At 45.5% G+C, this 140,811-nt stretch overlaps 1 long non-coding RNA gene and 1 pseudogene across 3 annotated transcripts; one reads left to right on the top strand and one right to left on the bottom strand.

Moving 5' to 3' along the window:
• Positions 1–39,293: 39,293 nt before the first annotated feature.
• Positions 39,294–131,194, top strand: LOC307189641. 2 transcript variants are annotated; one of them, XR_013829260.1, is made up of 5 exons: positions 39,294–39,718; positions 124,289–124,368; positions 124,958–125,126; positions 125,428–125,582; positions 130,525–131,194. It is a non-coding gene; the product is annotated as an uncharacterized lncRNA (long non-coding RNA). The 2 variants fall into 2 exon arrangements; XR_013829259.1 differs by lacking the exon at positions 124,958–125,126.
• LOC307189065 (bcl-2-like protein 13) lies at positions 120,107–122,439 on the bottom strand (annotated as a pseudogene). Its single transcript has 3 exons — positions 122,394–122,439; positions 122,037–122,179; positions 120,107–121,913 (listed from the first exon to the last, which is right to left on the bottom strand). The product of its transcript is annotated as a bcl-2-like protein 13 (transcript).
• Positions 131,195–140,811: the final 9,617 nt, after the last annotated feature.

Here is a 140,811-nt window from a genome sequence, read left to right as displayed (position 1 = left end):
TTGGTAGGTTTTAAGCGCTGAGTCAGAAATCTTAAAAGTGGTTCCACACTGGTCCTTGTTGAGCATCTGGAGCTGAAAGCGTGAGTTTGTCTTGCCACGATAAAATGTTCCTTTACTGTCAACCCGAGATGAAACTTATAAGTGTATTCACGTCAAAGAGACGATTACCAAAAAACGTGGGTGCTCCTGGCACCCACGACATGAATTACACGCCATGTGGCACAGACCCTTTTGAGTTGAAATGGTTTCTGCCAACGGTGTTGGAGGCAGAAGTAGGCAAATCAGGTGCTCCCCCAACCCCGGGGATGCCCTGATGCTACAGCTCATTAAGTAAAGGATGGTTCAACTGCCAGAAAAATGAAAGAACCAGGAAATTAAGTGCCTCAGTAGATTAGTATGTTTTGGAAGGACCATTAGACATGACACACTGAAAGAAGTGTATGTGTGTGTTAAGTGGCTTATTGAGGTATTTTTCAATAATAGGTGAATCAGAGCCAGCACCAATTGCATTTAACTGTTGGGTAAAATAAAGACGCCAAGAGTAAAATAAGAATTTTCCTAAGATATTAACTCATATTAAATAAACTAAAAACTACGAATGAAGATTGATGCATAGCAATGTGAATTTTTCAAGAAGCGAATTTCTCACTACCAATGGTGTAGGTTTTCTTATAACGGACTCATGTTTTAAAGCTTATTATGGAATGGGAATTCACATGAATCATGCAAAAAAAAATTACCTGGGCATAGAACTCTAGCCTGATTGAGGGTCTTTCTGTTGTTCAGTTTTCATGCTGTACAGCATCTGTTTCCTGAAAGTTTTCATGATTCGTAGGAAGCTCACATGCATTGGAGACCCTGACGGGATCGGCGTCTCTGATTTTTAGGTCTGACGGATTATTTCTTCTACTGTGGCATACTTCTTCCACCCAGCCGTTTGATGAGGTGAATAAAGTTGTCCCAAAGCTTTAAAAATATTCCTAGTTCTAAACCTCAAGGTTTTTACATGAAGTAGGAAAGAAAGGACAAGTCTGTCTGAAGAAAAGAGGTAAACTTCTTCCATACCAGCTGTGCAGATAGCCCTCACTGTCAGATGATGTCTCCTGTCTTTCCTGCTAGCATTACCTCACCTGTTGGGCCAGTGGACCAAGCTATTATGCATGAAGTAAGATGCTTGATTACAGTTAGAGACTGAGAAAACTCATCCACCAGGTAGCAGACACTTGAACAGACAAGAGGTACATTTTAATATTGGCTCCACTTGAGATGATTCTAAAGCTGAAACATTACAGAAATTAAGACCTGGCACCATATTTGCAGAAATGTCTTCCTCTCATGAAGAAGAAATTTTGAAAGTGTTAAGACCTCAGAAATTATAGAAAATTTAAATACATTTGTAGGAAAAAGAAAGATGACAGCTCATATGGGAAGTCTGGGATCCGTTTTTTTGTGTGTTCAGAATACAACTTCCTAACTTTTTGTCATTATAGTAGTTATTGAGATACATTAGTGATATTTCTGAAACCCTGCCAGATCCTGAAAAAAAAAAAAATTAACCCAAGTTTTTTTAAAAATATATGCATATAAATAGTTAGATATCATCTAACTATTTTATGTTACCTTCTCTCATCCCATAGTGGATTTGAGGTGACTGAGTTAAATATATTTTACTCTCTGTGCATCCTCTGACAATAGTAATTGCTGTGTTTCATACAAGTTCACTAACTCAATAACCAGACTACTTTATTAATCGGACATTTTATTCCCAATCATTTTGAACCCATGAGAGATTTTCAGTATGACTCTAAAAGCAGAACAGCTGGATGATCTAGAAATGCTTTTCTTTATCTGTAGCTAAAAATGGAAGGTTTTCTGCTGTGACACAAGAATAAGATGATTATGCCGTACTCACAAACAGACTGAATGTGTCCCCTCAAAAACCGTACATCGAAATCCTAAACCCCAATGTGATGGTATTGGGTGGTGGGGCCTCTGGAAGGTGATGGGGTCATGAGGGTGGAGCCCTTATGAATGGGGTTAGTGTCCTTATAAAAGAGGCCCAGAGCACTCCGAAGACACAGCGGGAAGATAGCCATCTCTGAACCAGGAAGCCGGCCTCACCAGGCCTTGAATCTTCCAGAGCCTTGGTTATGGACTTCCCAGCCTCCAGAACTGTGAGAAATGAATGCTTTTTTTAAGATGCCAGTCTATGGTAATTAGACCTTTCATTTTGAGAGTTCTAGATTCCCACGTGGTTGTAAGAAATACTACAGAGAGATCCCACGTACACTTAACCAGTTCCCCCGGTGGTCATCTCTCACAAAAGCGTTGCACACCATCGCAGCAGGGCATCAATACTGATAGAGTTCTCCAGTCTTAACCAGGTCACCCCAGTTTTCCACGCACTCATTTGTGTGTGAGCATTTAGTTCTGTGAAATGTTACCACACATGTAGGTCTGTGCATCCACCCCCACCAGCAAGGTGCAGAACATTCCATGAGTATAAAGACCCCTGAGTTGCCCTTTCACAAGCACACCTCCCTCCCTGCCACCCCAGAACATATATATATGTTTTTTTACATCGGTAAACTTAACTAGATAACGGAAGCTTCTCTGGAACCAACTGTAATAAGTATGTTTTACCAATAGAAATATATGGGAATTTGTCACTTTCTTGATGTCTGAATTCCTGTTGCTTTAAAAGGACTTGTACAATGAAGACAGACAGGTGTGGTTTCTGAAACACAAAGGGAAGACAGCCAGACGTTTGAAATCCTAGAAAACCCTTCAGAAGGAGGAACGTGAGGCAGGCGTCTTGGAGGAGGAACTCTGGGATGCCCAGTTCACGCCTTGCACTCTGGAGCAGCCGGAAGATGCAGAGCACGGAACAAGGGCGTGGTTGCTCCATGCCTTGAAAAGTCTCAAAGAGAAAGTACTCCCTCCCAAATGTACAACATCTAGGGACAGTCCAGAAGTTCCAAAACTAAGGCGCAGAGGGGTAAAGGCTCAGACAAGCTCTGTGAGGCTGGGGATCTCGATAGCCTTGTTTTCCGCTCCCTTGGGTAAGACGGGACGGGCAGGTTAGTGCCAGCCCCTAGGCCGCCATGAGGTACCTGTCACTTCTGACGTTATATTAAGAAAGCATCTCAAGTGTTGAACTTAAGACAGCTGGCCACAGTGGTGAGGAAAAGATCCTCTGCCCGACGCAGGAAGGCACAGGAGGCAGATTCCAGAACAGGGGCATCTGAGAAGTCTCGAAGAGTCCTCATTCGGAGCAGCTGGAAAGGCACCGTGAAAGAATCCTTCCAAGTAATATTGTTCTCTTACTGTGCAGATGCCCTGGACTCGTAATCACATTTGGCTTCCATCAGGCATTATGGGTACAGAGCGTGGGTTGGTTTGCTCCTGTGACTCTAACAACCAGCTGAAATCTGAGTGCCCAGGACCCAGGAGTATTGAGGAGGGTACGGGACTTCCAGGAGGCCAGCCCTGGCCGGAGGTCCTGAGCAGCCTGAAGCTGGACACTGACCTCTTGGAAGCAGGAGAAAACTGAAAAACAACTCTCCTTCATGCTGTTAGCCAGGGGCAGCTGTGCCCAGATAAAAGTGAATTTTTAAAATATGGAAAATGGTAAATGCATTAGCTTGTGTGAATCAGTCATAAAAATTACAGAAAATTGGGCTTCCCTGGTGGCGCGGTGGTTGAGAGTCCGCCTGCCGATGCAGGGGACACGGGTTCGTGCCCCGGTCCGGGAGGATCCCACATGCCGCGGAGCGGCTGGGCCTGTGAGCCATGGCCGCTGAGCCTGCGCGTCCAGAGCCTGTGCTCCGCAACAGGAGAGGCCACCACAGTGAGAGGCCCGCGTACAGCAAAAAAAAAAAAAAAAAATTACAGAAAATTATACTCATTACCTAATGTCCAGCCAAGAAACCCCTCCAGTTTTGGTCCTGGTTGTCTCCTCAGTGACACGAACCTCAATGACTGAAGCATTTTGTGCTAAGCTAATCAGTAGGGTCCTGTTACAAAACTCAGGTTATTAAACCATTACTAAGAAATGATTCCCAGTGATAGTGGAGGGCAGACTTTCCGTTAAGCAGCAACATTGAAGCCTCTTTCAAATATTTATTTTGAGTGTGCTACATTAAGATACTTTGTCTCCATCAAGTTCAAAAATGTGTCTCCATCAAGTTCAAGAATGTTTTTGTCATAATTGCCACGTCAGTAAAGTTGCTGTTCTGCATTTCCCACTCGAAACTCAGGACTAAGCACGAGATGTGCACACCATGCTCTGACTATGAGGTTCAGGTTTATTCTGTACCACCTAAGTTTTGCTCTGTTTCCTCTGCATAGGCAGTATTTCACAGCCTTACAAAATTGTATGTGCTCATTCATCAGCAGTGGGATGTAACATTTCCTGTCATTTTTCATATCAAAGAGTATTTAGGTAAAGCTGGGTAAACCCTTAAGTCTTTTTGTCGTTGTTGTTGAATTATAATAGTTCTTTATTATATTCTAGATACAAGTCCCCTATCAGATATATGATTGCATAAACCCTTAAGTCTTTTCTTTGGTTTCCCCTTCATAACAAGACGTACCCTTCTTCTTCCTTGTCTTACCGGCAGGGTAACCTAACAGATGATCCCATGTTCTAAACAAAAAAGCCATTTTTCCAAGAGCATAAGAGAATCTACAGCTACCAGACCGTGAGCTCTGTGCAGACAGCAATCATGTCTGTATCCCCACAATGCTTCCTACAGAAGCGTAAAGATTACTAGCCTTTAGTAAACGTTAATTAAATGAAAACAAATCTGTCTTCTAGCTAATTAGGATTTATTGATATTGGATTAAATGTCTTCATTCATAGGGCCCAGTGAAGGGTAAAAAGTACACTTTGAAGAATCTCTTGGAACATAAAACCATACTTGAACAGACTCCCCCCGTCACAGGATGGGGTAGGTTTCTTTTTCAAGGAGTAGATTATAACTCTTCTCTTTTTGTTGAACTTTAACTTAATATATTTTTTTAAAGAGCCGTTTAAAAGTCTTCCGTCCACTCTGGTGGTGTCTTGGTGAGACAGCTTTCCACAATTAGAAACCTGCAGTGGATTCAACAGAAAGGAATAGTGACACTGGAATCACCTCTATGTCATTTCATGTCGTATTCTCTGAGGGCACTTTTCAGACCCTGGAGGGTCGAGCAGAATAAGAACCGCATCCTTTCTGCAGCTCAGATGCTGGTGAGGACGGTCCATGCATCCCAGGGACAGGTCGGTGCTTAACCACCCAGGCTGCCCTGGCCCCCTTCTAAGTTTCTTTTACCTCAAAAGAAACAACAAAGTTCTAGTGGAGAATCCCCTTCCTCGAGCCCAAGCTGCCCCTCTCCTTAAATCTTCACCAGGGCAGACCAGCCCCAGTGGAAAATGAACCCACACACAGCTGATGGGTTTAACTGTTCCTGAACAACCAGGGGTGTGTACCCCCCTGAATTGCTTTCAGGGCACAGCAGGGCAGCGCTGCCCACGGGCCTCATTGTAGGAGCGGGAAAACCGGGCTCGTTAAGTGAGGGAATTATTTCAGGATTGAGGAGAGACAGGATGTGACATCATAGGCATGTCACCCCGACTCACGCGTGTGCTGCCGCTGAGCTGCGTGCTGTGGCGTTGCCCACGAGGGCTTCTTGGTGCAGCCGGTGCCCGGGGTTTGTGAAGGGCCGCCGCTCACCACCCTCCTGGGGAGATGAAGGGCCTCTGCAGCTGCAGCCTCGTCTCAAGGGGTCACCATCATTTCCTCCCCAGCTTCCCCTCCATCTTGGTCTTGTCGTGGGGCCTCAGCCCCCGGCAGGCAGGGACCACCTGTGTTTTCCTCCCGTCTTGAAGTCAGGTGCTTCCTGGGGAGGGGCTGGGCTCAGGCTCCCACAGAAGGCCCCAGCATGCAGCCCAGGAGGTGGAGGCTTCCACCGGCGCTCGTGTTTCCATCTTGGGGACCTCTGGTCCCCTTCAGCCACTCTTGGTCACCATATGCCACTACTAAGGCACATAGACACGTCCAAACAGCGACTGCTTTCAGTGCTGTGAGTTACCTCCCCCCGCCCCGGTGCTCACCAGGCTCTTTGAAAGATCAGCCTGCCTACTTGCTCAATTCCACCTTTCCTTCCAAACGTCACAGGGGAGCAGGCCAAGCTGCCCTCCACTAGGGCTGATTCCTCCTTACGGTCCTAGGCCGGGCCACACAAACCCAGCCTCCCCTCTTCCCCAGCCTCCCTCCACTGACCAGCCCCAGCCCTGGCCCCGGCCCCGGCACCACCATCAGAGCATCATCGTCACTGTTCACCCTTGACCTCGGGAATTGTGCAGACCCTTCTGAGAGGCCTCGAGCTGTTGGGCCATGAACTGCTTCCCTGTATAACAAACTGCTGAGGTGCCATGAGCCCGACTTTCCCATCACGCCGCACACGTGCACACACACACACACACACACACACACACACGCGCGCGCGCGCGCGCGCCCCAGCACCCTCTGCAACCGGAGGCAGGCAAGGAGGAAGAAGAGCTTCTTCCAGGGCTGTGATCCCTCCTGGTCCCTCTCAGAAACAGTAACTATGGAAAATCAAGGGGATGCTCTTCCAATAGCAGAACACATCAACACGTGGTACACACGCGGTCTTGCCATGGGGCGACTGAGATCTGAGCTATAAGAACCCCTGTCACCCCCTCCATGGCATCCACCTGGACAGAAACGCACCTGCCACCAGGTCATCCAGGTCTCTGTCTTGGTCCTAACACCACCCTCCCATCCGAACGTTGAGTAACCATCCAGAGGCAGTAACAGGGGAACATTTCCACTGGGGTCCACGGCGGCCACTCTATCCCACCCCCCTGTGGAGCCTGGTTTCGTAATCGCTGCTGCCCAGACCAGAGAAGGGCCCAGACCCAGAGCTCCATCCACTGCCCCGGCATCCGGCAGGGTGACTGGGCGCCTACTTGCTTATGTAACATCAGCCGTGCCCAACCTCGCTGTAAATCCTCTTTCCTGGCATCTGCAGTCACAAGAGGCTAGACTCTAGGTATTAATTATAGGGTAGAAATCCTTCTGAACCCTTTGTGACTCACTTCTGTCTACTTTGCTTTGTGTCTCAGCTGCCCTTGATTTCTTTATCTCCACCCGATAAAGGACCTGTTCCATCCTGATATGGGTTAAAGGTGGGTCCAGTTGGTTTTTACTTTTGTACGAATATTGTGAAATAAAGTCTTAATTGCTCCTGTTAAATACGCGGGAATTCAGTTTTACCAGTGATCAAGTGTTTACTCCGTCACCTGTCCTTAAAGTGAGTCAGAACAAATCCTACTATGGTATCTAGTTACATCATCTTCTTACCCAACAAGCAGTAAGTTCACGGACATGAATAGGGTTTATTTACTCGACAGTTTTCCTGCTCTGATAACCTCTGGGTCTACTTCTGTTTTACACTGTGTATTAAATTTAATCTAAATAGTAGGGGAAAAAAATAAGCATAAGAAAACGTGGAGGGTAAGCCTAGATGTGTCTCAGAATTCCCCCAGCATGAGTCTGTGGTGCGTTTCTTTTCTGCAGATTAGCTGAGTACAGGTTCCTGGGGTCCAACAGGAAGTCCTGGTGTTAACTGCCCACTAGGTAACACGCACCTCGTCGTCTCGTGGTGCCTACACATGAACAGTAGGACATCGCCTTGATCAGTAGAGAAGTCTGCCCAGCGAAGACATAGGCATTGGCTTGTTGAAAAGCATCCTTCATATTGATATTGGTACACATAATCTTTTGACTCGTTGAAAAGTGGTGTTTTTCAGTAAAGCAAAACAGTCCTTTTTTGTAAAGTTCAAGTGATAATCTTCAGATGAAAGGCCAAAAAGTGCTTATAAATTTGGGGGAATAATCCTGAAGCATGTATGTTATTCAAACTCTTTCAGATTAATATGAATCTTTCTGAAATAGAAAACAAAGGTATCTATCCTGTTTTGCAGTTAATATGATTCTGCATTCATCAACCCTTAACGGATTCTCCCTCATACAGTCGATTAGTGACCAGCTGAACCAAATAATGTCCCTTTATTTTTTTTGCAAAATTTTATTTCATTTTAATTAATCAGATGATGATAAGGTTTGGACACACAAAACAGGATTCAACAGAAAGCCAGTCCCTCTTTAGTAATTCAACTTTCTTTTAGTTTACAGAGCACACTCTCAAGTCCTGCCCTGTGAGCAATTCCAAGGTCAAGCAGGCACTTCCTAACTGCAGAGGTACCGAGAGAAAGCAGTTCTGTCAAACTGTGTGTTTACAGACACGTATCTTTATTGGATGTTTGTAAGGGCCAAGGAAACACTAGACTCCAAGAGCATAAAAATGAACAAGACCTGGTTCCTGTCCTTAAAACTTTTTAGAAAGTACTTAAGGTATGTAGTAAATATCTACAGTAGATGATTTTTCCAAAAGTAATAAATGTTGGAGAAAAGGTGGCACACCCTCAGAGATTTTAGGGATTGAAAAGAGTAGCTCAAGATTAGATTGCAACATCATTGTGAAACACATGCCTCAGATGTTTGTCTTCTGCTACTGGTGATCATGGAGTGTGAAACTCCAGAGCAGCACGGATCTCATTACAAGAGGAAGAACTACCAACACCCCGTTCTTGGTAAAAACACTTACTTAATGTTAAAGAGAGGCCAGAATGAAGACAGGGTTTTTGCTCTGTGGATAAAACTGATTATGTACTGTGAAGCATAAATCCACTTAATCCAGCTCTCAAGAAATGCCTAGAACTGTGGTCAGGCATCTGAGATACCATTCCTTGTGCCTATAAGGACACACTACACCTGTGGGGAAGCAAGAATTTTATTATATTTTATTTGATCAGAATATTATAACTTGCAGAAAAAAAATCTAGTTGGTTCAGGTTTATGTTGTATTTTGAAAGTCTGTTCTTGTTCAAACAGACATAGCTCTATAGAAGCATCAGCTCTTGTATAAAATGCTCCAATTTGCACCTCTCTATCAAATCCATTAAAAGTGAATCTTGGGGCTTCCCTGGTGGCACAGTGGTTGTGAGTCCGCCTGCCGATGCAGGGGACACGGGTTCGTGCCCTGGTCTGGGAAGATCCCACATGCCGTGGAGTGGCTGGGCCCGTGAGCCATGACCGCTGAGCCTGTGCGTCCGGAGCCTGTGCTCCGCAACGGGAGAGGCCACAACAGTGAGAGTCCCACGTACCGCAAAAAAAAAAAAAGTAATAAATGCCCTCATGGATAGAGAACTGAAATCCTAGTAAAAGTCAAGGGAGGAATGCCATACTTTTGACTGGGAGAAATCAGGAGAACTCTGAATAAAAAAGTAATTTCAGGGGATCTCCCTGGTGGCGCAGTGGTTAAGAATCCACCTGCCAATGCAGGGGACACGGGTTCAAGCCCTAGTCGGGGAAGACCCCACACGCCGCGGAGCAACTAAGCCCGAGCTCCACAACTACTGAGCCTGCACTCTAGAGCCCATGAGCCACAACTACTGAGCCCACGTGCCGCAACTACTGAAGCCTGTGCGCCTAGAGCCCGTGCTCTGCAACAAGAGAAGCCACCGCAATGAGAAGCCCACGCACCACAACGAAGAGTAGCCCCCGCTTGCTGCAACTAGAGAAAAAGCCCGCACGCAGCAACAAAGGCCCAATGCAACCAAAACTAAATAAATAAAAATTAAATAGAAAAAAAATAGTAATTTCAGATCATCTGTGACGGGTAGTTGGGATTTCGGCAGATGGAGACGGACTGGATGTGAGGTGAAGGGTGACGGCAATAAAGGGCCCAGAGGGCCGTCTGTTGGGCTGGAGTGGGGAACGCGGGGTGCAGGGGAGAAGTGGGTTGAGGTCTCCTAAAGGCCAGTGTGCAGAGTGGACAGGACAGACCTCTGCTTTGGAAAGATGCTCGGGAGAGAGTGAAGCCCCTCGTGGGGGTTTCAGAGGCTCTTGATGAGGGTCTGAAACCGGTGAGTGGCAGGAACGGCAGGGTGATCTGCCTGGACCTGAGAGATGTTTCTGAGGGCCTCGTCGGGGGCTTGGGCCACAGTAGTTTCTGGAGTAAGAGGGTAGGAGAAGCAGAAATAAATTGGAGGTTTTAAGCCTGGATGGCTAAGAGAATCACATTGCCATCAGAGAAGCGGGGAGGAGAACGTAAGAAAAATCGAACACTTGGAACAGTTACACCCATTACTGCTGTGATGTTTGCAAGTCCTTTCCGGCTGCTTGAGATTGACAGATATGTGTCTATAAACACGTAGGTGGACCACTGCTTTCTCTCGGTACCTCTGCAGTTAGGAAGTGCCTGCTTGTTCTTGGACCTGCGTACAGGGCAGGACTTGAGAGTGTGCAATGGCGCTTTGTAAACTGAAAATACGAAACAAACAACACTGAACAATAGAATCAGTGATTTGTCTTCTGTTGGAGGTGGAGACTCATCTATTTGACATATTGACGTATTCGTTACTAGAAAATCCTACTGTTGTTCCAAAGTCCCCAAGCCAGGGGTTTATAAAGACATGTTGAGCAAACAGCAGAGTCACATGGCTTAGTTAGGGTGCCTTGGGCTGCCAGGAAGGTAGAAAACACAATTCAAAGTGACTGAAGCAACGTTAGGATTTTTTTTTTTTTTTTTGTACTCTCACATGATAAGAGCTCTGGCGGTGGAGGGTTTCTCAGGGTGATTAAATCATCAGCATAATTAAGTACTGAGGTTTTATCCAGCCTCCAACAGTTCCATTTCCCCTGGACCTTCACTGGCTTCCCTCATGGTCTCCAGGTGGAAAAGCAAGTACAGGCATCACCCTTCACACTCGGCATTCGGAAACAGAAAATACAAAAGGGCCATTTCTTCTTATTCTTGTTTGTTCGTTTTGTTTGTTTTAAGGAAGGGAAGTCTTTCTCAGAAGTACACCCAGCTGAGCTGGTCAGACATCTCTTTTTTTCCCTGGACTGAGTGAAATGCCTGTCCCTAAATCAGTCCCTGGCTTATATCAACCATGATGAACCCCCCGTGGACGGGGCCAGTCTCGCCTGAAATCTAACCACGTCAGCTATGAAGAGGGGTGAGGAGGCCTGAGCAAAACCAGGGTTATATTAGAAAGGAGGGCAGTAGAGGCAGATGGAGGCTGGGAGGCCTCAGTGGCATTCCCTGTAATGCCAGTGGTAGGAGGTGGAGAGGGAGAGGATGAACAGCTAGAGGGTGGATTTTCTTTTAGCATTTTACATCAATGTATTGAGAAATTGAGAGCAACCTGCCCTTATTTTCTGCCACTCAGGGAAGTCTCGTAGCCATAGAAACGAGGACCACTTGGAATCAAGTTCTCCAGCCACAGCCATGGTTTGTCAGGGAATTCTACACCCTCAGGGAGCTGGCGCTCTTCTTAGGAGGATGTGGGACTCGGGCTGCCAGGCTGGCTGGGACGGGCAGCTCTGCAACAAGCACAGTCACCCAGCGCAGGGAAAGGGCTTCAGGTTCTAAATGCTCTCTTGGGAGCGGAGAGAAGGCAGCCCGTGGGAACAGCGGACAGGCAGGCTTTGTCAGAAAAGTGGAGTCGTTGATTCTGTCACGAATGCCTAAATGGTCATTATGCTGTGGTTCAGAATAGAAGTGCCGCAGCCTCTGATGTTCCGTTTACACTCCCTTGATACAAGCATCGCGACACATCAGACTGTCTCGGGTTTGTTTAAACCCATCGTCCTCAAATTCATGAGAGTATTTGCACGTGAATCCAGCTTCCCTTTCTGTTTGTCGTGCCTCCGGGACTTTTCTTACCTGATGAGGGGGTGGCTGATACATGTGTGAGGTGTGGGTAGCATGAAGATTGCGTGCAGAACTGAACTCTTGGCGTCTTCATGTCAATCTGAAGATGTGTGTATTGGCCATCACCGGGCAGTATGAAAGCCTGAAAAATGCATGCCCAACTGTCCAAATCCAACTGCCTGGACACCTATTCTTAGGAGCAGGGTAATAGACCACCCTGTCTACACTCGCTGGGTCATAGAGAAACTACCACTACCAGGTTATCCAGGACACCCTGGCCCACTTGCTGGCTGGACTGTTCTCCATTCCTCTCTAGCCACGTTCTCATAAATCAACGTGAAGAATATATATCAATATACCGATATCAGAATACGATACTGCAGCACATAACAACGATGGTCATGATGACCACTGTTGTTCATTTAACAGATGTGGTTACTTGTCTACTCATATGTCTGCCATATTCTGGGTGTTGGAAACCAGCAGTGAACAGGCAGGGTCCCCACCCTTAGTTTTTTTTTTTTTTTCAGATATATACCGAGGAGTGGAATTGCTGGGTCATATGGTAGTTCTATTTTTAATATTTCGAGAAACCTCCATAGTGTTTTCCACAGTGGCTGCACCAATTTACATTCCCTCCAAGAGTGTAGGGGGGTTCCCTGTTCTCCACATCCTTAACAACATTTGTTTATTTGTGTTCCTTTTGTTGATGGCCATTCTGACAGGTATGTGATGATACCTTGATGTGCATTTCCCTCATGATTAGCGATGTTGAGCATCTTTTCAGGTGCCTGTTGGCCATCTGTATGTCTTCTTTGGAAAAATGTCTGTTCAGGTCTTCTGCCCATTTTTGGATTGGGTTTTTTTTTTTTTTTGATGTTGAGTTGTGTGAGCTGTTTATATATGTTGGATACTAACCCCTTATCAGTCATATCATTTGCAAATATTTTCTCCCACACGGTAGGTCTTTTCATTTTGTCGATAATTTCCTTTGCTGTGTAAAAGCTTTTAAGTTTCATGAGGTCCCCTTTGTTTTTTTTTTGCTTTTATTTCCTTTGCTTTAGGAGACAGATCCAAAAAAATATTGCTACGAGGTATGTCAAAGAGTTTTATGGTTTCCAGTCTTACGTTCAGGTCTAATTTTTTTAGTGTAGAGAGAGGGAATTTAATAAATAATGGCAGAGGGAGTATTTAGTAAGTGATGGTACCTTCCTTATACACTGACACTCTGCTGGAGTACATGGGGTGTTTATAACATTTCACTGACTTTCTACTGTACTTTATTTCCCCTTCAGTTTTATTGAGATATACTTGACATATAACAGTGTATTAGTTTAAGGTATGCAACATAATTATTTTGTGTATGTATACATTGCAAAATGACCACCGCAGTAAGTTAATATCCATCACCTCGCCTAGTTACAAAGTTTTTTTGAGCGTGTGAGGGAACTTTTAAGATTTGTTCTCCTAGCAACTTTCATGTGTGCAGTACAGTGTTGTTAACTATAGTCACTGTGCTGTGCGTGACATCCCCAGGACTTATTTATTTTACAACTGGGAGTTTGTACACTTTGACCCCCTTCACCCATTTCTCTCACCCTCCACCCCCGCCTCTGGCAACCACCAATCTGTTCTGTTTCCATGAGTTTGTTTGTTTTAGATTCCACATATAAATGAGATCATACCATGTTCGTCTTTCTCTGTCTGATTTACTTCATTTAGCATAATCCCCTCAAGTTCCATCCACATTGTCACAAATGGCAAGATTTCCATCTTTCTTACGGCTGAACAATATTCTATTACACATACACACATATATGTGTGTGTGTATATATGTATAGTGATATAGGTACAGTATGTATATATGTATTACATATATATTTGTAGATAGAGATGTATAGATTTCTTTATCCATTCGTCAGTGGACACTTAGGTTGTTTCTATGTCTTGGCTACTGTGAATACCGCTGCAGTGAGTATGAGGGTACAGATATTTCTTCATGATAGTGATTTCATTTCCTTTGAATAAATACCCAGAAGTAGGATTGCTGGATCCTATGGTAGTTTTATTTTAAAAGTTTTGAGGAACCTCCGTACCATTTTCCATCGTTGTTGCACCAATTTATGTTCCCACCAGCGATGCACAAGGGATCCCTTTTCTTCACATCCTCACCAGCACTTGTTATTTTTAGTCATTTTGATAATGGCCATTCTGACAGGTATGAAGCAATATCTCAGTGTGGTTTTGATTTGCATTTCCCTGTTGATTAGTAATGTGGAGCATCTTTTTATGTGCCTGTTGGCCATTTGTATGTCTTTTTTCGGAAGGATGTCTATTCAGGTCCTTTGCCTATTTTTAAGCCAGATTTTTTTTCTATTGAGTCTTATGAATTCTTAAAATATTTTTTGATATTAACCCCTTATCCGATATATGATTTGCATATATTTTCTCCCATTCCATAGTTGCCTTTTCATTTTGTTGATGGTTTTCTTTGCTGTGCAGAAGATTTTTAGTTTGAAACAGTTCCACTTGTTTATGTTTTCCTTTTGTTGTCTTTGCTTTTGGTGTCAGATTCAAAAAATCATTGCCAAGACCAGCGTCTAGGAGCTTACTGCCTGTGTTTTCTAGGAGTTTTATGGTTTCAGGTCTTACATTCAAGTGTTTGCTCCATTTTGAGTTGATTTTTGTGTGTGGCCTAAGACAGGGGTCCAGTTTCATTCTTTTGCATGTAGCTGTCCAGTTTTCCCACCGTTTTATATTCTTGGCTCTTTTGTTGTAAATTAATTGACCATATAGACATGGAAAAGACTTGAATTCTCTAAATCTAAAACTTTCCTGTAACTGTTGTCATCCCTAAAATCGGCTCATAGACTTTGTAAACATAGAAGCTTGGGTCTGTACAAATTATATTCTTTTTTTTTCTTTCCTCTGATCTGCCATCTTGCTGCTCAAGAGAAAAACATTCCCAGATGTCCCAGCCAGATTTGAAAGCTCCATCCATCTTCAGTGTGTCAGCACACTGAGTTGAGCAAGCCACCTCCCTAGAGCTGTCAACAGACAATTCTTTTTCAGACTGGTAGGTCTTAGGACACTGAAACTGGTCATCAGTTGAAACAACAGAAAAAAGGGGGGGGTGGGGAAAGGAAATTAAGAATACATACTGTAGAGTTCGACTATTCTTAAAATTTGAAAGTTGAAGTTATCATATACAAAGGGCAACATTTTGTAGGGAGGCTCTGGTTTTTGAATCCCATCTATCTATAGATGTATTATTTATGAATAGCTTTCCACTGAGATGGCCCAAGTTTTGTCTGGAAATAGCATCTTGCCATTACCTTGTACTTCTCAGCTGTCTTAAGGATCAGTGAGCAAATATAACTGTCAAACATACAAGCTCCCCAGAGTATTGAGGTACATAATATTATCAGCCATGATTTTGGCCATTAACATAAAATTCTGGGGAACATGCTTTTTTGTTTGTTTGTTTCTTTGTGTGTTTGTTTCCCAATGGCGTATAAAAATGAAATATCAGGGTAAAAATGTACTGATTCACCAGGTTGAAATCTCTCAGAAGATGAGACGTATTTCCAATGGTTTCCCACATAACTATTTTAGACCAAAATATTTCTCCAGATTGGACTTGTGCCTAATCATACAATCAGATTGCTTCAACCACCCAGATGCTTATGGGCAAAAAATAATAACTCCACATTAAGTTATTATTAGCTTCTTCTGTCTGAATCATGGCTAAGTTCTCTTTGTCTTCAGAAGTGATATTGGCATAATCAAATTACAATCCACTTGAATATTTTCTTCCCAGCTTGTGCCCCTCTTAGCAGCTCTCAGTTAGAAAGCCTCTCATAAATGAACGAAGCATCCTTTCGTAAGCTTAGTCGGTTCACCCATAAAACTTGAAACTTTCAGGAAGTCTGACCTACTGTATATGTTATGGTAACAAGCTTTTTACTTAAAAAACATTGGTATTGGATATAGCTACTATTATTTTAGGTCTAGGGTTGTAACACTGAAGCTAGTCACCCCGGAGGATGAGAGATTCTGAAACAGTGAGAATTACCTGTTACACAAGGTATCTCAGTCAGGATGGTCAAGTCATTTGTGTACGTTGGCAGTGCCCTTTATCTTTAGAGCATGACGTACAGGGACCACCGTATAAAGGTGGAGTGTGTGTGCATATTTAATTGGAGTGATCATTTGGGAAGTTTTCTTTCACTTGGTTTTAAATAAGCTTCCAGTCTTGAGGTAACAATTCTAAGCCACATAAAATCCTCTCTGTTAGTGGACAGAATACAGATACGTCAATCTGAAATATAGTTGTTTCATTAATCAGAAGGTATGAATCGGGTCTTACTTTTAAAGGCAGAATTTGTGTTTTTCCAGACTAGCAGTTCAGGTTTAACATGAGTTACTGGCCTAATTAACTCTTTTGTGAAGTAGCTCTTTGAGGAAATTGGGCCAAATTAAACCCAATTAAACTGGGATCTTTGTTTTGTCAGTTTCCCTTCTTCCCGGAGTCCCCCCTACCCACCCCCCTTCCTGATGCCCCTGCTTTCAAGAGTCCTGTCTCGGCCCACACTTCTTCCAGGCCTTATGTCCATCCAGCTATTCAGTGAATCTCCAAGTTGAAGTTTGAATCTGATAACTGTTTAAACAACATCAAAGAAATATCACCAGTGGTGGGATTTCAGGCAGATGATAGGCAGTTGGACCCAGGCGGTGTGCTGGGAAAGAATCTGAAATGAGGTTTATGAATCCACCTGCCACCTCTTAGGTTCTAAGTGTCAGAGATGAAGGATGTTGAGGACACCCCATCACTCCTTTGTCTGCCTGCCACAAACTTTTCCAGACCAACCCCCAACCAATGCCCTTAAAATAGAAAGGCCAGAACTATTGGCTCACTCTGACCTAGCATTCTTGTGTCAATAAAATATTAACAACTATAAATAACTTAAAAGGCTGTGACTGGGAAAAATGGCAGAGCACAAGTTCATTCTTCAGTGACAGAGAAGAGTAACATTTTAAATCAGATTGAAGCACTGACAGTATTTAATAAAATGTTTCTAAGCAACAAGGTAGAAGAATCAAAGAGCTTCAATAGACCTAACATTCATAGAATAAAAAGGAATCCAAAAATAGTCTCACTTTCTTGTAAGCAATTCAGTCTGGAAGGTAAAACAAACTCGTTCCCAAAACTCAGCCTATTGAATAATCTTCTCTTTCTAAACATCCCATGTATGGTTTCAGCATGGAATAACCATGTTAGTAGCCAAGTTTTAATATGCATGAAAACCTTGGAGAGTAAATACTGGGGAACAGCAATGATTTAAATGCCCTGGGCATGAGATACACCCTCTTCAACCCTTGTTATCAAGATAACTTACAAATAAAAAGGGACACTCAGTACTCTCTCTTATGTGGACTTTAGGCCCATCTAAGTGGAAGTTTTGATATTCTGTTGCTAATGACACCCTCGCTTTGTCAGCAAGAAAGACTTTCTAAAGAAAATTTTCAATGTCTATAATAGACCCAAATAAGTACTTAGTAGATTCAAGTCTAGAAGAGAATATGACATCTTTTCATGTCATCTTAATGCCACAAAAGCAAGAATGCTTTAATACTTGTAGAGCCATTTTCCCACAACTGTGTCTTTGAAATGACAGCTTAGAAATCCACGAATCTTCTCATAGCTTCCCCAAGAGACGGCTACAGTGTGTGTGAATGTCTAGTCTGTGCAGAAGGCTTGTGGCATACAAATGGGTATTCTTGGCTCACTTTTACTCTGCACCAGAAAACATGTATAATGGGCTCAAGAAAGAGAAAAAGGAGGCTGCTTTTCTGGCTGTTGGTCTGGTTGACAAACTAGTACTAGATGCTTTGATGTCTCTGTTTCTGCTGCCACTGGAGTTTGGTACAGGAAGTCAGGTAGGGGACCACGCAGGTCATTTCACTAGAGAGAAAGGCATTTAGTGAAATCCATCCATCCATCCTTCCATCCGTCCATCCCTCCATCCATGCAGGAAGCATAGTTTTTAGAGTCATTTATTTAATTAACCACTTTTTAGAAAACTCGCCAAAAATATGTGTTTGGGGTTTTTTTATTTTGTTTTGTTTTTTCCTTTTGTGATTGGTTTATTTCACTTAGCCTATGTCTTCAAGTTTCATCCATGTTGCAGCATGTATCAGAATTTTCTTCCTTTCTAAGGCTGAATAATTGTGTAGACTTTTTTTATTGAAGTATAATTGATTTACAATGTTTCAAATGTACAGCAAAGTGATTCAGTTATATATATTTATTCTTTTACAGATCCTTTTCCATTATAGGTTATTACGAGATATTGAACATAGTTCCTTGTGCTATGCAGTAGGTCCTTGTTGTTTATCTATTTTATATATAGTAGTGTGTATCTGTTAAACCCAAATTCCCAATTTATCCCCCCCTTCCCCTTTGGTAACCATAAGTTTGTTTTCCAAGTCTGTGAGTCTGTTTCTGTTTTATAAATAATTCATTCGTATTATTTTATAGATTCCACATGTAAGCAATACCATATATTTGTCTTTCTCTGTCTGACTTACTTCACTTAGTATGATAATCTCTAGGTTCATCCATGTTGCTGCAAATGGCATTATTTCATTCTTTTTTATGGCTGAGTAGTATTCCATTGTGTATGTATGTACCACATCTTCTTTATCCATTCATCTGTCAATGGACATTTAGGTTGTTTCCTTGTCTTGGCTATTGTAAATAGTGCTGCTGTGAACCTTGGGGTGCATGTGTCTTTTTGAATTAGGGTTTTCTCTGGATATATGTCCAGCAGTGGGATTCTTGGATCATATGGTAGCTCTATTTTTAGTTTTTTAAGGAACCTCCATACTGTTCTCCATAGTGGCTGCACCAATTTACATTCCCACCAGCAGTGCAAGAGGGTTCCCTTTTCTCCACACCCTCTCCAGCATTTATTGCTTGTAGACTTTTTGATGATGGCCATTCTGACCGGTGTGAGGTGATACCTCATTGTAGTTTTGATCTGCATTTCTCTAATGATGAGTGATGGGGAGCATCTTTTCATGTGCCTCTTGGCCATCTGTATGTCTTCTTTGGAGAAATGGCTATTTAGACCTTCTGACCATTTTCTGATTGTGTTGTTTGTTTGTTTGTTTTGATATTGAGGTGTATAAGCCATTTGTGTATTTTACAAATTAATCCCTTGTCGGTCTCATCATTTGCAAATATTTTCTCCCAGTGTATAGGTGTCTTTTCATTTTGTTTATGGTTTCCTTTGCTGTGCAGCAAAACTACATATGCTGTGTGTCCACTGAAGCTCACCAGAGGTGACTCATGAGACTGAGGGCACACAGCTCTGGTCCCAGCCTCGTGATCACACACCTCCTGTCAAAACAAGCCTGACTTCCCTCCCAGGTCATGCCTTTAGACTCTGTACACAAATTCTAGAACTGTTGATTTGATCCTTTAAACTACCTTCAATTTCAAAATGATCCACTTCACCTGCCCTGGTCTTTTTGCATGAGTCTGCTTGGAGGACGTTTTTGAGCCAAGGGCTTGATATTATGGTTTTTGTTGTTTTTATTATTCCTACCACTTCCTAATATATCTCAGTGAACGTGTAAAGTCATCACAAAGTAAACGGTCTAAATTTTTTATAGAAGATGATGAGATTAGCACAATGTCCATTTAAAAGCGCTTCCCCAGAACCCGGAATTGAGCTGCCAGCTGCTCCCACCGTTTTCCTGAGGTCACAGTGTACCTCCACCACTTTCTTAAGCATTGTGCATCTTAGGTTCTATACTAAGTACCTGAGGGATGATAACATCGTGGTGTTTTCATTCAGACCTTCTGCCCATGCGATGCTGTCTGTCCTGATGTCAGCATGTGCATCTAAATGGTACCACACGGCACAGCAAAGCATTAGGTCAGCCACAGCTCAGGGCGGTAAAAACAGTGCTGAGTTGATGGGGAAATTAAACTGCCGTAATATATGGCATTTTATCTTTGCGAGTCAAACCACAGAATATGCTTGGCCTTGTTCTAGATTAGCCTTAAAACATCCCAGGTAGGTTAGGACCTCGCCTGGAAGACCCTGCCCCTGACCCCATGGGGTAGCCCCATTGCTGGTTTCTTCCAGAGTCTAGACTCTTACATCGTCATTGGAGAGATCAGAAGAGTTGCTGGACCAGAAAGTACTCTCTTCGGGCACGCGAGAGGGAACAGGGAAGAACGTTGAATAGGGAAGCAAGAGACTTGTCTATCTGGACCAGCCCAGAACCAGCCGTGTGAGCTGTGTGCGCACAGTTTAGATCACATTCCTTGCCGTTTCAGGTGGCCCTAAAGGGCTTCTGGTCTCCACACAGATCAGTCTCCTGGGGTGGCCTTCAGTTTCAGCCTCTGTTCTGCCCCCGCTGTCTGAGGGGTGGCCCCGTGCAGGGGTCAGGTGTCCAGACTCTGTGGTCAGGCTACCTGCTTTGAATCCTAGGTGTGCCCCTGGCCAGCTGAGCAGGTAACCCCACCTCTCTGGACCTCAGCGTCCCCATCTGTCAGCGAGGTAGTAACAGGAGTCACCTTGTAGGGTGGTGGTTAGGATCGAGTGAGTGGAAACGGCCCTGTCCTTGGTGCCCACAGGGAGTACGTGCTAGGTGTTTGCTAAAGAACAGCTGTCCCTTCACTTTCAAGCCTGACTTTAAACCCACGTGCTCCACGGCACTTTCCCGAGGCGATGCACCTGGTTTAAGCATCAGTGAGCAATGGTTGAGTTGAGTTAGCAGTTCCGACGCTTGATGTATCCAGAGAATGGGAGAGCAGTGAGACTGATTTTCCTCTGATGCTTGATCTGTTTGTGGTCCCCCGCTTGGATTCCTCCTTCTCCTACCTCTGTGTCCCCATGGGTGTGTGAGCCTGGGATGCTGTTCTTGACACCCTCACCACTTCTCCTGGCAAACTTCCACTCCTCAGGATGCAGCCCAAACGTCACCTCTTCCATGAAGCCTTCCCTGACTCCCCAGCTAGGAAGGTGCTCTCTTCACAGCAGTTTTTTTTTGTTTGTTTTGTTTTTGCGGTACGCGGGCCTCTCACCGCCGCGGCCTCTCCCGTTGCGGGGCACAGGCTCCGGACGCGCAGGCTCAGCGGCCATGGCTCACGGGCCCAGCCGCTCCACGGCACGTGGGATCTTCCCGGACCGGGGCACGAACCCGTGTCCCCTGCATCGGCAGGCGGACTCTCAACCACTGCGCCACCAGGGAAGCCCCACAGCAGTTTTCATAAATGGCCACAGAATTCTTCGACATTCCCCGCACTGAGAGTGTGGGTCCACGTCCGTCCTCTTGCTTCTGGGCAGGCTTCATCCAACAGAGTCTGTGGCAGGAGAGACACTGGTGTCTTATGAGGCTGGGCCCTGAAAGACAATGTGGCTTCCACCCTGTTGGCTGGAACTCATCCCCTTGGAGCTGTGAAGAAGCCTAGCTCTTTGCAGAGGCCATGTGTACACACCCGGTGGGCAGACCTGGTCGTCCTGTTTCCAGGTGGGGCCCCTCCTCCATGCTCCGTGCCTCTCCAAATCCCTAACCCACCGAATCCGTGAGAATAATACGATGGTTGCCTTATGCCGCTAAGTCCTGGGCTAATTTATTATCATCCAGCAAAAGGGACTGGAGCAACTTTCTGTGAGTCCCAAAGGCTTTGTATATTCCAATGTTACAGCACTCAACAGCCCTGCAGAACCCTCGTCACTGGATTGCAGGCTCCCCAAAGACTGGAACCCTGCTTTACTCATCTTTCTGTTCCTGGCACCAAGCACGGTGCCTGGAACTTGGGAGATACTCAAGATGCATGTTGAATAAACTGTTCCTTAGAGGGTACAGACGTCAAAAAAAGTTACATTAATTTGTAATCAAATTATTATATATAACTTATATTTATAATCACCGGAAGGTTTTACCTAGTGCCTGAAACTCTGAGTTCTCAAAAGCACACGCACCGCATGCAGAGCTGTGTCTGCGCATCCGTGTGACACATGTGAACGTCACACACATCGTGAGTGTTGGTTCCCCTGGACTCCCCCCACCCCTGCCTTGCCAGCACCTGGGTATTTACTGGGCTTTTCTCTAACCTAGACCAGCTTAGAGAAACGCTTCCTCCTTCCTGCCTGAGCTCAAAGCCCTCCTTGAAGCCGTCACACTGAACTAGCCCAGAACACGGCCGAGAGCTGGCCGTGGCGTCTGACGTCACGTTCTCAGCAGACTCCTCCACGGTGGGCTGAGTACACACCCCTCCCGTAGCAGGGCTCACACAGCGTTCCGTCTTTCTGTGCAGTTTAGTAAGCCAAGAAAGTACAGAGCTTCTGTTGTCACTGCCACCTTCAGCTGACTATTTATAGACGCGTGTTCTGTGCTCTCATAGAAACGTAGCACATCCATGTATATTCACACCAAGTTTTTGTCGGGTTAGCAGCTGAGCTGGTTCGACTCTGCAGCTTAGAACTCCCGGTGCTGCGTCGGGAGCCGCTGTTCACTTGCTCCTCCGTGCTGTGCCCGGGAGGAATCCCTGCCAGCCCCGCTCAGTGCCAAGCAGGAGACTCGTGCCGGCTTCATTAATTTTGTTGGATTTGAGGTACATCTTTGATGCAGCATCTACTTGCAAACCAAGTTTGCCACTTCTCCAGTGTCTAATCCTGTGACTAGAATTGCAAGAAGCCAGGTGAGTCAACAAGCCTGTAAAGTGCTGAGATTAGACTGTGCGTGAAATTTACCCCAGACTGACAGCACTGACTCTGAGAAGGGGGCTGATGGGGGCAGGCCAGCCTGTGAGCCATGAAGAGTGCACGGTGGGGTTTTCTGGCGTGGGCGGCACCTGCGACAGCACAGATGGAAAGTGGTGGCCTCGGAGAGAGGACATAATGGCCTGTGGGCTCCGGCCTGAAAAGCGTCCGTATTCAAGGACCTGGTAAATTACATAAAGGAAAACCAAAGAGGGGTCAGGCATTTCCTGAGCACTGGTGAACTGTGTGCCAGGAAGATTTCCAGGTACTGTACTTGCTGGTCCATGTACTTTACACCATGCTGGTGACAAGTCACGTGATGCCTCTGAAGCTGATCCCTCCTCTGTGGCCATCCCGTCCCCTCCCCCCGCAAGGCTATTCCACCCACTCCCACCCCTCACTTTCCACAGTCTACCCCCTTCACTGGGATCAGGGCTGTCTGGTGTGAACTCACTCCGCCTCCAAAGTTCTCATTATCAGTTTGTTGTTTTTCTTTACTGATTTCAGAAAAACTTTCCAAGACTCCATCTTTGATCCCAATTTTCCTCTCTCATACCTTCCAGTATTACCTCTGATTTGGCCCATTTCCTTCAGCCCGTAAATGTTCCTAAATCTCGGGCTATCTCCTGACTGCTCCCTCCTCCAGTGGTGGCCTTCCCTGTCCACTTTGAGAAGTGTTGACCGCTGACCGTGATGTTCAAGTCCCTCATGACCACATTCAGGTCCCTTTCAATGTGGTTGAAAGGATCTTCCAATCCGCTCCATTCGCACCAGAGATTCTAGATCTATCCGGTTACTCATTGTTCTCCGCCCTCTTCCCCAATCCACCTGCATGTTCCCATATCTGTCTCTTTGGATATAAACATACACCCTGCCTGCTTCCTTCTCTGTCCCCTGAAATCCTACTTACACCTCCAAGGAAACCTGACATCGCACCCGCTCCGAGAATACTTACTCAATATCCGCCAGTAAAACGAAATTCTTCTCTTCCAGGGTATTAATCTCTTTCTGTGCGGTAGCAAACAACCCCCAAATCTCTGGCTTACAGTAAAGGCGTCTTACTCTTGTCACATTGCAGACTGTGCGTTCTCCCATTCTGGGACCTGGGCAGACTGGTGAAATCTCACAGTGACTCTGCACCTTCTGCTTGGAGGTGATACACAACTGGTTCTTGCACATGCCGTTGACCAAAGCACATTACGTGGCCAAGTCCAAAGTCTGCAGCGGTGGGGATATCTGGTCCTCTTCCAGGGACAGATGTAAGTAACTGCAGATGTTGTCTCTTGGTGCTGGGCTGGTACCTTTAAGATGACGTGAGGAGCCATATGCCTTGTATCCCTCTCACTTGGGGTAAGAACTAAGCTTTTTTCACATTTCTTATTTATTTTCTTTTAAACCAATTTTTTTTAAAACAGCTTTATTATTGAATAAGCTTTTTTTTTTCTTTCTTTCTTAGCCATGCAGCATGTGGGATCTTAGTTACCTGACCAGGGATCAAACCCATGCCCTCTGCACTGGCAGCTCAGGTTCTTAACCACTGGACCACCAGGGAAGTCCCCACATTTTTTAAAATTCAGTTATAATTGACAGGTAGAACATTCGGGTATAATTCAGGTAGAACATTGTGTTAGTTTCAGGTGTACAGCCTAATGATTCGCTATTCATATACAGCGTGAAATGGTGGCTGCAGTTAAGTGTAGCTAACATCCATCATCTCACAGTTACAGAATTTGTTTCTTGTGATGAGAACCTTTAAGGTGTACTCTCTCAGCAACTTTCAAATATGCAGCACAGTTTATTAACTGTAGACACCATGCTGTGTATTACATCCCAGGACTTAGTTACTTTATAACTGGAAGTTTGTACCTTTTGACCCCCTCCACCCATTTCACCTACCCCTGCCTCTGGAGACCACCAGTCTCATTAAGAACTAGGTTTTCGGGCTTCTCTGGTGGTGCAGTGGTTAAGAATCCACCTGCCAATGCAGGGGACATGGGTTCGATCCCTGGTCCGGGAAGATCCCACATACTGCAGAGTGACTAAGTCCATGTGCCACAACTACTGAGCCCACATGCCACAACTACTGAAGCCCACGCTCTTACAGCCCATGTTCCACAACAAGGGAAGCCACCACAGGTATGATGAACTGGGAGACTGGGATTGACAAATACAGACTAATATCTATAAAATGGATAACTAATCAGAACCTGCTGTATAAAAGATTAAAATTAAATTAAAAAAAAAGAGAAGCCACTGCAATGAGAAGCCTGTGCACCACGACGAAGTGTAGCCCCTGCTCACCGCAACTAAAGCCCACATGCAGCAACAAGGACCCAACACAGCCAAAAATAAAATTAAAATAAATAAAAAATAAATAAATTTATTTTTTAAAAAAGAAGTAGGTTTTCATCATCTGGTATCCTCCATGTGTGTCTTATATTTTGAGAAACTGGAGTATTTAGAGATTTTAAAATACTGTAAGTTGCTTAATGTAGGACATATTAGTTAATCTTTCAATGAAGCCCTTTCATGTTGGACAAGCAGTGCGTTTAATAAACGTTTATTATGTGTCAAGGAAAACCTCCTATTTCCCCAAGGAGAGCCCAAAGCAGCCACGTAGAGTCCAGCTCAGTAGCCTGACTGAGTCCTTAGTGAGGTTTTAACAGCCGCAGTCCAGGTTTTCAAGCAGAATGGGATTTCATACAGGATACTGGGCACCTCCAAAATCACAGCCGAGTGCAGGAGTAGCTGGAGAGCTGCTACCAGACTTACCTCCATAGGTGAGATTCAGAGACCAGAGGCTGATCCTGCTGTCACCTCCACTCCCAGCACAGACGCCTCCCATCCTCACTGGACTGAGGGCTACACACTGGGATGCTGAGTCCAGCCGTAAACCCCCGCGCCTCCCTGACCCAGCGCGGCAGCTGTCTCAGCAGCACAGAGAGGACCTCTGCTCCTCTTCACCTTCCACGATGGGTCTCACGCTGCAGTGTGTTCACATCCAGAACCCTAGCTGCAAGGGAGTCGGGAAAATTCTGGTTCTGGCTTTCCGGCTTTCTGGGGTTTAGAAAGGTGAACGCCAGGATGAGAGCACATGCTGAGGTCCTTCTACCAGGGGCAGCCCACTCACAAGGCTACCTGAGCCCTCTAGCCCAGCAGTTGTGGAACCTTCCATATGCCACCTGCACTCTACTATGGGGGATAGTGGCTCAAGATTTCATCATAGACATGGAGATGAACTCACAACATTGCTGTATGAAATCCATGGTTGTACTGAGACATAACATAGGTGGTAATCGATGTCGTTTATTAAATTGCAGTACTGCTAGGGCTGTGTAGGAACTCAGACTAATTTTTTTTTTTTTTTGCGGTACGTGGGCCTCTCATTGTTGTGGCCTCTCCCATTGCAGAGCACAGGCTCCGGACGCACAGGCTTAGCAGCCATGGCTCACGGGCCCAGCCGCTCTGCGGCATGTGGGATCTTCCCGGACCGGGGCACGAACCTGCGTCCCCTACATCGTCAGGTGGACTCTCAACCACTGCGCCACCAGGGAAGCCCTCGGACTAATTTTTTTTTTTTTAAGAAGATGTTGAGGGTAGGAGTTTATTAATTTTTTTTTTTTTTTTTTTTTTTTTTTTTTTTTGCTGTGTTGGGTCTTCATTTCTGTGCGAGGGCTTTCTCTAGTTGTGGCAAGTGGGGGCCACTCTTCATCGCGGTGCGCAGGCCTCTCACTGTTGTGGCCTCTCCCGTTGCAGAGCACAGGCTCCAGATGCGCAGGCTCAGTAGTTGTGGCTCACGGGCCTAGTTGCTCCGCAGCATGTGGGATCCTCCCAGACCAGGGCTCGAACCCGTGTCCCCTGCATTAGCAGGCAGATTCTCAACCACTGTGCCACCAGGGAAGCCCCCTCGGACTAATTTTTGAGGCTAAAATAGGACTCTGAAAATAGCCTTGCTTTACTGTCATGCATCAGGGCTGAAGTGATGGTGGCAGACAAGTAGGTAAAGGGGGGCAGGAAGGCGAGAGATTGGGCATCAACTGAGAAACATGAGAAGCTCCATCTGCTCCCAGAAGGGGTGAGGCTGAGTCTCGTTCGGCTGTGAGGGCACAGAATTCTATGCGGGAAGGTACTGGATTTCTCACACTTCTCTGAGGGATGCTACCCGGGTGAGAACTGGAGTTTGCAAGCTGACCAACGTCAGCAGGAAGCAGAATGGCAGGCCTTTCCTTTGGAACGTGCGTCCATAATTGCAGTTCACTTTAAAGATATTTTCATGCTGAAATACTAAGCCAATGTTGAAGGAACTTCTGCATCTCAAACGACTCATCCTGAGCACACAACCACCTTCACTGTTTCGTGTTCTCCTTGGGTCTTCAGTCCTGGGCTTCTGCCATGATCAGGCATGGTGCAGGGTTCTAGGACATAGGGGTGAGTGGGAAAGACACAGAACTTAGAACAGATTCTAGTGGCAGAGTGAGACCGTGAACAAGCAGTGAACAAATAAGAATCGGTGTGTCCAGGTGCTCTCAAGAAACAAAAGGGGGCAGAGGACCCCTTTATACTGGAAGGACTGGGATGGCCTCTCTGAGGGCGATTACAGCCCCAAGGTATATATATGATTAACTATTGGGAATCCAAGTTTTCCACATTGAATTAGAAAATGCTCTGCATATTGCTTAGATTTATTTTTTTCCTTAAAATAGTATTAATAAAATATCCTCATTGCTTATGACTTTGGGCCTAAATCCAATTTCAGGTAACAGGCCAGGAACGATATCAATATATTTATACAATACTCTATTACAATTTGTCATACATTGAATTAACTCTTATTTTTATCTACTTAAAATAGGCATAGCTCAATGTAGGATTCATGTTATAAAAATAAAAACGTATGCAAAATAAGGTAACACTGTATACCACAAGACTTTCCTGGAAGGACATGATAGCTTTAGTGCAAAACCCCATGCCTGTCAGACCATGATAAAATACACTGTGCACTACAGTTCAACCATTAGAACATAGCAATTAGCACTCTTACTTTCCCCCATCTTTGACCCCTGTTGTGCTCCAGGTTTCTGTGGCTGCATGCCAACATGTACTGTCTTAATGGATAAACAAAATGTGGTATATCCATTCAAGGGCATACGCTTGCTGGGTTTCCTCCCTTCCTAGGGTTTAGCAGGGTTGGGTCTGCAGGAAGGCACTCAAGGTCACCACCCACCCCAGTGTGAGTGTACCCAAGGGTAACACTCCTGACAGCTCCCAATGTTTGGAATTGTCTTAACTCCAAGAGCCATTCATTGGTTCAACAAATATTTATTGAGAAATGACTGTGAACCAGGCCCCCTGAAAGATATTGCAGGTAGGATAACTAATAAGACAGAGGAGTGGTGGACACGAACGAGAAGGTTAATCCTATAGAAGGTGGTGCTGGGTTCATGTCCCATAACAGAGATTGAAGCCAGGATGAAGGAGGCTTCCTAGAGGTGCTATCAGCCTGTGAACTGATTCCTAAAGGGTGAGTTGGGATGAGCCAGGTGGAGAGGGAGGTGTAGACAAGGAGGCTGGAGGGTTACCCTGGGACCCGATAATGAAGGTGCTGAATTATCCTGCTAAGGGATTTGTTCTGTAACACACGTAATGTGAATCCCTGTGCCCAGCACAAATAATAAGTTCCTGGTAAATCTTATCCTTTATTGTTTATTCTATGGGCCATAGGAAGTCAGTGAAGGATTTTAAACGGTGTGTGTATGTCCGGGTAGGGGCTATTGACATAATGAGATTTGCATTTTGCAAGGTCCCTTTGGCTACAAGGAAGAAAACAGATTGTAGAGGATCGATACTAGAAGTAGTGAGGCAGTGCAGGAGCCTGAGGGGGTGAACTGACCAAATGTGTTGGTAGCTGGGGTGGGAGAGTGGCCATAGTGAAGGGAGAAAAGTGGTCCAGTGTTACAGATGGGATGGGATGGGGTGAAGAAAAGGACATGTCAGGGATGACACTGGGTTTCCTAGTTGAGCAAAGCGTCTGTGTGGGTGCCCTTCCCCAACATAGGAAACATCGGGGAAGGGGAGGGAGAGAAAGGATGCTTTCCGTGTGTGAAATGTCCAGCTTTAGTGCCTGTGGGACGTGTGGGCTCCTGGGCTGAAACTAATGAGAAAATCTGTGCTGGAAATACACCTTTGGGAAGTCGGCAGCCTTTCGAGAGTAATTAAATCCACAGGAGGCGATGCAATGGCCCTGAGAGGAGGGAAGAGGGGCAGGCCTAAGGAGGAACCCTGAGGAGGAAGAGATCAGGGCTTCAGGGAAGCAGGAGAGGGTGTCTTACAGGAGCCAAGGGAGGGGGTATTTCATGGAGAGGGAACTTCACGTTTCGCTGGAAATTCAAATGAGATTAAGAATTAAGAATCAAAATTCTCTTTACATCATTCCCCTAGTCATTGAGCCTACTACTTGCCTTCCTGGGAATCTCTTGCCCTTTCTACTCTCTGTTCTTACCATTTTCTACTTGCTCTTGACCTCATTTGCCTCCTGAGGTGGCTTAAATCCCATAACCAGCCGTTTTAATAATGGCCCAACCACTGTTGGCCGACAGTTCTAAATCAGTGCGTGTTCACCTACACTGACCCTGTGTGCTGATCAAGATCCTTTGCTCTCCTTTTTCTCACTTCTGATCAACCTTGATGACATTCAGCACAGCACCTGTTTCAGATACTTTCTCCTTTCCTCAAAACATGAATCCCCACTCAACTCTCAGACCCAGTAAATAGCCTCACCTCCTGTCGACCAGGAAGATGGAGGCCCACCACATGAGCTTTCTTGGAAACATCCCCCTTTACACTTCAAAACTTCTTTTATCTTCTCCAATTCCTTCCCTCTTCCTATAGATTCAAAAGAAAAGAAGTCCTCCTCTCCAAATCTAACTTACGTGGACCTTGGCCCCTGTCCACCAGTCACCCCTGGCCTGTCTCTAAAGATGGATTTTCGCTCTACACTGGCCACTGCCTTCCAGCCTAGAAGCAAATGCAAGTCTTTTGTGGCAGGGACAGTCCCTGGAATCCCCACCTCCTGGTGTTCAGGACCTTGTGTGCAGGTGTGACCTGTGACTTGCTTTGTAACAACTAGAATGCGGCAAAGGCGACAGGATGTACGTGACTGTGTGGCTGTGATTAAGGGACATTGTGCCTGTCTTGGGAGCACTCTCTCTCTTTCGGGCCTTGAGCCGCCACATTGGGAAGTCTGGGGTCGCAAGGAGCTCACAGTGGCCTCCAGCCAGTGGCCTTCAAAACTGTGCTCCTGGGGCTTCCCTGGTGGCGCTGTGGTTGAGAGTCCGCCTGCCGATGCAGGGGACACGGGTTCGTGCCCCGGTCCGGGAAGATCCCACATGCCGCGGAGCGGCTGGGCCCGTGAGCCATGGCCGCTGAGCCTGCGCGTCCGGAGCCTGTGCTCTGCAATGGGAGAGGCCACGGCAGTGAGAGGCCCGCGTACCCCCCAAAAAAACAAAACAAAAAAAACCTGTGCTCCTTGGTCCAACAGTCCACAAGGAATCAAAAGCTGCTCAAAGCCACAAAATCCTGGAAATAGATCCTCTCCCCCGCCCCGCCCCTCTGGAGCATCAGATGAGACCGCAGCCCCAACTGATACTTTGACCACAGCTCTGTGAGGCCGTGACGCAGAGCACCCAGCTCGGCCGAGCCTGGACTCTCGATCCGCAGAAACTGTGAGGTAACAAATGTCACTGTTGGAAGCTGTACATATGTGGTAATGCTGGTGACCAGCACTCCATGAGATGAGTAACCTGTACCCTACAAAGGCCCTTCCCTAAAACCTCTGGGCTCTGAAACAACCGCCCTTCATTGCAATAGCTCTTGAAAGGTAAGTAACCCACATTCCCAGCACCCACCCTCTGGGTGGTTTAAAACGGCCTCAAATCTTGGTCGTTCCTCCCCAGGGGAGGTGGAGTGTGTTTCCCCACCCCCTTGAATCTGGGTCTGACGTGTGTCTTGCTTTTACTAACACAATATTGTTGAAATGATGTGTAACTTCAGAGATTTAAGAGATGTACAGCTTTGACTTTATGTACTTGGGACCCATCTTCCCGGAATCCTGCTGCCCCATGAGAAGCCCAGGTCTTGTGGAGAAACTACCTATGGGGAGGAAAACCAGGGTCCTGGGTCACCAGCCCCAGCTGAGCGCCCGCCAGCAGCCAGCACTCAGTGCCAGGGTGAGAGGGGCCATGTGGGAAAGTTCCTGCCCCATCGAGCCTCTCAGGGCCCCAGCCGACACACGCATGCAGCTGGAGCACCACCAGCGAGCGGGGCCTCATCAACCTACAGAAACGCAACGATGATGCTAATCTTTAAAACGCTGTAAGGTTGTTTGTTAATTAGCAGCAGATAACTGAAACACTCCCAATGCTAATCTTCACTCCTCTGGTGAAGCAGTTCCTTTAAGGATCAGCAGTGACCTCAGCTGAAAATTCGGGGGCCTCCTCTTCGTCTTTTTCTTTCTGGACGGCTCCAAGGCATGTGGCGCTCCTGAAACTCCTGCTCTTGGTGCTTCCGTCTCCTTTCATTTCCATGGCCTCCCCTAGGGCTCAGCCTCTTCCCCTCATCCCCTGAATGTGGAGGTTCCCAAGGTGATGTGCTTGGACATTCTCTATAAACTCTCTTCTCAGTGGTTTCCTCCAATCTCATTGCTTTAAATGTCACCTGTGGGGCTTCCCTGGTGGCACAGTGGTTAAGAGTCCGCCTGCCAATGCAGGGGACACAGGTTCGAGCCCTGGTCCGGGAAGATCCCACATGCCACGGAGCAACTAAGCCCATGTGCCCCAACTACTGAACCTGCGCTCTAGGGCCCACGTGCCACAACTACTGAAGCCCGCGCACCTAGAGCCTGTGCTCTGGAACAAGAGAAGCCACCGCAATGAGAAGCCTGCGCACCACAACGAAGAGTAGCCCCCGCTCGCCGCAACTAGAGAAAGCCGGTGCGCAGCAACGAAGACCCAACGCAGCCAAAAATAAATAAAAATAAATTTAAAAAATAAAAATAAACGTCACCTCCATACAGATAATGTCCAAATCCTGGGAGAGGTATAATGATTAGAGTCTCCAAGTCTGGAAATGGGCCAGACAGGCCTTTAATCCTGCATCTGCCGGCGACATTGACGCCAACCATGAAAGTGGTTTAACCCCTCTAAACCTCCATTTTCTCCTGTCTTCAATCTGGATAATAATAGCATCTTGCTCATGGGGACATCACTCTAGCCTGCCCCAGCATGAGTACTCGGTAAAGCAGAGCTTTCCCATGCTTTACAGCTTTTCATTCCACTGCTTACGTAAGAAAAAATATTTGTACGCAAGCCAGGGTAAGTGGAGGTGACTGAGGTCAGAAAGAATTGGCCGCAGGGCTCTGGCCTCTCCAGCCCCTGCCCAGCCCCACCCTAGGGGCTGACGACTCTTCAGGCCCTCACCCCACTGCTGGCAAGCCAGTGGGAAGCGGGGCAGTAAATGGTAACAGTTTTTCATCCTCATCTCTGGTCCTGACCTCTCTCCAGGGCTCCAGCGCCACCGTCACAATGCTGCCGGGTTCCACCCACGTCCTCTACCCCAAAGACCAGAGGGTGATTCTCAAAGCGAGGTCCCTGGTCAGCAGCCTCAGCCTTACTGGAGAACCTGTTAGACCTGCAAATTCTCAAGCCCCGGCTCAAACCTACCGAATCAGCACCTCTGGGGATGGGCCAGCGCTCGATCGGTATGTTAATGACCCCCCACCAGGTGATTCTGAGAACCAGCGACCAGTAGTGATTTTAGCTGAGTAGCTCTGCCTGCTCCGCCACCCCGCCCCTAGGTGTGTTCATTAGTCCCACTACCTCCCGGCTACCTGGGCTCAAAACCTCAGATCCATCCTTGATGCCTGCACCTACCAGCCGGCCCTGTCTAACCAGTCATCAGCCCGGACTTGCCCTCGTCACTCAAATCCTTCTCCTCTCTGTCCCCACCGCCATGCCGCCCGAGGAGGAGCTGGCCAGCCTCTGCCAAACCGAGTCACTCGAAATCCAATTTGACTGCAACCAATTTCACCAACAGCCAGTTAGGTTAAAGCAAGTTTAATTTAAAAATTAAATTAATTAAAATTGGATTCACATTTAAACAAATATTAATTAAACTGTAACTAAAATTTAATTCTGTAATTAAAGTGAATTTAAATTTATAATTTTAAAATATTAATGAAATAGAAATTTAATTTCATTTAAAAATTAATTTCATAGTCAAATCTGCCCATTATTTTCCTTGTGACCTGTACCACTTCTAAATTCACTCTGTCCTTACTCCCCCAGATGGTTGATAAATATCTAATTGTATTCTTCTAGTTGCTCTACCCTTTAATTTTCTTACATTCAACTTCCTAATTGTCTGGAGTTTGCTGTGATTCTTGGTGTAAAGTGAAGTTCACATCACCTGCGGGAGGGAAAAGGACTCCTCATTACGATGCTAAGTTCTGGGTCTCGTTCCCCCACAGGCCTCGCGTAAAGATCGAAGGCGATAACCAGGCATCTGGGTGGTTGTCCCACTTTCTACGTGGGATGGACTTTCTCTAGAGCTTCTCAGTAGTAGCTTGAAATGGGCTTATTTGCTAGAAACTGAGGCATACATGTTCTTGGACAGGTTCCCCTGGAAATCCTTAAACGCTCAAGACTGCGTGCTGGGAAATACACCTTCTGGGTCCTTCCAGGGAGGGAGGAGATGGACAAATGTCACTCTAGACCGGAGATGGTAGGCCCGCCCTCTGCCTGGACAGATGCCTGGGGAGCAGGGGCTGGGGAGACACACGAGGGTCGGAAATCAGGGGCTGCCCCTCCCACTGCTGGTCCTGAGGGGAAGCATCACAGAGACAAGGAAGCCGGAGCCAGGAGGGACGTACGGGGCGGGTCCAGAACACACGGGCTGCGGCAGCCGCGGCAGGAGGCAGGGCCACCTACTGAGAGCTCCGCTCCTGTGCAAGGAGGTAGGGTGCCCTCGTGCACCGGGAGAGCAAGGGCACCGAGGACAGAGCACTGGGCTGAGCCGGGGGCTGCCGTGGTGCCGGCGAAGAGGACCTGCTGAAGGGGCTTCTCAGGCTTGATGGAGTTGCAGCTAAGACCCAGAGCCGCCTCCGCTGTGCTCCAGGACCCTGGGGGCCGGGTCGGCAGGGGTACCCCCAGCAGCTGATGCACCAAGAGGAACCGGAAGTCCTCCCACTCCCAGCTTCATGGCAGCCGGCGGCCCTGGGGCCGGGCAAGACCAGAGGGCTAAGGAGGACAGCAAGAGGGGCCGGACTAGACACGCCTCCCTCTGTGGACCCACGCCACACCCCAGATGCCACGCCCGGAGGACTAGGGGCAGGAGGGGGCAGCTGAGAGACTGACACTTCCCAAAGAGAAGGAGTCGCCTGGAAAAGACCCCTGAAATCTGTAGACACAGAGGACCCCCGACCGCCCAGCAGCACCCAGAGGGTCTGGGTGGACGAGGGGCAGGAAAAGAACTGCACATCTGAGCAGTGGACGCGTGTAAATCAGCAGCCCCGCTACCTGATCAAAGTAGAAGAGACATCTAGAAGCTTGTAGAAATGCAGAAAGGTCTGGAAATCTCCTACCATAAATGAACTGTTCGTTTTCCCCCATAAAATAGTGCCAACTGGCCTAAATTAATTTTCAACTTATTAAATAATGAATAAATAAAAATGCAAAGTATGACTAATGTATGAAAAATACTGGTTCAACAAAACCCATCTGTCCATAGGCCCATTTATAATAAAGGACACACCCTCGCCCTGCTGGCCCTCCCACCACCACCCCCAGCCCCGCCCACTTGATCCCCCCAGAGGGACCACTCTCCTGGGTTCTGCCCCATCATTCCCTCGTTTTTCTTAACAGTTTTACCACGTGTTTGTTTCTCTAAACAATATACATAGTTCAGCTTTGTAGGGCTTTCTTTTTTGTTTGTTTGTTTGTTTTTTTGCTGTACGCGGACCTCTCACTGCTGTGGCCTCTCCCGTTGTGGAGCACAGGCTCCGGATGTGCAGGCTCAGCGGCCATGGCTCACGGGCCCAGCCGCTCCGCGGCATGTAGGGATCTTCCCGGACCGGGGCACGAACCCGTGTCTCCTGCATCAGCAGGCGGACCCTCAACCACTACGCCACCAGGGAAGCCCTGTAGGGCTTTCTTAACTTGCTATAGGTAGCCTTTGCTGTATGTATTCTTTGGGGACATTTTTTTAATTGAAGTATAGCTGATTTACAATGTTGTGTTAGTTTCTGGTGTACAACAAAGTGATTCAGTTATACATACATAACATATATATATATATATATATATAACATATATATATTCTTTTTCAGATTCTTTTCCATTATAGGTTGATATTGAATATAGTTCCATATGCTATACAGTAGGTCCTTGTTTATCTGTTTTATATAGAGTAATGTGTATATGTTAATCCCAAACTCCTAGTTTATTCCCCCCCGCACCCCGCTATCCCCTTTGGTAACCATAAGTTTGTTTTCTGAGTCTGTTTCTCTTTTGTAAATAAGTTCATTTGTATCCTTGTTTTAGATTCCGCCTATAAGTGATATCATATGATCTATTTGTCTTTCTGAGTGAAGTTTGAGTCACTTTACTCAGTATGACAGTCTCTAGGTCCATCCACCTCATTACAAATAACTCAATTTCATTTCTTATTATGGCTGAGTAATATTCCATTGTATATAGGTACCACATCTTCTTTATCCATTCATCTGTTGATGGACACTTAGGTTGCTTCCATGTCCTGGCTATTGTAAATAGAGGTGCAATGAACATTGTGGTACATGACTCTTTCTGAATTATGGTTTTCTCAGGGTATATGCCCAGGCGTGGGATTGCTGGGTTGTATGGTAGTTCTATTTTTAGTTTTTTAAGGAACCTACATACTGTTCTCCATAGTGGCTGTATCAATTTACATTCCCACCAACAGTGTAGTTCCTTTAGGGACTTTTTTTCAGTAAGTATTTTGTTTCTCAGGTGCTTCAATGTGGTTATAAGTGTAGAGGAGAAAAGAGTTTTCCTCCACTGTCTCAGGGCCCCTGTCTGGGTCTGAAAATTACACCAACAAAGAGAGATTAGTAGGAGAAAAGCATGCAGATTTATTTAATATAAGTTTCACATGGGACTTCCATGGTGGTGCAGTGGTAAAGAATCCACCTGCCAATGCAGGGGACACGGGTTCGAGCCCTGGTCTGGGAAGATCCCACATGCCACACAGCAACTAAGCCCAAACGCCACAACTACTGAACCTGTGCTCTAGAGCCCGCAAGCCACACTACTGAGCCCACGAGCCACAACTACTGAGCCCATGAACCATAACTACTGAGCCCATGTGCCACAACTACTGAGCCCACGAACCACAACTACTGTGCCCATGAACCACAACTGCTGAGCCTGCATGCCACACCTACTGAGCCCACAAGCCAAGACTACTGAGCCCGTGAGGCACAACTACTGAGCCCATGAGCCACAACTATGGAGCCCACAAGCCACAACTACTGAGCCCACGAGCCACAACTACTGAGCCCACGAACCACAACTACTGAGCCCATGCACCACGACTACTGAGCCCATGTGCCATGACTACTGAAGCTCGCGTGCCTAGAGCCTGTGCTCCGCAACAAGAGAAGCCACCACAGTGAGAAGCCTGCACACCGCAACAAAGACCCAACACAGCCAAAAATAAATAAATAAACAAAAAAATTTCACGTGACATGGGCACCTCCATAAGGACACGAGAACCCAAAGAAACAGAGCTGAGCACGTGATGCTGGGTGTGGTGCAGAGCGGGCAGTCGTGGAGGACGGCGGGGCTCGGGGAGGATGAGTGATGCAGTAACTGGGGGGGTCAGCAAGGCCTGCTTGTCGGGACTCTTCTTGGTTCCCTCCGTGTGTGGAGATGCAGACATTCTTTTCCTCTGGGTGTGCAGAGGGCACCTCTCACCTGAGGGCTTTGTGACCCGCTTCAGGGGAGAGAGGTGGGGGAAGCTCAGAGGGACCTTCATGCTTCTGCCATTTTCTCAAACTCTAGTAGCTTAAAATATTCAATAGGCCGAGACACCGTGTTTGTGGTATCATGTCCCGAACCCCATCCCAGGTAACCGATTCATCCCTTGGCCTTTCAGGGCATGTCTGTGCCCCCAACTCACCCGCCTACATCTGAGCTGTTGCCACCCATGCTCCCCCGAGCATCCCTGTGTGGATCCCGGGGCCCACATCCCGGGGCTCCTCTAAGGTGTGCGCCTGGGAATGGGCATGGAAACTGGGTGGTCACACAGGGGCCCATTGCCTACGAGGACCTGCACTGCCTCAAAGCTCTGCTGTCTCCATCTGGCATTCTTCGTTTCTGCGAAGGGGCTCTGCATTTTCTTTTGCACCGGCTCCACTAAAATAGAGCTGGTCCTAGAGCTTGAGTGGGCGCTCTGGTCCCAGCATAAGCTTCCATGGACTGTCGTGCTCTTGCCAGGAGGACAGCGAGAGGGTCCAGACACATCGATGTCCAGACCCACCCGAGGGTGAAAGTTCACGCTGCTCCACAGCCCTGCCCACACTTTTTGTCCAGCTGCTTACATTTTGTCACTCTGGTAGGTATGAAATGCCGTCCATGCATTATTTTTTAATTACCCTTTTTATTTTGTGATCATTGTAGATTCACGTGCAGCTGCTAGAAACAACACGGAGAGACACCCTAAGCCCACCACCCAGTCCCCCCAATGGCAGTACCTGCAAAACGTCAGTGCAGTGTCACAGCCTGGACACGGGCACAGACACACCCACTGACGCCGCTGAGGTCACCTGTTCTCGGCTGTATGTATGTGCACTTCGTTCTGTGCGGTTGTATCACGCGTTGCTTTGTGTATCCACCACCACAGAAAGGATCCAGAACACTCCCCCACCATCACAGGGATCCCCTGTGTTGCCGAAAACAACCACACCCACCGATCTCCCACCGCATCCCTCACTCCTGACAGCCGAGCATCTAGTATCCATTTCTACAATTCGTCTCATTTCACGAAGGCTGTAGATGGAATCAACCAATGTGCAACCCTTTGGGATTTCCTTTTTTCATTCAGCACAACACCCCTGAGATCCACCCTGGTTCTCTCATGGGTCACAGGTCATCCGCTTTATGGCTAAAAGAAGCAGTTCAAGGTCTGGATGGACCCGTTTCTTGGACCATTCACCAGTTTTAGGAGAATCTGGGTTGTGTCCAGTTTGGGGCTATTACAAATTCGGTTGCTATTGTATTGAGGTACAAACTTTTGTGTTAACTCTCATTGTACTTTTAAGATTAATTTCCCTGAAAACTCAAGTTAAACATTCTTCTCGTTTGTTTACAGGCAACTTAGGTTTTCTCTTCTCCGAAATGTCTTTCGACCATGGCTCTTTCTAGTTATTTATCTTTCTCATTTTGACTCGTGGGAATTCTTTATAGATTCTGAATACTAATCTTTTGTCCATAATATATGTTATCAATATCTCCCCGTCTCCAGTTTGCCTTTTCCCTCTCAGGTGTCCTTAGATGAACATAAATTTTTAATCTTAATGTGGCCAAACTTATCGCTGTCACCCTTTTGTTTGTGCTTTTGTGTTCTGTTTAAGAAGTTATTCCTTACCCCGGGATCACAAAGAGAACCAGCACGGTCTCCTAAAGTTGTAGGGTTTTGCCTTTCACATTTAAATCCTTCATCCTCCTGGAGTTGGGTTAGTGTGAGAGATTTAGGCAGGGGTCCAATGGCGGTGTTTGAACACGAATGCCCAGTTGTCCTAAGACCATTTATTGAAAAGTCTGTTCTTTCCCCAGTGATCTGAAAAGCCACCTCTTTTGTGTATTGTGTCTATATATTCTCGAGTCTGTTTCTGGGTTCTCTCTACTCAGTAGCAGAAAACGAGCAAGTTCCGCTTGCGGGGAGTGGGGGAGATGGGGCAGGTTTATCCCTGGGACCCATGTGCCTTTTCAGGTCCTAGCCTGTGCCGGTGGTCAGTGTCTCTTTTGAGAAGCCCTGCCCTTCGAGGGCCTGGGCTTTGTCTGGTCTTTGATCCCTCAGGGGGCTCCGGAAGGTCCGCAAATGCCAGCTTCGCGGGATCCACCCCCCGCTCGGGCACCTGGCCACTCATTAGTCGGCCTTCTTGCCAGTTTAAGTTCTTATCAATTTTTTCCCTTCTTTACTGGGTGTTTTCACGGGGGCGTCACTCGGAGTATCTCGTGCGGCCAGGAAGGGAAACACAGGGGATTCACATCTCAGCCAAACTGGCAGCTCAGCTGACTCCAGGAGAACTGGAGTTGGGGCAAACGGGCTTCCAGCCCTTCTTCACTGCTTTGTGGCGCCCACTTCGGGTAGTTCGAAAGCCTCCAAACTCATCTCCCAGCTCGAATCTCTCACCAGCGCAACCCACGTCCCCCATGACTGCCAGAGTCACCCCTTCGGAGCAGATCCCTGACCAGGACACAGCGCCCTCCTCCACCCTGTCCTCCCTCGTGGCTGTTTGGCTCGAAAGGGTCTCGTCCGCCGCCTCTGAAAGCAGGGCCGAGGCCCCCAGCCCCGCCCTGGAACTCAGACTGCCCCGCCCCCGCACCACGTGCCCACTCTGAGCCGCGCCACGTGCCCACTCTGAGCCCCGCCCTGTGCACGTGTCACGTGCCACGGCAAGCAGGACTTTGCAGCTGTGATTGGAGGAACAAGCCTTTAATTAGGGAGAGTCTCCGGCATTATCAGGTGGGCCTTAATTACGCACATGCGCCTTTAAGAGCGGAGGACGTCCTTGAGCTGGAGGCGAGAGCAGAGAGGGAGAGCCGCGAAGTGTGAGAAGGGCGGGCCTGGAAGGTGAGGCCCAGGGCCCGAGGAGAGCGGGCAACCCCGGAGGCTGGGAGTGACCCTCGGCTGACAGCAGCGGCCGGGAAGCAGGGACCTCGGTCACAGGGACACCCGGACCTGAATTCTGCCCACGAAGGAGCCTGGAAGCAGGTCTCCTCAGAGCTCCCAGCAGAGCCCTGCCCGCCCCGCCTTGATTTTGGCCTTGGGAGACCCGGAGCTGAAAACCAGGCAAGGCCCCCAGACTTCCCACCTGAAAAACGGAGGTAAGAAATTTGCGTTGTTTATTTCAATAAAGCGTGTGGTGATTTGTGAGAATGGCAGTGGGAATGAATACATGCACCTCTGAGCGGGAAGGGCGCTGCGTCCCGTGCGTTCACATCACCTGTCTCAGGTACGGCTACCCAGCCTCTCCCAGCCTTTGTTCTGTTTTTCATTGGAAAGGAGTGTAGATGGCCGAGTGGCTTCCCTCACAGGCTTTCTGGGGTGATGCAGTATGATAAGTTCCACAAAATGCCCGCCTGTGCTAATGAACAGAGGTCCCCTCTTCGCACGTACCGCCCTCTCCCGTGGTCATACCTTCCTCTGGCCTCTGATGCTCTAACCTCTTCACACCGACCTGCTGCCTGTTCTCCAAGGCCCAGGTGGGCTGTCGCCTCTCACACACAAAGCAGGGATCCCCCTTCTACAAGTAAAGCCCTTCTCCTAAGAATTCGTGCAGTTTGCCATCTTTACTCCTACATCAGAACAAGATTACAGCGCAGGCCTCTTCTTTCCGTGGAATCTCAGGAAATAGCAGAAAGGAGATGCAGGACTTTTAAAAGCTCCCACCACCTCTCCTTTGTTTCATCATGGGGTTCAGGGAGCAGGTGTCAGGTGCCTCAGAGCAAGGCCTCTACCAGGTCTCTGAATCCCACCCACTGCCCCTCCGGACCAACTGTATATCAGGACTGTGAAGTGAGATGGACTGAACTGTGTTCCCCCAAATCCAAATGTTGAAGCCCTAACCTCCAGGACCTCAGAATGTGCCTGTATTTGAAGATAGGGCCTTTGAAGTGGTGATTAACTAAAATGGGGCCATTAGGTGGGCCCTGATCCAACCCGTGTCCTTATAAAAAAAAAAAAGGGAAATTTGGAGACACAGAGAGATATGAGGGGTGGGAGCACCGAGGAAGGACCATGTCCTCACAGTGAGAGGGCAGCCATGGCCTCGGGAGGAACCAAACCTGCCGACACCTGGATCTTGGACTTGTAGCCTCCAGAACTGTGAGAGATAAAATTCTGTTGTTTAAGCCGCCCAGCCTGTGTTACGGCAGCCTTAGCAAACACATACAGGAAGAATAAAACCATGAGGAGACGCCTGATAGTAGTTGATTGTTCAGTAATCCACAAGGTGTACCTGGCTGTGTTCAGAGTTGACTTCAAGTTTAAAATTTTACTTTTTTGATTATAACAGTATATTATGAAAACAGATCTTCAAGGGCCACCGTAACATAATTTTAGGGCAATGCTCCGGGATAAAACAAGAATCAGCATAACCAGGGAGTGTTGGAATCTACGTCTCTTTACGGAAGTAACGACTATTGAATTCTGGTCCAAGGTGCAAGGGAGAGGACCAGCTTAAGGCCAGGTTATTCCATGATTGTCTAAGAAATCTCTGTCAGAACCAGATCACTGATCATTCAGTGATTCTCCTGTGACTGGCCATGTCTCGGAGGAGGCAGTGACTGCTCCTGTGTGAAAGACTCTGTTCTTCCAATAATGAAAGTTGCTGAGTAGCTGCTCTCTACCTATGCAGCTGGTGGGTCAAGAGCTCCCACCTGGTACCGGCCTCTGCCACGATGACAGTCATGCTTGCCGGTTCCATCCCAATTGCAGGCATTGCTGCCAGACATACGTTGATCATGCCTTGTTCATAGCTTGTGTATTTTTACACAGCTGTGATTAAACTGACAGAAATGTGTAAAGGCAGGAGGGAGAAAAAGAAGGAGCAGGGGCTCCACGTGGGACCACAGCTACGCTGTGGTTGTTTCGTCACAGGCACCGTGTTACTGAACTTGGGTTCAGCTGCTCTTGGCTCAAGAATCCAGTACTGAGAGTTCCTTGGGTAAAAGGAAAGGTAGTTGTGTTGAGGAAGCCGGCAGTCGTGGGGAGAGGGTGGACTCGTCCCAAAGAACCAACTCCCCCTTGCCGATCAAGAGCAAGAGCTCTTAAACAGGAGTTTCAGGGGTGCACATGCGGGGTGAGGGCTACGTGCAGAGCAGTACAGTCAGCTCTGACAGTCATCTTGAAATTGGTCATCGGTGGTCTGATCAGTATCATCTTGATTGTTTTAAGTACAGTTAATCTTCAGTTCCAGGGTCGGTGGGTTTGTTCCCATTTCCTTGAGGCCAGTTCTTGGACTTGTGTAAGATGGAGCATCTTATATCATGGCTACATTCTGGTCATCATGTAGTTAACTTCTTCCACCTGTTGGGGATTTCAGTATCTGCAAAACAGCTCAAAGAATAGGCTCAGACTAGTATCTTTAGTCCTTGAAGAGGAACTAAAGGTCCTTGACTTCGTTTAATGGCTAAACTATTATTATATGGTCTGTTTGACTCTTTTCCCTTGCTTTTTCATTTTCTCAATTCTCTGACTAAATTTGTTCTTTGGCTAAAGTTTTTCTACTGACAAGAGGCAGGTGAGGACATGGGGTGGGGGGAGGGGTCTGTCCCAGGAAGGCCCCATAGGGTTCTGCTCAGTTTCAACCTCACTGTCCTTTTATTTTTTTCCAGTTATGTGGTTCCTGATCATGTGGGCCTTCTATATCTGTATTGGTTTTTTTAATTGAAGTATAGTTCCTGGACAATATTGTGTAAGTTACAGGTGTACAATATAGTGATTTACAATTTTTAAAGGTTATACTCCATTTATAGTTATTATAAAATATTGGCTGTATTCCCTGTGCTGTACAACATATCTTGGTGCTCATTTATTTTATACTTAATAGTTTGTACACCTCTCCTATCTTTTCCCTCCCCCATCCCATCCCCCACCCCACTGGTGACCACTGGTTTGTTCTGTGTGTCTTACCTCCCTGTCCTTTCCAAAACACTGTGGTACAGCCTCACATACATCCTGTGAGTAGCATCTTCTTTCTCTGTATCTTCCCACATCGCTAGCATCAAAGCATTTGCCTGAAATATGCAGTTTTTAAATTACACTTAGATCATTATTTTGAATGTATCCACGTACTGTTTACCTCCTTGGAGAGATTACAAGCTCCTGGGCACAGGAACTGGGATCTCTTCTTGGTACCAGCACAGTGCCTGGTACCAGGGAGGCAGGTAATAACTATTTAGTTAACAAATGAAACCCAGTTCCCAAGAAAAATACCACCAGAGCCTTAGGGAAGGAATGCCTTAATAAATCACCTTCCATCCCACTTATCTGTCTCCGAATTCTTTTAGACTCTAAATATTTGAGCGTTCTAAAATGCATGGTTTTAGCAGAATCTAATCAGTCTCTTTGGGGCTTTATCAGGGCAAAATCTGGCCACAGCCAATGCGTGTCCACCTCCCCCCACCCCTGCCATCACCTTTTCTCTCCTTTATGCCCCTTCCTCCGCCTGCAAGCCCTTCCCCTCGTGTCCCTTTCCAGAGTCTCTGCTTCCTTCTTTGGCAAAGCTTAGCCCAAGGCTTGTGTTTCACACCGGTCTTGCCCTCTTTAAATCCCGTTGCATTATTGGCATCTAATTCCCGTGGTGTGGGTTCGTGTCACACCCACCCACGGGCCACGCAGCGTGACTGTGTGTCTTCGGCGGCCCCTGACCCATGTGCCTGCTCACCTCTGTGTCCTGGGAGAGGGAGACATGCTCACTCTCTGCCACCCGCCTTCTCGCTTCTTCCTGGGAGGCAGAGATGCCCCAGCACTTGGTCTCACGGCAGAACATCGTGGGACGCACGTTTGCTTTGGGGAGGATGACTTAAAAGTCACTTACTTATTCAGCCACTGTTTATCGAGAACACGTTGAACTAGATTTACAGACACTGCTTCACAGACACTGCTTGGGTCCCTGGAGACGTGGCCGTGAAGTGGCATGGGGCGCCATCGCAGAGGGGGTGACAAGGACATCGACACACACATGAGAGCGTTTTAGATGAAAGAACGCTAAGGATGAGACAGAACAGAGTAGTGGGGCTACAGTGGGAAGGTGGCTTATTCAGTTTAAGGTGTCCGGAAAGGGCCCTCCAAGGAGGTAACAGTTTAGCCTAAAGACAGGGTTCAAGACAGGGAACCTGTTATGCAGAAAGCTGGAGATGAGGCCGGAGAGAGTGGGGGGTAGGTGGGGGGTGGTCAGGAGTGGGTGCAGGAAGCGGGGGAAGTGGAGAGCTGCCAGGCCCTGGGGGCCCCAGGGGTGGCTTGGCCTGGAGGTGGGCGTTTTATTCCAGACGCAGTGGGAGCCACTGGGGGATCGTGCTCAGGAGAGGAGGTGGACTGATGGGCATTTGGGCTTCGGTGCCGGATGGTGGTGCTGAGGCAGGGATGCAGCAGGACCGTCGCTAGGACCGTGTCGCAGTGGCCCCTGCAGGAGGCAGGGGAGGGCTGGACTAAGGTCGTAGCCGTGAAAACAGCGGGAAGTGTGCAGCTTCCGAGGAGATTTTGGCGGTAAAAGCAACAGGACTCGCTGCTGGGTCAGACATTGTGGGTGGGAGGGAGGAAAAGGGAGGAATTTAGTGACTCATCGATTTTTGGCCCTAGCAACTGGTGCTGTTAACTGAGATGGGAAAGACGCAGGCTTAGAATGGGGGCTGGGTGCAGACCCCAGTCTTCAGCAGGTTAAGGTAACTCCTAGACATTCAGTCAAGCCCAGGAAGAAGGGTCACTTAAGGCCCCAGGACTCGGCTTGGGACCGGCCTTCACTCCTTTCCTTTTGCGTGGCTCCCTGAGCTGGCCGATCGGTGTCTCCCTGACGCGTGGAACGTTTCTGTGCCGTATCGCTATGCAGAGGTGGAGCGTGTGGGATTTCAGCTTTCAGGGTCATGGGGAAGTGAAAGCTCCACACTGGCCTCTGGCCTAAGCCCCATGCTTCTTCTTAGGAAGGTGGGCATCACATAATAAGGAATAGTGCTTCGATGAGGACCAAAAGAAGATGAGCCCAGGGTCCAGGTTTTCACCCTCCTGCCTCGGCTGTTTACCGTATAGTTTATTCTTTGTTTTGCACCCCTACCTGAATGTAACACACTATACAGAGAAGCTGGGAGATAGCCACTGGTCACACGATTCTCTCCTGAGGCTTGTCTTAATATTTTCTTGCTCTCTGAGCTAAGGACCCTGGCAGCTGCCGGTACTAAACTATTTCTGTGATTAGAATCTCTGAAGTTACCTGAATCCTTTGTACACATTGCTAGGAAACGTTTCCATTGGGTGAAACTATTCACGTTGGGGGGGGGAATGGGTGGTATCACGCTTAGATCAGGCTCTAAACGTTTTTGCAAAAGTAAATAAATACACTCTTTCTTATTTATCGTTCCTGTGTGTGTGAATAGCTCCCATGAGAACCTCATAAGAGGAGGCATCCTCTGTCTAATTACCATCAAATAATATCCAGTTCCTAACGTCATCCTCGAAAAGAGCTGATACTACTTTCGTATAAAGATTGCACTGGCATGGCACAGGGATATTGGCTCGGTGCTTTGTGACAGCCTGGAGGGGTGGGATGGGGAGGGTGGGAGGGAGGGAGACGCAACAGGGAAGGCATATGGGAACATATGTTTATGTATGACTGATTCACTTTGTTATAAAGCAGAAACTAACACACCATTGTAAAGCAATTATACCCCAATAAAGATGTTAAAAAAAAAAAAAAAAAAGATTGCACTGTATTCATTAACATACATCACAGCTAAACGCCAGCAGGAAACAAGGTATTAGAGCACGTGTATTCTGGAACTATTTGCCGAATAACCTTAAAGGAGCTTTATGGTTTATAAAAGGACCTAGCAGTTAATCTAGGTTGTGGAAAATGGGCAGAAGCATAATTGTACTTGTGAGCTATCCTGACAGCCCTTTGTAAGGACGTCAACCACTAAGTCACTGAGGCTGTGGACAGAGACTGGAAAAGTCAAAAAAAAAAAAAAGGGCTTCCCTGGTAGCGCAGTGGTTGAGAGTCCGCCTGCCGGAGCAGGGGACACGGGTTCGTGCCCCGGTCCGGGAGGGTCCCGCATGCCGCGGAGCGGCTGGGCCCGTGAGCCATGGCCGCTGAGCCTGCGCGTCCGGAGCCTGTGCTCCGCGATGGGAGAGGCCACAGCAGTGAGAGGCCCGCGTATCGAAAAAAGAAAGAAAAGTCAGACCAAGCCCGTGCAGTGGTTTCCCGGCCGTTGATGGGCATTACGTGTTGGCCCACAGTCTCACAGGCCCTATACGTGTGTATCCCTAAGTACGCAGCCCATCGCCATTTTGAATACCCACTCCAAGCAAAAGACCGTATTTAAAACACGTTGAAATTCTCTTCCTTTGTCTTTCCCTAGGCTCTAGGAGCTAAGGCCATATTTGAGGCAAAGCTACCAAATGATTTAATGCGATATTACCCAGAAAAAAAAATTAAACAAGGATCCCCATGTCCCTGTCATGGGAAATGGATCAAGAGGGAAGTCTTCCCCGAAGGAGATCCAGTCCTCCCTTGGCAAGAAGATTCCTGATCTTGTCCTCACATCAGAGGCTGTGCCTCAACTCTGCACTGGAGCTCAAGACACTGGAGATTTTTCTATTTAAAGCCCAGAGGGAAATCGAGTTGGCATGAATCCCTCCAGGAATAAGAAGCTGTCTTTCTGCTCAGTCCATCTTATCCAGGCCCCTTCCTGAGATCCCTCATAACACAAGGCAGCCCTTGTCTTAGGGCCGCTGGGCTGATACTCCAACCTGGTCCCCAGAGGCCCCACAAAGACCTGAGGGCTTTGCAAGCCTGGTCTCAGCAGCTTAACATCAAACCAGCGTGGTTTTGAACTGACTCTCCCCCTTCATGGGGATTTTTCTCCTTTCTCTGTTATCAGTCACTGGTCCAAGTGTTTTATTACTTACGGTGCGTTATTTCTCACTGAACAGGGCGTTTTCCCCTCAGTATTTAGATTACGGAGGACTTCACTCAACAGTGTCCAAGTTTAAGGTCACTGAAATGCTTCTCTCTGCAACTAACTTAATTTTTTAAAGAGAGAATTTCTTAGATCTCGTGCAACTTTCAAACTAAAGCCTGATTCAATGAAAGGAAGAGAGCTCAGAGCTTCCCCATGTTTGTGGTTTTAACGTTTACAACTCTGCTGAGCAGCATGGAAGGGTGGGTGTAACACAGAAAGCCAGCCTCGTGGCCCCTATTTCTCTCGGGCAGGAGGCTGTTTCAGGCGCTGTGTCTTCCACTCTCTTCTTTTCCACTATCTCAACTAAAAGTAACCCCTCGCAAGCCGGCCTCATCTTCAGGTGTTGCACAGTGTTGTCTTAGTGGGGTTTGTGTAGAAGGGTAATGATGCCTCGGCCATCAACAGTGCTTCACGGCTGTTCATCATAACCCAGAATTTGCCGGTGATGATTTGCCACTCCAGACATAGGGACTTTCTATTTCCATCAAGAAAAAGAGTTTTTGAAAGTTCGCCCCTGACTTTGATGAAGCAGAGGTCTAAATGCCATCATAACAGAAATGCAGGCCGCATTTTTTAAAGCTACCCCAAGGGAAATAAAACAAACACACAGCAGCCACTATAAAAAATCTCTGAGCGTTTAGGCTATAAATATTAATAGTATCTTCAACTTGCGAAAGCAGTTTACGGTTACAAAGAGGTTTCTCATTTATTCCCCACAACACCCAGGCGATAAAGGAAAAAAAGCTATTATTTTTTTTTTTTTCTATTTTCCAAATGGCACAAGGTCAGAGCCCCAAGGTCATAGGGCTGGTGAGTGGCCTGAGCTTGAAGCTGGGTCCAGCACATTCTCACCATATTGTCAATAATGTGCTCTTCTTCAAACACGAGGCCAAGGTCTTTGTGTTGCTTTTTCCAGTAATTGTGACGGGCAGACGTGCCATAAACCGTCTGTAGCCCAGTCAGCTTACGTCTAGGGATGCACATTGCTTAAAAGGCCAGTCCCAGCTGGGGGCTCCGGCTATCAATGTGGACTAGACTGTTTAATTTATTTGGCCTTTGTGAAGATCAAGATTGTGATTACGCTGGCGCCATGCTTTACCCGGAATATGTTTTCCAATGGCTAAAAGAAGAGCTGTACAGGTATATAATATCCACACTCCTGCTATGACGCAGATTTTTAACAGAAACAAAAATATGAGCTGTGACCAGAATGGAGACACATGGCACTTCACAGATCACAGTAATTGTTGAACATTTGTGATGTTCTGGTGAGACTTGGGCCCTCGTGGCACTACACTCTCTTGTCACCAACCACAGTAGCCAAAGAAGTATTTGACAGCCACTCTGCCCATCTGAATAATCCACAGGGGAGGATGCAGTCATTGGAGCTGCTCTTCAAAGGATGGTGATTCATGGAGTTGGGATGAGCTGTGCTCACCCAGATGACGAGGCAGGAATCACGTCCTGACGGTGCTTCTACCGTCTTGCTGTGCGTTTGCATTCAGCAGACGGGACAAGCAGTTACTGTCTGCACTGCATTTAACCTTCCCCTGTGGGATGTGGGGTCTACGTCATTTGGGTTTTCTTCTCCCACACTAGGGCTGTCCATGAGGAGGAAATCTGTGGGTCCAAATGATATCCTTGATGCTCAGGTGTTCCTGGGTCCACCCTGCACACTTCCAAAGCTCGTGACGGAGGTTCTAGTTCACAAGATGCCTGGAAAAGGAGACGGGAAGATTACTGGACATACCCCTGAATCTGGAACGCAGGCAGATTTCTCCCGTCTATTTTGATAACGACTCAATTTTTATAGTAGTGAGGATGGTAGGACCCAAGGTAGGGTGGGGTGGGGGGAGGGATGTTTCCACAGGGAGAGAAAGTTTAGTTTTAGAAGACCTTGTCAAAATATATTCCTCTGAACTGGGCATGGGCTTCACACTTTCCCTCCCATGATGCTGGTGGACATCAGGAGGCCGGTCAGTGTTTCCACAGCCCCACAGGTGAGGGTGTCCCTTCACTGTTTCCCCTAGAGCTCACAGAGCAAGGTGAGAGATTCCAGGGGTGGACACGCAGTTCCATCTTCTTGACAGCGCTGTAGTGGGAAGAAGAGAAGAGAGAATTGTGGAGGACGGGAGCATGTGGGGAAACGCTGAAAGAGTCGGGAGTGTTCTGAAGCAACTCAAAACCAAGGTCACACCTCCTGGTTCTGAATGTGGAAACAGGGATGAAACCATCACACCACAGCTGTCATCTTTCTCTCTTTTCCTTTTTTTTTTTTTTTGATTGGAGTATAGTTGCTTTACAATGTTGTGTTAGTTTCTGCTGTATAACCAAGTGAATCAGCTCTATGTAGACATATATCCCCTCCCTCTGGGACCTCCCTCCCATCCCCCCACCATCCACCCATCTAGGTCATCCCAGAGCACCGAGCTGAGCCCCTTGTGCTTTATAGCAGGTTCCCACTAGCTGTTTTACACATGGTAGTGTGTATATGTCAATCCTAGTCTCCCAGTTTTTCCCGCCCTCCCCTTCCCCCTCTGCGTCCACACGTCCGATCTCTACGTCTGCGTCTCTATTCCTGCACTGCAGATATGTTCATCTGTGTCATTTTTCTAGGTTCCACATACATGCATTAATTGATGACACTTGTTTTTTCCTTTCTGGCTTACGTCCTTCTGTGCTGATGCACTGAGCTGTCACTGTGTCCCTGCACAGCACTGTGGCTGAATCACTTCACTTCACCTGCACAAGATGCCTGCTAGGTGCCAGTGTATCCTCGCTTTCCCAAAGAGGGAAGTGTGTATAAGGAGGCTGAGGAACTCACCCAGGGGATTCTCTAGAAGGTTCAACAGACCAGTCTCCGTCCTGTACCTTCATGATTCTGGGTCTGCACGGCCCCCAGAGGATGTTTTGTGTGAGACCCTCCTGCTCTGTGGGGCTCCTGTAATTTGCCCAAAAGACGGAGGCAGCTCCCCAGGTCTCAGCTCTTCTCAGGGACTCTGATGAAGGGCAGCCGGTGTCACAGAAAGAGGCCAAACTAAGGGTCAAAATCTTCTTTTCCATCACAGACACTTGCAAGACACAGGAGCCTGAGCTCATCTTTTGGCCTCAGATACAAACTGGGGATAGGTTTTCTCTTGCAACCTCAGGTGATTGTTGGAAAACGGGAAGGAGAGAATATCGTGTATGTGACCAAATCTGAACACTGTGAAGTACTAGCAAATGTACTGTTAGCGTGAGAATAGGCGTGGGCTTGGGGGGCTTAATCTACCTGGATCATCTTCCCCGTGACCCCTGTTGGGTGGCTGGTTTCTAGGTGTTTCAAGAGGTTTACAGGAAAGGTTGAGCAGGGAGCAAGCACACTTAGGTCGCTAGTGTACCCAACTCACTCATCCTCCTTCCTGTCCCTAATCTCTCCGGAATGAAATGGATTGAACATAGAAGTGCTGGCTGTGACAGCTTCCCACTTACCTCTCTGCTGATTTCTTTATCTGCCAAATAAGTGTGATCTGTGCTGTCTAGTACATGGCGCTGGCCAGAAGCTGCTGCTTCATCCTTCGGAGTGTCAGGCATTTAGGCATTTCAAGCAGTTGCACTGAAGAAAAAAGTATATGCATTAGCTTCTATTCCATTTTTAAATGCTGACACAAACATCTCCCGGGCATTAATAAACTGAAAAAAAAACACACAAAAACATCTCCTAGGACTCCAAGACCAAAAGTCAAAGTTTAAAGTTTTGCAAGACCGTTTTATCAGGTTTTTTCTCTGACAATCCGCCAAGACTTGAGAATGTCTAACTCCCCCTTGTCCCGCCCTCCTTTCTCTCTCTCCCTCATTCCTTCTGCCTCTTTTATTTTCTTTCTTTGTCTTTTTCTTTATGTTTTTTCTTTCTTCCTCCCTCCCTCCCTCCTTCCTTCTCTCTCTCTATTTTTTCATCTTAAAGCGCACTAGGTGTATTTATCTATTGCCCCTGCATCCAGAGTTGTCAAAAATTATTCTAGGTGCGATAACCCCACATTAGGAAGAATCTGGAAAACTGGAGAAAATGACAGCAAGGGGGGCCACCTGTACCTCCACTGCTCCTGCCCAGTGGCCATCAGCACTCCCATCTAGCGCCCCCGAAGGTTTCTTACATAAATACTGGTTTCATTTTTACTATATTGGTATAATTATACTACATATGCAAATGTACTCCTTTTGTAGGAATACCATTTCTTTTCTTTTTTTTTGGCTGCGTTGGGTCTTCGTTGCGGTGCGCGGGCTTCTCATTGCAGTGGCTTCTCGTTGTGGAGCACGGGCTCTAGGTTCACAGGCTTCAGTAGTTGTGGCACGTGGGCTCAGTAGTTGTGGCTCGTGGCTCAGTAGTTGCGGCTCGCGGGCTCTAGAGCACAGGCTCAGTAGTTGTGGCACACAGGCCTTAGTTGCTCTGCAGCATGTGGGATCTTCCGAGACCAGGGTTCGAACCCGTGTCCCCTGCACTGGCAGGCAGATTCTTAACCACTGCGCCACCAAGGAAGTCCCAAGAATAACATGTCTATTTTTCACATTGACCAATATAAAATTAGTGCTTTAAATAGAGCACTTTTTCTTTTTTGGCTGCGCTGCGCGGCATGGGGGATCTTAGTTCCCCGACCAGGGATCGAACTCGCACCCCCTTCAGTGGAAGAGCAGAGTCTTAACCAGTGGACCGCCAGGGAAGCCCTAGAGCACTTATTTTTCACTCATTCTTTCTAAAAGCAGCCCTGCTGGGTGGGGGAGGAAAGAGGAAGCAGTGTCCCCTTTAAAGTGACATTAAGCCAGATGAGCTTGGTCAGAGAGTCTAAGGATGCCACGCCCTCAGATGAGCTTCTGCTGGGCCCAAGAAAGAAAGAGGAAAGTCTTAGGGAACTTGGGAGTGGTCAAGAGAAAGCCCACCCAGCTGCAAGAAAACACGAGGTGGGTCATAGACGAGGTAATGTTTATTCAGATTTCCGCCGGGTTAGTCTCAGCCCACAACTTTCTAACGCACACGTGGCCTACAATTCAATTTTAAGAATCGTTACATCTTTCCATGGATTTAACTTCCAGTCGAAAAGAGGGTAGTCCACTTCCCTGCCCCAAAGCACTTAAATAATTAAAGTTCTTTGGGTTGCAAATAACAGAACCCACTTCTGCTTAGCTTAAGGGGAAAAAAACAAACAAACCCAAGTGGGAGTTCTTGGGAAGATGCAGTAGCCCACGGAACCCTAGAAGTTCAAGTCCACACCCCTCCTCTTAGAAAGCTGGCTCCACACGGCTCAGCCCTGAAAGCCCCCAGACTCCAGGCCACTCGGGCGCAAGCTTCAGATTTCCAGGTGAGAAATGAAGACAGTTCGCTTGGGGCCAAGCCTGTAGCTTCTGCCAGCCGGCTTAGGGCAGAAGCACGTGGGGCCACCAGGGATGCTGGACGGTCCCCAGGGTGAGCCCAAGGGATCAATGACTCTCCTTTCGGGGAAAGCACTCCGTCTTATCTTGAGCAGCACATTTTATTCTGGGAGCTTTTTACTAGACCTTTCTGGGAGGCTACCTATAAACGTGTTGGTAGGGGGATGGGTCCTGCTTTAATAGTACTGGGTGCAGATGCTGTTGGGGAAGAGGTTCGCGGAAGACCCCCGAGTTCCAGAGGGAGAAGCCCCTCCTGTCACTCAGACTCGAATGCCAGCTGCCTCGCATTTGGCCTGTCAACAGCCATCCTTTCCCAAAGGCCACTGTAGTGAGAGCAGCATCAGCTTCTAGATAGTGCGGGGCTTGGCCAGCTGACAGCGTGAGGATGTCGGCTGCATCCTCAACGGTGCAGAGCTGAGGTTCGGCAGGCCTTGCCCCACAGAGTTCAAAGGCCCCCCATCAGTGCCATCTTCCCCAGGCATGTCCGCCCTCCAGACCCTGTCGGGTGGCTGCCCTGGGCTCCGACTACCGTGAAGTGGTCTTTGAATCTGATGCCCCCCAGTTATTGCCATGAAGACACATCAGTGCTAGGTCTCACCCATCTGTTTTCTGCTACTTTCAAACATGTGTCGTTGTGATCAAGAAAATCATTCAAGATATCATAACAGCTGTATATAAGTATATATATTTCCTCAGTCAACAGACAATTCAAGTAATTGTTGCAGGTGGGGTTTCCCCCAAGTGTTTGCTGTTGGTGTGAAATAACAGGGAAAAGGAGGAGGGTCAGCAAAGGCCACAGCACCAGCTGGACAAGGGGACAGAGACCCACGCTGGGCCGTGGCGGAGGGTTCCCTTAGCAGCCCCCCGGCTCTGGCTTTAGTGAGGGGTCGTTTGAAGCCAACTCCAGAATTATTCTTTGTGTTCATTTCACCTTGTGACATATGACATTATGTCACATGAAAGCTATGTTCAAATTCGTGGTTTATTAAATATATATACATATATATTTACATAGGTAGTTTAACTTTATTAATTAAAATTCATTAGTATCTTAATAAATTTAATAAAGTTAAACTCACAGGGGAAAAAAAGAGTGACCCATGCTCAAAAAAGTCAGGAATTCCTTTAGTCTGTCCCATTCCTGCGACAAACATCACCTCAGTGGTCCTTGTCATTTGCATAAGTTTTCTCTCTTTTCATTCTCTGTTGTCTCCCTTTGTTTCTCTGGTAGGAAGTGCTCAGTTGATACTTGTTTCTGGGAGTTTAGACCTCCCTGGGGCAAAATGAGATTGTTAGCGGGAACCACTGCAGAAATGGTTCTGCCTTCCCAGGCTCTGCCGGGCCCTGCTTTGGGACCCGTGCCTCCGAGCTGCTCTGCGCCAGCCACGCCCTGCTTACCATCCCACCGGACCCACTGGGAAACCTGGCTTCCTCCCCCGTCTCCCAAGAGGAACTTAATTCTTCCAGTCTAGGACTAATAAAACAGTGCTTCTCCAAATCCAGCTGCGGGACACATTTAAACCAGTAACTCATCTCTGTTTATAAAAAGTTCATCTGTAAGGAGATGTAGAGAACAAACGTATGGACACCAAAGGAGGAAAGCGGGAGGGGGCGGCGGTGGTGGTGGGATGAACTGGGAGATGGGGATTGACATATATACACTGATCTATATAAAATAGGTAACTAATAAGAACCTGCTGTATTAAAAAAAAAATAAAATGAAATTCAAAAAAATTTTTTTAACCTGTAAGGAAAGAAAAATCTAATAAGCCAAGACCTTCTGCTAACCACTTAACTTCAGATTTACCCAGACGCAAAGGAGATCATTAAATCTCCAATGAATTAGAGGTTCACCTGGTCTAAGGCACAGTGTTTAGCTCTGCAGGTCAATTTCAGCTTCGCCTTGCCTTCTGCTGAGTGGGTGGTTTTCCTTGTAGTGAATGATGCTGACTTGAACTTTGATTTTGCCGCGTCATATTTTTTTCTAGCACATCTCCTGATGGCCAGGTCCTGATGGCCAGGTTCACATTTTACTTAAGTGCCCCAGTTGCTGAACCAAAAAGCTGGTACAGTTCTAAAAAAAATTTTTTTTTCCCAAATAAATGACTATGCAGAGTGATATTTACTTGGCACTGTGTGGAGCCTGGGGGGCAGGAGCAAGAGCCTGAGGCCAAGGTGGGAGCTTTGCCAACCGAGATACCAGCACCTCGACTGTGCTGTCCCGCAGCACGGGGATGTCAGGATTACATTTCAGGGACGGCTCCAGGCTCCAGCAGCTGCAGGAGCACCTCGCTTCCTGTTTCCTAACTCCCGGCCTCGCTGTTAACTCCCTCATTTTCTTTTGTGCTCCAAGAGAGAGGCTGTAGCCTGGTGTGGGCATGGTGATCACCGGGCCAAAGTGGGACTGTGGGACAGACCGGTGGAGCTGTAGGTTCTGATTCCAGACAGTGAGTTCACTTCCCTTTCTTCTTCCCTTGCCATCACCCTGCACTGTCTGCAACCTCTCTGTCTCTTTCCTCCATCCTCAACTCCATCCCTGCCTCCACCCCTACCTCTGTTCCCATCCCTGCCCCCTCCTAATGCAGTTCACACCAACAGGACTGCAGGACCTCAGGCTCCTTGGACCTCGAGAATGAGAATCGGAGTGAATAGCTAAGAGAGCCTTGAAGTACCACTCAGGGCAGGCAGATCTCTGTATGCAGCACCACCATTTCCCACCAAAGAGAAGACAGAACAAATTCAAGAACATTCAGAAGGAAAATTAAGGGATTTTTGCTTTTTTTTTTTTTTTCCCCTTGGGTTGTGAATAGTGTCTTTAAATCACAACCTTCTTAGAGGCCTGATAGTTTAGGTCTAAACGTCTTGCCTGTCCATTTGAAATATTAAGTCACCACACCAAAGGCAATATAGTTAGGACACATTGCGATAAATAATAACGATGGTAACAATTAAGTTTCCCTGTATGTTCTTAGTACACGTAGTGTGTACTGTACAGGGTCCTCCCTGACCCTCTAGCACATCTGCTGTTTCTCCTGCTGCCTGGAGAGCAGACAAACGCTCTCCATCCTGTAACAAGGTTATGGGTATTGGGGGAGGGGATGAGAGATGGGGAGAAGCATACAGGGAAAAAGAAAGGGGCTGAGAAGCAGAGAGCTGTGTGCGTGCAAACATAAGCTGAGCTTCAGGAGGAAGAGCGAGACCACCTAGCCAGGTTCCCCCAACACCCTCTCTGGGGTGCCCCGGCGGACATACAGCTCCAAATGGTCTTGAATCGTGTCACTTCAGGGGTTCCCAGATTGTCCTCGTTCATCCAGAAAGGAAGAAAAGCCGACCAAAGAGTGAGAGAGGTCAGTGAGTGTCCTTCCAAGGAAGCTGAAAGAATACACTTCCATCCTGGCCTTCTTAACAGCGGGCTCAGGCAGGGCAGGTGGCGAGGACCTGACCAGAGTCACGGTGGGAGGCTGAGGGGGGGCACATGACAACGGGGGTCCTCCAGACAGCACCTTGGTAACCAGTACGCCCTGCGGTTGCGTTTGTACCAAGTGTGAGCTTCAGGATCCAGATGCATGCTTTTAGTTCAAACTTCGGCACATCCTCAGCTTAGGAACCTGAGCAGTACATGATAGGAGGCATTTCTTTCCCCCATGGTTACTTTCTAGTCAGGGAACAGACTGACTGTTGGGTCATGACAGCTGTCCTCTACATTCCTACGCCATTTGCATTAAATACACCCAAGCAGGAAGAAGTGCATCTTTGCATTTGCTGTTAAGTGTAATCAGAGACTCTCTTTCTGACCTTTCTGATTGCTGTCATCAGCACAGTGATTACCTTAGAGGCTGTAATCAATCACACGTGTGTGAAGTATAGACACGCGGGGGGTCAGAAGTAGGAGGGCAAGAAGTGCCTGCGAACACTTTACAGAAGCTGTAATGAACGTTGAAAATTAACTGATTTCTATAAGGGAACAACTTCGTAGACAATATCCTTCGCTCGATGGGTTCTGCAAAGAAGAAGTGTTAGAAAGTAAAAAGCCGTACCCACGACCTTGATGCTTGAAGTTCCACCATTAGAAATAATCTACATTATGTGGACTGAAGACTCATCTCCAGTCAAATTATAAATACCTTTGGATGAGGATGTGCCTGGAACCCTGGATTCAGTTACTGTGGAAGTAGCTCTGTGTGCATTTCTACCGGAAAACAGAGATGCTATGTTGCAATGTGGTTTTCTTCCTTTCTCTTCCTCATTTTCTTACATATGGCATTTCCCCCTTCAACCAGAAGATTCCATCTGCCTGCGGGAGAAGTAGAATTGTTACTGTGGAAATGCAAAGAGAAAGAAAGCTTTGGGCTTCCAGAATAGAATTTTGAAACCCACAGAAACACCATGGTCTTGAAAGCCGAACCGCAGGAGAGAGAAAAGGAATGTCAGCCTGGAGCACTTCCTTTACATCTCACAAATAAAGCTTGACGACTGACCATCAATTCACTCTAAGCCATTGGCAGGAAGCGCTTAGGGTGTGCTAAAGAAAGTTCCAGCTGGCAGGAAAAGTTTGCACTTCTGTCTTGTTTTATGATTGTGAGTTTATGAGGTAGGAGAGGCCTGAGGATGAATGACATGGCGTGCCGAGCACTGAGTACAGCTCCAGCAGGTGATAGGGACACTCACATGTTGGTAATAGACATTATTGCACCCACCATGTTACCGGCCACCCGTCCATCACCTTTCTTCCTGTCTGCTGCCCTCCTGCCGGGCTGTACATGGATTGAGGCCCGGATGCTGTTTTAGTTGTCATTGCATCCTCAGCTTCTGTCACAGAGCTTGATGCTTGAACACCTGCTGAGTGAATGAGCTTCTCGGCTTCTCGTAACAAAGAAGGAGGGCAATAAGAGGGGGCAGGTGCGACACCATCACGCAAGCACCGTCTGCGGTTATTTGTGGGAAAGGAACTGCAAATCTAAATTAATCATCTGAGCCTGAGATTAGATAAGAATGCAGATTTTTTTACTCTCAGGGTGATAAAGTAATCATAGGGGCCACCAAAAAAACGTGGAGGCCTCTTTATCTCTAGTGAGCTCTTTGAGATGCGAAAACACCTGCCTGGATGGTTTAGATATCCCTTTGCCTGAAGACACAGGGCTGGGCCAGGTCATCTCTTCCTGTGCCTTCAGCTCTACTATCCTACGATTCTATTAACCAGTTACTATTTTCCTGTAATTTGCTCTTAGCACCTGACTGATAACATTACCGTTTCTTCCATATGTTGCAATGATGTGACATTAATCTAATAGCGCATAACAGCTCTGCCTGCCCCCCACCCCCCAGCGTCACTTGCTCTGCGACCCTCAAGAATTATTCAAGGATACCTTCCCTCTTTCCTTTTCTCCAGCTAAACAAAGACCATCCTCAGTGCTTTAAAGTAGTACCTGTCGGAAGGGGGAAGGGTAAGCTGTGACAAGGTGAGAGAGTGGCATGGACATATACACACTACCAAACGTAAAATAGATAGCTAGTGGGAAGCAGCTGCATAGCACAGGGAGATCAGCTCAGTGCTTTGTGCCCACCTAGAGGGGTGGGATAGGGAGGGTGGGAGGGAGGGAGATGCAAGAGGGAAGAGATGTGGGGATATATGTATACGTATAGCTGATTCACTTTGTTATAAAGCAGAAACTAACACACCACTGTAAAGCAATTATACTCCAATAAAGACGTTAAAAAGATAAATAAATAAATTAATTAAAATTTTAAAAAAAGTAGTACCTGTCATATCCTCAGTACTTCCTAGAAACCCACCTGGAATTTCAGGTCTTTCATTCGCCAGGGTTTACATTCCTCTTTCCTTCTTTTGTGCCATCCAAATTATGTTCTTTTTTTATGGTTATTATTATTATTATTATTATTTTGCGGTACGTGAGCCTCTCACTGTCGTGGCCCCTCCCATTGCGGAGCACAGGCTCCGGACGTGCAGGCTCAGCGGCCATGGCTCATGGGCCCAGCTGCACCGCGGCATGTGGGATCCTCCCGGACCGGGGCACGAACCCATGTCCCCTGCATCAGCAGGCGGACTCTCAACCACTGCGCCACCAGGGAAGCCCGGTTATTATTTTTTTTAATTTTTATTTTATATTGGAGTATAGTTGATTTACAATGTTGTGTTAATTTCAGGTGTACAGCAAAGTGATTCGGTTATACATATACATATATTCACTCTTTTTCGGATTCTTTTCCCATATAGGTTATTACAGAATATTGAGTAGAGTTCCCTGTGCTATACAGTAGGTCCTTGTTGATTATGTATTTCATATATGGTAGTGTATATGTTAACACCAAACTCCTCATTTATCCTTCCTCCCTCCTTTCCCCCCTGGTAACCATAAGTTTGTTCTCTAAGTCTGTGAGTCTGTTTCTGTTTTGTAAATAAGTTCATTTGTATCAGTTTTTTTGGTTCCACATATAGATGATATCATATGGTATTTGTCTTCCTCTCATCAACTTCACCCAGTATGATAATCTCTAGGTCCATCCATGTTGCTGCAAATGGCATTATTTCATTCTTTTTTGTGGCTAAGTAATATTCCATTGTATATATATATACCACATCTTCTTTATCCATTCATCTGTCAGTGGACATTTAGATTGCTTCTACGTCTTGGCTATTGTAAATAGTGCTGCAATAAACATTGGGGTGCATGTATCTTTTCAAATTAGAGTTTTCTCCGGATATGGGCCCAGGAGTGGGACTGCTGGATCATATGGCAGTTCTATTTTTAGTGTTTTAGGGAACCTCCATACTGCTCTTTCTGCCGTGAAGCTCTAAATCAGTTGCTAACCAGAGGACTGGATTGAGAATTTGAGCGTCGTCACATTCCGAATGTCTGAAGATGCCCAAACCTGGCTGTAAGCCTGGGTCCCTCTTTCCTCGGTGGAACAGGCCAGTGTCACCAGCCCCCAGGGACATACCAGAGAAGAGAACCTGCCGGGTCAGAGGATCCGGGTGGCTTGGTGTCTCCATCCCTCTCTGCCCCCCCCCCCAGTCTCATGTGACATAAAAGAGAGATTAGAACTGATTATTTAAAGGAAATTTACTGAGACGATAAATGTTACAGCTTCACAAAACAGCTGACTTGTCCCCGAGGAGAATTAAAATCCACGTGGCTCTTTGAAGCTTGAGCCAAAGGTAGCTCTTTCCCTGCCAACAGCTCACACAGCGTGCCACCGAGCCTCTGCCGGGCTTGCTTCTCTACACTTTAAGAATCGAGTACATGGGATTCAGTGACAGCATGTGCAGGGTGCCGTCTGTACCAGGCCCCCGAACCTGGAGTCGTCCCCGGCACCTGCAATGCTGCAGTTCAGCCGTCACACCAACACACAGTTCAATCCTGATAACCGCCTGGGGAGTATTCTCATCCCATTTACAGGTGATGAAACAGACTCATCAAGGAACAAAGAGTCACAGAGGATCAAGAACAGAGCTGGGTTTGAGACTTGGGTCTGGTACCAAAGGCCTCACCACTGTTAGCGGCTCTGCTGCATGCTCTGGGGTCCAAAAGACCTGGTCTTTCAGGGTTCTGAAATGCAGTTAGAGAAAAGACAGATTTGTGTAAAATTAAATAGCAGTGTAATAATGGTTCAAGTGAAAAGAGAAAACGTGTCACGAGGCAGAGCATGATAAACTGCTAAATGAACCGTCAGGCCGTAATTGGTACCACCGTTTAGAGGTAAGGGACATCTATACATACTTACGAACTTTGGCAAACATACTCCACGTATTGGGACTTTCTAAATAAGTCCCTAACTGGGGGCAGGACAAAGGCAGAAAATAAGAGAAAACTAGGACCTGGTTTCTCCTGCAAAAGGGCCTTGTGGAAGAAAAGTTGGAAGACACACTTTAGGGAAGGAAAAAGGTAAAGGGTTCGTGGCAAAAATGTCAGGACTCTGTGAGAAGGATTTGATGCCATTAGGTTTCCTTTTTTCTTTTTTTTTTTACTGAAGTATAGCTAATTTACAAGGTTGTGTTAATTTCTGCTGTACAGCACAGTGACTCAGTTATACACGTATATACAATATTTTTAAAATATTCTTTCCCAGGACATTGAATATAGTTCCCTGTGCTGTACAGTAGCTATGCTGTACCTTCTTGTCCATCCACTGTATATGTAATAGTTTGCATCTACTAACCCCAAATTCCCAGTCCATCCCTCTCCCACCTCCATAGAGAATTGGTTTCTTTTGAAAGTTTTCATTTCAGATTTAGCTTAAGGCCTGGGGAGCTCAGTATTTTAAAAGTGTGAAAGATATTATTTAAAGTGAAAATATGGTATATGCTTTGGGTTTTATTTTGTAACTTAATATAAAATTAGCTTAAAGAGCTGTGGTTTTTAAAAAGGACTTGAAGGAGTTTTTAAAGTTTAAGACTGATAAAAAAGAGTTGCACCAGCAAAATCTAAATAGTAGCTTCCAATTTAATTCGAAAACTGCTGGGCATGACAAAGCATTCTTTTTTTTAAATTAATTTTTATTGGAGTCTAGTTGCTTTACAATGTTGTGTTAGTTTCTGCTGTACCACAAAGTGAATCAGCCGTATGCATACATACATCCCCTCTTTTTTAGATTTCCTGCCACAGCATTGAGTTCCCTGTGCTATACAGTAGGTTCTCATTGGTTATCTATTTTATATATAGTAGTGTGTATGTGTCAATCCCAATCTCCCAATTCATCCCACCCTCCCCTTCCCCGCTTGGTGACCATAAGTTTGTTTTCTACATCTGTGACTATTTCTGCATTGCAAAGAAGTTCATCTGTACCATTCAGTTAAAGCATTCTGTTCTTCCACTTTCCAGCGGGTGGGTAAAGGAGATCTAATTGCTACTGCAGTTTTCTCTTTTAAAGCACAGGCAGGTAGTAGCTGTGTGCACTTTGGACTAAGATCAAGTAAACTTAGGTTTAGAAGAAGCCTAGACACAGAATGCCACATTTAGACCTGGGCTCGGATTCCTTCCTAAGCCAGAACGGTGCTGCTGGCTTTGAACAGTTCCCCAAGTGGGTTATGAAGAAAAGCATGTTACAGTAAGTAGTAGCCAGAGCTATGAGAGCAGAAAAAGTATGCCCCTACACAGTAATATGACTAAAGAAGGACTAATGTTTTATAGAGCTTAGTATGCAAGCATTTTCATATGCATTTAATCTTCAAAACCACCTCTGGGATAAATATGACTATTAGCTCCAATTTATAGGTGAGAAATTAGCTCATAGAAGTTAAATGATTTATCTGGTAAATTGCAAACTCACCCAAACTCATGTGTCCTAATTCTTACGTCAAGAGCTGGCAACAAAGCATTGACAGTGACTCCCCCTGTCAGGAAGATACACACCCCTTCGTTTTTGTTGACTGCTGGGGGAAACATTGAACCCTTCTAAGCCATTGTGACTTCATTCTTCCAGACATGAAGGGTTCCAAATGGGACTGGATTCCGATGCACAGAAAGAGTCGAAAGGAACGAAATTAGGGACAAGCCAATAGCGGATAAAAGCACTGGTTTTGGAGTCAGAAGACAGCTGACCTTGACCTCCACCTGTCACTAGCAATGTGACCTTCAGGAAGTCGTTCAACCCCTCTGGGCCTCAATTTCCTCATTTGTGAAATAAGGGTAACAGGACCTAGGACGTAGCGTAGCTGTGATCATTAAAGGAGATACTGTACAGTAAGAGCATAGTTAATGTCTGGAGAATATAATATGTGCTCAATAAATGGAAAGTCTGCTGCCATCATTTATTCAAAAAATATTGAGTATGTTTCAGATGATGGGAATAAGGAAGGAGAGAATGTGGCTCCTGCCTTCCTATCTGCAAAAGAGTGAGCAATTAAGATCCCGCTGGATTATATCGCACACCCCTTGGAATGTACACAGTCCACCTTGGAGACATTGTTCAGCCCTAGAGTCAAACTTTTCTGTAAAGGGCCAGATAGTCAGAATTTAAGGTTTTGCAAACTCTGTTGCATGGTTGGTTTTGTTTTGTTTTGTTTTTGCTTTAAAAAGAAATGTAGACAACGCTTTAAAGATGTAAAGCAATTTTTAGGTCCAGAGCCATACAAGAACAGGGTTGGGACTGTAGTTTACCCATTTTGCTTTAGAACATAGACTGTTCTAGAATAGATGATTCCAGGCAATGAACGACTCTAAACAAATACTGTAGTAGGTGCTATGAATGAAGTGAACTGTGGAATGCAGTAGGGGGAAAGGAGAAGAGGCCAGCTTTAGCTGAGATGGTCAGAGAGGGCGGCACTTCAGCTGAGACCTGTCAGGTAGGAAGGACAGAAGAAAACCTTTTTGGCGAAGGGAGGAACCTGTAGGTCCAAGGCCTGAGGTGGGAAGAGCTTGTGTTCCCGGACGGAATGGCAGTCGGAGGGGGCCTGGGGGTCAGGCGGGAGGCAGCCTGGAGACGTCTGAGGGTAATCTCCACACAGTGAAGCGTGGAAGGCAGAGTGGACTTAGAGAAGGTAGAATGAGCAGTGACATGTCTCTGGAATGTAGACAAAGTGAAATACTAACCAGAAGACTGTGGATCAAGGATTGGCTCCTAGGGCAAAACTAAAAGTTAAGGAGTAGACTGCTTCAATTATGTCCTTGAGCTGTTTAAGGCAATCATTAAACTCGTGAGTTCTTTACTGCTCTTTGAACCTGAAATAAAGCCATCTCTGAGGTTATGGTGTTCTGACTCTGATTAACGAAAATAACCAAGCTTAGAACAAAACCCTTAGAGTCCCACATACTCATTTTGTTTTTTTGTTTTTTTTCTGTTTATTCTTTTCAAATTAAAATTGTGTTAAAATGCCTTCCTTGGAAGACCACCTAAGAAGTAGACAACCCTGTTGCCCCAGAGAGGGAAAGTGGCGTCTGTAGCATGCTGCGGGGGGGGGGATATACCACGTAACTTACTGGACCCCCCCCCCAGCATTTGAACCATGGGACTCTAGTGCCTATTCAAAAAGCAAATGAATAGAATTAAATTCAAATTAAAAAATTTAATCTGCACTAGTTGTGTACAGTCCCAGAAAAATGAAACAGTCCTCTAAAAATTCATTTGACTGGGAGAAACAGGCAACTTTGCCACTGCAGTGTTTTCAAGACATGACTGAGGTGACAGCTCTGCAAAGCGTATACATGTAACAACAACATGATACCTGGAAACGTACAAATTAAAAACATTTAGTCTAAGAGAGAAGGGAAGCACAGTATAGGTTGTGTTTTTAAAGCCAGATTGTACTTTGGAAAACAATTTGGCAGTTCTTCAGAAAGTTAAAGTTACCATACGAACCAGCAATTCTACACCTAGGTATCAACCCAAGAGAAATGAAAACCTACGTCCACATGAAAATGTGTACACGAGTGTTTATAGTAGCGTTATTCATAAGAGCCAAAGAGTGGAAACAACCCAGTTGTCCCTCAATTAGATGTCCACCCATAGGTGAATGAAACGTGAAATATTCACGCCATGGAATATTCTTAGTCAATAGAATGAAGTACTGAGAAATGCTACAACGTGGATAAACCTTGAAAATATTTTGCTGAGTGAAAAAAGCTAGTGACGACAGACCACGTATTGTGTGGTGCCATTTATATGAAATGTCCAGAATAGGCAAATTCATAGAAACAGATAGTAGATGAGTGATGGCCACGGGCTGATGGAGGGACGGAAGGATGGGGACTGAATGCAGTGAGTATTGAATTTCTTTTTTTTTTTTTAAAGAAGATGTTGGGGGTAGGAGTTTATTAATTTATTTATTTTTGTTGTGTTGGGTCTTCGTTTCTGTGCGAGGGCTTTCTCTAGTTGTGGCAAGCGGGGGCCACTCTTCCTCGCGGTGCGCGGGCCTCTCGCTATCGCGGCCTCTCTTGTTGCGGAGCTCAGGCTCAGTAGTTGTGGCTCACGGGCCTAGTTGCTCCGCGGCATGTGGGATCCTCCCAGACCAGGGCTCGAACCCGTGTCCCCTGCACTAGCAGGCAGACTCTCAACCACTGCACCACCAGGGAAGCCCCTGAATTTCTTTTAGAGCTAAAAATGTTCTAAAATTAAATTATGGTAATGGTTAAATAACCCTGTCAATATACTGAAAAAGATAGAATTTCACACCTTAAGTGGGTAAATTGTATGCTATGGGAATCTCTGTCTAAATAAAGCTGTTTTTCCAAGTCAACTTATAAAGGGCTACTCAACCACCATATTAAAACTAAAGGGGCAGGCTAACTGCCAATTAGAACTAACGAGGCCCACATATGAACACGTGGATTTATAAAAATGGAAACCAACAAGGCATTTTTTTGTTGCAAAAGTTTGGTTTGGATTTCTTACTTGTGCCAAAAGTAGGACCTCTATAGAGTGAGTGATTCTGGAACACAGCAAGTTGCCTGCAGCCACCTCTCTCCCCTAACTGCCCTTGGTTGCACAAGGCAGCCGGCTAAAGAGGTGAAAACATTACAAAACTATAAATAGGCCCGAAATCAATGAGAGTGGCCTTCAGAAAGCACTTTGATACACAGATACTCAACCTGTGTGCCAGGAGTACGATTCCCTTCCGCCCACGAGAGAAAGAAACAGATCGTGAAACTGCAGAAAACCTGCAAATAGATGATGACCTGCTTGGGGAAAGCAGAGTTGGCGGTTACCATACGAACCAGCAGTTTTTAGCTGCCCTCCATTCCTGACAGATCTACTGACGAACGTGAGCAGTAGATCCTTTGTGTTGTAAAAGAGTCCTGCTATTTCACTTTGGTCTTGTTTTTGCCAGTTTTGTAAACTCCAGAACCGATATTAGAGAAGTTCAAATGGTAACTGGTAACAGCATACACTGATCATCGTGACCCTTATTCTTGCCATAAAAAAATAACTCCAGATGAGTGATCGCATATGGTCAGATTCAAATTCCCTCTGAGAAAATTCGGCGGCTACCAGGGCGCCATCTCTTCTCTCTGCTCTTCTAAAGATAAATTTTTAAAAACTGGACTCAGTCATAATGTCATAATTTTTTAAGAGCAGATGTTTTCAATCATAATTTGTTCAAAGTATTTTGCAAGCTTTTCAGAGGCAGAACTGCAAGCGAAAACAAATGCATGCGTTCAGTTCATATGAAGAGGTAGAGAAGTGTGAAATGGGGAGGAACTTGTTACAAATGTTGGGTGGAAATCACATGTTTACTAACATCACAAGCCTTTAAAAGGCCAGTGATGGTTTGCAGTAGGTCTCATAAAACGTGTCATTTATATGTTGAGTCTGGGCCTCTTTCCTGCACTCCAGACCCCCGTCTCCAATGCCTGTGTGACATCTGCACGTGAGGTCTGATCAACAGCTCACCTGCACGTTTCCGAAGCACAGCTCCTCACCTTTGCCCCCAGCCCAGCTCCTCCTGAAGTCTCCCCACCCCAGTTAAGGAAAACTCAGTTCTTCCAGTTGCTTAGGACAAAAGCCTTGGTGGCCATCTTCTCTCACACCCCACATCCAGTCTGTAGCAAATCCTTTCAGCTCTACTTTCAAAATACATACGGAATTGGACCACAAAATTTTCCCCATTTCTACTGCCACCTTCCTAATCCCAGCCACCAGCAAGACTTCCCCGATGTCTGCAATAGTCTCCAACAGGCTTGCTTCTTGCTGGTAGGGCCACCACTGGCCCAGGCAGTGCCTTGGTGCAAATTAGAGAAAGACGCCCCTCTCCATACACTGATTTCCTTCTGCCAGAATGATGTAGAAATAAATGTGTAAAGCCACAGTGAGTGCTGTGTCACTGCCCACCCTTAGACGCGGAACACTGTGCAGTGCACAACCTGCATAACTGTACGAGATTCCTTGCTTCTTGGGCGATGATATTCTTATTTAACCTTGTTTATTGTCTGTTCCCTCTACAAATTCAGTCTTCATGACGGCAGGGAGTTTTGTATCTTGTTCCCCATGGTATTCCAGCACCTAAACAATGCCTGACACATGAGAACTAACCAATGACTGTTTAGCAAAAATATTCAGAGAACAAAAGGATCACAGCCCCAAAGCCCTGGGAGTGAGCTGCCAGCAGGACGACGAAAACGTCCTCCAGAAATCATTTGATTGAATGCACATTGCCAAGCACTGCTTATGAGAGAAGACTCTTGGAAAATTGGATTTCTTTGAGTTGTTAGTTCCTTGTAACAAACATTGCCATGAATAAATTCTTTATGCTTTTAGTCATTTGTAGGCCCCAATTGTAGGAAGCAAAGTATAATGGAAACAGATCTTGGCTGGGAGCTGGACAAATGGGCCTCATTATTTTGGGGGAAGTGTTGAATAAATGCTTCTTTAAATAGAAGTAGAGTTGATTTACAGTGTTGTGTTAGTTTCAGGTATATGGCAAAGTGATTCAGTTATACAATATATTTTTTTTCAGATTCTTTTCCATTATAGGTTCTTACAAGATATTGAATATTGTTCCCTGTGCTATATAATAAATCCTGTTGCTTATATATTTTATGTATAGAATTATGTGACTGTTAATCCCAAACTCCTAATTTATCCCTCCCCCCTGCCCCTGCTTTCCTCTTTGGTAACCATACGTTTTCTATGTCTGTGAGTCTCTTTCTGTTTTGTAAATAGATTAACTTGTATTATTTTTTTAGATTCCATATAAGTGATATCATATAATATTTGTCTTTTTCTGTCTGACTTACTTCACCTAGTATGATAATCTCTAGGTCCATCCATGTTGCTGCAAATGGCATTATTTCATTCTTTTTTATGGCTTAGTATTCTGTTGTGTATCTGTACCACATCTTCTTTATCCATGCATCAGTTGATGGGCACTTGGGTTGATTCCATGTCTTGGCTATTGTGAATAGTGCTGCAGTGAACGTTGGGGAGCATGTATCTTTTCAAATTAGAGTTTCACCTTTTCTGGATAAATACCCAGGAATGGAATTGCTGGATCATATGGTAGTTCTGTTTTTAGTTTTTTAAGGAACCTCCATGCTGTTTTCCATAGTGGCTGCACCAATTTACATTCCCACCAACAGTGTAGGAGGGTTCCCTTTTCTCCACACCCTCTCCAGCATTTATTCTTTGTAGACTTTTTTTTTGGCTGTGTTGGGTCTTCGTTGCTGCGCGTGGGCTTTCTCTAGTTGCGGTGAGCAGGGGCTACTCTTTGTTGCGGTGTGCAGGCTTCTCATTGCAGTGGCTTCTCTTGTTGCACAGCACGGGCTCTAGGCACAGGGGCTTCAGCAGTTGCAGCATGCGGGCTCAGCAGTTGTGGCTCACGGGTTCTAGAGCGCAGGCTCGGTAGTTGTGGCACATGGGCTTAGTTGCTCCGAGGCACATGGAATCTTCCCGGACCAGGGATTGAACCCATGTTCCCTGCATTGGCAGACAGAATCTCAGCCATTGAGCCACCTGGGAAGCCCTGTAGACTTTTTAATGATGGCCATTCTAACCTGCGTGAGGTGGTACTGCATTGTACTTTTGATTTGCACTTCTCTAACAATTAGCGATGTTGAGCATCTTTCCATGTGCCTATTGGCCATCTGTATGTCTTCTTTGAAAAAGTGTCTATTTAGGTCTTCTGCCCATTTTTTGACTGGGTTGTTTGTTTTTTTGATATTGAGTTGTATGAGCTCTTTGTATATTCTGGAAATTAATCCCTTGTTGGTTCCATTGTTTGCAAACATTTTCTCCCATTCTGTAGGTTGTCTTTTCATTTTGTTTATGGTTTCCTTTGCTGTACAAAAGCATGTAAGTTTGATTAGGTCCCATTTGTTTATTTTTGCTTTTATTTTTATTGTCTTGGGAGACTGACCTAAGAAAAGATTGGTACAATTTATGTCAGAGAATGTTTGCTTCTGTTCTTTTCTAGGAAATTTATGGTGTCATGCCTTATATTTAAGTTTTTAAGTCATTTTGAGTTTATTTTTGTGCATGGTGTGAGGGTGTGTTCTAACTTCATTGATTTACATGTGGCTGTCCAACTTTTCCAACACCACTTGCTGCTGAAGAGACTGTCTTTTCTCCATTGTGTATTCTTGCCTCCTTTGTCAAAGATTAATTGACCATAGGTGTGTACGTTTATTTCTGGTCTCTCTATTCTGTTCCATTGATCCATATGTTCGCTTTTGTGCCAATACCATGCTGTTTTGATTACTGTAGCTTTGTGGTATTGTCTGAAGTCTGGGAGAGTTATGCCTCCATCTTTGTTCTTTTCCCTAAGGATTGCTGTGGCAATTCTGGGTCTTTGATGGTTCCATATAAATTTTAGGATTATTTGTTCTAGTTCTGTGAAAAATGTCATAGGTAATTTGATAGGGATCACATTAAATCTGTAGATTGCTTTGGGTAGTATGGCCATTTTAACAATATTACTTCCAATCCAAGAGTATGGGATATCTTTCCATTTCTTTGAATCATCTTCAGTTTCCTTTATCAATGTTTTATAGTTCTCAGTATATAGGTCTTTTACCTCCTTGGTTAAGTTTATTCCTAGGTACTTTTTATGTGATTTTAAATCAGTTTTTTCTTTTTTACTTTCTGTTAGTGTAAAGATATGCAATAGATTTCTGTATATTAAGCTTGTATCCTACTACCTTGCTGAATTAATTTATTAATTCAAATAGTTTTTGTTTGAAGTCTTTAGAGTTTTCTATACAGAGTATCATGTCATCTGCATATAATGACAGTTTTACCTCTTCCCTTCCGATTTAGATACCTTTTACTTCTTTTTCTTGTCTGATTGGTGTGGCTAGGACTTCCAATACTGTGTTAAATAGAAGTGTTGAGAGTGGGCATCCTTGTCTTGTTCCAGAATTTCAAGAGAAAGCTTTCAGCTTTTCACCATTGAATATTATGTTGGCTGTGGGTTTGTCATAAATGGCTTTTATTGTGTTGAGATATGTTCCCTCTATACCCACTTTGGTGAGAGTTTTTATAATGAATGGTTGTTGCATTTTATGAAATGCTTTTTTTGCATCTATTGAGATGACCATGTGGTTTTTGTCTTTTGTTGATGTGGTGTATCACATTGATTGATTTGCATATGTTGAACTGTCCTTACAATCCTGGAATGAATTCAGCTTGATCATGGTATATGATCCTTTTTATGTATCATTGGATTCAGTTTGCTAAAATTTTGTTGAGGATTTTTACATCTATATTCATCAAAGATATTGGCCTGCCATTTTCTTTTTTTGTAGTGTCTCTATCTGGTTTTGGTATCAGGGTGTTGGTGGCTTCATAGAATGATCTTGGGAGTCTTCCCTCCTCTTCAATCTTTTGGATTAGTTTGAGAAGGCTAGGAATAAGCTTTTCTTTGTATGTTTGGTATAATTCCCCAGTGAAGTCATCTGGTCCTGGACTTTTGTTTGCAGGGAGGTTTTATTATTATTATTATTATTATAGATTCTATTTCACTTCTATTGGTCAGTGTGTTCAAATTATCTGTTTCTTCTTGATTCAGTTTTGGTGGGCTGTATGATTCTAGAAACTTGTTCATTCCTTCTAGATTGTACAATTTTTTTTAAACTTTATTCACAGATAATGTGTTAAAGAATGACATTCATTTTTAATTTTTTTTAATTTTTGGCTGCGTTGGGTTCTTGTTGCTGCGTGTGGGCTTTCTTTTTAGTTGCAGTGAGCGGGGGCTACTCTTCATTGCCGTGCACAGGCCTCTCATTGCGGTGGCCTCTCTCGTCTTGGAGCACCGGCTCTAGGCGCGCGGGCTGTAGAGCGCAGGCTCAGCAGTTGTGGCACACGGGCCCAGCTGCTCCGCAGCATGTGGGATCCTCCCGAACCAGGGCTTGAACCTGTGTCCCCTGAATTGGCAGGCGGATTCCCAAACACTGCGCCACCAGGGAAGCCCCCTAGATTGTACAATTTTTGACATATAACTGTTCAAAGTATTTTCTGATGATTTTGTGTATTTCTGCAGTATTGGTTGATATTTCTCCTCTTTTATTTCTTATTTTGTTTATTTGGGTCCTCTCTCTTTTCTTCTTGGTGACCCTGGCTAGAGGTTTGTTGATTTCATTTATCCTTTCAAAGCTCTTGGTTTTATTGATCTTTTCTATTTTTCTTAATCTCTATTTATTTCCTCTCTGATCTTTATTATTTCCTTCCTTCTGCTGACTTTGGGTTTTATTTGTTCTTCTTTTTCCAGTTCTTTTAAGTGGTAGGTTAGGTTGTCTGTTTGAAATTTTTCTTGTTTCTTGAGAAAGGCCTGCATCACTATGAACTTCCCTCTTAGAACCACTTTTGCTGCATCCTGTAGATTTTGTATGGTTGTGTTTTCATTGTCGTTTTCTCACGGTATTTTCTGATGCCCTCTTGATTTTATCATTGACTATTGGCTTTTTAGTAGTATGTTGTTTAGTTTCCATGTAATTGTTTTTTGTCATTTTTCTTTCTGTGGTTGATTTCTGGTTTCATACTGTTATGATCAGAAAAGATGCTTGAAATAATTTCTATCCTTTTAAATTTGTTGAGACTTGCTTTGTGTCCTGGTATGTGGTCTATTGTATTTTGGGTTGTTTTGTTTTGTTTTGTTCTGTTGAATGTAGTGTCCTGAAGATATCAGTTAAGTCTAACTGTTCTATTGTGTCATTTAGGGTCTCTGTTGCCTTACTGATTTTCTGTCTGGAAGGTCTGTCCATTGATGTAAGTGGGGTGTTAAAGTCTCCTACTATTATTGTATTCTTGCCAGTTTCTCCTTTTATATCTGTTAGTATTTGTTTTATATATTTAGGTGCTACTATATTGGGTACATATATGTTAACAAGTGTAATGTCCTCTTCTTGTATTGATCCCTTTATCATTATGTCGTGTCTTTCTTTATGGACTTTGTTTTAAAGTCTATTTTGTGTGATATGAGTATTGCTACCCCTGCTATCTTGTCATTTTTATTTACATGAAATATCTTTTTCCATCCTCTCACTTTCAATCTATGTCTGTCTTTCACCGTAAGATGAGTCTCTTATAGGCAGCATATAGAAGTTTCTTGGTTTTTATCCAATCTGCCACTCTATGTCTTTTGATCAGAGCATTTAGTTCATTGACATTTGAAGTAATTATATATAAGCATGTATTTGTTGCCATTTTAAACCTTATATTCCAGCTGATTTTGTGTTTCTTCTTTGTTCCTTCTTCTTTTTGTTTTTCCTTTTGTGATTTGATAGTTTTCTTTTGTATTATGCTTGAGTCTTTCTTTTTGGGTTTTATGAATCTATTGCATGTTTTTGATTTGTGGTTACCCTGTTTTTCAAGTCTGTTAACCCATAACTATATCTACTTGCTTTAGACTGATAGTCATATAAAAGTTCAAACACATTCTAAAAGATATGCTTTTTTTTACTTCCCTTCCCCACGTTTTGTGATTTTGATGTCCTGTTTAACATCTTCGTGTTTATCCTTTGCTGTTAATTATAGTTATAATTTCTTTTATAAAGTTTTTTTAATCTATGTACTGGCTTAAGTGATTTTCAATCCATTTATGTATTTACGCTTCCTATTGTGTTTTTCCCTTTGCTATAGATTCTTGCTTCTTTTCTATTCAGAGAAGACCGTTCAGTATTTCTTTTAGGACAGGTTAAGTATTGCTGTATTCTTTTAGTTTTCGCTTATCTGAGAAGTTCTTAGTCTCTCCTTCTATTCCAAATGATAATCTTGCTGGGTAGAGTATCCTAGGTTGCACATTTTCCCCTTTCAGAATTTTGAATATATGTTGCCACTCCCTTCTGGCCTACAAATTTTCTGTAGAGAAATCATATGATAGCCTTATGGGGTCCCCTTGTAACTGACTTTTTGTTTTTCTCTTTCTGCCTTTCGAATCCTCTCTTTAACTTTTGCCATTTTAATTATAATATGTCTTCTTTTGGGTCTGTTTGGCTTCATCTTGTTTGGGACTCTTTGTGCTTCCTGTACTTGGATATCTGTTTCCTTCTTTAGGCTTGGGAACTTTTCAGCCATAATTTCTTCAGACGCATTTTTGATCCCCTTTTCTCTTTCTTTTCCTTCTAGAATCCCTATTATGTATAGGTTGGCATACTTTATATTATCCCATAGATCTTGTATGTTGCTTTCATGTTTTTTCATTTGTCTTTCTGTTTGCTGTCTTTCTGTCTGATTGGGTGATTTCCATTATTCCATCTTCCAGGTCCGTAATTTGTTCTTCTGAATTATTTAGTCTGCTTTCAGTGCTTTTAGCTTGGTTTTTACCTCAGCAACTGAGCTGTCTAATTTTGATTGGGTCTTCTTTATACCTTCTAGTTCCTTGTTACAGTGATCTGCATTTCTATCAATAATCTTTCTTAATTTCTTTAGCATTTTTCGTACCTCCTTTTTAAACTCAGGGTCTGGTAGACTGGTGAGGTCTGTTTCATTGTTTGTTCTTTCAGGGGATTTCTCTTCTTATAACTGGGAGTAGTTCCTCTGCTTTTTCATTTTGCTTAAATTTCCCTGTCTCTAAATTTTGGAGAAACAATTCTGTGTCGTGGTCTCACAGGGCTGTTTTTATGTGGGAGTGTCCCTTTGTAAACTGTGTGAGTCCAGTATTTTCGGTGTGACGGCTGTATTTAGTCTGGATGCCAGCCACATCTTTTCTCAGAGTGTTCTGGTTGTTATCCCCTTGATAGGGGGTGTGATTGGTGTTGTGGTGACCAGAGCCTGCGCTGGATGTTGGGTGGGTCTTCCTTTTTGCTCTGTGGCTGTCACAGCCCTGTTAAGGGTGGGGTCTGCTCCCCAGTTGTTGGAGTAGAAGCCCTGAGGGTTAGGTTTGCTAAGGCTCTGTTGCCCCTAAGTGTGTGCTCTGTCCCCAAGGAGGTGAGTTCTGAAGCAAGTGAGGCAGCTGTGGTCACAGCAGACCTATGCACAGCCGATGTATGCATCCACGGTTCTGCCCAGAAGCAGCCCAAGTGATGCCCCTTTCTCCATTGTGTTCGTCTGAGGCCTAGAGCTAGGCTGGCACTGGAGGCCGGGGCATTGTGGCTGCAGGAATAAAGGTGGTTGTGCTGCTGCATGAGACCTGGGCTGCCTCTGTGGGAGGGCTCTCCCAGGACCTGTCCACCCCAGATCCCACTCCAAGCTGCAGTGTGATGTGGGCAGGACTGGAGTGCTCCCACTGGGAAAAGAACAGCTGTGAACCCCTCCCCAGGGGCAGTCTGCCAGGCATGTGCGATGCTGTGACACCGCCTGACACACGGTGTGCACACCCACAAAGTCAGGGCCCCGTTACTAGTCAGAGTTCTCCAAAGAAACAACCAAGAGGATGTGTGTATGGAGAGAGATTTATTTTAAGAAACTGATGGTCGGAGTGGACAAGTAGGAAATTTGCAGAGTAGGTCAGAAGACAGAGACTCGAGGAAGCGTTGGTATTGCAGCTCCAGTCTGAAGGCACTATCCCTCTTCCTCAGAAGACCTTAGTCTTTTCTCTTAAGGCCTTCAACTGATTAGACAAAGCCCACCCGTGTTATGGAGGATAATCTGCTTTATTCAAAGTCTACTGATTTAGATGTTAATTCATTTTAAAAAAATACCTTCACAGTGACATCCAGACTGCCATTTGACCAAATATCTGGGTACTGTGACCTAGTCAAGTTGGCACATAAAATTTACCTCATAGCCTCCAAGTCTGGCATGAGGAAAAGCATGGAGGCCTGAAAGAACGTGCTGAGTTGGATGGAAATCCCATGTGCCATATGGAGAGGAGAAGGGAAAGAGGAGGGTACACAGATGGGGCCTTTGCCACCTCTTCTCTGACCTTGAGAAGGGTCATCGTGCCAAACTACGGCCCTTAATAAAACATTACTGAAAGTTTGGAAATTAAGGAAGAAAACAAGTGTAATAAACAGATTTATTTAGCACTGCTAAGAGAAAGGATTGATCTTAGAGCCCAGAAGCCCAACCCAACCCTTAAATCCCTACTGAGTTCTCAGGCTAGTTCACCCTCCACCAGAGGAATACTCCCAAGCCCCACATAGCAGGCAAGGTCCAACTCTGTGAGCACCCCCAAATATAAAATTTTTCTCTAGCAATTCAAATGCCTATGTTTGGATTATCTCCCCAGAACAATTGACAGGAGAAAGAGTCAACCCCTCCGAATAGAACCCCACCTTTTATTCTCAAAAGTGTGGAATAAGATGGATCAAATAAGACTCAAAACGTGTCCACAGGATACTTCTTAATATCCGAGTGATTGTTTTTTAAGTACCACCAACGTAGGACACCAGCATCCCATCCAAGCTGCACTGTACTTTTCGAGTCCTGCCTCCAAAGTGGCTTAAACAGATTAAAGCAGTGTATTTCTCCAGCTGTGATCAAGCTGCAGGTGTCACCTCTCATGTACAAACACTTAGGAAAAGAATCCATCGGATACCCAGACTGGTGGAGGGAAGGGTGTCTTGAACTCTGCAGGGGCCCTGCCCTGATCATGTAACAGAGAACGTACCATAGAACGTAGTGCTTACAAGTGTGGGCTTCGGAGTTATTCCACTTGGACTGAAATCCCAGTTACGTGACCTTGGGCACATTACTGAGCCTCTCTGTGTCTCTATTTCATCAATAGTAAGGGACTGTAAGAGAGTTATGAGTATTAAATCAATTAATGAAAAAAGCTTAGAAGAGTATCTGGCGCACAGGAGTTGGCTCAGTCAATTTTAGTTATTAAGTATTACATTATTAAATAGGCCATTTAACAGCTCACTCTGCAGCATTTTCTCTTGGGGTGTCTCATCAGTGTCATCCACAAGAATAATATTGAAGTCCTCATTACTTCTCCTGTTACTTCTGCATAACTAAAGGTCACTGTCATAATGGTCTCTCCAAACAAAGGGGATTTCCCAAAGATAAACTCCAGTCTCTATTCCTAGAAAATGGAAACAAGCAAACAAACAAACAACACCACACGACAGAAGCTGCTGGTAACCCTCCCAGTTAACACTTCCCAAATTCAAGCAAAGTGTTAAAGACCGGTCCTCACTGAGCACCTCATTGAGGAAACTGGACGTCAGTCTGATGGCGATGAGGGAGCCGGTGCGGAGTTTTCAGTGCCGTGTGAGTCGATCCAGCTCGTGTTTGTGAGGATCACTCCGGCAGAATGTGGAGGACAGAGGGGAGGGCTGTTGAGAAAGAGGTCCAAGCACAAGGCCGTGGCAATGACCAGACAGGAAATAAGAACAAACCCAGGGCAATGGCCGTTGCAGTCGTGCCAAAAGACCTTCAACGGCCATCACACCTCCACAATACTACATTCAATAGTTATCTGCTTTTTAGTTTACTCTCATGACGTTTTGAGTTGTATCGAGTCAGGAAGGGGTGTTCATTGCATGGGCTTAAACTCTTGGCTTCCAGATCTCGAAAAGGATGAGCAAACATCGTCTATTAATTTATCTTGTGTTTCGTGCTCCTGAATTGCCTTGACTTTCCACAGTGAGGATTGCCCCAGAATGCGGTTTACCGTTTAAAATTGAAAACTATTACGTCATGGCACCTTCCTTTGTCTGAAAACACCCAGGACCTGGGCCTGAGGTTCTGCCTGAGGCCAAAAACCTCCATCAAAAAGAACTGTCGCTGCTGGGTCCGCGGACACCCATCTTTTTCTTCTAGGGGCACCAGCCATCTGCCTACAGCTGTCTTATATTGCAAAACAGAATCCAATTGCCAAGTCTTTCTTTTATCCTTCTTTCCCGAAAACAGGTACAAAATCAAAGAATTCTCTTTTTCGGTAATTTGCTGCATTAGCGTCATTTCTTTTGGGGGCCGTTTAAATGATTTTTAATGCATAACTTCATCAGCTATAATCTTATTCCTATAGAACAAATTACAGGAGAAGAGCAGTGGCTTCTCACCCAAAGTCACGGGCCAGTCAGCCTCCAGCCCGACCTTCTACAAACCAACAGCCCAGCAGTGAGAAATAAGTAAAAGAAGTAAAAATTTTAATCATAAATGCCTGAAAAACACTATACTTTTATGCTCAGACACTTTTAGCAAATACTGTTCTCGTTGATGTTTCATAAACCATGAAACTCCATAGACAATATTTCTCTAGTTTCATGAAATTTTGTAGCTCAGTTATTTCTAAAGCAGTGTTTTCTACAGCAAGCCTGCCCCTCTTTCCCTTGTTTCTCCCAAGACCATATCTCCAAGCTCTTCTTTTAATTTCTTATGATAAAACAAAGTAGTAATTCTTGTGACTAATGTTCCAAGATATAAACTCTCAAATAAACAAACACAAACAATGCAACACTGCATGATAGAAAACCTTTTTCAGGAACAAAATATTAATCTTACCTGGCACATCCTCGTGTGTTTGGGGCCATCAATTTTGCTTTATTCATCCGTTAGCTTTTCTTTGTGAGTCTCTTTTTTTTTTAAATAGACACATGGTACTTTAAATAAATAAACCAGGTCTCCACGACCACGATTCCAAGGATTGTCTGTCTCTTTAGAAAAAGTACACTAAGATTGATCTGGTTCTTTCTATTCTTAGCTTGCTTTCTTTTACAGTTCCCAGCTGTCACCATCCTCCAGCACAACCAAGAATCAAATAAAGCAGAAATAAGTACGTGTTTCAAGGACATTTACCAGGGAAGGGTCTGTTCTCAGAAGGACAGAGTGGACCACAGATCCAGCATCCCCAGGGCCAACTAGAGAGGAGCACACAAGCACACTCACTCACGTGTTCTCACCAAACACGAAACAAAAGAAAGCAAGGCCAAACGTCTCCCCTCCCCTGGGAAAGAGACCATGTGTTATTTTTAAGAAAAACTGAAGCTTGTGGCTTTTTCTCCTTTGAGCTTTTCCCTAAGACTGGCCTTTCCATCCTACTTGTAAATAGGAACTTCACCTTGCCCCGCACTCCTGGCTCAAGACAAGTCACAGAACAGGATTTCATCTAGAAAACCCCTCCGGGCACTTAGATAGCAAAGCGCAGATTATTTGAAATTCCAGCCATCATCTTGGGGGCCTGTGCTGTGTGCCAGGCGCTGTGCTTGGGGCTAGCGTTTGCTGTACCCTCACCACAGTCTCTTGAGGAAGGTGTGACCCACACGGTTTACGGGAGACAAAAAAGGCCCCGCCGGGGTTAAGTCATCTGCCAGAGAGAACGTGGCCCATCGGAAGCCAGGCCTGGATGCAGGCCGTGCCCGTGTCACAGACATTTGATGAGAGGCGGGCGTGAGTCACGCCCCGTCCTGGGCCCCGGGCATAGGAAGGAGATAGCAGACAATCAAGTGTGTGTGTGCCTGTGTAGACAGGTGGGTGTCAACGGAGACGTGTAGTCGGAGAGCGAGGACATCACAAAGGAAGTAAAGAGACGAGACGGAGAGGACAGAGTGACAGGGGAAGGGCTGCGGCTCCGAGGAGGGGCCACCACCCCCAGAGCAGGCAGCCTGCCCAGGACCTGCTCCTCGACGGTCCTGGGACCAAACTGCCTGGCCGGTCGCCCAGACCGAAGCCCTACAGCTGCGGGTGCGTCACTGCCGCCCCTCCCCCCCGCACCGTGACAGGGTGAGCCTGTGTCCCCTCTGCTGAGGGCGGCTCCCTGTGTCCTCCCCGTATGGTGACAAGGACGAGCACGGGCGGCCCCAGCCCCAGGCGCCCATTCCTCCGCTAATGTGACATCCCCACACACTCTGCACCTTGATGGTTGTGCCGTGGAGGGAGATTAATCCAGATTCCCAGCCCAGCCACTTGTCCAGGATGCAGGGCCAACGGCAGCCCCTCTTCTGCTCCAGAGGCTTCCAGGAGCTCGGCCAGCAGCCAAGCAGGTGAAGTCCCCACGTCTGAGCTTCAGACTGTGACTTGGTGCAGGGACTGTCCATCAGGAGGGCGTCACAACATTTTGTTTATTCCTAAATATTATGTAACTTGAGGGCGTGTTTTGTGTTCACCCGGAGAAAATAGGCTTTAAAAGGCTGAAAACAGTGGAATAGAGGTCGTCAGCAAGACCTGCGGGAGTGCTGGGTAAAGTGAAGTAGTGACTCTAAGAGGGGGTCCCAGATGATGAGACGGGGTGTCATCACGCCTGTCTGCAGAGGACACAAGGGCAGCAGTGTCCACACACCGCGCCCCTCCCACCTCCCCCCCCCCCCCCCGCCCCGCCGCTGTGGGATCACAGGGCAGCCTGGCTCCCCCAGCCCGTGGTCCCTCTGCTGCCTCCCTGACACCATGGTTACATCTCTGTTCCGCAGGTACTGCCCGGGCCAGGACCGCTGGATGCTCCCATGAGGTTACATTCAGCCTCTTCTCTTTACTAAGAACTAATGCTAAGGGCAACACAGTCTAGACCCCTGGCCTTTATAGTCGTCCTTCAGACTACACAGCACAGTGCAGGCCTCAGGGGTACGGGCCCCTTCATCTCCTCACCTGTGCGCCTGTGTGTGTGATACATCACCTGACGCACATATGTAACATACCAGTTACATGTGTGTGTTAGGTATATGCAAATATCTACATCAGTGTATCTTATATTCAGCAGCTACTCATATTTCCATCAGCATAAGACTTTTTTTCATTACAGCTAAAATCCCGTCATCTTTTTTTTTTTCTTTTTAATTACTTTTATTTATTTACTTTTGGCTGCGTTGGGTATTCGTTGCTGCGTGTAGGCTTCCTCTAGTTGTGGCGAGCGGGGGCTACTCTTTGTTGCGGTGCACAGGCTTCTCATTGCGGTGGCTTCTCTTGTTGCGGAGCACAGGCTCTAGGCACGCAGGCTTCAGTAGTTGTGGCTCACGGGCTCTGGAGCAGAGGCTCAGTAGTTGTGGCACGTGGGCTCAGTAGTTGTGGCTCGTGGGCTCTAGAGCCCAGGCTCAGTAGTTGTGGCGCATAGGCTTAGTTGCACCGCGGCATGTGGGATCTTCCCGGACAAGGGCTCGAACCTGCGTCCCCTGCATCGGCAGGCGGACCCTCAACCACTGCACCACCAGGGAAGCCCTTCCTGTCATCTTCTGACATGGTCATTATCCCCACAGATTTTGTGCCTTGATTTTTTTCATCGTGGAGCAAGATTGATTCAGATTTGCGGCCCCAGCCAAGCCTTCTGGGACAAAGGACAGTGAAAGGGCAGTTCCTAGGCCACTGTCTCTCTAGGGTGGCAGGGTGTCTTCGGGACATTGACCCCCCACTTTTTTGTTAAGTAGAAAAGGATAGCTTTATTGCTGTGCCAGGCAAAGGGGGTCACAGCAGGCTCCTGCCTCAAAAAACTGTGTCCCAACTCAGAAGAATTTGATGAGGAGTTTTATAAAAATGGTTCAAGGGGGCTTCCCTGGTGGTGCAGTGGTTGAGAGTCTGCCTGCTGATGCAGGGGACACGGGTTCGTGCCCTGGTCCGGGAAGATCCCACGTGCCGCAGAGCGGCTGGGCCCGTGAGCCATGGCCGCTGAGCCTGCGCGTCCGGAGCCTGTGCTCCGCAGTGGGAGAGGCCACAACAGTGAGAGGCCTGCGTACCGCAAAAAAAAAAAAAAACAAAAAAGGTTCAAGGGTGGGGCTGCTGATGAGATTAGGGTGCAGTGCAGGGTCTCAGCTGGTCTCCTAATCTTGATGGGCTTCTCTGGGCCCTGTAATCTCGCCTCAGGCGGTTTCTGGGCTGCCGCTCCCTTGATTAGCAACTGTTCGAATCCTCCCTCCCTCCAGGGAAGGTCATGGAGGCTGGAGTCTTGCCTGGCGCTTGGAGAGACTTGTAGCCAGTTGTTTTCAAACTATCGATACTGAAAGCTCAGCTTCTCTGTATACCGGTTCCGAATCAAACCTCAGAGACAGAGTTTTGGGTGAAGTAGAAAAGGAATAGCTTTATGACTTTGCCAGGCAAAGGGGGAACACAGTAGGCTAGCGCCTCAAGAACTGTGCCCCCCTCCCTGGGGCGCAGGGAGAGGTCTTAGGTTGGGGGCTCGTGGTCAGGGGCATCCGGTAAGGATCTAGGCGGGAACAGTCTTGCATTCTTCTGATGGGTTGGTGGTGAGGTAAGTGGGAGTCGGCATCATAAACGTTCAGGTCCAACTGGTCTGGGGTCTGCGTGTCTGTGAGCAGCATGCCATCGTTAATACTTAACTTCTCCCACCTGGAAGGGGGTTTCGACCTCTGCAAAATAGCTCAAAGATATTGTTGTACCTATTGTTGATGGGGAAACGGGACCTTGCCCCAAGGCTGCTCTTGACTGTTTCTCCCTGGTCTCCCTTCCCTAATTAACAGCTGCTTGGATCTGCCCATAGGAACTCAGGGAAGGTCATGGAGGCTGAATGAAGGCTGTTTCCTGTAATTAAAGAAATGGGGGACACGGAAAGGCTTTGTGCCTTTAAACGGGGACGTTTTTACCCTTCAGCTGTTGGGTGTGAAACAGATACACACACTCCCCCCCTCTCCCAGAACAGGTGAAGGCATTTCACCGGCAAGGTCCAGGCAGCTTTGGCTGAGTCTCCCAGCCCTTCTACATTCCTCCTCCTCTTCTTCCTCCTGGCAGGGAATTCCTAGCCGGGATTGTTCTCCACACGCACGCCTACACATACGTATCGAGGGACCCACCATGTCCCCGTGCTTCCTGCCCTGTGCCCATCAAGGGCATTTACCAAAGGTGTGGTCCCAGACTCGGAATTGCTTGCCTTCTTGGTGGAAAACAAAAGCGAAAAAGAAACAAACACAGCATCTGCAGTAGTGACACAAAGGCGTCCAAAAGTGGGTTGGAAGACTTTGTGGAAGGTAGAGACCCAGGCTGACCAGGGACAGCAGATGTGTCTGAGTGCAGGTGTGGCTTGGAGACCATCCCCAAGGAGGCCAGCATTGAGGGGTCAGGGAACAGGAGTCTGAGGGCATCAGAGGTCACAGCACCCGCAGCCGTGGGTGCATCTGTCCAATTGCTAATGACTGAATATTATTTTCCACGCCCCTTGATCAAGAGCAGATCGATGGTAGAACGTAACGCAGAATAACTCACAGCCTCTCAGGGAGGAGCTGGAATAATGTAACAGGGAGAGATCTCAGGCCAGTCCTGTCATTCTCCCAAAGGAAAAACCCAGAAACTCCTCCAAGTGAGAGACGGATGGCACCAGAAGGATTTTTTTTGGGGGGGGCTACGCGGGCCTCTCATTGTTGTGGCCTCTCCCGTTGCGGAGCACAGGCTCCGGACGCGCAGGCTCAGCGGCCATGGCTCACGGGCCCAGCTGCTCCGCGGCATGTGGGATCCTCCCGGACCGGGGCACGAACCCGTGTCCCCTGCATCAGCAGGCGGACTCTCAACCACTGCGCCACCAGGGAAGCCCCAGAAGGATATTTTGACTGGCTTCTCCCCGTCCAGTCTGTGCTTGTGCGAGTCCCTCGTGCACAAGAGGAAATTCTCGAGATGCTGCTCCGTGTTCCTCTCCCCGCGGTACCGACCTTCCCTGGAGAGCTTGTTCGCTCTGAGCCTGCTCCTGCTCTCTGCCTTTCCGTACCTACTATTCCTGAAACGTTTCCATGAACACAGATAAACTCCGAATCCCAAGGCTAAAAACGAGCCTCACTGCAAGAGCCTGGCTGTCCCGGGGGGATTCGCAGCCGGGACACGCGGGCTGAGCCCGAGGACTCTGCGGTCTTGCCCAAAACCTACATCTTCTCACCCCACAACGACCTGCTGTGCTTCTCTGGGCTCCATGACTCACGGCCCCTGCACACGGATAGATGGAATTTGTTCATCTGTAGGGGAGGGATCTGGAAGCCCCAGACCATAAAGAACCTCTAAAGTGGTTCAGTTATCTGGCGGAGAGAGCAGTTGCCCCTCAGATATTTTATTCTAGGTTTGGCTGATGGCCGCACCACCCTGACTTTAGCCCCTTTGCTTTGCTGGTAAATGATGCTGGATCAGCCTGGCTGGTGGCCTCCCTCGCTGGCTTGGCCGAGAGCGAAGGAATTATGCTTGACAGGTAATTAAGAAAACTGATAGGAAATAGCATCTGGCCTCTTTGAAGGTGAACTGCAGTTTGTAAGAGATAATCTAAATCTAATTTCCGGAAACCCCAGATGGCAAAGCTCTGGGCAGCATTGCCTCCGTACGAGGCTTGTATTAAATTAATCTTTCTTTACATCTTACCGTTCTTTACATTTTAACTTTAACGTGCAAGGGAGGGCTGAAAACTTTGCATGGCCTGAAAGTGAGATTCCGCAGTTCCCAGGCCACTGCTGAACGTAAGAGGGGAAACGCTGATGGGGGATCAGAGCTCCGGGCTGGAGTGGAACCCAGACTGACCAGCGCCCAGGAACGAGTGTGGCCTCGTGGTGCTGAGGAGGGAAGGGGGTGTTTTATGCATCCAGTGCTGTCGGGCAGAGGCAAGGTACCGCATTCTCCTGCGTGTGGAGAGAGACCCTTCTGCAAGGTTTGGGCTCTGTATGAGTACAGGGACCATCGGGCTCAGATCTGCTGGAAAGGCATCGACTTCACATCTCCCCCTGGGTCCAGGCTACGGTGGGGGAAGGACACTCACTGGTAACCAGCCTCCCCCTCTCCCAGGCACAACCCAGATCTCCCTTCTGTGACACCTGCTCTCCATCCATAGCAATGGCTTTTTGCCTCAAGCAGTGGCCGGGAGAGACTCATGGTTGAGGCTCTTGGGCACCCAGGACAGAGGTCCGTTGTGCTCTGCCTTCCTAGGTGCAGGTCTGCAAAGCCAGGAGAGGAGAATTACCTCTCCCGTTCTTCCCAAGACCTTTGGATGCTATTTCCTAGCAAATAAGGAAGAACAAAAAAATTAACCCCTCATCCTTTCTTCTGTCCATTCCAGGAATTTCATGCTAAGACCAATAAATCAACATTGTGCACCTAACCTAGGAAAAATTGCCTTTTGTAGCCAAGAGGACAGTTGCACGTTACAAAGGGCATGCGTTACGAAATCAAATTTTTCTTCCTTGTGACAGCCTTGGGGGAGAGCCAGCTGTCAGCAGGATTGTGGAGGTGGCCTTGCAAATTGCCACGTGAGCCTCAGTCTTTGGGAGCAGCACGTAGGGCCGTGGGTCTCCACTGTAATGCTCCTGGCACTGGGGGTCATCCACTGTCATTTCCTTAAGAAGATAAAGGAGTCGGGGTGCTGTGCTCAGGCCAGGCCCATCGCACAGCCATGCTCAGGTGCCTCCAGGGACTACCCGCCCAATTCCTAGGTCCTCACAGACAAGCAAGTAGGTCTGCAGGGACCAGATGCACTTCCTCTCTATCCCCACCTCCCGCCTCATGGAAGGTCTGCACCAACTTCCCTGCACTTCTGACGGCCGCGCCCAGATGCTCCTTATAAACAGGGAGTATGTGGGGTCTCCTTACCCCAGAACGTGACGGCACATCACCTGTGGTTGCACCATCCAAGCAGCCTTTCTTTGAGTAGAGGAGCTCCTCGGGGTTTTTTGAAGTATAGTTGATTTTACGATGTTGTGTTACTTTCTGCTGTACAACAAAGTGATTCAGTTATACACCTATTTTTTTTAACACCTTTATTGGAGTGTAATTGCTTTACAATGTTGTGTTAGTTTCTGCTGTATAACAGAGTGAATCAGCTCTGCAGATACATATATCCCCATATCCCCTCCCTTTTGCGTCTCATATATGTACATTTTTTATATTCTTTTCCATTATGGTTTGTCACAAGGTATTGAATAGAGTTCCCTGTGCTCTACAGTAGGACCTTGTTGTTTATCCATCCTATGTATACTAGTTTGCATCTGCTAACCCCAGACCCCCAGTCCATCCCTCCCCCATCCCCCAACCCCCTCCCCCTTGGCAACCACCAGTCTGTTCTCTATGGAGGAGCCCCTAGTTTTAGAGCCTCCGTTAGAACTCAGAGCCCCAGGAATGGTGGCGTCTTAAATTATTATCAGCTATTACATTACATGGCAGTTACTACATCAGCAGGGAAGGAAAATCAGCAGAGAGTAAGGGACTAGACAATGGGGAAGGTGTTGAGAGAGAAGAAAGGGACTTGGGGGAGAGGGAGGCTCCTGGAAGAAGGCAGAGGCCCTGACGCAGGGCATGAGACACTTGTCTTACAGAATCCTTGTGAAGAAAGAACGGGACATTTAAGCAGTTTGAATTGCACAGTGCTGTATTTGTATTGCTTTAATGATGTCTAATTCTGAGACTGGCCCTTGCTGTGACTCTTAGAATTATCTTACCTGTCCTGGGTTGTCAGCCTTTAACTCTTTGGAGGAAAGATGCCGTGTAAATCGAAGGATTTGTGGTTTATACAGTCAAATATATCATTATAGTACACAATCTTTTTTAAAAAATATATTTATTTTTGGCTGCATTGGGTCTTCGTTGCTGCGCGCAGGCTTTCTCTAGTTGCGGCGAGCGGGGGCTACTCTTCATTGCAGTGCACGGACTTCTCATTGCGGTGGCTTCTCTTGCGGTGCACGGGCTGCAGGTGCGCGGGCTTCGGTACTTGTGGCTCGTGGGCTCTAGAGCCCAGGCTCAGTAGTTGTGGCACATGGGCTTAGTTGCTCCACGGCATGTGGGATCTTCCCGGACCAGGGCTCGAACCTGCGTCCCCTGCATTGGCAGACGGATTCCCAGCCAGTGCGCCACCAGGGAAGTCCCAGTACACAATCTTTCAGACTAAATTTTAATCTAACTTATTAACAAGGGATATGTGATATGAAACATTTTACTTTTTCTCATCTAAATATTATCTTTTTCTAAATGAATGGCTGCAAAAGTGGCAGATTGTCGTATTTAGGGTATTTTCACCAACCATTAGTAAGGTGTCTGGACCACCCCAGTCCAGTGGATGGTGACTTTCTTCCTGCACAGTCATGCATCTGCACGGTGCTGGTGGATCCCTGGCTTCTGATCGTAGGCAATGGCCCTCAGCCTGATTTCTGTACCCGGATGCTGGCTTCTGCAAACCCCCTCTCCGCACCGCACGCTGGGTCTGCTTGTGTGATTCTGGTTTTCCCATCAGCCATCAGTGACTCCAGACACCACAAACATTTCCCCTTCCCTGGCATTTCTCCCCAAGTCTCTCCTTTATGAAACTCTTTCTCCGTATTGCTTTTATAACTAAGAGAGCAGGAGCTTTTGATTCGGACAAAACTGGGTTTGAATCCCAGCGGATTCACAGGTTACGTCTATGACTTCAGGCGAATCACTTGACTCCTCTGAGTCTCGGTGTTTTCATCTCTACAAGGGGTCGCTGAGACGAGATAAGAAAAAGAACAAGCTCGGCCCCGGGTAACGTGTCTGGTCAACGGAAGACACCCCATCCACTTCCATCCTCCCGTTTCCTCTGCTGCAGCCAGGAACGTTTCCGGTTGCCCCCGTGTTCAGGGCTCCCACCTGCCTCCTCAAGTCCATTCCAAGCAGGTGGAGGGAAAAGAAATACGTCTGTGTTTCTTCAGGACTCCACGTGGTGTCTTACGTGTGGTGAAGGACCAACAACTGGCCTTTGTTCTTCTTAATGATGACAAGTCACACCCTGGCCTTTCTGTCCATGCTTCTCTAAAAGTAGTCTCTTCCTCCCTATCTGTTCCCCAGAAACACCACACAGAGTGAGAGCTGGACCAGTGAGAGGCATGGCACAGAACAGAGTTCAACTCAGGTCTGAGAAATGACGGCGCTTTAACAAAGGACCACCTTTAGGGGTGTGGGCAGCGAAGGGGGCACCAGCAGGGCGTCTTGGGGGGGGATGGGTCACAGCAGGAAGCCCCTGCCACCCCCTGCCTGGGGCTGAGAGGATGGGGCGAGTGGGGAGCGGGGGCTGTGATCGTGGGGGGAACGTGGCCGCTGCCGCAGCCTGGAGGCTAACGCACAGCGGTGAGGGTTCCGGGGGCTACATCCCCCCGCACCTCTCTCCTCCCTGCTTTGATCTTTTGTCGGCGTCTCCCATTGGCTGAATCTGTTCAGAGGCCGAGACAGAGGAGGCCGGTGATGGTGCCAGGGATCCACCCCCAGGGTCTGAAACAAACCTAGGATGGAACAGACAGAGAGTAGCCAGTACACGGCCACCCTCCATTTGTGAGTCCCAGGGTCTCGAAGTTGTCATTTTGCCTCATGTCACAAAATAGAAGGTAGGATTTCAGAAGCCGGTCAGGTTGACATCCAGCATTGGGACAAACCAGCGCCAGGTACCTCTTGGCAGGCTGCACCTTCTGTGAAATTCCACCGAAAACCATCACCAAGCCTGAGCAAACCCCACCTGAGGGCCGTCCACAAAGTATTCCTCAAGGTTGTTAAGGTCGTGAGGGACAGAGTGACAGCGGAACTGCTCCAGATGAAAGAGACTAAGACATGAAATCCAAATGCCGTGCCATCCTGCATGGACCCGGGTCAGAACTTCTGTTCCTTTTACTCGAAAGGACATTAGTCAGACTCTTGACAAAATTCGAGTAAGATCTGTAGATGAGGTATGTATCATGGTTAATTTTCCTGGTGTTGAAAATTGTTCTGATTATGTAAGAAAGAGTCCTTTTCTTGTTTGAAGGAAATATGATGCTACAGTATTTCATGGTAAAAGGCACGTCTTCCACATACTCGCAGATGGTTCAGAAAAAAAGTCTGGGGTGTGTGTGTGTGTGTGTGTGTGTACATGTGTGTGTGCTTGTAGAGAGAGGGAGGGAATGAGTGAGCAAGAAAATAGGGGAAAATGTAAAAAAAAAAATGGAAGGTTTTGTTAAAGGGTGTTCAGAAGTTCTGTTCTGTCAACTTTTCTGTAAGTGCAGTTACCTTTTAAGAGAGAGAAGAGCCAGCCAGTGTCCGAGGACGAGGACGGTGCAAACGGGAACTGCTCATTTGCATGGTGGGGACGGGGCCCCCAGGGTTTCACCAGGGCCTCCTTGGATGCAGGCGCCCCCCGTTCGTTCTTCCTGGATACCCAGCGACTTCTCCTCTAGTGAGAGAACTCCTGTAGGGATTTCTAGTCCATTCATTAGAATTTGTTCTGTTTTTATTTTTAATGACCTGGTGTCACTGTTTCAACATTGGAAGCTGCCTCTAATTCTTCTTGGAAGTGTACATTACAACTTCAAAACAGGAAGAAGCCAAGTACATCAGAAAGTCACGCCGTGTCTGTGTTAGAGGGCTTGGCATGGAATCACAGAATTTTCTGCCACTGATGTGAGGAAGTGAGTGATGAGCGTAATACTTATGCCAGCCTTGAAATTGGATTCTTTTTCTCCTCCACAGTAGAACTGCTAATACAACATTGGCTTTCTGGGGGAATGGCAGCAGTTGGCTTATTTCCCCACTGCCCCATCCCATCCCCCGAGCAGCTGTTTGAAAAGACTCTGATTACATATACGGTCCGCACATACTTCTTGGATGTCTTAGAGAAAACCGATAACTACAGTGGCTTCGGTGTGGGAAATGCACAGATACACCATTACAACTTCAAGGAAAGTTAGAAAAGTATTCCAGCTTTTAAAAAATTCTGTTAGTAATTAGGGTGATTGGTTTGTTTTGCTGGTCATTATTTTTTGTTTGGGGAGTTTGGGCTGTTGGGGAAATGCCCATATTCCGCCTGCTATCTGCTTTAGCCCAACTAATGTTACTGCAGGACTCAAGAAAAATGAACAAATTCTGTGATGTCACAACATAGGATTAAAAAAGGACATAGTAGTACCAAGTATCAACATGATTGATTTTAAGATATAGACCACCAGGCAAGTACTATTAGCTGAAATGTCTTTTTTTTTTTTTTTTTTTTTTACAGTGCCAGAATTTCAGTGTGTCTTTTTTGTTTGGTTGGTTTTTTTTTGGCTGTGTTGGGTCTTCATTGCTGCGTGCGGGCTTTTTCTCTAGTTGCGGCGAGCGGGGGCTACTCTTTGTTGTGGTGCGCGGGCTTCTCATTGCGGTGGCTTCTCTTGTTGCGGAGCATGGGCTCTACGTGCGTGAGCTTCAGTAGTTGTGGCACATGGGCTCAGTAGTTGTGGCTCGCGGGCTCTAGAGTGCAGGCTCAGTAGTTGTTGGCCCATGGGTTTAGTTGCCCCGTGGCATGTGGGATCTTCCCAGACCAGGGATCGGACCCGTGTCCCCTGCATTGACGGGAGGATTCTTAACCACTGCACCACCAGGGAAGCCCCTCAATGTGTCATTAATTCAACAAGTGTGTCTTAAGTATGTGCTTTGTGTCTAGCATGACAGGGAAACACAGTCAAATAAGACTAGACTCTGACTTAATGTTGCCCCATGGTCCATGACTTCCTTTGCCAACAAAATTGATGGGCAATGTAAATACAAGACTATATGTCGGCAGGTGTAAGTTTCTAGAAAACTAGAACTTAATCCGAGAACTATACTTAAAAAAATTTTTCAGGACACTCACTGGGCAGGTGGCTGGGGTAGGGCTGGGGAGTGCATTCAAAGCCCAAAGAGCTAAAATCTCTGAATCAACAGTGTTCATCCCACATACAGTTCCTTCTTATGACACCTTATTTTTGCAAAGAAATATCATTTTGTTAAGCTGCAGTTGAGTGCCAAAAGCTCATTTTTGACTGTACATCTGGTTTGGTATCACAAACCGAACAGAAGAAGAACAAGAATAAATCCAATGAATGTTCTACGTGCTAACATAGCTGCCTCATACCACCTTCGAGTTTGCTGAAAATAAAATGCTGCAAGACTCTGACGGTAATCTCAAAAGAAGTGTCCCAGGCATGTTTGTGACAACAGCCCAGCATCATCAGCATAAGGTCATAGGTTCCCAAGGTGAGCACTTGAATGATCAGCACTGATCTGGATGGATGGATAAAACCTGATGTCACTTTTTAAAATAACAACCTCATTGGGAATGTAAACTGGTACAGCCACTGTGGAGAACAGTATGGAGGTTCCTCAAAAAACTAAAAATAGAGCTACTGTATGACCCAGCCGTCCCACTCATGGGCACATATCTGGAGAAAACACTAATTCAAAAAGATACATGCACCCCTATGTTCATTGCAGCACTATTTACAGTAGCCAAGACATGGACGCAACCTAATTGTCCATCAACGGATGAATGGATAAAGAAGATGTGGTCCATATATATAATGGAATATTACTCAGCCATTAAAAGAATAAAATAATGCCATTTGCAGCAACATGGGTGGACTTGGCGATTTTCCTGATAATCTCTTACTTCACCTAAATGCAGCACAGAAAGAGAAAGACAAATATCATATGACATCACTTATTTGTGGAATCTAAAATATGATACAAATGAACTTATGTACAAAATAGAAACAGATTCACAGACATACAGAACAGACTTGTGGTTGCCAAGGGGGGGTGGTGGAAGAGGGATGGATTGGGAGTTTGGGGTTCACAGATGCAAACTATTATATGTAGATGGATAAACAAGGTCCTGCTGTAGAGCACAGGGAACTATATTCAATATCCTGGGGTAAACCGTAATGGAAAAGAATATAAAAAAGAATGTATGTGTGTATATATATATATGTGTGTGTGTGTGTGTGTGTGTGTGTGTGTGTGTGTGTGTAATGGAATCACTTCGCTATATAGCAGAAATTTAACACAACACTGTAAATCAGCTATACTTCAATAAAAAATGTAAAATAGCCTCATAACTTTATAATGTCCCTTTGTACATGGATTTGAAGGCCTATAGCAGTAGAATGCAATTAACTGTTACTATTACTAATACAGTAATTTGATGGATGAAATTAATAAATTCAGTTTTATTAATTCATTGAAATACTGTCATAGGAAATAGTTTATAACATGGTAAAATGCTCGTGATAGAGTGTTATACAGGGGAGAGTCTCCGACATGGGCCTGATGTTTCCTACCTCCTGCAAGTATTCATCCTCTCGTAGGGTTGTCTCTCACACTGTACCAGCGCTAGCCTTACGGCCAGTAGAATACAGCACAAACGATGGTATGGCACTCCCAAGATTAGGTCCTAAAAGACTGCAGCTTCTGTCTTGGCTCTCCCTCCCTCCCTCCTCTGTCTCTGTCTCTGTTTCTCTCTCTTCTCCTCCCTCCCTCCATCTCTCCTCTGTCTCTGTCTCTGTCTCTCTCTCCCCCTCCCTCCCTCCCTCCTCTGTCTCTGTCTCTCTGTCTCCCTCCTTCCCTCCCTCCTCTGTCTCTGTCTCTCTGTCTCCCTCCCTCCCTCCCTCCCTCCTGTCTCTGTCTCTGTCTCCCCCTCCCTCCCTCCTTCCTCTGTCTCTGTCTCCCTCCCTCCCTCTCTCCTCTGTCTCTGTCTCTGTCTCTGTCTCTCCCTCTCCTTCCCTCCCTCCTCTGTCTCTGTCTCTGTTTCTCTCTCTTCTCCTCCTTCCCTCCATCTCTCCTCTGTCTCTGTCTCTCTGTCTCCCTCCTTCCCTCCCTCCTCTGTCTCTGTCTCTCTGTCTCCCTCTCTCCCTCCCTCCCTCCTGTCTCTGTCTCTGTCTCCCCCTCCCTCCCTCCTTCCTCTGTCTCTGTCTCTCTCCCTCCCTCCCTCTCTCCTCTGTCTCTGTCTCTGTCTCTGTCTCTCCTTCCCTCCCTCCTCTGTCTCTGTCTCTCCTTCCCTCCCTCCTCTGTCTCTGTCTCTCTGTCTCCCTCCCTCCCTCCCTCCCTCCTGTCTCTGTCTCTGTCTCCCCCTCCCTCCCTCCTTCCTCTGTCTCTGTCTCTCTCCCTCCCTCCCTCTCTCCTCTGTCTCTGTCTCTGTCTCTCCTTCCCTCCCTCCTCTGTCTCTGTCTCCCTGTCTCCCTCCCTCCCTCCCTCCCTCCCTCCCTCCTGTCTCTGTCTCTGTCTCTCTCTCCCCCTCCCTCCCTCCTTCCTCTGTCTCTCTCCCTTTCCCTCCCTCCCTCCCTCCCTCCTCTGTTTCTGTCTCTCCTCCCCCACTCCCTCGGGAAGCCAGTTTCCTCACAGTGTAAGCAGCTCTGTGCGTCTGGGGACAGCCTCCCTGGTGAGGAACTGAAGCCTCCTGGCAACAGCTCCGGGAATGAGGTTGAAGCCCCTTACCCAGCCCCGTCAGGTGGCTGCAGCTTGGCCACAACCCCCTAATAACTCTGATCCAGACCCACTCATCCCAGAGTCTTGACCCTCAGACATTGTGTGAGATGGTGAGTGTTTATTGTTTTAGACAGTTGAGTTTCAGGTTAACTTGTTACATACAAAAGACAATTAATACTGCCAAATGAAAACCAAAAATATATGATAGGAAATTTGCCAAAATGTTAATAGCCATGATCACCGACTGATTAGTTACGCGTAATTTTCATTTTTTATTAGACTTTCTGTATCTTTTCTTGATTTTCAGTATTTATTATATATTACTTTTCTTAAAGCAGAAAAAAAAAAAACCAAAAAGGGAATGTTTTTTAATTTGGGATTTTTTTAAAAAATATTTATTTATTTATCTTTGGCTGCATCGGGTCTTAGTTGTGGCGCGCTGGATCTTTCGTTGCAGTGCGTGGCCTTCTCTCTAGTTGTGGCAGGCGGGCTCCAGAGCACATGGGCTCTGTAGTTGCAGCGCACGCAGGCTTCGTTGCCCCGCCGGCATGTGGGATCTTAGTTCCCCGACCAGGGATCAAACCTGCCGCCCCTGCATTGGAAGGCGGATTCTTAACCACTGGACCTCCAGGGAAGTCCCTGTGCTTTGTTTTAATACAAAGCACAATTTTAAACAAATTTTCTTTCATTTCACTACCATGTGTGGGCCACGGGATTGCAGGAATTATGACTAGCACAGATACAGAAAGAGGGATGGCAATGCCAGGCAGTATAATTTGACCAAGAGTTTGAAAGTACCAAACGGAGATTAACAACCCAGCTGATTCTGGCCAGTAAAGCCGCATGCTACCATACCAGTCAGTACTTTGAAAAAGCCTTTTAATTTTGACAGAATTTCATACTGAGGGGAAAGCTGCAGAAATAATATGAAAATATCCGTATAACAGTAAAGCCGCATGCTACCATACCAGTCAGTACTTTGAAAAAGCCTTTTAATTTTGACAGAATTTCATACTGAGGGGAAAGCTGCAGAAATAATATGAAAATATCCGTATAACATCATCCCTAGATACCAGCATTCTCTAATTATGAACATTTTGTCAGATGTGCTTTATTAGTATTCATAAGTAGATGAGAGACAGAGAAAGATAGATAGATAGATGATAGATGGATAGACAGATAGATGATAAGGTGATAGACACTGTGTGAATCTCCTCTTCGTAGCACTTACCACTGTTGTAATTACATTTATTTGCATAATTATTTGATTAATTTTTGTCTTTCCAAGTAGAATATAATTCCCATGATTTTTTTCTTCATTATCTTTTTAAATTGCAGTCTAGTTGATTTACAGTGTTATGCCCCAATCTCTGCTTTATAGCAGAGTGACTCAGTTATACACACATATACATTCTTTTTTTAATATTCTTTTCCATATGGTTTATCCCAGGAGATTGGATATAGTTCCCTGTGCCGTACAGTAGGACCTTGTAGTTTATTCATTCTACATATAATAGTTTGCATCTACCAGCCCCAAACTCCCAGTCCATCCCTCTCCCTCCCCCTCCCAATGAGTTTTTTATTTGCCATTTTATGCTGGTGGTTAACACTGGCTCATAGAAATGCTCAACGTTTTGTTTTAGAAATGAAGAAATGAATAAATGAGAGGGATGACAGATAAGGAGATAGACCTGGCCTCAAATCTTAGTTCTAATAAAAGTTGTATGTATTTTATTTGAGCCCATCAGCTGGGTAAGGCAGTAAGATTCAAGATGGAATGCAGAAGTAGAGTCCACCAGTTGTTTGAGGGCCGTAAGAAACAGGGCAGAGGGTTGAGCCCAGACATAGCAGCAAAGCAAGAGATGCAGCAACGCTCCCCCCTTGGAGCAGGTCACTTAAATTCTACATATCAGTCAGAATGGGCTGGGTTTTGCTGCACTGACAGACTGCCCCAAATCTCAGTGTCTTAGACAAGAAAGATGTATTTCCAGTTCCCAGTTCCTGATCAACACACGATTCTTGGGTCTCAGCTGGGTACTCCACACCACCCTCATCCCAGGACCCTGGCACCCACGATCAGAATTGCTGGTAATCACTCCAGAAGGAAAGGGAGCTCTGGAGGGCGTTTCACCTCACTGATAAAATGCTCTGGCTGAACCGTGACATGGGTCATTGTCATTTCTGCTCACAACTCATTGTCCACAAGTAGTCACATAGGTCCACACCGTCACAAGGGCGCCAGGAAGTAGGATTCGACCACATGCCCAGAGAACAAGAACTGGGAATATTGGCGGAATAGCACGAATGACTGCTAACTTTGATGCAGCTCCGACATTTCCTGCCCACGCAGCAATCTCTGCGACAAATGGGTTTTATAGAGTGGACTGATGACAACTGATGAGAATTTTACAGAAACTCAGCCTAAAGTCATTGCCTCTATTTATCCAAAAGCACAAGAGTTTTCCTCTCTTCCTTCAGTTTCTTCAGTGACATCCCTAGTCATTCCAGAAAGCTTTAAGAACAAAAAACTAGAGCGTAACTAATAATTTGTTTGAATCCTTTTTAGTATTTAGTTATATTCACCCATACATGTGTTCAACATTTATAGCACTCCTGTTGTGTACTAACAGAATAACTCATTCTCATTGCAAAACAGGAGTCATAACAGCTTGTCATTTCAACTCTGGTCCTTTAAGCAAGGTAAAGGTGCGGTAAAGCAAAAACGGCAATGTGGGAATCCAGGTTTCTAGTCTTAACCACATGTTCCAGATAAAAGAGCTGAAGAAAATGGCCTAAATATTAATATCAGATTTCCGCGTGTAACTTGCATTGCCAAAGTCTGATGATGTTGGTCAAACCAAATCATCTGAAACTAAATCTCTAACAAAAACAGATCTGTTTACAATATAATCTTGATACCTATTGAATCATATTTGAAGAAACAACAAAAGCAACATTCAGTCCTCTTTGGCAGTGACTAGGCAGTAAACAGAAATAAGAATTGGATCATATTTCAGATAATTTAAATGATGTGAAACGGAGGGTAGGAGTGACCGAATACACCAGACATTTCGTGAACTTTACTAAATCAAGTGCATAATTAAGCTCTCCCACATGCCAGAATTCCCTTAACCTCTGGGTATTAATTTGCCCTCTTGCAAGTATGTGAGTGTGTGTGGTGTGTGTGTGGTGTATGTGTGTGTGCTGTGTGCATGTGTGGTGTGTGCGTGGTGTATGTGTGTGCGGTGTGTGTGTGGTGTGTGTACGTGCTGTGTGTATGCGTGTGGTGTGTGTGTGTGGTATATGCGTGTGTGTGCGGTGTGCGTGTGTGGTGTGTGTGTGAGTGGTGTGTGTGTGGTGTGTTATGTGTGGTATAGATGGTGTGTGTGGTGTGTGTGGTGTGTGTGTGTGGTGTGTGGTGTGTGTGTTTGGTGTGTGAGTGTGGTGTGTGTGTGGTGTATAGTGTGTGTGAGTGTATGTGTGTTGTGTGTGGTGTGAGTGGTGTGTGGTGTGTGAGTGTGGTGTGTAGTGTGTGTGGTGTGTGGTGTGTAGTGTGTGTGTGGTGTGTGTGTTTGGTGTGTGTCTGTGTGGTGTGTTGGAGGCAGTTTTAGGGAGCTGGAAAATTAAATAGAGGAAAGAGAATTGATAATTGGAACATCTTTTGGAAATACTGGAAAGAGGAAAAGCAGCTTTTGCTGTTTCATATTTTTCTCCATTCACTCAGCTCCTCCTACATGCTGGGCACTGTTAAACAGTCAAAGACATGCAATGAATAGGGACTTCCCTGGTGGTCCAGTGGGTAAGTCTCTGCACTCCCAATGCACGGGGCCCAGGTTCCATCCCTGGTGGGGGAACTAAATCCCACATGCACTCAGCAACTAAGGAGTCCACATGCCGCAACTAAGATCCTGCATGCAGCAACTAAGACCCAGTGCAGCCTAAATAAATCTTAAAAATATTGTTTTTAAAAAGAAGTAATGAATAAAATGGGAAGGGTCTCTGCCCTCATGGAGTTTATAGGCTGGTGAAAAGGGGAAAGCAATCAGCACCATATAAATAAATACGGGCATATCAGAGGAGGATAAACACTTTGAAGAAAGTACAACAGGATCGCTTCTTCACATCCCTCAAGTTTGCTTTCAAGATGATATCAGCTTTATCTTAAGGCTGGCTCGTGGAGTACGTGTGTTTTGCCCACATCCTTTCAAGATAGTGAGCTTGGATTGTTTTTGGGAGAGCAAGGGAGCTTTTCAGATGTTCTCCCAAACAGTTCTTTGTGTCCCATAGGTCCTAACCAAGCTCTGTGTCCATCCATTAAAACTATGTTGTGAACATGGAAGCAACCCAAGTGCCCAATAACAGATGATTGGATTAAGAAGATGTGGTATATATACACAGTGGAATATTAGTAAAAACTAGTGAATGAAATTCTGCCATTTGCAGCAACGTGGATGGACCTAGAGAATATTATGCTTAGTAAAAGAGGTCAGACAGACAAATACTGTGTGATATCACTTATATGTGCAATCCAAAAGAGAAAAAAAAAAGATTGTATATGCAAAACAAACAGACGCACAGATATAGACACAAACTTGTGGTTACCAAAGGGGAGTGGGGAGTGGGGAGAGACAAATTAGGGGTATGGGATTAACAGGTACAAACTACTGTGTACAAAATAAATAAACAACAAGGACATACTGTATAGCACGGGGAATTATAGCCATTATCATAAAATAACTTAAAATGGAATTATATAATGCAAGAATACTGAATCACTATGCTATACACCTAAAAGTAAAATAATATTGTAAATCCACTTTACTTGAATTAAAAAAAAATGTGAAGAGGAAATACAACAGGATCAAGAATGTGGTCAAGGGACTTCCCTGGTGGTGCAGTGGTTAAGAGTCCGCCTGCCAGTGCAGGGGACACGTGTTCGAGTCCTGGTCCGGGAACATCCCACATGCTGCAGAGCAACTAAGCCCGTGAGCCACGACTACTGAGCCTGCGCTCTAGAGCCCACGAGCCACAACTACTGAAGCCCGCATGCCTAGAGCCCATGCTCCACAACAAGAGAAGCCCACGCACCGCAATGAAGAGTAGCCCCCGCTCTCCACAGCTAGAGAAATCCCGCATGCAGCAACGAAGACCCAACACAGCCAATAAATAAATAAATAAAATTTTAAAAAAGCAAAAAAAAAAAAGAATGTGATCAAGATTGCCTAGGGTTAACAGGACTCAAGATGGCAGATTGGGAAGACCCTGAGCTCACCTTCTCCAATGGACACACCACAATCATGACCACACATGGAACAACTCCCCCTGAGAACGACCTGAAGACGGGCAGCACAGCTCTTCTACCACCAAGGATGTAAAGGAAAAACCACACGCAGACGGGTAGGCGGGGCAGAGACGTGATCGATTCAGGACCCACACCCCCTGTGGGTGACCCACAGTGAGAGGGGACATCACAACTTGGATTCCTCCTTAAGGAGTGAGGGGTTTGAGCCCCACGTGGGCACGCCAGCCCAGGGGACCTGCACTGGGAAAATAAACCCTCATAACAGGCTTAGAAAACCAAATATGTGTCAGTTAAAGGCCTATGTTAAACATGCAAAGTCAGCTATGTTTATAGGATATGCCTAAAGCAAATGAGACAGACATATTAATGTAGGGGAACAGATTAAAGTATACCAAACCAACGCGAGGAGAAAACAAAACCGACAGCGTCAATATCAAAGTGGACTTCAAGAAAAAATTAATTAGATTAAAGGATGGTTATTGGTAAGAGTTTACAACCAACCCACAAAGTAACATATCCTAAACACATTTGCACCAAGTGACAATTGCACTGAACGGAAAAGCTGGTGGGATGCTAAATGTGACATATCCACCATCATATTTGGAGATTTTAACACGCCTCTCTTAGAATTTGAATGAGCATTCAGAAAAGAAAGAAACACACAATAAGGAAACAATGATACGAACAATTTAGCTGTCATTTTTTACCTCAAACTGTACATGAAAATTTTCATCAGCAAACATACTTTTTCTCAATTAATTATGTAACATTATAAAAATTAACTTTATATTAAGCCACGAAGGTAATCACAAAATTATAAAAGAAAAATAATATCATACCATAAGGAAATGAAGTAGAAATAAACATAGGATCATGAGCCACTAGAAAATGTAGATATTAAAATGTATTATAAATCTAGGGAGTGTAAAAGTGTTTGGTATTGGCAATGACCCTAAAGATTGATAGACCAGAAAGTCGAGACATAGATCAAAATAAAAACGGGAAGAAAAAGTAGTATTTCAAATCAGTTGAGGTAAAAAGATTCGTTAAATCATGTTTTACATATTGTTGTAGCCATCTCAGGGAAATAACTGGATTTCTTTCTCATCCTTTACTTCAAAATAAATTCCAAACAGACCATCAAGTCAAACATCAAAAAATGAAATGATAAAAGAGGAAAAATATGGGGGTTTTAAAAATAATCAGAATGAAGGAGTCCTTCCTAAGCAAAACATAAAACACAGAAGAGATAAAATAGATTGATAAAATTGATTTAAAATTGTAAATTTCCATAGAACAAAAGCAATAAACAAATCAAGGTAAAATTTAAAACTGGGGGAAATATTTGTAACACTTATAATGAAGACTTAATTTCATTAATATGTGAAAAGTTCTTAAAAATCTATGACTATGATGACCAAACTAACGAAAAATGTTAGATTAAGGACGAAATCAGCTCACAAAGAAATAAATACTATTGCAAAGATGCTCACAATCACCTACAATTATAAACCAAAAAGAGCAGAATCTAAAATAGACCAACAGAACAGACAATCCTTAATAATTCTGACCTTCTAAAACACAAATTCGTAACAGAAAAGTTTTTTTTTAATTTTCCAATTGTCTTTATGATCTCAATACCAAAATCTGACAGATGGCTCAAAAAAAAAAAAAAAAAAAACAAAGCACATACCAGTCTCACTTATGAGTATAAATATAAATATAAGAATACTAACAAAATCAGAAGTATACTTTTAAAAACACACTAACACCAATTAGGATTCATTTCAGAAATGAAATAATGGTTTCATGTTAGGAAATCCACAAAGTTCATGATAAAAGTCACAATCCAAGCGTATATACTGAAAAGAGATTTGATATGATTTAAATATTCATTACTAATTTAAAAAAAATTCTTAATAATTTAAGAGTGAGAGGCACCCTATCTTGGTCAGTGGAGCAAATGTCATAACGAATAGTGAGACACAAAAATGATTTTCTTCCAAAGCAGGAGCAAAACAAGGAGGTTCTTTGTCAGCCTCTGCCTGTTAATTCTGTTATCTGGAGTCTTTGTAAGTTTGTTTCTGTTGTTGATTGTTTCTGTGGGTTCTTGTTCATGGAGTGTTATCACTTGGGGGCCTTTTCCTGATGGTATGCTGGCTCTTTTACTTGAAAAACTATTTGTAGAAATTGAGACCAAAATGATGTGATCTTCTTCCAAAGAGAATTTTTAAAGAATTGCTTTTGCCAAGCACCTGGGGTGCCAGCAGTCTGGGTCACCTCAACCCACATAAGGGCTTAGAATTTTGCTGGCCACCAAGATGGCTGGAATCTGGGTCAGAATCCACGCGAGGACAGGATTCTGCCAGATTGTCTTTACAGGCCAGTGTTTGGAAGAGCCAGCCAGGCCCCAGTGAAGGCTGGTTTGCTAGACCCACACCCTTGGCAGGGCCTGGATTACCACCTCTGCCCCAGGGGGGCTGGGAACACAGCTCAGCTCTTCCTGTCTCTTCCTGATCTCCAAACGCTCCCAGAGCAAAAGTGGACCCGAACACTTGGCTCCGACTCTGGGTTCTTTTCCTCTAAGGCCTTGCCATCTTCTAAGCAGTTTGAAGAGATTAGGAAAAATGTTCTTACGTTTTGCACAGTTTGGGGGGGGTGGGGTGGGGTGGCGTCCAGAAAGAGGGTCAGTCTAAAACATCTAGAAGCAGAAGTCTTTTTCTGGGGGGGAGGGGTGTGGGTATTATTCTAAGGTCAGAGCTTTTTCTGAACTAAAGTAATCAATATATCTAATAGTGTTGCCCCTTGGGTCATTCTATTAGGAATAGTGGTTAGTAGTCATTTTTTTCCAGTTTTATTGAGATATACCTGAGATACAGCCCTGTGTAAGTTTAAGATGTACAGCATAATAGCTTAGATATTGTGAAATGATTACCCGAGTAAGTTTAGCTAACACCCGTCATCTCATATAGATACCAAAAAAAAAAAGTTTTTTCCTTTGTGATAAGAACTCTTAAGATCTATTCTCTTAACAAATATACCTCCACGGCAGTGTTAACTAGAGTCATCGTGCTGTACATTACATCCCCAGGACATATTTATCTTGACTGGAAGTCTGTATCTTTTGACCACCTTCCTCCAATCCAGCCCCCGCCCCAACACCAGCCTGCCAACACACACACCCTCCACCTCTGGTAACCACAAATCTGATCCCCTTTTCTATGAGTTTGGGTTTGTTGTTTGTTTGGTATGCGGGCCTCTCACTGTTGTGGCCCCTCCCGTTGTGGAGCACAGGCTCCGGACACACAGGCTCAGCGGCCATGGCTCACGGGCCCAGCCACTCCGCGGCATGTGGGATCTTCCCGGACCGGGGCACGAACCCGGATCCCCTGGATCGGCAGGCGGACTCAACCACTGCGCCACCAGGGAAGCGCATGTTGTTTGTTTTTTAGATCCCACACATAAGTGAGTTCATAGAGTATTTGACTTTCTCTGACTTCTTCACTTAGCATCATGCCCTCAAGGTCCATAGAAGCAGAAGTCTTACATCCTTTAAGATTTTTCTGGAAGTTCTGACCAATAAAATAAGACAACAAAAGACTGTAGAAAATGAAAATATTATTCGTGTTTGAAAAACAAAACAAAAAAATCTATTAAGCATAACAAAAGCACAGAGGTACAAGATACAAGAAAAATATTTTTTAGGGACTTTCCTGGTGATGCAGTGGTTAAGAATCCACCTGCCAATTCAGGGGACACAGTTTCGAGCCCTGGTCTGGGAAGATCCCACATGCTGCGGAGCAACTAAGCCCGTGCGCCACAACTACTGAGCCTGCGCTCTAGAGCCCGCGAGCCACAACTACTGAGCCCTTGTGCCACAACTACTGAAGCCTGCTCACCTAGAGCCCACGCTCCTTAACAAGAGAAGCCACCGCAATGAGAAGCCTGCACACCACAACGAAGAGTAGCCCCCGCTCGCCACAACTAGAGAAAAGCCTGTGCATAGCAACGAAGACCCAACACAGCCATAAATAAATAAATAAATTTTTTAAAAAAAAGAAAACTTTTTTAAATCACTCGTTTTTCTATTGAAAATCAATGGACAGAAAATAAGATGAAAACTCTGGAACAAAAAAATCACTAATACAAATGCTATGGTGTTTTTTGTGTCAGCTTGGCTAAATTAATATCCCCAGTATTGAAGCAAATACTAATCTAGGTGTTACTTTGAAGGCATTTTGTAAACATAACTAAAATCCATACTCAGTTGACTTTTAAATAAGGGAGATTATTTTAGGTAATCTGGGTGGGCCTCATTCACTCTGTTTAAGTCCTTAAGAGCAGCACTGAGGTTTCCCAGAAGGAGGAGGAGAAATTCCAGCTGCGTCCCAGCTGTGGACAGCCTTTTCATGCCCAAGGTCTTCTGCCTACCCTTCTCGATGGCCTTACAGATTTGGACTGGCCTCCACAATCCTGTTAACCAATTTTTTGCAACAAATCTTTTAACATATACCGCCTACTGGGGTCTTTCTGAAGAAAAATGTCAAATATGACTGAAGGACATACAAGTAGATCAGAGACTTCTGTGCTGAAAATTCAAAATACTCCAAGAAATGAACGCAATTAATAATATCCTAGCAAGATTTTTTTTTTTTTTTTTTGGTGAATTCAACAAGTTTCTGCTAAATAAAAAAGAAGAATCAGGGTGATGGGAGAGAAATTAACCTATCAAATAGTAAAGCATGCCATAAAGCTACAATAAGTTTAAAAGTGTGAAGCTACCAGAAGAAGGAGCAAGGAGGCCAAAGAAACGGAATAAGGAGCTCAGAAACAAACACATGTGTAAATGGGAATTCAGCACACGAAAAGTGTGATATTCAGATCAGTATAGGGAAGAAGGATACACCAGTTACCTTTTATTGAGAAACACACCATCCAAAAATGCAGTAGATTAAAAGAAGAACCATTTATTTACTTCATGGTTTGGTGGTTTGGCAGTTTGGGCTGGAGTGAGCTGGGTAATTCTTGGGTCTGGGTGCTCCGGGGTGTGCGGTCAGCTGGTGGCTTGACTGGAGCTGAAGGCTTTAATGGTCTTGCTCAGACAACTCAGGAGTCACTGGGAGGAACAGGGGGACTGGGCCACACATCTCACTATCCAACAAGCTCCCTGGGCCTGTTTATGCAGCACAGAGTTCCAGGAGCAGCAGGGGGTGAGCCTCAATTCCCAGGCACTTTTCAACTCTCTGCTCGCATCATGTTTGCTACCAGCCCATTGGACAAAGCAAGTCAGATGCCCAAGCAGAGTCAGCAGAGGAGGACACTTGCAAAGAGCTTGGATGCAGGGAGCAGGGAGCTCGTTGGGGCCATTACTGCAGTCGATCCACCATGATGAATTATTCAGTAAACGAAGCTGGGGAAACTAAACCATCTGGAGGGAAAGTAGGCTAGATTTTCCTATATGACATCAAGATAAATTCCAGATATGTTAAAAATTAAATGTAAAAATTGCCATAATTTAATAACAATGTTAACAAATGGCAATGTGGAGAAAATATTTGCAACATCTATGGCAATGATTTAAGATCCATAATATACAAAGAGATCTTAGAAATAAATAAGAAAAATGTAAACACCTCCATTAAAGCAGTGGAGAAAAATATAGACAATTCATAGAAGAACTACAAATGGACATTACTCAAAAGAACATACACCCAACATTGGTAATAATCAAAGAAATACAAATGAAAACAAAACTGAGGTATCAATTTTTGCCATTTGGAAAAAATTTAATGGTTAATTAAATTGCTAAAGAGTGTGTGGGAATAGATATCCTTACATAATGTTAGTTAGAATAAAAATTGGCACAGAATTTCTAGAGGGTTGGTTAGCACTACATAGCAAACTTGTTAATTTGCATAGCATTTGATCCATAAATTCAATTTCTGGGAATTTATCCAAAGGATAAGGGCAAAAGAAGTAGATAAAATATATGTATATAAATTAATATTGATGACACCCTTTTTGAAAAAAGCCGAAAATTAGAAACAACCAACTTTTCTGTCAATAGGAATAAATCATGATGTGTACATGCAGTGGAATACTATGCAGAATTCAAATGCATAAAATAGATCTTTATTGCTACAGAAAGATGTCTGTGACAGATTATTGAAAAAATATATGTAAATGAAAGAAAATATGACCCCATTTATGTGTACGATTTTGTCATTTGCATAAAAAATTATAGAAGAATATCAGATGTCAGGGTTGGGTTTTTTTTTTTTCACTTTCTCCATTCTGCACACAATTTTTTTACAGTAATAAGCTGGCAACCAAATTTTCTTTTCTTTTGCAATGAAATTAGTAATATTCTGTTTTAAAAATATCACCTCAAAGGATTCTTAGACAAGAAATGTTTTTATGCTACAGCATTCTGGTGAGTTTAAACATTGTAGTTGGGACTTCCCTGGTGGCACAGTGGTTGGGAATCCGCCTGCCAATGCAGGGGACACGAGTTCAAGCCCTGGTCTGGGAAGATCCCACGTGCTACAGAGCAACTAAGCCCGTGCGCCACAACTACTGAGCCTGTGCTCTAGAGCCCACGAGCCACAACTACTGAGCCCGTGTGCCACAACTACTGAAGCCCGTGCGCCTAGAGCCCGTGATCCACAACAAGAGAAGCCACTGCAATGAGAAGCTCGTGCACCGCAACGAAGAGTAGTTCCCGCTCACCGCAACTAGAGAAAGCCTGTGCACAGCAAGGAAGACCCAACGCAGGAATAAATAAATTTATTTTTAAAAAAAAACATTGTAGTTAAAAGTTTGTGAGCTCTGAAGATACAAAATACAATCATGGATTAATGCAACATGCTGCTGCTGGTAATACGGAAGAAGATGAATGTTTTGTTTGCGGGTCTCAAAGAAGAGACATCCTTAAAAGGAAAGAAATGTAACGCCGTGTATGAGCTGAAGTCCCATTAGAGATCTTTGGCCCCTACAGTGGGAGTCATAAGAGGGCCTGAAATGAAACGGAAAAGGTTAAGATTAAGGGAGCGAGGAAGGGACCTCAGAAACCCGTCTTCCAGTGAATCTATGTTCTGTAAATCTCTGTGTCGTCTTTGAGCCTCAGATGTCTACCCATCTCTGTATAATTTAAGCCAATGAAGAGGTACACACGTGAGCTAAGCAAACATCTATGGTCCTAACTAATTTCTCAAAGCCATTCTGCCCTTGCATTAACGCCAGCGCTGACTTGAGCATTTGATTTGGTGGAACAACTCTCTCTCCAGGAACTCACAGGCCGGTGAGGGTTTTAGCAAGAACCACATTTCTCTAATTACTCAGCCACAGACCCATGCTGACTGGATCGTTAATTCATCACTTTGGAGATAACTGTCACGAGGAAATAAAAACCTCATAAGTCAAGTTAACAAAGGGCCAAACACAAGGACATTTATTAAATATGAGAAGGATTTAGACATGAGGAGAGTGTGCTGCTGGGCAGACAGAATGAGCTGATCATGACCCAAATTGGCCGTTTCAGTTTTGAAACTGCGTTTGAATCCCTGCGCTCCTGTCTCACCGTTTATCTAGTGAGGACGCCACTCGTCGAAGCGCTACCCCCCTTTGGGGCTTTCACAGAGGAGATGCGTCATGCGAAAAGCACAGCCGTGGGAATCTGAGTCCGCACCCCAATATCCTCTTCTGAAACGCAGGCAGAGTATTATTCACTTGATAGGATGACGTGAGGACCTAGTGAGACAATGCATGGATGGAGTCTGGAATGTTATAAATACCTGGTCACTGTGTTCCTTTCCTTTCCTTTTCCTCTGTCCATTCTCACTGACTTGCTAGGTGTTCCAGGGTCTTCCCTAGCTGTTCTGTCCTCCCCATCCTGCAAAGCCCTGCACCAAGTGGCTTTTCCTTTTCAATGAACGTCTGCTCCACGTGAGTCACGTGCATGCGTGGAGGATGCATGCTCTCAACAAGTGTGTGGTGAGCTCCTGCACTGCTGCAGGCGTGGCCTTCTCTCTTTGGCCGGATCAGCAGTTTCCCGTGCTCTGGGGCATTACCCTAAACTTCTCTGTCGCCCTGCAGCACCTGGCATTCAGTAACGTCTAATAAGGAAGTATGAATGGGATTGCATTGCTTGACTGACTCAGATTTTATATAAGGTACCCAAAATGTTTGGGTAAATATTTTAAAAGTGATTCGGCACATCAGTGATGCCAGTGTCAATCACAAGCACCAGGGCTACATGGACGGTTTGTGAAAGAAGGAAGAAGCCAGTTTTCAATCTGGTCTCATGAAATGATACCCATTTCATGATCTTCCAACGCTCTCTTTTTTTTCCCAGTGTAATTAAATGTTTCTCAAAAAAAATCTCCTTTGTGTTTCTGAGGTTTGAAATCCAGTTCCTTGAGGTTTACACAAAAGCCCCATATAGTAATTCTTCTTTCAGGTGAAGTGTTGGATAAATGTTTTTGTGTAATTGAAGAACCAGTATATCTGGTTTTGAACATATATTGTGAACTTTGATGCAAAATAATATATAAATGGTTGACTTAATGGTTGAATATATTTTATAAACTTTAACCTAAAAAGTAAATGTGAGTTTTAAAATCTATTGGTTGGCTAAAAAGTTTGGGTTTTTCCGTAACATCTTACAGAAAAACCCGAACAAAATTTTTGGCCAACCCAATATTTTCAGGTGTTATGATTTTGCAAATTTTGTTTATTAACCGAAAAGCTTTGTGTTTTCCACTAACCTGATGAAAAAGGCAAAAAAGCAATCCTGGCATTGTACTAACATTTAATAATCATTATATAACAGGTATATTTCATGGAGAAACAGGTCTTGTCCCTTGGCAATTTTTAAATTTACTCTTCAATCCCTAGATATTTAATTTCCAGTTTTCCATGTTCTGTTCACACATGAATGATTAAGAATGAACACCACCAAAGGCCACTTCAGAACATTTAGTGGTGCCTAGCCCTTAGGTAGCAGGATACAGAGGGATGAGCTTCCAGCCAACCCAAATAAGTAATCGAGTGACTTTCTGTGAAGTGAGGGGAATGATTTCTGAAAGCAAGATCTGGGGAGATGGACACCAGCAAATCCCTGTTGGGGAACAAAGAGCTGAGACCAAGTTGGAGAGGAAGAATAACTAGGAAAAGTAGTGCAGTGATTCAAACCCAGGTGCCATTAGTCATTTCAGTTTTTTTTTTTTTTTTCGGTACGCGGGCCTCTCACTGTTGTGGCCTCTCCCGTTGCGGAGCACAGGCTCACGGGCCCAGCCGCTCCGCGGCATGTGGGATCTTCCCGGACCGGGGCACGAACCCGTGTCCCCTGCCTCGGCAGGTGGGCTCTCAACCACAGTGCCACCAGGGAAGCCCCCATTTCAGTATTTTTAAAGTTTATTTATTTTACTGAAGTATGGTTGATTTACAATGTTGTGTTAATTTCTGCTGTACAGCAAAATGACTCAGTTCTATATATTCTTTTTTGTATTCTTTTCCATTATGGCTTATCCCAGGATAGTGAATATAGTTCCCTGTGCTACCATTCTATATATACTAGTTTGCATCTGCTAACCCCAAACTCCCAGCCCACCCCTCCCCCCGCCCCCCTTCTCCTTGACAACCACAAGTCTGTTTTCTATGTTTGTGAGTCTGTTTCTGTTTCATAGATAAGTTAATTTGTGTCATATTTTAGATTCCACATATAAGTGATATCACATCGTATTTGTCTTTCTCTTTCTGACTTACTTCACTTAGTATGATCATCTCTAGGTCCATCCGTGTTGCTGTAAATGGCATTATTACATTCTTTTTTATGGCTGAGTAGTATTCCATTGTATGTATGTACCACATCTTCTTTATCCATTCCTCTGTCGATGAACACTTAGGTTGCATCCATGTCTTGGCTATTGTGAATTGTGCTGCTATGCATATAGGGGTGTGTGTATCATTGAATTATAGTTTTCTCTGGATATATGCCCAGGAGTGGGATTGCTGGATCATAAGGCCACTCTATTTTTAGTTTTTTGAGGAACCTCCATACTGTTCTCCATAGTGGCTGCACCAGTTTACATTCTCACCAACAGTGTAGGAGGGTTCCCTTTTCTCTACACCCCCTCCAACATTTGTTAGTTGTAGACTTTTTAAGGATGGCCGTTCTGACTGGTGTGAGGTAGTACCTCATTGCAGTTTTGGGTTTTTTTAAATAAATTTATTTATTTATTTATTTACTTATTTTTGACTGCGTTGGATCTTCATCGCTGCACGCAGGCTTTCTCTAGTTGCGGTGAGCAGGGACTACTCTTCGTTGCAGTGCGTGGGCTTCTCATTGTGGTGGCTTCTCTTGTTGCGGAGCACGGGCTCTAGGCATACAGGCTTCAGTAGTTGTGGCACATGGGCTCAGTAGTTGTGGCTCATGGGCTCTAGAGTGCAGGCTCAGTAGTTGTGGCACACAAGCTTAGTTGCTCTGCGGCATGTAGGATCTTCCCGGACCGGGGCTTGAACCTGTGTGCCCTGCATCGGCAGGCGATTCTTAACCACTGCGCCACCAGGCAAGTCCCCCTCATTGTAGTTTTAATTTGCCTTTCTCTAATGATTCGCAATGTTGAGCATCTTTTCATGTGCCTGTTGGCCATCTGTATGTCTTCTTTGGAGAAATGTCTTCTTAGGTCTTCTGCCCATTTTTTGATTGGATTGTTTTTGTTGTTGTTCTTAAGTTGTATGAGCTGTGTGTTTATTTTGAAAATTAAGCGCTTGTCACTTGCATTATTTGCAAATATTTTCTCCCATTCTGTAGGTTGTCTTTTAATTTTGTTTATGGTTTCCTTTGCTGTGCAAAAGTTTGTAAGTTTGATCAAGTCTCATTTGTTTATTTTTGCTTTTATGTTTTTATTTTTGATATGTACAACACTGCTATATTTAAAATAGATAACCAACAAGGACCTACTGTGTAGCATGAGGAGCTCTGCTCAGTACTCTGTAATAACCTGAATGGGAAAAGAATTTGAAAAAGAAGATACATGTATATGTATAACTGAATCACTTTGCTGAAAAGTTACCTGAAACTAACACAACATTGTTAATCAACTCTACTCCAATATAAAATAAAAATTAAAAAAATAATATGTACAGTCAAGCCCCATTAATATTAATACAAATATCTTAGCATACATTTGTATTCTTATTATATATAATATTTGAATGAATGCATGGAAATTTTTCAAAATATATTTGTTATTGACATATAAGTGAGATATAACATTGTGCTAGTTTAAGGTATACAATTTGTTGATTTGATACTTTTATATGTTGCAACATGATTACCACCATAGCTTTAGCTAACACCTCTACCACGTCACATCACTTCTTTTTTGTGGTGAGAACATTTAAGGTCTACTCTCCTGGCAACTTTGAAAGTATATATGCAGTGTTGTTGACTATAATCACAAGGCTAAGCATTAGATCTCCAGAACTTACTCATCTTTCAATTGCGAGTTTATAACCTTTGACCAACATCTCTCCAATTCCTCTACCCCCAGCTCCTGGTATCTACCATTCTACTCTGTTTCTACAAGTTCACCTTTTTTACATTCTCACATATAAGTGAGATTATACAGTGTTTTTCTTTCTCTCTCTGACTTATTTCACTTAGCATAATGCCCTCAAGGTCTGTCCATGTTGTTGCAAATGGCAGGATTTCCTTCTTTTTCGTGGCTGAATAATATTCCATTCCTATATGTATATCACGGTGTCATTGTCCATTAGTCCACTGAGGGTCATTTGGGTTGCTCCACGTCTTGGCTATTGTGGATAATGCTGCAATAAACATGGGAGCGCAGATAGCTTTTTCTTCTTCTTCTTTGGTCGAGCTCTGCAGCTTGCAGGGTCTCAGTTCTCTGACTGTGTATGAAACCCGGGCCATGGCAGTGAAAGCCTGGAATTCTAACCACTAGGCCACCAGGGAACTCCCAGATACCTTTTTTTTTTAACAGCAGGTTCTTATTAGTTATCTGTTTTATACATATTACTGTATATATGTCAATTCCAATCTCCCAATTCATCCCACCACCACCACCCCGCCATGTTTCCCCCTTGATGTCAATATTATAGTCCTCTACTTTTCTGTTTCCTGCCCTGCAAACCAGTTCATCTGTACCATTTTTCTAGGTTCCACATACATGCGTTAACATACGATATTTGTTTTTCTCTTTCTGACTTGCTTCACTCTGTATGACAGTCTCTAGATCCGTCCATGTCTCTACAAATGACCTAATTTCATTCCTTTTTATGGCTGAGTAATATTCCGTTGTATATATGTACCACATTTTCTTCATCCATTCGTCCGTCAATGGGCATTTAGGTTGCTTCCATGTCCTGGCTATTGTAAATAGTGCTGCAATGAACATTGGCGTGAATGTGTCTTTTTGAATTATGATTTTCTCTGGGTATATGCCCAGTAGTGGGATCGCTGGATCATATGGTCATTCTATTTTTAGTTTTATAAGGAACGTCCATACTGTTCTCCATAGTGGGTGTATCAATTTACATTCCCACCAACAGTGCGAGAAAGTTCCCTTTTCTCCACACCCTCTCCAGCATTTGTTGTTTGTAGATTTTCTGATGATGCCCATTCTAACTGGTGTGAGATGATACCTCATTGTAGTTTTGATTTGCATTTCTCTAATAATTAGTGATGTTGAGCATCCTTTCATGTGCCTCTTGACCATCTGTATGTCTTCTTTGGAGAAATGTCTATGTAGGTCTTCTGCCCATTTTGGGATTGGGTTGTTTGTTTGTTTTTTTAATATTGAGCTGCATGAGCTGTTTATATATTTTGAGATTAATTCTTTGTCCGTTGATTCGTTTGCAGATATTTTCTCCCCTTCTGAGGGTTGCCTTTTCATCTTGTTTGTAGTTTCCTTTGCTGTGCAAAAGATTTTAAGTTTCATTAGGTCCCATTTGTTTATTGTTGTTTTTATTTCCATTTCTCTAGGAGATGGATCAAAAAAGATCTTGCTGTGATTTATGTCAAAGAGTATTCTTCCTATGTTTTCCTCTAAGAGTTTTATAGTGTCCAGTCTTACATTTAGTTTTCTAATCTATTTTGAGTTTATTTTTGTGTATGGTTTTAGGGAGTGTTCTAATTTCATTCTTTTACATGTAGCTGTCCAGTTTTCCCAGCACCACTTATTGAAGAGGCTGTCTTTTATCTATTGTATATTCTTGCATCTGTTGTCATAGATTAGTTGACCATCGGTGCATGGGCTTATCCCTGGGCTTTCTATCCTGTTCCATTGAGCTATATTTCTGTTTTTGTGCCAGTACCATACTGTCTTGATTACTGTAGCTTTGTAGTATAGTCTGAAGCCAGGGAGTTGGATTCCTCCAGCTCCGTTTTTTTCTCTCAAGACCGCTTTGGCTATTTGGGGTCTATTGTGTCTCCATACAAATTTTAAGATTTTTTGTTCGAGTCCTGTATAAATGCCATTGGTAATTTTATAGGGATTGCATTGAATCTGTAGATTGCTTTGCATACTATAGTCATTTTCACAATATTGATTCTTCCAATCCGAGAACATGGTATATCTCTCCATCTGTTTGTATCATCTTTAATTTCCTTCATCGGTGTCATATAGTTTTCTGCATACAGGTCTTTTGTCTCCCTAGGTAGTTTTATTCCTAGGTATTTTATTCTTTTTCTTGCAGTGGTAAATGGGAGTGTTTCTTTAATTTCTCTTTCAGATTTCTCATCATTAGTGTATAGGAATACAAGAGATTTCTGTGCATTAATTTTATATCCTGCAACTTTACCAAATTCATTGATTAGCTCTAGTAGTTTTCTGGTGGCGTCTTTAGGATTCTCTACATATAGTATCATGTCATCTGCAAACAGTGACAGTTTTACTGCTTTTCCAATTTGTATTCCTTTTATTTCTTTTTCTATTCTGATTGTTGTGGCTAGGACTTTCAAAACTATGTTGAAAAATAGTGGCGAGAGTGGACATCCTTGTCTTGTTCCTGATCTTAGAGGAAATGCTTTCAGTTTTTCACCATTGAGAATGATGTTTGCTGTGGGTTTGTCGTATATGACCTTCATTATGTTGAGGCAGGTTCCCTCTATGCCCCCTTTCTGGAGAGTTTTTATCATAAATGGGTGTTGAATTTTGTCAAAAGCTATTTCTGCGTCTATTGAGATGATCATATGGTTTTTATTCTTCAGTTTGTTAATATGGTGTATCACATTGATTGATTTGCGTATATTGAAGAATCCTTGCGTCCCTGGGATAAATCCCACTTGATCATGGTATATGATCCTTTAAATGTGTTGTTGGATTCTGTTTGCTAGTATTTTCTTGAGAATTTTTGCATCTATATTCATCAGTGATACTGGTCTGTAGTTTTCTTTTTTTGTAGTATCTTTTTCTGGTTTTGGTATTAGGGTGATGGTAGCATCATAGAATGAGTTTGGGTGTGTTCCTTCCTCTGCAATTTTTTGGAAGAGTTTGAGAAGGATGGGTATTAGCTCTTCTCTAAATGTTTGATAGAATTCACCTGTGAAGCCATCTGTTCCTGGACTTTTGTTTGTTGGAATATTTTTAATCACTTTCATTACTTATGATTGGTCTGTTCATATTTTCTATTTCTTCCTGGTTCAGTCTTGGAAGGTTATAGCTTTCTAAGAATTTGTCCATTTCTTCCAGGTTGTTCATTTTATTGGCATAGAGTTGCTTGTAGTAGTCTCTTAGGATGCTTTGTATTTCTGTGGTGTCTGTTGTAACTTCTCCTTTTTCATTTCTAATTTTATTGATTTGAGTCTTCTCCCTCTTTTTCTTCATGAGTCTGGCTAATGGTTTATCAATTTTATTTATCTTCTCAAAGAACCAGCTTTTAGTTTTATTGATCTTTGCTATTGTTTTCTTTGTTTTTGTTTCATTTATTTCTGCTCTGATCTTTATGATTTCTTTCCTTCCATGAACTTTCGGTTTTGTTTGTTCTTCTTTCTCTCTTTCCTTTAGGTGTAAGGTTAGATTGTTTATTTGAGATGTTTGTTGTTTCTTGAGGTAGGTTTGTATTGCTATAAACTTCCCTCTTAGAACTGTTTTTGCAGCATCCCGTAGGTTTTGGATTGTCGTGTTTTCATTGTCATTTGTCTCTAGGTATTTTTTGATTTCCTCTTTGATTTCTTCAGTGATCTCTTGGTTATTTAGTAATGTGTTGTTTAGCCTCTGTGTGTTTGTGTTTTTTACATTTTTTTCCCTGTAAATGATACCTAATCTCATAGCGTTGTGGTCCGAAAAGATGCTTGATATGATTTCAATTTTCTTAAATTTACTGAGGCTTGATTTGCGACCGAAGATGTGATCTGTCCTGGAGAGTGTTCCGTGCGCACTTGAGAAGAAAGTGTAATCTGCTGTTTTTGGATGGAATGTCCCATAAATATTAATTAAACCTATCTGGTCTATTGTGTTATTTAAAGCTTGTGTTTCCTTTTTAATTTTCTGTCTGGATGATCTGTCTATTGGTGAAAGTGAGGTGTTAAAGTCCCCCACTATTATTGTGTTACTGTCAGTTTCCTCTTTTATAGCTGTTAACAATTGCTTTATGTATTAAGGTGCTCCTATGTTGGGTGCATATATGTTTATAATTGTTATGTCTTCTTGGATTGATCCCTTGATCATTATTTAGTGTCCTTCCTTGTCACTTGTAACATTCTTTATTTTAAAGTCTATTTTATCTGATATGAGTATTGCTACTCTGGCTTTCTTTGGATTTCCATTTCCATGGAATATCTTTTTCCATCCCCTAACTTTCAGTCTATATGTGTCCCTAGGTCTGAAGTGGGTCTCTTGTAGACAGCATATATATGGGTCTTGTTTTTGTATCCATTCAGCGAGCCTGTGTCTTTTGGTTGTAGCGTTTAATCCATTCACTTTTAAGGTAATTATCGATAAGTATGTTCCTATTACCATTTTATTATTGTTTTGGGTTTGTTTTTGTAGGTCCTTTTCTTCTCTTGTGTTTCCCACTTAGAGAAGTTCCTTTAGCATTTGCTGTAGAGCTGGTTTGGTGGTGCTGAATCCTCTTAGCTTTTGCTTGTCTGTAAAGCTTTTGATTTCTCCATCAAATCTGAATGAGATCCTTGCTGGGTAGAGTAATGTTGGCTGTAGGTTCTTCTTTTTCATCACTTTAAGTATGTCATGCCACTCCCTTCTGGCTTGTAGAGTTTCAGCTGAGAAATCAGCTCTTAACCTTATGGGAGTTCCCTTGTATATTATTTGTCATTTTTCACTTGCTGCTTTCAGTAATTTTTCTTTGTCTTTAATTTTTGCCAATTTGATTAGTATGTGTCTCGATGTGTTTCTCCTTGGGTTTATCCTGTGTGGGACTCTGTGGCTTGGGTGGCTATTTCCTTTCCCATGTTAGGGACGTTTTCAACTATAATCTCTTCAAATATTTTCTCTGGTCCTTTCTCTCTCTCTCCTCCTTCTGGGACCCCTATAATGCGAATTTTGGTGTATTTAATGTTGTCCCAGAGGTCTCTTAGGCTGTCTTCATTTCTTTTCATTGTTTTTTCTTTATTCTGTTCCATAGCAGTGAATTCCACCATTCTGTCTTCCAGGTCACGTGTCCGTTCTTCTGCCCCAGTTATTCTGCTATTGATTCCTTCTAGTGTATTTTTCATTTCAGTTATTGTATTGTTCATCTCTATTTGTTTGTTCTTTAATTCTTCTAAATGTTTGTTAAACATTTCTTGCATCTTCTCAATCTTTGCCTCCATTCTTTTTCCGAGGTCCTGCCTCATCTTCACTGTCATTATTCTGAATTCCTTTTCTGGAAGGTTGCCTATCTCCACTCATTTAGTTGTTTTTCTGGGATTTTATCTTGTTCCTTCATCTGGTACATAGCCCTCTGCCTTTTCATCTTGTCTATCTTTCTGTGAATGTGGTTTTTGTTCCACAGGCTCTAGGATTGTAGTTCTTCTTGCTTCTGCTGTCTGCCCTCTGGTGGGTGAGGCTATCTAAGAGGCTTGTGCAAGCTTCCTGGTGGGTGGAACTGGTGGTAGGTAGAGGCGGGTGTTGCTCTGGTGGGCAGAGCTCAGTAAAACTTTAATCCACTTGTCTGCTGATGGGTGGGGCTGGGTTCCCTCCCTGTTGGTTGTTTGGCCTGAGGCGACCCAACACTGGAGCCTACCTGGGCTCTTTGGTGGGGCTAATGGCAGACTCTGGGAGGGCTCATGCCAAGGAGTACTTCCCAGAACTTCTGCTGCCAGTGTCCTTGTCCTCACAGTGAGACACAGTCACCACCACCCCCACCCTCTGCAGGAGACCCTCCAACACTAGCAGGTATGTCTGGTTCAGTCCCCTTTGGGGTCACTGGTCCTTCCCCTGGGTCCCGACATGCACACTACTTTGTGTGTGCCCTCCAAGAGTGGAGTCTCTGTTTCCTCCAGTCCTGTCAAAGTCCTGCAGTCAAATCCCACTAGCCTTCAAAGTCTGGTTCTCTAGGAATTCCTCCTCCCGTTGCCGGGCCTCCAGGTTGGGAAGCCTGACATGGGGCTCAGAACCTTCACTCCAGTGGGTGGACTTCTGTGGTATAAGTGTTCTCCAGTCTGTGAGTCACCCAGGCAGCAGTTATGGGGTTTGATTCTATTGTGATTGTGCCCCTCCTACCCTCTCAGTGTGGCTTCTCCTTTGTCTCTGGATGTGGGGTATCCTCCTTGGTGAGTCCCAGTGTCTTCCTGTTGATGACGGCTAAGCAGTTAGTTGTAATTTCAGTGCTCTCGCAAGAGGGAGTGAGAGCACGTCCTTCTACTCCGCCATCTTGAACCAATCTCCTCAGTGTGATGCCAGTGTGGTGTGGTAGATTTAAAAGGGTTTAGCTCCAATCTATTTTTATTTTTTGATGACCAGTTCATTACCATCCTCAGGACAAATAAAATAAGGAGTTTTCCCTTAAGTTTGGGGAGTTTTTTGGATTTTGTTTGTGCTATGAGGAAAGGCCAAATATTGAATAATTGGTTGCAAACTAAAAATCTACTATGTAGGGCTTCCCTGGTGGTGCAGTGGTTGAGAGTCCGCCTGCCATTGCAGGGGACATGGGTTCGTGCCCCGGTCTGGGAGGATCCCACATGCCACGGAGCAACTGGGCCCGTGAGCCATGGCCGCTGAGCCCACGCGTCCAGAGCCTGTGCTCCGCAACGGGAGAGGCCACAACAGTGAGAGGCCCGCGTACCGCAAAAAAAAAACAAAAAAATCTACTATGTAGACGTAGAGAATAAATGGCTCTATATCCCACAAAATCTTGAATCTGGGAGACACGCACACGTATGTGTGTGGCATATATGTGTGTACAAAGAGCACAGAACGTGTGCTGTAAAAATCTGCAGTCTTGTACCATGGGCAGGTCTCGATTCCACAGTTAAAAAACTAATGTAAAAGTTTGTGATACAGCATTGTAAAGCAATTATACTCCAGTAAAGATGTTTATGAAAAAAGAAAAAAAATTTGTGAGAATTCGAGCAGATCCAACAGAAACAAACCTCAAATTGCTCAATAAACCGAAAGCATTTGAGTTTCCCACATAAAAAAGAAACCTATCTAAAAATGGGCCAAACATTAAAAAAATCACAAACCTCACACAGAAGCAGTCTGCTGTAAGGAAGAGTCCGCATATGAGACCACGTGAAAACTGACACCTCCAGAAGCCAAGCCCCTGTGCAATTAGTATGTCTAAAGTTCCTGAAGGACCGTAACAGTTAACGTTTATTTAATGCTTGATTTGTAAAAGTATAATTGCCGACATCAATGGAGAGCTTAAATGACTCAGATAGACTTACAGAAATTAACGAGAATTCAGCACAAAACAATGAAGTTATAAAAGGTATGAAAAAGTTTAATAGAGTATGGAACTTAAAAGATATATATATATACATGTACATGGAGAGAGAGAGAGAGAGCTCTTTTTAATTTTGAGTTTCAGAAGAAAAAGGTCTCCAAATTGAGGAAAGACATAAGTCCTCAGATATAAAGGGCTCTCTGAGTACAGTGTAAGTAAATAAAAGACAAACGGAAGTGAAACTACAGCACATCCTGGATGAAGAGAAAACCTTAAAAGTAACAAAACAAAGCAAAAACCCAGATCGCCTGCAAAGGTGTGACAGTTGCCATCAGCAACATGCATGAGATCTCCAAAGTCCTAATGCTCTGGACCCAGATGAGACAGCATTCAAGAGTCAGAGTGCGTAATAAACCTTTTCAGAGAAACAAAGTCAAAGAACAACAGATCCTTACAGAAAGAATTGAAAGACAAAGAAAACCGAACCAAGAAGGAAGGAATGAGGGGAAGGGAAGTGAGTGAGGAAGGTGGTGAACATAAAGTAAATGAGGGGAAGGATTTTCTTTAAAAAAAAAAAAAAAAATGGAAAGGACAGTTAAAAGGAGATGCTCCTAAAATGCTGGGCACGAAAAATGTGAAAAACAGCACAGGGAAAGTAGAATTAAAACATCATAAGTTTTCAAGAATGGTAGAGACATCACTTTGGACTTTGATATGTCAATTATGCATGTTAAAAATGTAAAGGATACCATAAAAAATAGAATGTACAAAATCAGAACTTAATAGGGAAAAGAAAGAATAAAGAGAAGTCAGGAAAGAAGCAGGAAGAAGCTGCCAAAAAGAAAAAGGAGTGGCAAAATGAAAACACAGTAGTAGCACAACTAAAACCAGATGCAGCAGTGTCATATATGGACATGATGGATAAATGAAGCAGTCCGAAGTCAGAACTTTTTATATGGATTTTTTTAATCAGCTATATGCTAAAAGACACAAGTTAGAAACATATGAACCCAGAATGGTCAAGGACAAACTGATGGAGAAAGATACACTAGGCTTCTCCACGAAATCAGCCAAGCTAAAGGCTGCAGGTACCGCTGGTGCTCAGGACAGAGGACAAGGACAGGGGCAGGGACTGTCTTGGACACCCAGGCTGGGTCATCTGATCAAGGACGTGATGATCAAGTTCCCAGAGGAGATCCCTCTCGTTTCCTTCCTTGACTTCTTCTGGGCCCATTTCTTGAGGATGAGGCACTAAGGGTCGCACTCTTCCAGAGAAATGAAAGAGGTGACCAAAAACCACCTCTGAGTTACCCTGGGCTGCTGGGAACCACATGGCGCGTTGGTCAAGATTTGAACACTCACAGGAAGTGGCAACTGCCGTTCCTGTGTCATCACCTGGGCCAGACATCCCTGACCTCTTGGAGGCAAGACTGCTGGGGAAGCAGCCCTCTCCCTCCTGGCAAGGGGGTTGGGCGCCGCGCCTCTGTGCCTGTGCCTCCCACCCGTCCCCCGGAGCGCAGGGTCCCCATCCCTCTGCTCAGCTGCTCAGTGGTATGCTGCCCACCTGGGTGCCTCGGCTGAAGCTGCCTGATGCCATCTCCAAAGCACTGCTCTCTCGCTCTGACTCAGTGTCCCCACTGGGAATCTCCTGATCCTTCAAGGTCCACATCTGATCTCACTGCAGAGCACTCGGGACTCTGCTGTGGCCACCACAGTGGTTTCATACCAGCAAAAACAAAGTGAATTAAACCTAAGGAGAAAAAACTAGCTATACCAAGCAAATGTTAAACAACATAGACTTTTAGACTAAAAAAAAAATTAGTAGAAAAGAAGAGATTAATAACCTAATGATTAGAAAGGAAAAGTTCACCAGGAAGATGGAATCCTGGACCTGTGTACCTCTAAGACGTAGGTTCAAATTTTTCAAAGCAAAGATTGACAGGTTTACAAAGAGAAACTGACAAATCCATAGTCTCATAGAAATTTTATACACCCCTCTCAGCAACAGATAACATAAGCGATCAGTAAAGTATCTGACAGATAAGAACCGCAAAACATTCCGCTAACAACTCCCAAATAATCCCCTGTGGAGAGCAGACTACGTTCTGCCTTACGAAGAGGTTTCCTGGGAGAAAACTAAAAAACCACGGGATTCCACAGGGACCAGCCAATGAGGCCAGTTTCCCTTGTGCCTGAGAAAAAGGCAGGACTAGAAACAACCTAGGGGCTTAGGAAACTACGGTGGAGGGAGAGCCCAGAGCCCAGGCTGATGCTGTGAAGAACAGCGACCACAGCACTTCCGAAGGCGGGTATCGAGAGGGTGGCCCAGACTTCAGGGAACGAAGCCTCCAGACCCTCAGTGGAGCACACAGCTCAGGGGAAGGCACTGGGCCTCCAGCTGCCCAGTCATGTCTTCTATAAGTTTGATTAGAAAGGCTATACTGGGTGACCCGGACGGTCGGGCCAAGCTCTGCTTGGTCATCTGGGCAGAGCAACCTTTGCAGATCGGACTGAAGGTTCTTCCTGGGAACGAGAGACTTGTACCAGGTGGCGATTTGAGTTCTCAACACACACTGGCCTCCCTCTTTCCTTTCACCCCCAGCCAAACCCCGCGAATGCCTCCCTTTATAGCCAGGAAGTGGCTGATAGGCTGTAGAACGGGCTCTAAAGAGATGCTGAAATAATTAACTCAGCTGGGTTCACTCTGCAGTTAAGCATCCCCAGGCCGCAGGGAGGTACATACCGCAGGATTTCAGAGGGAAGGTAGGGAGGACTGCGGTTTGGAGGCCCTCCCCCTCTACACACGCACTGTGTGTCTCCAAAGTCGGGTTGCAGGAAATGAGGGCAGAGAGATTAAACAACTGGTTTGGCCAGGGAACTGCACAGTGGAGATGAGAACTCCAGGCTCCCCAAGCCACTGCCGCTGTGTCACGCTGCTGCCTTACTTCCTGTTTTTCCACTCAAGCTAATCATGGCATGAAATATTTGAAAACCAGTTACCAGGCTGAAGACTGCAGTATTCAGGTGGTGAAGGGCGTTATTTACAAAGAGCCAGGAGAACGCGGTCTATCCGTGAAACATCCATCCCCTGCATGTAAAAGAGATGCGAACTACAGCTATCGGGGTGAATATCCTACTTTGTGTTGCGTTTGGCTGACAGTGTGATCACAGCTAGACCTGTTTGGAGTGAGGGATGCTAAAGCTCTCTTTGTTTCTTGGTGTTAACTTTTCAACAAAACTCACCACTTAAAATAGCAAGAAATGAATCAATCCATCAGTCAACCAATCCAGAACCTATATGTTTTTGCCCCCGTCTTAAAATATGTATTTATTTATAATTTGAACAGCCTGCAGTGGAAATAAGGTGCTTTCTAAGAACTAAAGCATTTTATTCTTCTTGTAAATAGCTAAGCTAGAAACATTCGTTACAGCAAATGGCTTGTCCTGCCATGTACTCATTCGTCATGTGTTCTTTTGTGATGTTGGTTCATTTTTTTTTTATGCTCTACAGCAGGGATTGGTAAACTTTCTCTGTCAAGGGCCAGAGAGAACATACTTTCAGCTTTATGATCCAGGCTCTCCCTGTGCGATGACTCACCTCTGCCTCTATAACAAGAGGGCAGCCCTGGGAGGGAGGTAAGCAAGGGAGAGCAGCTGGACTTGGCCCCAGGCTGCAGGTGCTAGGTCCCTGCTGGGCAGCGAAAACCGTGCTGTGTGGCCAGCAGAGTTTGCGGGCGAAATGTCCAGCCTATACTTGGTGCAACTAAACATCCTTCATCTGTGCTCTTCATAACCTAACGTACTTGGATGCCTGTCTCACCAAGGAGAGGATAAGCCTGTTGGATGACGGGACAGTACCTCATGATCGGATATTCTCCCGAACTTCACACCAGAAAACATGTCCCAGAGGAAAGAGCGTGGGTTTGACTTTATCCCTTCCCCCATGCCCACCCCTTTGGTAACCACAAGTTTGTTTTCTTTGTCTGTGAGTCTGTTTCTGTTTTGTAAGTAAGTTCACTTGTATCATTTTTTTTTACATTCCACGGATAAGTGATAACATATGATGTTGGCTTTCTCTGTCTGACTTACTTCACTCAGTATGATCATCTCTAGGTCAATCCATGTTGCTGCAAATGGCATTCTTTCATCCTTTTTTATGGCTGAGCAATATTCCACTGTATATATGTACCACATCTTCTTCATCCATTCCTCTGTCGATGGACATTTATGTTGATTTACATTCACATTGTTGTATTGAATACAACAGATCTTTAGAATGTTTTCATCTGGCAAGACTAAAACCCTGCCACCATTAAACAATACCCCCTTACCCTCCTCCAGCACCATTCTTCCTGTCCTTATGAATTTGACTTACCTAGGTAAGTGGACTCATACAGTATTTGTTTTATTGTGGCTGGCTTATTTCAATTTGCATGATGTCCACAAGGTTCATCCTTTTTGCAGCATGTGACAAGGTTTCTTTCTTTTTTAAGGCCAGATAATATTCCTTTGTATGTAGAGACCACGTTTTGTTTATCCATTCTTCTATCCCATTCATCCACCCACGGACACTTAGGTTGCTTTCACCTTTTGGCCATTGTAAATGATGCTGCTATAAACACGGGTGTACAAATATCTCTTCAAGACTGTGCTTTCAATTCTTTTGGGTATATACTCAGAAGCAGAACTGCTGAATTATATGATCATTCTGGGTTTTTTTGTTGTTGTTTTTTGGTGATCGGGAAAGGGGATAGGTAAAGTAATTTTATTACAAATTTCAGGGTTTAAAAAGTAACCTGTTACATTTACTAGGATAATCTGAGATGACCTGTCTCAAGCACATGTGTCCCGTCAGTGACACTGACCTCAGGCATGAAGAGATGCTCTCCCCCGTGAGGCATGCGGTCAGTGGATGAGGCTACGCTGAGTCTCCACGGGCACATGCTGACCGTGATCATCATGGTTTGTCACTCTGGCATTTGGGCTGTGATGAGCTCAGTGTAAGCTTCGGTTATGGAATTCTGAAAGCCAAGCTAGAGAACCTCAAGGGCAGCCTCTCTTTCCTGCTTTTTACTTCAATGATGTTTAGGAGGCTTCGTGTACTGAATGAGAGATGATTCATTGGCCTGTAAGCCCACGTGTGGAAACCGTTATCACCTGGCAAGAGACTGCCGAGGAGCGGCCTGACTGGGAAGAAGGCTGAGGCCAGAACCTGCGAATCACCCTAGTCCAGGTCACGGACAGCGATGCCCAGCAAGAGAGACGCTGCCGGCTGGCGAGTCCCCGTCGGCTCAAGGGTGCCCACAGACAAAAGGGCTGCGAGCAACCTCGATAGGCCAGCTAAGCCACCCTCCAGCTTCCAAACGCGGAGACAAACTTGCCCCGCGGTCACGGGCAGGGGCCCCGGGTCTCTTCCGTCTTGTACGTTTAAAGACTAAAGGCAGCATCTTTACAAGGGGAACTGCGGGAAGCATTGGGAGAGCCCTCTCCACAGGGCCTCGGGGCACCCTGGGGCGAGGCGGCTGAGACCCGGCAGAGCACCTGGGCTGCGGGACTGAGGGTGGGAAGAGCAGAGGAGCTGAGAGACCCCAGGCAGGAGCGCGCCAGCAGCCGAGGGGCCCACAGCCACGCCCTCCTGCCTGGGGTCTGCCCCCCAGGACCCCCCACGGGGACCCTCTCGCTCTGAGACTGTGGCTCTCACGGGACGACGTTGTCCCCGGGGGACGTTTGGCAACACGGGGAGACACGTGGGGTGGGGCTGTCACCACTGGGGAAGGCGCTACGGGGCTGGTGGGCGGAGGCTGTGCACCCTACAGGGCACAGGCGCCCAGGCCCGGGGCCTCCAATCAGACCACCGCGCGCAGCCTCCAGCTCAAGACCTAACACGTGGGTCGGCCCCCTGCCCTGCGGACCCAAGTCCTCCTGACCCCGGAGTGTCCAAGGGATGTCCAGCCAGCTCCTGGTCGCTCCAGTCCGGTCGACACGACTAAAACCTTACGCCTTTTTGTCTTCTCTCTCCGAAAAATCTACTTCCTTCTCAGAGCCAGTGCCACCCCAACTGCCACCTCCAGGATGGCAACGGCAGCTGCCCCTCCGCCGAGCGGGAGGGACTTGCCCTCGGGCGGCGGGCCAGCTTTGTCGTGGCCACCGGACAGGGTCCCGCCCGCGGGCCACCTGCTCTCCGCCCGCCCGGCGGGGCTGCTGGGGGCTCCACCTGGGGCTCTGCTCCCGTTCGGCAGCTTCGGACGCGGCCTCTTCTGCCTCTTTTTCAGCAAGTTCCGTGGACAGAGATGTCGTGGGGCCGGCTGTCTGGCCGGCCGACCCCTCGGGGCCAGTCTTCCCGGCCGCCGCCTCCGCGCCCTCAGGAACCCCTGCTTCTCCACGTGCGCGAGGTCCAAGGTGGAGGATTTGCTCGCTCTTCTCTCCGGTCCCGATGCTGTCCAAGCTCTCGATTTCTTCGGGTCCACTGCGACCTGCTGCCAGGACTCGGGATCCGGGGATGCCCACCGGTGGGCTCTAGGTGCGCCAGCTCTGGCTGCTGGACGGCGACACGGGGAAGCCCTCGGCCCGCCAGGGCGCCCTCGCGGGCGTCGGAGCCTCAGCGGGGCTGGCGAACGTGGAGCCGCCCCTGGGCTGGACGTGGATGTCGTTGCTGTCCCCCGTGGCGCCGCGGGGCACTGCTCGTCTTCCTCCACGGACTCCAGGTTAAAGGAGATTAAAGGCAGTGCCCTAGCCACCCTGCTGCCTGATGCACTCGGCGGCGTGGTCCTCCGGGAGAGTTGCACCAAATTGCAGCGATGCGCTGCAAGGCTCCTGAGCTCACCTTGTCAACCCCGAGAGTATAGATCGTAGCAAAATCGGAGGCACCAACGTCTTATTCCGGCCGCTGGCGTGAACTGCGGTCTCCAGTGTACATTCCCGACGTGCCTGGTACGCCCCTGGCCTGTGTGCTCCCTGCAGCTCTGCTTGCCTGCAGCGGTCCCTTCACTTCCTTTCCTGAACTGTCTGCCGCGGCTGTGCGCCGCGGAGTCCTCACGGGGGTCTGTCTACCAGGCTGAAGAGCTTTAGCATCCGGCGGAGGGGCGTCTGCAAGGCCCCGCGCAGAGGCGCCCTCGGCTCCTGCGACGCCTTCTCGCCAGGTGGGCCAAGCGGTCCTCTGCGGAACTGTCGGGGTTTGTGGGGCTGAACACGGGCTAAGAGTGCCGGGTGAAGCCTGTGCTGGCGAAGGCTTCAGAAATTTCTTCGTCCAGGGATTTTAGCTCTTCAATTTCAGTTTTACCTTTTAATAAAATGTCTTGATCCAGAGATTGTGAAGCCATATCTTGTCGAACCCGTTGGCGTGAGGAAAGATGTTGCTCCCGCAGCTCCTCCTGAGAGAGGACTCCCACGTAGCTGAGGACGACACACCTTGTTTCCTAGTGAGCCCCCAGAGGCACATGGGAGAGGACGCCATGGGGTCGGCTGGCAGAGCTCCGGAACGGTCTGCTTGCAGATGTGTAAAACCTGGCCCGGGCCCCTGCCCCCGAAGAGGTGAAAGGCGCAGCGGCAGCAGATGACTCTGTTTTTAATTTCTTTTTAAGGCGCCACCCTGCTGTTTTCCACAGCAGCTGCACTGCTTCGTACTCCTACCAGCAGTGTGCAGTGGTGCCTGTGTCGCCACACCCTCCCCAGCACTTGCTGTTTTCTGGGCGTTTGTTTTGTTTTTGTTTTTTGACAGCACCTTCCTAGTGGGTATGAGGTGGTATCCCACTGTGGTTTTGATTTGCATTTTCCTAATGAACAGTGATGTTGAGCATCTTTCCACGTGCTTGTTGGGAGTAGCACAGATTCTATTTAAGCTCGTTTGTTTGATTATAACCTTTTAACTCTTTGGACATTCAGCACATGGGCCTCCAACTGAAATCTTGCCTTGAACCCTGCAAACGTTAGGGGCAGACCTGAGTCCAACCCATCCCAAAGCCTTTTACCACCTAGTTAGGTATGGATTGACCCTTTAAAATATTGAGGACAGCAGCATTAGACAGAGACCACTGATTCTATTAAAGAATTTTGTTCTGGCTGAAGAAGAGAAAACTAAGAAGGGTCTGCCTTATCCAGCACCTTGTGTAAGGCGTGCAGGTCCCACACCTCCAAGCGCAGTGCCTAAACCAGCAGGTCAGCATCACCTAGGGAGTGGTAGACACACAGATGCTCTAGCCCCACTCCAGGTAGACTAACCGTGAGCTGTCCGAGCTTTGACGTTTGAGACGCACTGCTCTGTGTGTTCATGAGGGCACCAGGAAGACTAAAAACAAACAACTTGAGCAACACCATCAGTGACCTTACTGAGCTCTCACCGTGCACCAAGAACCGAACGATGCTTTTCATGTATTATCATAACATAGGTAAACACTTTACAGAAAACTGAGGCTTAGAAATGTTACTTGCCCCACGTCATGGCTAGTAAGCAGTGGAGCCAGGATTTAAACCCTGGCAGTCTGAAAATAGAATCTGATGAACTTCACATACTATTTCATCTCGTAAAGGAACCAGAGGATTAAAGGGAACAGATAAATAATGACGGAATAAATAAATGAACCGTCATAAATGGAAATCTTAAGTTCAGGAGTTAATCACTGCGGGCTGGCGTGGCTTTTTCCCCAGTTCTGAAGCTTCCTCCTAAGTGGAGAACAGAGGGGATGCCTGGTCTGTGGTGGAGCCCAGGCACTTCCGAGGCCCTGGACCTCCAGCGCCCACCCCCCTCCAGAGAGCTTGGGCTCAGCAGCGCCCCCTGCAGGAAGGTTCGGAGGCAGGTCAGGCTGCGTGGCCGCTCTGTCCCTGTGGGTTCGGGGTTCCGAAGCCCACTCTTCACAGACAGACCAGCTGATGTTTGGAGCTCCCGCCTGCCTTACTCTTCCTCACATTCCTCTGTCGTTTCAGGACTTGGTCTGAGAAAGGAGGGTGCATTTTTTCAGGCTCCCTCACACTTCAGCATGCACCATTTAAATCATTTGTTTATTTTAAATAATATTTTTTATTTGTTGGTACCTGCTTCTGCTCATTTTCAAAAAGGACTTCCCCAACAGAAAAAAGAATTTAAGTTTTGCAGCAAATATAGGTACATATAATATTTATGTTAATATTTATTTTTAATACATGTTTAAATAATACTGATCCTGTAATATTTTATTTTAAATAATAGTTCAAATAAGTCAACGTTTAATTTAACATAAATACTTATGTAATATAATCTAAAGAGTTTCACAAAATTTCAAAATATTAAAGCTCGCTAAACCAGTGACTCAACTGTGTTTCTCCACAAGGCTCTTCCAAGGACGATGCTCAAGAAAGGATACCAGCGTCCGGTCACAGGGCCAGGTCCCCCGGCTCCCTTCAGCTTAAGGTAAGTTGCCACACGTGATGGTAACTCATATCTACTCCCATCCACACGAGGGATTTGGGTGCTTTTGAAGATGATGTAACAGGTACCGCCTGTCATTTTTGTGTGTAAATTACCTATGGGACATGGGCTTGAAGGGCTGATACAAACTTAAAACCAGTTTATTTGGGCTGTACCTGCTTAGCAATCCAGTGATGGGGGAGGCTTGTTCCATGGTCATGACTGCAGCTCTCAGGGTGTCTCAAGTGTATGGAACCAGAGGTTCCAGCCCCAGCGTTTGACGGTGGGAAGCAAGCAAGCAGTGATGAAGACAGCATTCCAGGCTTTCTTTGTTTGCTTACTGACCATTGAGATGAAAGGGCATGACGGAGCTAGTATTTCTTCCAACTGAAGTGAGCACAAGCCAGGTGCCTTTCAATACCTGAAGCACTGGGAGGGTGTCAGTTTGGTTGGAACAATGGTCATCAAACCCTGAGGGTCCCAGAGCCGAGAGCAGAGGTCACACTGCCAAGAAGGTAACGTTGAAAGGAAGGCGTTGAAAGGATCGGTGAGAACACCCTGCATGGCTTTATTTTTCTCCCGGGTGTTACAGAGGCGAGAAAGTTGGGTCTGAGAGAATGGAACGTCCTGGTGCCCATGGAGGCTGCGATGTGCTGTGTAGCATCAGAGACACAATCTCACTGCAGTCTTGAGATGTCAGGGGAGAAACTTCATTTGATCCTGCTAAGCTTACAGAGTACAGATGGAGAGAAAGACTCAAAGTAAGCAATGAACAGGAAGGGGGAAAGCCTCCGAAGGATCCTCCTTATAGATAATCAAGTTGGGGGAGCGGGGGATACCTCTCACTGTAGCTGAATTCCCTGGACACACTTAGTCCCAGACCACTCAGAATGCTCTGGGCCACAGTCCCTTTCAGACAAGCCACCAGCAATGGCTGAGAAAGACAGACTAATCCCCATATTCGCCGGGGTGGAGGTAACGAGCAAGGTCAGTCGGCCTGAGGGAGGATACATCAAATGCAAATGGTTTTCGGAATAGCCGTGCCCTGTTCCCTTTGTCCAGCTTCAGGCTGACAGCGTCCAGTCGACTTCCAGTCATTGTTCCATCTGCGAGCGTTGCTTCTGGCAGAGACCTGTTCCCCGGCAACAGTGCTTCCTGCTTACCGAGCACCCTGGCACTTCTCGCCACCTTGTTTCAGCTTCATCACACTCTGCAAGGTAGGTTTTGTGTCCATTCAAGAAATGAAGGCAGTGAGCCCCTGAGAGCTTTGGAAAGTGACGGCAGACACAGGAGAAGAGCCCAGGTCGAAGCCCAAGGCTGTTGATGCCAAAGCTCGTGCACCTTCACCTCCTGCTCTGCTGTCTGTCACAGGGCGAGGCGGACCTCGGACAGGACGTGTGACCCAGGTGAGTGCCTATCAGCTACCCATGAATCCTTCAAAAGAGAATTTCAGTCTCAAATTATGAAAATTGTGTGAGGAACACCTGAGTAGACGGCGTCTGTGAAATGTATATAACTTGGGGAGAAAAAAGACGAAGGAACGGGTTTTCTCGTCTTGAGCAGAATCAGGCCAATAACTTGATTTCCTTCCCAGAGGGTTTCCATCACTTCCCTCGCCCAGAGCAGAGCCATCTCCCACCCTCTGGCCGCAGAAGGGTCCCCAGCTCAGGTCAACCAGCTGCCTTGATAGAACCTGCTCTACTGAGTTTCTGCTGGTCCTCAGTTTCCCCAGAATTTCCATTCCTAAAGGGCTTTGGGGCAGCAGTCTTATCTGAAAGAGGCTGTTGAAACTCCAGTGTTACGACATTTTGCATAAAATGGAAGAAGCGTGATCGTCTACGTCAAAGGAGGGTGGGAGCCCCAGACCTCCCCACTGGAGGCCTCTGCTCTCACCTCTGCTCCCCTTCCTCTGCCCACTGCTCTGTGTCCTCCCTGGGGGCCCCTGTTCCTCTTGTCCAGCTGTTTACGCTCTCAGACTTAAGAAGTCAAAGGAAAATGAGGTCAGAGTTCACGAGCACCTCCAGGGTCCACCGCGGCCCCAGCTCTGTTTTTTTTTCTGGAAAACAGATGGCTCAGCCGGTGGTGATGGACAAAACCTCAAAGAAGGGGTCTGCGTTGCCTGTGCGTCTCCACCCACTCTGCAGGGGGGTCTTAAGTTTCAATCATTGCTGATCTACATGATTTTATTATCAGGCTGTCGTGGACACAGGCTAAGGGCACTCAGACTGTGCTCCCGGCTCCCCCCGGCAGCCGCCTCCTGTCCCCTTTGGCTCGTGCAGGAGGAGGGGAGAGGCTGGTCCAGAACCCCCTGCACCACCGCCACTGTGGCAGGGCTGAGCCACCACCTCCTAGCAGCCCTGCAGCCTCGGACAAGCACTGAGCCTCCAGGCCTCGGTGACCCTGGCGTCGGGGGGGGCATTCATCTCAGAGATGGGAGTTGTGAGGAATCCTGCAAGGTGCTCAGCTCAGCACGGGCTCCATCTGTGACCGTCTCCTGTTTCTCCCAAACGGCCATGTTCGAATGTCTCTGCTGCCAAGAGGCCTGAGAGTCACGGTGTCCGGATTTAATACACACTGACACCATCTGGGAAAGGGTTAAAGCCTGAGCTTGTTTCCGCAGCTGACCTCTGCCGGGACCCCGCAGAGATGCAGGCTCCTGGGGGCCAGCCTCACGCAGATGAACATCTTCAGTTCCATCCGCATCATTCAGTTCCATCCGCATCATCCAGCCCCATGCAGGCCCTTCTCCCACCTGCTTGACCCTGACGTCCCTCTGTGCGAGGGCGAAGTTCTTCATCCTTTAATTGGAGATCATGCTTCAATCGTAAAGTTTCCCTCTCTGCGCCCCCCCTCTGCCCTCTGCCCTCTGCCCCAGCACTGCGAACCCAGATGGCCATTTCCTTTTTCCTAAAACGAGCCTCATGCCCACTGTTGTAAGTGCAGGGCAGGTAGAAGGCTCAGGGGTGGGGCTGTGTGCTGAGCATCCTTATCTCAGTGTTTAGACACAGCTGGCAGATCCCTGTTCCCTGTTGCCCCTTCTAAGAGACAGCAGGGGAGGGTCCTTCTCTCGCCTTGGCCCAGGTAACCCCACTGGCACATGAGCAATGAGCATGACCCCACAGGAGCAGAAGCAAGGGGACCAGCCATGCCTGGTCCTACGAGGAAGCTCGGAAGAGAGGCTGACGATCGTGTACAGGCGGTACAAGGACGAAAATGCTGTCTCCGTGGAAGGTCCCAGATTTTCTCCAGGCCAAGCCTGAAGGTCTCTTTGTTAGTGAGTCCATAGTGATCAAAGCAGAGATTAAAGGCAGAAGGACCCTGAGGCTGGCTCCACGGAGTGAGCAGGGGGCCCCAGGCCGGGGAGGGTGGGGACACAGCACCGGGCTCCAGTCAGAGGGGCAGACACGCCTGTTCCCAGTGAGCGCAGCAATCTGCGCGGGTTCCAGGCCCCTCCTCTCTCTGAACCTCTAGCAGGTCGCCTTGGTAGGGTGCGAAGAATCTCGGTTTCCCCGCAAAAGCCAGGGGAGTTGGGGATGGAGGTGAGCAGTTTAAAGACATTCAGGGACCAGAACAACCGGGGGAATATTATGTATTTTTCTGGACAGCTTTTAAAGAGGGTTTCACCTCGTGGTAAAACTGCAGACGCCATCTGGACAGGCAATGAGCCTGAAACGCAGTGGAGGGGATTTGGTTCTGCACCTTCACACGGGGCAGAGCTCCTTGTGTCCACTTTTTTTTTGGGCGGGGGGCGGCGGGAGGGCTGTGAAGAAATGCATGCTGCACAGATAAAGGAATGTCCGGCATTAAATAACAGGAGAAAGTGATGATTCTGGAGCCCTTGCAGGTACAGTACAAATTTGATCACCAGGCCCTGGGGCAGAGCGGCCTCTAATTTTAGCCGCTGCCACTTGTTCCTTCTCTGCCCCCACCCCCCGACCCCTGCCCCAACTTTCCCCACAGTGAAGATTGCAAGGAACAGCTGTTTTGGGTTTAGAAACCCTCTATCCTGCTTATCAGATCTACTTTGCCGTTGGTTGAGACTAATACATGCGATGTCAAGGTTTATCTTTTAATAAAAAGTACAGTTAAATTCATTTTTTCTTCCAATTTTAATAAGATCCTTTGAGATGACTTTTGTTTGGTAAAACCACATTGGGAATCACTGACAGAGTGTGTGTTTGTTGACTTCTTTTCTAAGTTTCTTCTTCTGGAGAAAGTTTGTTTCAGAGGATCATGGATATAGTTCTGCAATCCCTCATCCACAATTGGAAAACCCAAACAGCTCTGAAAACAGGAAGTGTTTGGTAACACAGTTGGCAGCAAAGCCTGACCTGACCTGAATGCTTTCACAGTCAAAACCTGACCTGAGCTGCATGAGCCTGTTTTAGTTTATCCCACAAGTGGTGTAAATGCAAAGACGCTTTTCTGGAGAAACATTAAGGTGCTTTATTCCACAGTGTTGCCCTAGACCCCGTTTTTACATGCTATATGGTATATTACTGTCCTAAAATCTGAAAGAAATCTGAATTCTGAAACACGTCTGGCCTCACGAGTTTCAGATTAGGAATTGTGGTTCCGTAGACATTTGTTAAATAAATGACCGAGCGTCCTAAGGGCTTCACGAGGGCATGTTTATTCTGCTCACCCAGGCCAGCTCTGCAGCGATGGCTCTAGCCTTTCTGTCACCTCATCAGACCTGCTTCTGTGGGCCTGAGGTGCCCACAGCTTCCTCTGTTTCCTTTGTGGTGTGAGGGGATGAGTGGGGGTTTCACCACATCACCTGCTCGACCACTTGCCCCTCCCTTCAACCACCAAATATGTGTTGAGTGTCGCCAGCATGCGCTGTGTGAGCACAGAAAGGCAAAGAAGAGTGAGACTCAGGCTCTGACCTCTCACGACTCCTGTTCGTACAGAGAACAGATCGGTGGTTGCCAGAGGTTGGGAGGGGCATGGGCAGTGCAGAAGGGGGTGAAGGGGGTCAAAAGGGACGCACTTGCAGTTATACAATAACTAAGTCCTGGGAAGTACAGCATGTGACTACTGTTAATAATACTGTGTTGCATATTTGAGAGTTGCTGAGAGAGTAGACTGTAAAGGTTCTCATCACAAGAAAAAACATATTATAACTGTGGATGCTGATGGATGATAACTTACTGTGGTGACCGTGTAGCAGTATATACAAATAGCAAATCACTGTGTCATACACCTGAAACTAATATAATGTTATATGTCCATTATACCTCAATAAAAATAAAATTTTAAAAGAAAGTAAAAACCATGAATAAAATAAAAATAACTCCTATTTGTAATTTAATGTGATGAAAGCAGAATGTTAGCAATCTAAACTATCTTCTCTTGTATAAAATGGTCATTCCTTCATTCCAGCACATTTATTAAATTCTCCACTCGGCCAGGCACAAAAAGAGGACAGACCTTGTTGGGGCACTAAGTCTAGTGGGAGCCTGATGCCCGAGGAGCGTTTACCCCTCGGCAGCCATCCTCACGCAGTGGGGAGAAAATGCCCGTCTCTGGCCAGAGAGCTTCGCCAAAGGCGGTGCTCTCTGAGCAGACGGGGTGCTTACTTAGGAGAGAACCAGGGCGAGGGTATCTAAGGAGAAGGCAGAACCCGTGCAAAGGCACTCAGACTGGACATCATTGGCGCGTGGGGCAAGAGTCCACTGGGAACGTCTGCAGGTCAAGATGCACGTGGAGAAAAAGAACATTTTAAAAGTTTTAAAATGGTACAGATGAACCGGTTTGCAGGGCAGAAATAGAGACACAGTTGTAGAGAACAAACGTATGGACACCAAGGGGGGAAAAGCGGGGGGAGGGTGGTGGTGGTGGGATGAATTGGGAGATTGGGATTGACATATATACATTAATATGTATAAAACGGATAACTAATAAGAACCTGCTGTATAAAAAATAAATAAAATTAAATTAAAAAAAAAAAATGTCGAGGAGGGTCAGGTCGTGAAAGGGCCTTGCTCCCAGCCCGGAGCACAGGCCGCTGCCTCCAGGCAATGAAGGATAGCTAACTGGCCAATGGACCATGATCCCTCCTCATGTGTAAATAGTTTGGAGGAGAACAAGGTGCGGAATTTGTTTCCAACAAGATGACCTTTGAATCTGCAAATAAGGAACATGTGTGTCCTGCAGGGCCGGCCCTACGTGAAAGCATGAAGGAAGCCCCGTGGACGGTCACCACCCTCCTGCCGCTAAACTCCCCACATCGCACCCCCCGTGGAGACCCTCGCGACACTGCGATGCCCAGACTGGCCACGGTTGCACTGAGAAAAACCGGTACACGTTTCTTTTAAATAGAAGGATGATGTCGTAGTCATTTCCTCTTAAAGTATTTGTTGCCACAGGGGAAGAATAGGTAACATACGCAACAGAAGCACCATTTTCTCCTTCCTTTTGCCTGAGTACCTGTGCTACATTTCACCTACTCTGAAAGGAAAGGGGCATCCCAAGAAGAGAGCAGTTACTATGGGCTGTTCACATGCAGCCCCTGGGGCCGGCATGATGTGGCGGACATTTTTTGTGAATTCTGGTTTAATTAGTAAAATCTAAAGGCAGTAAGGCCATGATTCTAACAATTGCCTGCCCATTCCTTTATATAAACATGGAACAAATGAGTGTTTGCTAATTCTTAATTTTATTTGGGGGGATTTCTTTAATTGAAATATAGTTGATGTACAATATTATATAAGTTTCAGGTGTACAATATAGTGATTCACAATTTTTAAAGATTATACTCCATTTATAGTTATTATAAAATATTGGCTATAGTCCCTGGACTGTACAATATATCCTCGTAGCTTATTTATTTTATACATAATAGTTTGTGTCTCTTAATCCCCTACCACCAGCTTGCCCCTCCCCGCTTCCCTCTCCCCACTGGTAATCACTAGTTTTCTATATCTGCGTCTGTTTCTTTTTTGTTATATTGACTAGTTTGTTGTATTTTTTAGATTCCACATATAAGTGATGTCACACAGTATTTGTTTTTCTCTGACTTATTTCACTTAGCATAATGCCCTCCAAGTCCATTCATGTTGTTGAAAATGGCAAAATTTCACACTTTTTTATGGCTGAGTGATATTCTATTGTTTATATACACCATATCTTCTTTATCCATTTGTCTGTTGATGGGCACTTGGGTTGCTTTCATATCTTGGCAATTATAAATAACGCTGCTGTGAACATTGGGGTCCATGTATCTTTTCGCTTAAGTGTTTCTGGTTTTTTTCAGACGTATACCCAGGAATGGAATTGCTGGGTCATATGGTAGTTCGATTTTTAGTTTTTTGAGGAAACTCCATACTGTTTTCCACAGTGGCTGCACCAATGTATACTCCCACCAACAGTGCAGGAGGGTTCCCTTTTTTCCACACCCTCTCCGACCTTTGTTACTTGTGTTCTTTTTGATAATAGTCATTCTGACAGGTGTGAGGTGAGATCTCACTGTGGTTTTAATTTGCATTTCTCTGATGACTAACGATGTTGAACATATTTTCGTGTGCGAGTATTTAACTCTTGAGTAAAGCTTGGAAGCACTGAGGGGAAGGAAATGTGTATTTACATCCTTTGACTGGACAGGATTTTAAATGAGATTAAGAAATAATCTTACTCCTTGGCCTGAAAACTCTCTCTAGCCTGTTATCGGCTTCAAAAGTTGGGATGTGATTGACAGAACCCTTCACATCGCTCGGTGTGGCTATGGTCACATGGGCATCATAATAAACGAGGTGAGGATACTGACATGACTTGATCTGAGATGCTCTTATGAACTCCTTCATCTGTGTGCCGTTTGGCTCCACTGAAAATTGAGTTATAATGTTGCCTTCTTTAGGTGTCCTCTTGAAATGTAGATACCTTGGAATGAGTCCTACGTGAAGCCTCATCCAGAGAGGTTAAGTAAGTGGCTCAGAGTCACACAGCTAGCTTGGAAAAGCCCAGAATCTAAACCTTGATTTCTGATTGGTCATTCATCCACACACTTGCTGTTGCCTGATTACCGTCTCATCTGTCTGTCTGCCTTCACGCACAGTTGAGATCATATGGCTCACAACCAAAAAATTGACTCTCTGGTCCTCTGTAGAAAAGGTTTGCCAACCTCTGGTTTAGATGATTGTTGTACATGTGCAGGAATTTGAAATATAGCACATATATTTTATATCTGGTACAGAAATAGACCTAGGTTGGGACCCATCCTGCCAGAGGAAGGGACGCCTGGACCACTAGCCTTGGATTCACCAGGTGGTGTGGTGGACACGGAGAAACACACCAGGTCATCACTCACACCCGTGAGCCTCTGCCTTTCACCACGTATACCTGGTGAGTCTCCAGAGCAGCCAGGAGGCACTAGGAAGGCATCAAGTGTAAATAAATAAATGGGAATTTAAAAGTAATCTCAAAGGAGAGCCTCCTCAGTAAGCGGTGCTGGGAAAACCGGACAGCTACATGGAAAAGCATGAAATTAAACACTCCCGAACACCATACACAAAAATAAACTCAAAATGGATTAGAAACCTAAAGGTAAGGCCAGACACTATCAAACTCTTAGAGGAAAACATAGACAGAACACTCTATGACATAAATCACAGCAAGATCCTTTTGACCCACCTCTTAGAGAAATGGAAATAAAAACAAAAATAAACAAATGGGACCTAATGAAACTTCAAAGCTTTTGCACAGCAAAGGAAACCATAAACAAGATGAAAAGACAACCCTCCGGATGGGAGAAAATATTTTCAAATGAAGCAACTGACAAAGGATTAATCTCCAAAATTTATAAGCAGCTCATGCAGCTTAATAACAAAAAACCAAACAACCCAATCCAAAAACGGGCAGAAGACCTAAATAGACATTTCTCCAAAGAAGACATACAGATTGCCAACAAACACATGAAAGGATGCTCAACACTACTCATCATTAGAGAAATGCAAATCAAAACTACAATGAGGTGTCACCTCACACCGGTCAGAATGGGCATCATCAGAAAATCTACAAACAGTAAATGCTGGAGAGGGTATGGAGAAAAGGGAACCCTCTTGCACTGTTCGTGGGAATGTAAATTGATACAGTCACTATGGAGAACAGTATGGAGGTTCCTTAAAAATACTACAAATAGAACTACCATATGACCCAGCAATCCCGCTACTGGGCATATACCCTGAGAAAACCATAATTCAAAAAGTGTCATGTACCACAATGTTTATTGCAGCTCTATTTACAATAGCCAGGACATGGAAGTAACGTACGTGTCCATCGACAGATGACTGGATAAAGAAGATGTGGCACATATATACAATGGAATATTACTCAGCCATAAAAAGAAATGAAATTGAGTTATTTGTAGTGAGGTGGAGGGACCTAGAGTCTGTCATACAGAGTGAAGTAAGTCAGAAAGAGAACAACAAATACCGTATGGTAACACATATGTATGGAATCGGAAAAAAAAAATGGTTCTGAAGAACCTAGGGGCAGGACAGGAATAAAGACGCAGACGTAGAGAATGGACTTGAGGACACGGGGAGGGGGCAAGGGGAAGCTGGGATGAAGTGAGAGTGTAGCACTGAGATTATATACACTACCAAGTGTAAAATAGGTAGCAAGTGGGAAGCAGCCGCATAGCACAGGGAGATCAGCTCGGTGCTTTGTGACCACCTAGAGGGGTTGGTTAGGGAGGGTGGGAGGGAGACGCAAGAAGGAGGGGATATGGGGATATACGTATATGTATAGCTGATGCACTTTGTTATAAGTCAGAAACTAACACCATTATAAAGCAATTATACTCCAATAAAGATGTTAAAAAAATAATTTTTAAAAATCTCAGTGGAGAGATAAATTAGGAGTTTGAGATTAACATATACAGACTACAATACATACAACGGATAAACAACAAGGACCTACTGTATAGCACAGGGAACTATATTCAATATCTTGTAATAGCCTATGATTGGCTCTGCAAACGAGTACATATATATACATATATGTTTATATATATGTATATTCACTTTGCTATACACCTGAAACTAACACAGCATTGTAAATTAACTACAATTTTACAAAATCATTAAAAATTTAAAAAAATTTTTTAAATAAAAGTAAACTTGGAAACAGTAAGCTGTTACAGATCTGACAGGGTCTTTCCCACAACAGGCTGTGTAGCCTGTGAGAATTAAGGGGCCGACGGGGCAGATGCAAAGAACGTGCAGCTAAGTTGTTTGCACTGTTAAGTCCTCTGTGTGATCCACGTTCAGAGAGATGCTTTCTTTTAAAATAGAAATATAATCAAGTGTACAGCCTTTAAGTAGGCACATCAGTGAATTTTTATCATGTATATGGCTGAGTAACCAGTACCGAGATCAAGGTGTCAAACTTCCCTGCACCCAGAGGCCCCCCTCTGAGCTCCGATTCAGTCGGTGACCCCCTAAAGAGACCAAATATTCTGATGTCTATCATCATAAATTAGTTATGCCTGGTTCTGGAGCATCAGATGAGCGGAATCGAACAGTGTATGCCCTTGGTGTGGGGCTCCTCTGGCTACGGACAAACCACACGAGTTCAGGATGGGCCGTTCCTGCCCTGGGCTGCAACAACCCAAGGACAGAATAGACGCTGAGGCAACCGCCCCACGCTGCCTACCTAGCCTGGCACGTGGGTACAGGTGGGATCTCACCAGTGCTCTCGAGCCCCTGCAAAAACCAGGTGCGTCTGTTTTCAAAAGGCAAATATTGTTTGCTCCCTAATCGCTGAAGGCCATAGGGGAGAGCCTCTCCCTGAAATCAACACCGGCCTCAGCCTTGCCCGCTTAGCATAAACACTGCACCCTCCTCGCTCTGCCCTCTGGGACCCCTCAGATTTGCTGAAGGCCAACACCTCAGCTTCAGCCCTAGGGAGCCACTTCTGCCTCTAGAGAAACAGGGTCACAGTTTAGAAGCAGCTCCCTGCCTGTGGACAGAGCGGCCCAGAGCTGCCCAGCTCCCCACAGAGAGCGTCTCTGCACTTAGCACAGAATCCCCAGCACTGATGGCACTGCCACGCCAGACACCACACCCCACATGGTGGCCTGCCCTGGCTCATGTCATGAGGCTCGGGCCACTGGCGCAGAGATGCTCGGGACTCCCCTCCACGATGAGTCCTGATCCAATTGGGAAACAAGACAAAAGAGTCAGTAAGACACAATCTCTCATGTCTTACTGATCAAGCCTCGGCTGGTGGACAGATTACATCTGCAGCAAATGGACGTCCTAGGACCAAACCCTAGAAGGAATCAGGCAGCCCTGTACCCGAGGCGTGTCCTGACGGCGTGGAGCAGCTGAGGGGACCGTTGGCTGTCCCCGAAGCAGGCAAGTGGAGGGAGGGGTTACAGGTGCCCAGCGCCTCTGCCTAAGCGCACTAAACAGATTAAATCCTTCTCTCTCGGGGAGAGTGAACGAGAGGCTGGGGAGAAGCCAGTTCTATACTGAGTGGCTCTTTCTCCACGTCGAAGGGAACATCAGAAAACAGAAATAAGTGTTCCTTCAACAGAATACAGACTGTGGAACTATCAGTGATTGTTCGTTAAAAATATTAAACCAGGGCTTCCCTGGTGGTGCAGTGGTTGAGAGGCCGCCTGCTGATGCAGGGGCCACGGGTTCGTGCCTCGGTCCGGGAAGATCCCACATGCCGCGGAGCGGCTGGGCCCGTGAGCCATGGTCGCTGAGCCTGTGCATCCGGAGCCTGTGCTCCGCAACGGGAGAGGCCACGACAGTGAGAGGCCCGCGTACCGCAAAAAAAAAAAAAAAAAAAAATTAAACCACACTTAAAACATGGAGTAAATATTCACCGGAATATTTTATTAACTAATTGAAAACCCCTTTCACTGACCGTAAAAGATAAGAAGATTGTAATTTTTGCAAGTGCCTTTCAATGTCAGAACAAGAAAATGGCTTACAAATAGGGCATCTGTATTTTATTTTTTTATTGAAGTATGGTTGATTTTACAGTGTTGTGCTAATTTCTGCTGTACAGCAAAGTGACTCAGTTATACACATAGATACATTCTCTTTTAGATTCTTTTCTATTATGGTTTATCCCAGGATATTGAATATAGTCTCCTGTGCTCTGCAGCAGGACCTTGTTGTTTATCCATCCTGTATATAATAGTTTTGCATCTACTAACCCCAAATACCCAGTCCTTCCCTCTCCTTCCCTTCCCCCTCCTTGGCAACCACAAGTCTGTTCTCTGTGTCTTTGAGTCCATTTCTGTTTTGTAAGTCCATTTGTGCCATATTTTAGATTCCACACTATACGTGATATCACATGGTATTCATCTTTCTCTGTCTGGCTTACTTCACTTAGTAGGATAATCTCTAGGTCCATCCATGTTGCTGCAAATGGCAATATTTCGTTCTTTTTTATGGCTGTGTAATATTCCATTGTATATATGTACCACATCTTTATCCATTCATCTGTTGATGCACATTTAGGTTGTTTCCAAGTCTTGGCTATTGTAAATAGTGCTGCTGTGAACACTGGGGTGCATGTATCTTTTTGAATTGTAGTTTTGTCCGGGTATAAGAGCATCTGTATTTTAAACAGGATATACCCATATTCTGGATCCACTTTGAAAATAAGACGTTTCCTTATAAGAACTACTACGAAACACGAGGTAGAGACCTCATCACAGCTAGGATCCAGAGACGCAGACTTTACTATTTAAATCTTTTCATTACGAACTATTATCTTACATTTGGATATTTTCATGATCAGTTATCCTGGGCCAGAAGTAAAGCAGCTCTGTGCGATCACATAGCCTTGGGAGCAGCACTGCTGCAGGAAGCCTGCACTCCCTGTCAGGGGCTCACCTGAACACGCGTGATTACCTGGTCCCCAAGACATGACTTCACATCTGTGATGCTCTCGATTCAAATGATGTTTATAAGCATGAATTACCTCCATTCAGGAGCAGTCTCAAAAAGCGGCCTTTAAGAACACAGGAGGGGGAAAAAGCACCAAAGTATCTAAATGATGGATGAAATATACTGTTTTTCAGAACTGAAAACTGGAAAATTGCTTTCCACATGTGAGCTACGACATAAAACAATGATATAATGATCATATTTTAAACTTCACAGCTGGGTTAGCAAAGTCAACCAAATCTTGCACATTATAAAATGCACTTTCTCAACTAAGAACAAAGATATAAATAGCCGTTTTGATGATGTTTCGTTCCTCCACGGTGGTCCTAGAATCATAATACGTGGTAAAGCCCATCACCAGTAAAGAAACAGAGGCGGCTCTCCCCTCTGCTTAGTAAACCCTGGAAGCTTCCCCGGGGCCAACATGTTTCTCACCTGCCATCAGTTCTATGAAAACGCTCGAAGTCAGCGAGCTGCCCCTCTAGCTGGCTAAAGACTTAAATCTGGATCCTAGGAGAGTGACCAAATAACCATGACACCTTTCTTGTGCTCTACCCACTGTTGTTTCTAGAGTGCCCTTGGTTTAATTCATAGAAATGTTCTGGGGGGGGGGGGTAGACAGTACAGTGGTTCAGAATCTAAGAACTCTAAAGCCAATTTATCCAGGTTCATACCTGGCTTTACTCACAATATGTCTCAGAAGGTTATTAATAACTGATCTTTGCTGCAGTTGTTTTTTTGTTTTTTTGTTTTTAATCTGTAGCGGGCAGGTGATACCAACTGCATTAGGGCTCTTGTAAGAATTAAGTAGGATACACATTAATTGCACAGAATGGCATCAAGCCCATAGCAATTGCCAGTGATCGTTCCTATAAAAGGCATCCATGCATCCTCACCCATGAGGGCAGTTTTAATGTATTCACTCTAGAGAATTCCAAGTCCTGGTTATGATTTCAGACTTTGTTAATGGTAACTCTGCAGTGTAGAATTTTAATCATAATTCAGTCATCCCTCAATTACTCTCATTAATGGACAGGAGCATTGGTCTAAACACACATTTACTCTCAGACACACACACACTCACACTCACACACACAGACTCATGCACGCCCTTCTTCATCATGGGAGTGCCATAGCCTGAATGTTTGTCTCCTCAAAATCCATATGTGGGGGCTTCCCTGGTGGCGCAGCGGTTGAGAGTCCGCCTGCCGATGCAGGAGACACCGGTTCGTGCCCCAGTCCGGGAAGATCCCACATGCCGCGGAGCGGCTGGGGCCGTGAGCCATGGCTGCTGAGCCTGCACGTCCAGAGCCTGTGCTCCGCAACGGGAGAGGCCACGACAGTGAGAGGCCCGCACAGTGAAAAAAAAAAAAAAAAAATCCATGTGTGGAAGCCTAATCCCTAATGTGGCGGCATTTGTCAGTGGAGCCTTTCGGGGGCCGTGAGTGGCGCGCTCATGGATGGGATCAGCAGTCACAGGAAGGCTGGTACAAATCTGCTGGCACCTCGGCCTTGCACTTCCAGCCTCCAGACTGAGCAATAGACTCCTGTTGTTTCTAAGCCACCCCGTCTGTGGTGGTCTGTTACAGCAGCCCGAACAGACTAAGGCAGGGAGGGAGTGAGAGAAACCTGAGGTTACTCTCTGCTTTACTCAGATAACCCCTCACTGGCTCATGCAATCATTGAAAACACTGTAGAAACAGGGCAAATTTCTCCCTTCAGGGTCTTTAAACATCGGACTGGAACCTTCAGTCTGAGATGGGGTAGGTGCAGTCAGTCCTGCATGACGTCAGGAATGTACAATAGATTTCCTAACCCTACACTTGCTTCCCTTCTTCTGGTTCACCTTTAGCTCTACTGTTAATTTTTTTTTTTTTTCCGGAAGTGCTGACTTTTAATTTTTTATTTTTATACCATTTTTAAAGGTAACTTTATATTTACAGTTATTACAAAATATTGCCTGTGTTGTATAATACATCCTTGAGCCCATCTTACACCCAATAGTCTATACTCTTAATCCCTCCCCTACATTGCCCTTCTCCCTTTCCTTGTCTCCACTGGTAACTGCTAGTTCGTTCTCTATATCTGTGAGTCTGCTTCTTTTTTGTTATATTCACCAATTTGTTGTATTTTTAGATTCCACATATAAGTGATATCATACAGTATTTATCTTTGTCTGACTTACTTCACTTAACATAATCCCCTCCAGGCCCATCCATGTTGCTGCAAATGGCATTATTTCATTCTTCTTTATTTATGGCTGAGTAATATTTCATTGCTGCCATGTCTTGGCTGCTGTGATCATTGGGGTGCACGTGTCTTTTTGAGTTAGTGTTTTTGTCTTTTTTGGATGTATACCCAGGAGTGGAATTGTAGGATTCTGTGGTAGCTCAGGTTTTTGTGGGGTTTTTTTGAGCGACCTCCATGCTGTTCTCCGCAGTGACTGCACCAGTTTCCATTCCCACCAGCAGTGCACTAGGATTTCTTCCTACACCCTCTCCAGCCCTTATTTATAGACGTTTTGGTGACACCTGCTGTTACTTACAACACATTTATGTTACTCTTACTGCTCTTTCTCTTTAATGTTTCAAAAAATAAAATAAACCTGTTCTTGGCCCAAGTTGAAGAGATAAAATGAATTTTCTGTAGTAGCTACAATTTCTAAAATACTGTTGAGCATATAATAAGGAACAATTAAATTACCATAAATGCCTGAGCAAAAAACATTTTCCCAAGATCAATTTAAGTATCTAATGCAGTGGAAATTAAGAGGTTTGCTAACTGTCCAAGTTATTGGTTGGTTGTTCAGTTCAAATGCCATCTTTTTTTCTTAATTCAGGAGAAGCCTTTTATTTGTAACATTGTCTCTTTGATCAGTATTTCTTGTCCTTTCCCTTGTTTTCATCTTGTAAATTACTCTTGCCAGCATCATTCAGTCTGTTTTCAGGCCACAGATTATATAATAGCGAAAAATATATTCCAGATAAGAATCTATTAATATTGCATCTGAGAGCAAGAACCAGTTTTTCCTCTGTACCTCTTTTGAATTGCCCAGAATTGCTGAAGACTGTCTATCAAACCTAAATGTTTGACATCTCTGCTCCTTAGAATTATTCTTAAAATGAGCCTTAAGTCTGCAGGCTTCAAAAACATTTCTTTATGTCTCTTCCTTCCAAGGCTGTTGGAATCATAAGACCTCCCATTCTTAAGTGGGAGGTTGGCAGCAGGCTTACTGGAGTAGCTTTATCTTGGTTTATCTGACAAATGCAGCATTTTGCTGCTCTCAAGGATCTGACAACTCAAGAAAATGGAGCACCCGAACACCTGGATATGTGACAATCATCTAGAAAAAGAAAATGGAACGGTCAATGTGCTGTTTATAAGACGCTGACTTTGAATACTGTATTTTTTTTTTTTTTTTTGGCGGTACGCGGGCCTCTCACTGTTGTGGCCTCTCCCGTTGCGGAGCACAGGCTCCGGACGCGCAGGCTCAGCGGCCATGGCTCACGGGCCCAGCCGCTCCGCGGCACGT

This window comes from Stenella coeruleoalba, assembly GCF_951394435.1.
Source record: "Stenella coeruleoalba genome assembly, chromosome: 7".
Taxonomy (NCBI): Eukaryota; Metazoa; Chordata; class Mammalia; order Artiodactyla; family Delphinidae; genus Stenella; species Stenella coeruleoalba.
The sequence above is the reverse complement of the archived record's forward strand: the minus strand, read 5'-3'. Positions and strand labels throughout refer to the sequence as shown.